Below are 144,179 nucleotides of genomic sequence, written 5' to 3' on the forward strand. Positions count from 1 at the left end.
ATACAGGCTTGAGGGATACACCGATCCCAAAGTTATCCAGCTGGAGGAGTCCTGATAGGGAGTGGCATCCAGGATCCGGGTCACAGGACGGTGGTATGGGGGTTCTCGGTCCCTCAGGGTCTCTCTTTCAGGTGGAAGAGGTTTGAAGATAGAAATAGTTGGGGCTCAACAGGGTCCCATACATGAGGGGAGATAAGAAAGAAACCTCCACATAGGGCATGAATCAGTTAAAAGGAGAAGCTTTATTTAAAAGCTGGACAAAATGTGCTTAAACGGTGCACTTCATTAAATAAAATGTGATCACAAAGAGTAAAATAAAATAAAATAAAATCGCGTGGTAACAGGTCATTTAATGGTGTGAGCAACCCGACATGTTTCGGAGCATCGTCCTTCAACTGCCCCAGTTGAAGGACGATGCTCCGAAACATGTCTGGTTGCTCACGCCATTAAATGACCTGTTACCACGCGATTTTATTTTATTTTATTTTACTCTTTGTGATCACATTTTATTTAATGAAGTGCACCGTTTAAGCACATTTTGTCCAGCTTTTAAATAAAGCTTCTCCTTTTAACTGATTCATGCCCTATGTGGAGGTTTCTTTCTTATCTCCCCTCATGTATGGGACCCTGTTGAGCCCCAACTATTTCTATCTTCAAACCTCTTCCACCTGAAAGAGAGACCCTGAGGGACCGAGAACCCCCATACCACCGTCCGGTGACCCGGATCCTGGATGCCACTCCATTTCAGGACTCCTCCAGCTGGATAACTTTGGGATCGGTGTATCCCTCAAGCCTGTATGACACTCCACTATACGGTGACTGTGTCCACCTTTTCCGGTAAGGATATCCATTTCTACTGATTACAGTGTCCATTGTGTAATTAGAAGACCCACGTGCAGAGTGTTTCCTCATACAGAGTCCTCCTTGGTTCCCAGTTTATGTGGACGCACGACACCATTTACGCCCATGAACCCTCATGTGTGTTTGGGACTAACAGATGATTCACTGTACACTTATGGACTTTTTTTATAATATGGTTACACATTTTATTTTCACTTCATGGGTATAGCTTTTCTCTTTAACACTCCCCCATTGATATAAATTAGTAATTTATATGCACTTTTTGAGCGCTGCATGTTTTTTATCTCACTACACTTCTAAATTGTAACACTTTATTCAATAATACAATTCAACTTAATATTAACCACTTGCTTACTGGGCACCTAAACCCCACTCCTGCCCAGACCAATTTTCAGCTTTTAGTGCTGTCACTCTTTGAATGACAATTGCGTGGTCATACAACACTGTACCCAAATGAATTATAATTTTTTTTTTCCCCACAAATAGAGCTTTCTTTTGGTGGTATTTGATCATCTCTGGGTTTTTTATTTTTTGTTAAATCAGCAATGGTCAATCAGCAATGCTTTTTTAGTTACCTCCAGAAGTAACCTCAAACGAACATCCTTAAGGATGAGCTCTGAGCCCTCACCAGCAGCCAATTACGGTGAGAATGGTCACTGGGACTGCCAAATGGGCTTAGGACTGATGTTGGGTCAAACCTGGTTAACCAATGCGTCTGAGTGAATGCCGCTCACTCCTTTCATCGGGGACTGTATGAATGGCAAGTGTTGAGATGTACTAGTGTTTGGCTTGCTTGAGAATAGAACAGCAAGAACATAGAATAGAATAGCAAGAACATTTTTAATACATTAAGCCATATATTCATACATCTTACCATATATACTCGAGTATAAGCCGAGTTTTTCAGCAATTTTTTTGTGCTGAAAGTGCCCCCTTCGGCTTATACTCGAGTCAAGCACTTTTCTGGTGCAAAGAATGACATTTTCCGAACCCCAAATTTGGTGTGCAAACCCAGAGGAACTATCACTACCCCATATCCAATTCTCTGCTGCAGAAAAGTGCTTGACATTTTCCGAACCAACTTTGGGGCCCCGTATCTCGGGGCCACTTGGTACTAGGAACCCCAGCTTTGGATATGTTGTAGTGCTAGTGCCACTGGGTTTGCACACCAAATTTGATACGGGGCCCCAAAGTCGGTCAACTGTGTCCATCTGCAGCAAATTTTGGCTGCAGCTAGGGGGCATCTAGGAACCCTTAACTAGCATGCAAATGGGCACAGTAAGGCTGCAAATGGGCATTGTTGACCCTCTTTTCCACTTACAGTAGCTGCGCATTTCTCACCCTAGGCTTATACTTGAGTCAATACGTTTTCCCAGTTTTTTGTGGTAAAATTAGGTGCCTCGGCTTATATTCGGGTCGGCTTATACTCGAGTATATACGGTATTTTTTTATTTTTTACAATAGAAAAGAATAAATGGCACACATTAGGCCCACTTTCTAGAGTATTCTATAGTGTTTTTATTAGGAGCTTTAGTTGAACTGAATTTTTATATGTGTGCAATGGTTCCCTCTCCCTAACATTCACTCTAAGTAGACATGAAGAACGCACATCAAAAGGTTGCCTTTCTACAGACCTGTAGCTCTCCAACTCTGTTAAAGCGGATCTTTTCCCACTATCACTAAAAATCACATCAGCATACAGCTCTGCATACAGCTCTGCATGTTGATATTGATTCACCTTGCATTCAGTAGTTACAGCTTAAATTATATTAATAATTTTTTTTTTTTAACCACTTCAATACCCGGCCATAGTCAAATGACGTCCACAGATGGGATCCCCCATCCTGGGTGGACGTCATATGACGGCCTCGGCTTTCCGCCGCTACTGCGGGCCCCCGGGGGCCCGCAGAGCGGCGATCGGGGTACTTTTGTGTCCCTCAGGACACAGCCGTTCCCCAATGGGTGAATTGAAGCGGCAGGCGGCGGCAGGCGGCGGCGGGCGGCGGAGCGTCGGTAACGGCAATGCAGAGCGGCATTGGGAAGCGTCGTGTGTCGTTGGTGACAGCGCTCAGAGGGGTGATCGGGGCTGAGGCTTTTCCCCTGGATATAGCCCCGATCACTGTAGCCAATGACATGGCTCTTCACCACATGACCGGCTGTGTCCAATCACAGCCGGTCAGTAATGTAAACAGAAACACTGTGTGTAACTGCTGTTGCTGGGCTCTTTTCCTCACACACCGATCTAGTGTGAGGAGAAGAGATCAGCTAACAGTGAGTTACCTATTGTACATGTACTACTGTGCCCAGATTGCCCCCCCTAAATAAAGAGTACCTGTCCATCAGGAGTACCCATCACCTCACCACCTGCCACCAGAGTACCCGCCACCTCATCACCTGCAACCAGAGTACCCGCCACCTCATCACCTGCCACCAGAGTACCCGCCACCTCATCACCTGCCACCAGAGTACCCGCCACCTCATCACCTGCCACCAGAGTACCTGCCACCAGAGTACCTGCCACCAGAGTACTTGCCACCAGAGTACCCACCACCTCACCACCAGAGTACCTGCCACCAGAGTACTTGCCACCAGAGTACCCGCCACCTCACCACCAGAGTACCTGCCACCAGAGTACCCGCCACCTCATCACCTGCCACCAGAGTACCCGCCACCTCATCACCTGCCACCAGAGTACCTGCCACCTCACCACCAGCCACCAGAGTACCCACCACCTCACCACCTGCCACCAGAGTACCTGCCACCTCACCACCTGCCACCAGAGTACATACAGCCAGTCAGCCACTATGTCCAGAAAGGTGTACACCCCAGAAGAGGCATACCAAATACTGAGTCTGACTGATGAGAGCAACGGGGAGCTCTCACCGCTCAGTTCAGATTCTGGTTCTGGTTCGGAATATGAGCCCCCCGAAGGCAGCACATCAGGATCCGAATCAGAGGAGGAAGCAGTCTGTCCAAAAAGACGACGGTCTGAACACCAGGCAGCTACCAGCAGTGCCAGCGGCGGTAGACCCCAGGAGGAGGGGCCCAGTACAAGCGCTGCTAGACCCCAGGAGGAAAGGCCCAGCACAAGTGCACGCCAAAGAAGTAGGGCCCAAACCCATCTTCCAGATTCCTTGGCAAACCCATTGTGGCTGCCTTCTACCACAGGGTCAGCCACGATCCCACCTCTTACAGCACAGCCGGGTGTGCAGGTCAACACTGCAGGTTTTTCACAAATGGATTTTTTAAATTTATTTTTCCCTAACGAATTGATTCAAGGCATCGTGGACCAAACTAATCTCTTTCCCCCACAATTCATTACAATCAACCCCAGCTCCAGCTATGCCCACCCTTTTGAATGGAGACCCCTAACGGTAGTGGAGCTAAAATTGTTTTTAGGCCTAACCCTCAATATGGGGCTTACAAAAAAAAAATGAAATTCATAAGTATTGGTCGACCAAACCCATCCACCATATGCCAGTTTTTTCATCAGCCATGTCCAGGTCCCGATATGAAATCATAATGCGCTTCTTGCATTTTAGTGACAACTCACAGTGCCCCCCCCCGAAATCACCCAAACTTTGACAAACTATATAAAGTTCGCCCCCTAATTAATTTTTTTTCCCAGAAGTTTGCCGAAGTTTATGTCCCTGACAAGAATATATCTGTGGACGAATTCCTGGTGCATTTCACAGGCCGGCTGGGAATCAAGCAATATATCCCCAGTAAGAGGGCGAGGTACGGCTTGAAGCCTAACAAGCGCCACCGGTTATGTGCACTCATTCCGCGTGTACGAAGGCAAAGATTCCCAGCTCCAGCCCCCTGAGTGTCCCTCGTACATGGGAATAAGTGGGAAAATTGTTTGGGAGTTGGCATTCCCACTCCTCCAAAAGGGGTACCATATTTATATGGACAGTTATTATACTAGTTTGCCCCTTCTCCGCCACCTATATCTCAAACAAACTTTGGCCTGTGGTACAGCAAGAAAAAACCGAAAGGGCTTCCCACAGCGTCTTGTCACCACAAACGTTCAAAGAGGGGAATCGACAAGCTTGAGGAATGAAGAAGTGTTGGCTGTGAAGTGGAGGGATAGAAAAGATGTGTACATCATGTCCACCATCCACGATGACACCTCGGTGGAACTTCACAGAAGACGCGGTACCATTCGCAAGCCTACCTGTATCACTGAGTACAATAAATACATGGGGGGGGGTTGATTTAAATGATCAGTTGTTGCAGCCCTATCTTTCAACAAGAAAATCCCTATTCTGGTACAAAAAAGTCGCAATTTACTTTTTTGATTTGGCCCTTTTAAATTCTTTCAAAATCTACCAAAAATCAACAGAAACACCCACCACCTTCATAAAGTTTATTGAAGACATTGTCACTGCCCTGATTTATCAGCAAGTATCTCCCCCAGAAAACATTCGCTCCGATTCTGTCAGCAGACAACATGAGCGCCATTTCCTGGACCATATTCCACTAACAGAATCCGGAAGACGACGCCAAAAAAAATGTCGGGTGTGCACCAAAAAAGGTATTAGGAAAGATACCAGCTTCCATTGTACAGACTGTCCCTCCCAACCTGGCCTTTGCATCGGAGAATGCTTCAGGCGATATCACACTCTGGAAAATTATTAGTCCATATTTCTAATACTGCCATTTCCCCGTTTTTAATTTCTGTCCTGAATATTTCCCTTCCTCAACCAACCATATAATTGCCTTCCATGTGAACCGACCCTGGCTTGTTTCTCGACTATGCCTCTGCCTACCGTCTGCATTGTTTTTCCGCCATGTTTTTGCCTTTCACGTGAACTGACCCTGGACTGTATCGACTATGCCTCTGCCTACCGTCTATTTCTGCCTTTTACCTGCACTGATCTCGGCCTGTTGACCATGTTTTTGTTTGCCCCTTGGATTGATCTTTCACCCTGCCACACAGGGGTCTCACATATGTGAGGGGCTCCAGAATAGTGTTCGGAGTTCAGAAAAACAGTTTTTGGTTTTCTATGTTCCCATAACAGGGTCTGGTTGCCCGGAGGCTTCAAAGCGATTTGGGTGGGAGAAGCCTCTACCCCTGTCCCCATTCTTTCCTGACCGATGCCCTAAGCTTGATGGTACTGCCTGCTCCCTGGTCAAATACTGTGGCTGTGCTGACCATACCTCTGCCTGCTGCATGTACTATCTATGGACAGTTTTTCTGCCTGCTGCATGGTCGATCCTTTGATCCTTTTGCTGCTGCTGACCACATCCCTGCCTGCTATCTGGACTAATGCTTTGGCTGTGCTGACATCTCTACCTGTACTGACTATTCCTGCCCACTGCCTGTTTTGCTGTTGCTGTCCACGTTCCTGCCTGCTGCCTGGACCGATGCTCTTCTCTGTGGACCACTGCACAACTAAAACTGCAGGTAATCTTTTCTTTACCCTTTACTCAGCAGAATGTATTTTGGTTTGTAATTGGTATGTACAGTACATGCTATGTGTTAGAAATATGAAGGGCCTTCAACAATGTGATAGGTTGGCAGGAATTTGTGCGTAATGTATGCTCCTAGAACAACTGACAGTGCTACTTGGATGTTGGGCCTCTGTATGTGGCCAGACTATGTAAAAGTCTCACACATGTGGTATCGCCATACTCAGGAGGAGTAGCAGAATGTATTTTGGGGTGTCCTTTTTGCTATGTACATGCTGTGTGTTGGACATATCTTATAAATGGACAACTTTGTATAAAAAAAAATGCGTTTTCATTTTTTTTCCACAGTTTCCAAAAACTTTGGGAAAAAAATGAACCATTCAAAAGACTAATTATGCCTCATAGATTATACATTGGGGTGTTATCTTTCCAAAATGGGGTCATTTTGTGGGTGTTTCCATTGTCCTGGTGCTCCAGGGCCTTCAAAAGTGTAATAGGTGGTTGAGAAATGAGATGTGTAATTTATGCATGTAGAACGCCTGACGGTGCTACTTCAATGTTGGGCCTCTGTATGTGGCCAGGCTGTGTAAAAGTCTCACACATTTGGAATCGCCATACTCAGGAGGAGTAGCAGAATGTATTTTGGGGTGTCATTTTTGCTATGTACATGCTATGTGTTGGAAATATCTTATGAATGGACAACTTTGTGTAAAAAAAAAATGCGTTTTAATTTTTTTCCCACAGTTTCCAAAAACTGTGGGAAAAAAATGAATCATTCAAAAGACTCATTATGCCTCATAGATTATACATTGGGGTGTTAGCTTTCCAAAATGGGGTCATTTTGTGGGCGTTTCCATTGACCTGGTGCTCCAGGGCCTTCAAAATTGTGATAGGTTGTCATCAAATGAGATGTGCAATTTATGCTCGTAAAACGCCTGACGGTGCTAGTTGGATGTTAGACCTCTGTATGTGGCCAGGCTGTGTAAAAGTCTCACACATGTGGTATCACTATACTCAGGAGGAGTAGCAGAATGTATTTTGGGGTGTCATTGCAAGTATGCATGTGCTGTGTGAGAGAAAAAACTTTTATGACAATTTTGTGCAAAAAAAAAAAAAAATTTCCAAGAATTGTGGGAAAAAATTACAACTTCAAAAAACTCCCCATGCCTCATACTAAATACCTTGGACTGTCCGCTTTCCAAAAAAGGGTAATTTGGGGGTATTTGTACTTTCCTGGCTTGTTAGGGCCTCAAGAAATGAGATAGGCCTTCAGTACATCAGGTTTGATCAGATGTGATCATTTTTCAATGATTTGCACCATAGCTTGTTGACTCTATAACTTTCACAGAGACCAAATAATATACACTAATTTGGGTTATTTTTACTAAAGATATGTAGCAGTATACATTTTGGCCCAAATTTATGAAGAAAAATGACTTATTTGCAAAATTTTGCAATAGAAACAAAAAAAGTGTTTTTTTTTTCAAAAATTTCTCTCTTTTTTCGCTTATATTGCAAAAGATAAAAAAAACAGCAGTGATTAAATAAACCAAAAGAAAGCTATGTTTGTGAGAAAAAAATGATAAAAATTTGGTTTGGGTACAGTGTAGCATGACTGAGTAATTGTCATTCAAAGTGTGAGAGCGCTGAAAGCTAAAAATTGGTCTGGGAAGGAAGGGTGTATAAAAGCCCTGTATAGAAGTGGTTAATCAGTATACCCCAATTTTTTTAAATGGGAACAAGGGACACCTATTAGCAAAAGTATGTAGGCATAGGACACAGCCCATGCCATGCCCCTTTAAAGGAGAATTATAAAAAAAAAAAAAAAATGAAGATTAGTTAAACCCACAAGTGCTTTTTTTTTAACAGAAGAAAAAAAGGATCTAAAAATCCCTTATAACCTGCACACCCTGGATTTTAAATTAAATAGTATACAGTACAGTGTAAATATGATATCCAAATATTAATAAAATCAATGTATAAACAAAGCAGCTGGTAGTAAGGCTCAAAGGCTCAACGTGTAAAGAAAAACAACTGTGATTTTATACCGAGCTCAGAACATTAAAGTACATAATCATATAATAAGTAGATAATAATATAAAATTAAATAAAATATTATATATATATATATATATATATATATATATATATATATATATATATATATATATATATATATATATAAAATTGCATTTAAAAGAATGGCAGGGACGCCATTAGCACTCCACCTGCCTTCCAACGAGTGGCGGAAGTGACGTAGCATGTATTGCCTGGACCCGAGGCGTTTCCTCAACAGCGTCTGACATCATCAGGGGTCATGTGATAGAGCCTGTCACCTCCTCCTATTTATACATTGCCACAAAACAAGGATATCCAATCTGCTGCAATCCTCACAGCCAGCTTAAATTAAGGGCTGAGAATCTCAGGTCTGATTTCAGCTCAAATTTTTGGCTGATTTCTGAAACGGACCAGAAGACGCACAGGACTCCTGGGCAATACGCACCAGAGGTGCTCCAGAGATGTGTGATCCGGCTCCATAGAGAGCTGGTCACAATCTCCTGACATGCAAATTGGATGCGGAAAAACCAGCATCCAATTCACAATAGTGTGAACCCAGCCTTAATTAGCACAAGGGTCAGTACTTATACTTACATTGAATGAGAAGTGTCCCTTTTGCTGGTTGCTGCTCTCTGCCCTGCAGGTGTGATCTTTTAGTGCTGCAGAGTTTATTATGAGCTACAATGCCTGCCCTTTCTGCCCTTCTCTATTACTCATAATATCTCTTTCATCAATGAAAAGCCTTCTATGAATAGAGGAGACAGATCTTTCATCATCTGCCTGTTCTCCATTAACAGAGCGCTTTTCATTATGGGTAGCAATAGTATAGCTTCTGTGAATAGAGGAGGGGGTGGAAAGAGTGGACATAGTTGGCACTTTTGAGGAATGACTCTGACAGGTCCAGCAGGTTCTATTAACCCCTGCAGCACTGGAAGATTACAGCTGCAGCTATATGGAGGGGGTGGCTAGAGGAAATAACATTTCAATGGACAATGCAGCCACATTCAATGCAAGTACTTTTCCTGGTGTGTCTAGCCACGATCACAGCAGTTAATCGCTGCCTATGCAAACAGCCATGACTAGGTGAGGCTGCCGTCAGTCTGTCATTGCACTGTGTGGGCTCAGAGGTGCAGCTGTGCACACATCTGTCAATTATAGCTGCAGGAATCCACAGATTCTTGCCACTGTAAATCGCAGCACGTGTAATCGCCCATGCAAATGAAGCCTAATAACCCAAACTAATGGGAAACTCACAAAATGAAAATCAGCAGAAGTTACCACAAAGGAGAAAAAAGAGGGCCAGTGAGCTGCATGTGATGAAGCAGATCTAAGTTTATCTCTGGGTTTTAAGCAGGTTTGGAGAAAAGCTGGAAGATTTGTTTCATGTCTTCTATGTCATGCTTTCAACGGAGGGTATGGCATCATAACCTTTCTATCCCAGCAGGCCCATTGTCTTGAATGGTCTCTGCATGTAAAAGCATGCCTCAGAAGATAACCTTCAATTTTACAGAAACAATTAACAGACAGATCAAATTCCTGACACCATAGACTGTAATTATGTTCTCTCTAATGGATTCTTTTTGGAATATATGGAGAACTCATCACAGATAATTATGTTTGTGCTGAGTGCCAAAATCTCAGATTTCCCAACCAACTCCAAAATGTAGAAATGTATTTTGGCTGGGTTGTTCTTTAGCCCAAACTTGCATTTGCAAAAAACAGTAGCAAATAAATGACAGAAACTCCTAAACACTCTCTCATGCTAGCTGTGTGTGCAGTGCTCCGAATGGCTACACATAGAATTGTAGAACAGAGAGGGAGCGTGTACACTGCAGGGACGCACACAGAACTTCATAGGTTCCCATTGCACAGGAGGCATGGCAAGAATGGGATTGTGACCTGGACAGGGAACAATTGAAAAAGAAAACTTCACAAAGGAAATCCTCCACCTAGGACAAGGGTCTAGTGGATTCTGGGGGGACCCCACATATTTTTTTTGTTTTTTGTATAGCATCATCGGGTTGTTATAGTGCACCATAACAACCAATCACCGTGCAGCTGCCGGTGCCCTACCAGTCAGTGATGTCGTTGGTTGGCATGACAGAGTCTGCCAGTCCACACAGCATCCTTGCATCCACAGCTGAAAAGTCTTTCGGCCTGCACTGTGGGAAGTTGTCATTTAGTGGAAGTAGTAATACCGCCACTAAATGAATGACTTTTGACGTTAGCTGCATTAGCAGCCAGAGGTTCACACTGGCAAACATACTAATGCTGTCCTTTCTGTTTAAAACCATGAATGGATAAAATTGGCTATGGACTCTGCATCCCAGCAAACTCAAACCTCATCCCTAATTTTCAACCATGCAGGGTTCCTGTACTCACAATTGTCCATTTGTTTTTGTTTTTTTTTAAATATATATTTATTCAATTTTCATATAAAAGTACAAGATTTTTGGAAGCAGGAGTAGTCTGCCAGCAAAGGCAACAAAGTAAAAGACATAATACTACATAGTAAGCAGGATAAAACTGTGTGGTTTTGAGCCTACAAACATTAATGAGATAACTAATAACATAGTATCTGGTCCAACAAGAGTAACCAACTGGTGGTTCTGCCAAAGTGGTGGCCAAAGGAGTGGAAGCAGGTGAACATTTACCCTGGAAGATTAATAAAATTATGAAGAAATATCAAACATTTCACATCAAAAAATGTACTACTTAATATTTAATCACATAGATTAGGTGGAATGCCTAGGAAAGGGGATATGAGGGGTTAAGGCGTTGGAGGTGTCCTGGATCCTAAGTTTACCTAATGTATTAGCAAGGTCTGCATGCAGGTACCAGTCCCTATAGCAGAAGGGAGTCATGTGAAAAGGGATTTCTTCTGGATAGAAAGAGTGCTCCCTCAGTGATGTAGAATGTTGGGTGACAGTGTCTAATTTCTCAATGTGAAATAGGGTTAAGAGTGCTTGTTTTACCGAGGCAGTTTGAGGCGGGGAAGGGTGGATCCAAGCTTGCATTGTTGCCCTGCGAGCTGTCAGAAGGCAGATATGGACTCATTGAAGAAGAGAGTCACAGGTAGGCGTTGACAAGGAAGCCTGCGAGGTATCCCAGCTGAAAAGGCATAACAAAGGGTCCTTAGGTAGAAGTAATTGCTGAGAGTTATCAATGTATTTCAACACCTGGTCCCAAAAGGTGGAGATTGCTTGACAGGTCTATAGTCTGTGGAAAAGGGATGGTCTGGGAGTAGTGCACCAAGGGCATGTGGAGAGAGAGGAGTCAATTTTGCTGTGGCGAAATGGGAGATACGCCCCATGGGCGATTTTGAACTGGGTTTTTCGCCACATTTCGCAGATCACCATAGAGCTGTCCATTTGTTTTAGCAGGAATACAAAATTGTCTCCTAGTATAGTAAAGCCAGCCATAGAAGGATCAAATTCCTGCTGAACCTGCCGAGATTTGAGCCATGTATGGGCAGGCTGATTGTTCCCGATCAACTTGATTGATTAACCTGAGTACAACCGGCATATTGGATTTTTCATGCTGTTACTGCCAGCAGCTATAGCTGCTAGCAATAATCACTGTGTGTTTTTCCAGGCATTGGCGGCTCCCAGCGCCCCCCTGCTGGGAGAACACTATAGCTCCTCTGAAGGGATTCCCCCATCAACACTGGCTGTGTTGATGGGGGAACCAAGGTTGCAGGAAAGAAAATCTCACCAACTATGACCGGTGTTGTATCGAGAAATGCCCTCCGTCGAAAAATGCCTCTGATGGGTCTGTGCATGCACAGTACACAATGTCACTCCAGCTGATATGTTGATTAGCTGGAATGACGTCAACACAGCACATGCGCAGATCGTTGGAGGCAGTATCTGATGATCTAAGCGCTGAGAGAGAATGAAATTGTCAGATTCTGCCTCACTGTTGCGGGGCGGGTTTGGCTGTATTGAAAGGCGTGTTTTCTGTCTGTTGCACGGTGGGTTTTGGCTGTGTCTAAGGGCGGGTTAAAACACACACAAAACCTGCCCTATACCACACGCAATCGCGAGGCAGAATCTGACAATGAAATTCTCCCTCGGCGCTTAGCAGATTGTCGGATACTGCCTCTGACGATCTGAGCAGGCGCTGTGTTGACATTACGCCAGCTGACCAACATATCAGCTGGAGTGACGGTGTATAATGTGCATGCACAGACCCATCGGTGGCATTATTCGACGGAGGGCCTTTCTTGATAGAACACAGGTTTAAAAGCACCAGGTCTGGCCACTTCTGTTCTGCTTCCTGCGCAGTTCCTCAGTGCCATCACCCACCCCTCCCTCCTCTTTTTTTCTCCAGGTAGCAGTTACAGGCAGCGACCTGGTACCCAAAGAAAAATCCTGCATTATAAGGTGATATACTGGTAACTTCACAGCTATGTAGGCTACCATGCAAGTCCTGGGCTGGGTACTACTTTTTCCAAATGGGAACAAAACTGTGGACACTTCTGATCCAGGGACTGCCTCCTCAAATTAGGGCCGGTCCACCGGAAACCAGAGACATTTGATCTCCGTAATGTATTGAAGCCAGTGGGTCAGCACAAAAAAACAGATAACAAGTGCTTTCAGATGCAAGTAAGCAATGACAGCCCTATATGTCTTCCATGGCAGTCTTACTTTTCATTTAGGTGCAGTAATACAAGGCAGCTCCTAAGCCTTTCGTGTGTTTCCTATACATGAATCTATTATATACTGTAGATAGGAAGCCCACAGAGGTCTTTGAGGCTACCTTGTACTTGCAGAACTGTGTGCAGCCCATTTAGAGAAAAGCTGTGTATACCAGAACAGTGCATGTGTGATTGCCAGAAGAAAACCTTCCAATCTCAAATCTGCCTGTTTACACCTATGTGTTTTAACAGCCATTGACACAAGTACAATGGTTAGCCATTATTTTATATGGTGCTAATTCACATCTGTGTGACATTCATTGGCAGAAAGAGTTCAACTCAGTTTTTTTAACATGTCAATATAATATGCGGTACTCAGACACATAGGCCTGGGGGGGTGATGCTCAGCCGAATAGCCAGTATATACTCCAATCCCACAGCACAGGTGAAGGCGAATGGAGTCTTGTCAGTTTCCTTTCCTATAACAAATGGGACGAGACAAGGCTGCCCTCTATCGCCTCTGCTGTTTGCCCTTTCTCTTGAACCCTTCCTTTCCACCATTAGGTTAAACCCTGACATACAAGGAATAACTGTAGGCCCCATGCAACACAAAATATCAGCATATGCAGACGACCTACTTTTTTCACTGACAAATCCAATGATATCCCTACCCAATCTCCTTAAAGAATTTGACAGATACGGGGAATTATCGAATTTAAAAATTAATTTCTCCAAGTCGGAAGCGATGGGGATATCGTTAACACCCAACAACCTCCTACACCTGCGATCTAACTATCATTTTAGATGGTCTGATTCAGCCTTGACGTACTTAGGCACGGAAATACCGCCAGATCCAGCCCGACTGTATGACAGTAATTTTCCCCCTTTATTAATTAAGACTAGAACCCTATTGGATGAGTGGAATACGGGATTGCACTCCTGGTTTGGGCGGTGCAACTTAATAAAAATGAGCATATTGCCAAAATTCTTATATCTCTTTCAAGCGCTGCCGATATAAGATAGCAACTTCATACTTTAAGCAAGTGCAATCTCTCTTCACTCCTTTTGTATGGGCAAATAAAAAACCCCGAATCCCAAGATCACAGTTATGTTTATCAAAACAATATGGAGGTGTAGCGCTCCCAGATATCCGGAAGTACTACCAAGCGGTCCATTTAGGTAGAGTGGTAGATTGGCACCGACATACGGAATCTAAATTATGGTCACAAATAGAGCAATATCAAACAAAGATACCTCTACAGACGGCACTGTGGTGTCGTGATTCCCTTCCGTTAGAGTTAAAATCCCACCCTTTCATAGGAAATACTATAAAGCAATGCATTCAAGCTACGCTAAGGACCTCATTGACGACTAAAGAATCCCCTCTGACCCCTATCCTAGGACACCCCAAGTTTCCCCCCGGGATTTCATCCGGGCAGTTTCAGGTACTAAAGAGCTCTGGTTGTGTTAGAGCCTTGCAATTTGTGAAGCAAGACAAATGGCCATCCATCGCAGAATTAATAGATCCGAATGGCCCGTTCAAACTTGCATTTTGGAGTGCAGCACAAATCCACCATTTCCTTCAGACAATCCCAAACCCTCAGGCATACAATAGACCCCTGACTACATTTGAAGAACTATGTTTGGATACAGAACCACTGCCACAGGTCTTATCTAAGATGTACACTCTACTAAATACACCTCCACAACCACCGAATCTGCCAGGCATTGTAAAGTGGGAATCAGACCTTCAGTGTAATTTCACAGCAGCCCAGAAACAAAACATGATAGCTCTCTCCCTTAAATCCTCTATATGCACTAAATTACAAGAGATGAATTATAAGATCCTGACGAGGTGGTATTTAACACCTAGCCGTTTACATACTATATTTCCTGATACATCCAAATATTGCTGGCGATGTCAGGAGGAGGAGGGAACGATACTACATGTGTTTTGGTCCTGCTCTAAACTGACGAATTTCTGGACTGCAGTCCGTTCAATTTCTCAAAAATTCACAGATTTCCAGATCCCGAATGACCCGGCATTTTTCTTGCTTCATGTCTCTCCCATACCACTCAAAACTTATAAAAAAATCTATACTACGTCATCTAATAAATGCAGCCAAATCCTGTATCCCCCTGCTATGGAAACAAAATTCCCCACCAACTGTATCGATGTGGCTACGGAAAGTAGAGGACATAAATAGAATAGAAGACATTATACTGACGGCCCAAAATAGACAAGCAGTTTATAAGAAAACTTGGACGCTCTGGAATATGTTTAAATACTCAACTGAAGGTAAAGCTCTTATGGACAACTAATAGTATTCTTGTTGAAGGAAGATCAGATTATTCATAAGCTACGGCTGGGACTTGACCAACTCCCCCCCCCTCCCCACCTTTCCGCCCCCCACTCCTCCCCCCCCCCAACCCTTTTTTCCTTACTTTTGCCTTGTATTTACTTTACTTTTCTTTTTCTCTTTCCCTTCTTCTTAATCTATTTTCTGGTAGTTGCCTCCTGACTCCAGCATTCAGATCTATATTCAATGACCGAACGCTTAACTGAGATATTGATTGCTGATTTTTTATGAATATACATGGAATTCGAAGGTCAGAGCTGAAGTAATGACGTGAAGATGTCAATGCTTGAGACAATACCATATTACAGAAATAGGTTGTCAAGAACTTTCTTTTGTATTAAAAAGTATAATATGGGTTATTATAAAGTACAGTCGGGAGGCTGCGACCTCACTTTTTTATGTTGTACCAATGTGGTACTTTGTTTAGGGCTCTGCCCTTTTTTCTATGAAAACTAATAAAATATATATTTGAAAATATATATATATATATATAATAACAATGGCAGTACATGAACATGCACATTTCAAAAGCAAGTAAACGTACATTGATAACAATTCATAAAAATGTTGTTCAACCTCTCCTGGACAGCTAGAAACCAGCGTCTAAAAACGGCCGTTTAGCTGCAATTACATGCCGCATTTAGCCGCATTTGCGTCTAGAAACTTTTTTTTTCAAAATAGCCAAAAATGAAAAACGCCTGTAAACGAAATGTGTCTAAGCGCGAGTTACCGCGTTTAGCTGCGTTTGGCGTTTGAAATGCCTCTAAACACATCTTCTTAAAGCATTTTTTTGGGTTCCAATAAAAGCCTCTAAACGCAACTGCCTAGAAACCACTATAAACGACCCTGTGTACATGTAGTGATAAGATAACATAGAGGAGAGTTCAGGAGCAGTTGAAAAAAAAATGCTCAACAGCTCCTAAATGTCTGTTTACTAGCAGCAGTGTACATGAAGCCTCAGAGAAAGGATTGAGCCCAGTCACAGTAGATGTTGGGTAGAGTCAGAAGCTTTTTACACTTTCCATCTGTAAATTCAGTTCCATGTTATCCTAGACACTATACCATCCGGATGTATAATATCCTTTAGAAGTACCAATAAATATACTGTATAATATAAGGGTCTGCATGATTGTATAGTAATTGAATGAATTGTCTAGGTTTGTCCTCATATTGAACTCCAGGAAAACTATAAGTCTGTCCTTGCAGTGGGGCTCTGTATGTATTGCAAGGGTTAACTGCTTGCTTATGTCACTCTAAGGGGACCAGGTACAGCAGTTTTACTCATGTGATCCTCCTGTCCGACAGGCTCCCCTGGATTGCTAGACCAGTCCAAGCAGTCTCACTCATCTCCCCCACCCTCTGGTGGTCTAAAGTTATCCAATGAAAAACCCCTAGCCCTGCATTGCGTGTAAGAATGTCGAGGGACGGTCCACTGTTGGAGCTCACTGCCCTTTGCCAGGAAAGTGGAGGATTAGGTAAGTAAAAGTTCTTCTTCCCTGACAGAAACAAGCAGTTAACCCTTGCTCTGTGGGTGCAGCCCCCCCCCCCCCCCCCCCCCCGAGCTGGACTTTAAAGGAGATAGTATAGAGAATGTACAATCACATTGTAGTGTATATGACCACCCTAAAGGTGACCTACACTATACAATCTGAATGTACAATCTCTTTTAGATATACTCTCAACTATGTATTATAAATCTAAAGGACACTGTACCCTCAGATTGCACAGTGTATGGTCAACTTTGGATCTACTAGAATTTATGTAGCGAATGTGCTTGCCTGACTGGTTACAACTTGATTTAATAGATTAGGTAGGTAAGTCCTCCTATGAGATAATTCGGTGAACCTCAAGTTGATTGTACAGAGATTGCTAGATTGCAATGTGTACAGTGACGCTTAGTTCTCATTTTAAAGGGCTAGTTCACCTTTACAGAAAAAATGTAAAGATGAACTAACCCCCCCCCTGTACTTACACTGGGGTTGCCCAGCTGTCAGCACCCCCTGCAGCTGTTCCAGCTGCTATTCCATCTCTTCCCTGTCAGGGCTTCCAGGACAGACCAAATGAATCCTGAATGGTCAGACCAGTGTTAGTTCACCTTTACATTTCTGGTGTTAGTTCACCTTTACATTATTTCCGGTGGTAGTTCAACTTTACATTATTTCCGGTGGTAGTTCAACTTTACATTATTTCCGATGTTAGTTCACCTTTACATTTCGGTGTTAGTTCACCTCAACATTATTTCCGGTGTTCACCTCAACATTATTTCCGGTGTTAGTTCACCTTTACATGGTGTTAGTTCACCTTTACATTATTTCTGGTGTTAGTTCACCTTTACATTATTTCTGGTGTTAGTTCACCTTTACATTATTTCTGGTGTTAGTTCACCTTTACATTATTTCTGGTGTTAGTTCACCTTTACATTATTTCTGGTATTAGTTCACCTTTACATTATTTCCGGTGTTAGTTCACCTTTACATTATTTCTGGTATTAGTTCACCTTTACATTATTTCCGGTGTTAGTTCACCTTTACATTATTTCTGGTATTAGTTCACCTTTACATTATTTCTGGTATTAGTTCACCTTTACATTATTTCTGGTATAAGTTCACCTTTACATTATTTCCGGTGTTAGTTCACCTTTACATTATTTCTGGTATAAGTTCACCTTTACATTATTTCTGGTATAAGTTCACCTTTACATTATTTCCGGTGTTAGTTCACCTTTACATTATTTCTGGTATTAGTTCACCTTTACATTATTTCTGGTATTAGTTCACCTTTACATTATTTCTGGTATTAGTTCACCTTTACATTATTTCCGGTGTTAGTTCACCTTTACATTATTTCTGGTATTAGTTCACCTTTACATTATTTCCGGTGTTAGTTCACCTTTACATTATTTCTGGTGTTAGTTCACCTTTACATTATTTCTGGTGTTAGTTCACCTTTACATTATTTCGGTGTTAGTTCACCTTTACATTATTTTCGGCGTTAGTTCACCTTTACATTATTTCTGGTGTTAGTTCACTTTTACATTATTTCTGGTGTTAGTTCACTTTTACATTACTTTCTGTAAAGGCGAACGAACACTTTATTACAATACATTCAGAAATCAAAACTTTTTCTCAAAAGCTACACAGCTACCTACACAACAAACAAAGCCACCATCCACAGAAAATAGAAAAATAACATGAGCTGAATGCAGGATGCACTGTCAGGTATACAGGTGTTCCAGGAACACATACTGTACAAGCTCTCAAGCTGTCAGTTTTCTCAGGTAAGGACACATCCTGCAGCATCTGTGACAAGTTGTGACAAGATCCTAGGAGGGAGAGGCAATCACGATGGTGTTGCTATAGATGACCCTGCCTCTGCCTGTCCCTGCAGTACATATACATCCCCCTCCCCTCCGGAGTCATGTGCTTCTATAGGCAGACCTTGGTAGAAGGGGGGGTCACTCCGGCATCCCTCCTCAGTCCTCTATATATAATGTGTAGTCCCTGTGATGGCTGGCAGTGCGGTGGCCGGAGATCGGGAGGTGAAGAGCGATGATGGTCCTAGAGATGTACAATGAGAGCGGAGTGTGGAATGTCAGCCTTGGGGACAGTAGGACCCCCCCTGCGGGGCTGAGTAGGAGCGCTCACAGTGTAGTAGCGGTGTTCCTGGGCTGTATTCTGGTACAAGGATCTCTCTATAACTCTCTGGTGCTCCTCATCTTCATCAAGTTTGAAGCGATCCGGACCCCGATCAATATGATCCTCCTGAATATCAGTGTGAGTGATCTGCTGGTGTGTGTGTTCGGCACTCCGCTCAGCTTCGCCTCCAATGTGTCCGGAGAGTGGCTCATAGGACCGCGGGGCTGTACATGGTACGGATTCTGCAACTCTCTCTTCGGTAAGTCCTATGGGGCCGGTAAGTGACAGTCACATCAGGGGGATTGAATCATCTATTGTCCTAACCTATGCTTTCTATCCTCTGGTCATTATTGAACTTGAAGACAAAGCTTTTTCTGGCGCTTTTTGTTTACAAATTGAAATCAGTATTTTTTCTATTAGAAAATGACTTAGAACCCCCAAATATTGTACTTTTTTTTTTTAGCAGAGACCCTAGAGAATAAAATGGTGATCATTGCAATTTTTTATGTTCCACAGTATTTGCACAGCGGTTTTGCAAACACTTTTTTTTTGGAAAAATACACTTTAACCTCTTACCCCCTTCCTGCCCAGGCACTGGAACGTTTTGAATGGCAATTGAGCGGTCATGCAACACTGTACCCATATTATAACATTTTTATCACACACATAGGGATTTCTTTTGGTGGTATTTAATGACCTCTGTGTTTTTTTTTATTTTTTGCCAAACAAAAAAAAAAAAACATCCAGAATATACTTTTTTTTCTAGGACAGACCAAATGAATCCTGAATGGTGAAACCGGTGTTAGTTCACCTTTACATTTCCGGTGTTAGTTCACCTTTACATTTCCGGTGTTAGTTCACCTTTACATTTCCGGTGTTAGTTCACTTTTACATTTCCGGTGTTAGTTCACTTTTACATTTCCGGTGTTAGTTCACTTTTACATTTCCGGTGTTAGTTCACCTTTACATTTCCGGTGTTAGTTCACCTTTACATTTCCGGTGTTAGTTCACCTTTACATTTCCGGTGTTAGTTCACCTTTACATTTCCGGTGTTAGTTCACCTTTACATTTCCGGTGTTAGTTCACCTTTACATTTCCGGTGTTAGTTCACTTTTACATTTCCGGTGTTAGTTCACCTTTACATTTCTGGTGTTAGCTCAAACAAACTAACAAAAAAATCCTGAAAAAATTTTTTAAAAAATGTTTTTTTTTAATAGTTTGTTATAAAATTTTGCAAACAAGTAATTTTTCTCCTTCACTGATGTGCGTTGATGAGGCTGCACTGATGGGTACTGATAGGCTACACTAATAGTCACTGATAAGTCGGCACTCATGGGCACTGATAGATGGCACTGATGAGGCTGCACTGATGGGTGGTACTCATAGGTGGCACTGGGGAACACTGATAGGTGGCACTGGTGGGCACTGATAGGCAGCACTAAGAGGTAGCACTGATAGGTGACACTGATAGGTGGCACTGATATGCAGCACTGATAAGTGACATTGATGATGAGGCACTGATTGGCAGCACTGATGGGCACTGATAGGTGGCACTGGTGGGCACTGATAGGTGGCACTGGTGGGCACTGATGGGCACTGATAGGTGGCACTGGTGGGCACTGATGGGCACTGATAGGTGGAACTGGTGGGCACTGATTAGCAGCACTGGACAGCAATGTGGACACCAATGTCCTTTTAACAGCAGCTGGTTAATGGCTTTTTTCTTTTCTCCTCACGCTATCAGCGTGAGGGAAAAAAAGACGATAACCGGCTTCTGTCTATTTCCGCGATCAGTTGTCATTGACTGACAGTTGATCACGTGGTAAAGGGCCGCTGTGATTGGCCCTTTACCCCAATCTGTGATCAGCCGAGTCCCAAGAACTCGGCAATTACTGAGCGCACTGCCCAAGCTGTAGCCGTCTTTCGGATATAGGGCGGGAAGGGGTTTTAGAATTTAAAAAATGAAAAAAAAAAAAAAAAACAGAATATTTACCCCAATTTTTAAATAAAACATGAAAGATGATGTTATGCCAAGTAAATAGATACCTAACATGTCACACTTTAAAATTGCACACACTCGTGGAATGGCGACAAACTATGGTACTTAAAGGGGTTGTAAACCCTCAAGGTTTTTCACCTTAATGCATGTGTTAAGGTGAAAAACCTTCTGTAGTGCAGCAGCCCCCCAGAGCCCCCCCCCCAGCAGTTCCAGCCGCTGTCTCGGGTCCTCATTGGATAGATTGATAGCAGCAGGAGCCATTGGCTCCCGTTGCTGTCAATCAAGTCCAGTGACACGTGGGCCAGGGGGAGGGGCCGAGTCCTGCTGCCTGTGTCAATGGACGCAGCTGCAGGACTCAGGAGCGTGCCCACACGAGTGCCCCCATGGAAAGCGTCGATCCGTCGCTGAGGGACCCCAGAAGAGGAGGACCGGGGCCGCTCTGTGCAAAACCCTTGTACAGAGGAGGAAAGTAAAACATGTTTGTTATTTAAAAAAAAAAAAAAAAAATCTGTACAACCCCTTTAAAGTGATTTTAAATGATCACCTTGTAAAACAGCCTATTCAGTTTAAAATAGAAATGAAAAGCAAAACATTTTTGTTTAGATATAAAATACATTATAAATACCCCTTTTTATATAAGTAATCACATTCCCTCTGTTCTCAGCTGCATAAGAGCTGGGGAGGAGAAGCAGCAGCACTCTGAGTTTCCCAGTGAATATCTGTGCGGCGGGGGCTTGTCGGGACAAGTCTGATCATTGGAAGAGAGCACACAGAGTTCCCAGCATAGCTAGAGCACTGGTTACGGTGTGCTCTCCTGCTTAGTGTGGTCAGTTTTCAACAGGAAAGCAGAGGGACTCACAGGAACACCAGAGATTTCACATAACAAAAGAAAGGCTAAAAGAACGGGGTATTATCTCATACAAGTACATGGTACAGCAGGCACATATCAGAAATATGAAGTGTTGGGGTTACAAACACTTTTAAAATCCCCATAGGCGATGATTTAAACACCTTTAGTGGTTACCTGTTTAGGGTTACAGAGGAGGTCTAATGCTATAATTATTGCTCTCGCTCTAACGTTCGCGGCGTTATCTCACATGTGTGGATGGGGGCTCTTGAATTTTTATTTTTTTTCTTATTTATTTATCTTTTTATTTTTTCATTGTCCCTTCATTATTTTTTTTTTATCAGTTTTATTCCTATTACAAGGAATGTAAACATTCCTTGTAATAGGGAATGCAGGTGACCCGACCGACCCGGGGGGTTTGGATGACCCAACGGGGGGGGGGGGGTCTGTGTGTGCAATGTTTTTGCGGCCTCCCCAAAAAAATATACCACCAGCCGCCACTGATGACATGTCCTCTTTATGGAGAGATCTGGGGTCAGAAAGAGCCCAAATCTCTCCTTTACTTTTGAAAGCAAAGGATTAAAAAAACATTTTTGATCTTTTGCTATTAAAAAAAAAAAAAAAAAAAAACTTGTTTACTTTCAGCCTGGACCGGCATTGACATTATGACATCGCTCCGGTAGGCCAAGGCCATAGAGGTGATCAAATCAGATCTACCCTTTGATTGCCTGTGTGGCCAGCCAGGGGCACTGCCGGATCATTTCTCGGGCAAACCGGCGGAAACGGTAAGTTCGAGAAACACCGGCGAGCGATGGGAGGGGGGAGAAGTCCTCTCCTGTTGCTTTGGAAAGCATTTCAGCGGCTCATGAGCCACTCAGAACGCTTTCATGAGAAAGCCAGACTGAAAAATTACAATACCAGGGGGTTATGGCTGATATCTTCAGCCATAATCCCAATAAACCACTTGCAAACCGCAATGTATATATACGTATTGCAGTCGGCAAGTGGTTAATATATAAATTAATCACTATGTGAGTGCGGGAGCTAATTAGAAAAGTAAGGTTGTCTCAGTTGTTGCCATCCCATAGTTATAGGATTCATATATACCTTGAAGTGGATGTAATTCCGATTCATGAAATTTGAGCTGGGCACATATATCTGCAGTGTTTTCTTATCTCTCTTCAAAGTACTATGTCCCGTAGCTGTCTCCCACTCCGTTCTTCTGTTATCTGCCTGATAGCTTCTGACAATTTCTCCTACAACTGAGATAAAAGCAGCCTGAGTTTTATGTTGGGGAGGATGCTATAAATACAGTAGATTAGCAGAGTGCTGAACTATTCAACAAACAGAGCTGAAAGTCTCTACCTATGAGGAGAGGGGGTGTGTGCCTTTCCTCCAATCAGCTGTCTTGGCGGTATGCCCAGGCTTTACTGCAGTGCTGAACAGGATTAGAAAATCTCCGAACACTATCTGAACTTTCTAAAGAATATATAAAGCTGAAGACAGTAGATATACATGTAAAACTTATGTAGGGAGATTTGTTTTATCTCTGTGTATCATCTGAGGCTGTTCACTTCACTGGGTATATGTGAGTCAGATGCAGGCACAGTTCAATTTTTTTGACATGGCCAGCTGTCAAGAAACAGTAGCCATAGTAGGAGAATTGTCCATCCGTACTGTGTAGAGTGGATGGAGGAATCTGTTAGATACTTTCTGTTTGTAAGGTCTTACCTAAGTTGGAGTCCATGGCGCAGAGATGTACGCTCACCCTTGCAAATACACACAGCCCATGGTAACAAAGAGATAAGCTACCTGGGCTGTGAATCTGCTTGACAGGAATTTGCCAAAGGATAGTCGAGGTAAAGCCGTAGTCAGGGATTCCAGAAGTCAGAATAAACAATAAGCAGAGCCAGGGTCAGAAGCCGGAGTCAGTCTTGGAATGCTTTAACTGGAACACAGGAACACTGGAACACTGGAACACAGGAACACTGGAACACAGGAATACTGGAACACTGGAACACAGGAATACTAGAACACTGGAACACAGGAAAACTTGGATCACTGGAACACAGGAACACTGGAACACTGCAACACAGGAATACTGGAACACAGGAATACTGGAACACAGGAATACTGGAACACAGGAATACTGGAACACAGGAATACTGGAACCTTAGGCAAAACAGGAGACAATGAACTGACAAATCCCTCAAAATGAGGCAGTGTTTTATACCCAGCTGATTGGATAAACTGACTCAGCTGATCCTAACAGAGTGCATTCGGCGCAGTACAAATCCCATATAAAAAAAAAAAAAGTGACAGGTACAAACAGAGTAACGCCCACAGTACTTCATGCTAAACTAGGCATGGCTGGAAAGCAGGCTGAATAGAACTGAGGTGTGGCTCAGAGGTAAAGAAACTGGAGCAAGAATAGACAGTCATGAGTTCAACACCACCCATAGCCACTTGGGGTATGACCACACCTGGCCGTCTGCAAGGCATGGTAAGGACTGTAACACTGTTCAGTCAGAAGGTTTAATCGCCAAAAATCTATATGTTTTTGACCATTCTAGTCTGGTGCCTACTGACCTACACAGCCACATTCATATACCCTACACAACTGCTGTAACAGGATGTGGTTTTTGAAAATGGAGTTGTTCATACAAAGTCTATCTGATTGCAAATCTATTTCTTTACTCAAATAATCACATTGCTAATTGCATATTGTACTTGTTTGTAGCCTAAATACTGAAATTTGCACCTAAAACTGTTATTTTTTTTAACTGCCATTAGCCAGTAGAAATGTGGCTGTGCCAGTAAACTTTGGGTGTCGTGGCAGTAAATTTCAATCTGTTAGGTTGCAACATTGAATAGTGCACCATCATTGATGTCTGTGGAAGGAATAGTGCCTCATATCAGTGGGAGGAAAAGTGCCCCAAGGGCCAGATGAAAGCAAGCAAAGGGCCACATATGGGCTGCAGTGTGGAGACCACTGGTTTATTGATTTAAAAATGTTACAGTACAGAGTAAAATATTCAATTGGGCCTTAAAATCACCACAAAAGGCCAGTTGGATGAGCAGGTGTGATTGAACCTGCCAAGCAGTGCTCCTCTAACTACCAATTTACACATTGTATGACTATTCGTGTTTACACTCTGGAGTAGTGATTGGGAGCCATGCTGAAGACGCCTCCAGTTTTTCCAAAAAATCAAAGCTTATCAACATGTCTGATCACATCCTCCCTGGCAATCATTGGCCGTCATTGTCTGCCGGGCCCCATAAACATCAGGTTGTTGCCAAGATTCAGAGAAGATTTTACAGATTGGGTGACTGTTCTGTACTGTATAAAGCCTCGTAGACACTAATGCCGCGTACACACGGTCGGACTTTTCGTCTACAAAAGTCCAACGGACGCCGACGGACTAAAGCTGGCTGGTAATCCGATCGTGTGTGGGCTTCTCCGGACTTTCAGCAGACTTTTTCAGCCTCAAATCCGACGGACTTTAGATTTGAAACATGCTTCAAATCTTTACGTCGTAACTACGACGGACCCCGAAATCCGCTCGTCTGTGTGCTAGTCCGACGGACAAAAACCCATGCTAGGGCAGCTATTGGCTACTGGCTATGAACTTCCTTATTTTAGTCCGGTGTACGTCATCACGTACGAATCCGTCGGACTTTTGTGTGGTCGTGTGTAGGCAAGTCCGTTCGTTAGAAAGTCTGCTGCAAGTCCGCCGAAAGTCCGCCGGAAGTCTGTCGGACAGGCTGTCGGACTTTTGTAGACGAAAAGTCCGACCGTGTGTACGCGGCATAACAGTTTTTTTTGTTCAACCCAGCAGGTTGAACAAAAAAAAAACCTGACAGCTCAAGTTTGAGCCGCTGTACTAACAATCTAATGTTAGTACAGCAATCTCCTCTGCTGTTCTATTGTGTCCTGACAGGGGGACATCCCCCACCAGAACACTCCAGTCAGCACTCTCTGCTGTGCACATGGGGCGAATGTCAGCTGGTTTCTATTGTACCAGCCAATGCTGCCCAACATTAGGACCGTGTATACTAGGCTTAAGGCTCTGGTACTCAACCTAAAGCATAAGTACCTTAGGTACTTATTGTGCGGCCCTCCTCTTCAAGGTGGTTGCCAGCAGTCAGTGTTTTCTTTGCCTAAGCGCTTACTCAGACTTCACCACTATGATCTTCTGACATGAAGGAATATTAATAGTTAAACATGAACTCCTGGATAGGCAAATTTTGTCAGCTAGAATAGTCATGTATATTTCTACTTGAATCTTAGTGCGTTTTCTGTAGTTCTTCCAAGTCTGTGCAGAAATCCAGTGTAAAGTCTGCCTCTATGTATAAGCTTCCTGTAATACAGACCGGTCACTGCTGCAGTCTCTCTTTGTGCTAGGTGACTAGTCTTGTCTCCGCCTCCTCCTGTCATTTTCTGCAGGCAGCCTTGTAGTGGGGGGAGGCTGCTGGGCCCATCATACAGCTCTGGTCTATGTATAGTATAGTGATGGTGTCACTGCTACTTTTACAACATAATATCTGAGTTTGTAGAGACATTTGGTGCACACAAAGTGGATTTTTATCTTTAAAAGCATTTGAGGAATATATTGCAATGAAAGATTCTTGGCTAGAGTTCAGCTTTTAATCATTTGGTTTATTTCCTTCTCTGTGGTTTACCTTTTTTTTACCCTTTAGGCTCGGTTGACACTGCTGCAATGCGAAATTCACAGTGGTCCAGGTATAACTTGCACTGCCGCTCTAAGCTGAGACAAAGATCTCCCCACCAATTGCAGTGAAGGGATCAGGTGCCTATGCACTATTCAGGGGTGTAGAAGCATCAACGGAGAAAGGAAGGAACACCGCTCAATGCCCCAAGAATATGTAAATGAGTGTAGCCTCAGCCAGTGCCACTCCAGCCACGCCCCCCTGACAGGTTTCACCTTGCACTCCTCTGATCAGGCCCCGCTGTGCAGGGTGAAACATCTCAGGGGGGTGTGGCTGGAACGGCACTGGCTGAGACCACACTCATTTACATGTTCATGCACTGGATCGGTAAGCAGTGTTCCTTCCTTTCTCTGTTGATGCAATTTTCAGAGCAATTTTGTAGTGCAACTTTGCGTATTCAATGGGGCCAGATCACACTGTAAATCAAAAGTAGTGCAGGAACCTTTTCCATTATTACAACGTTCTGAGCTACATTGATTAGAATGGGCACTCTTGAAAAAACTGAGATTTTCCTTGTCAATGCGATTCTGTGCAATTCAAGTCAGAAATTGCACTGTGAACTGGGGCTTATGAATTTTTTCTTCTTTTACAGTGTAACTTTCTATGCCTATAGACAAACATTGAGCTTCCAGTCAGATCTGGTTGAAAAACTGACAGGTCGATCTGATTGTCAAAAAGGACGCTTAGGCCGGGTTCACTCTATGTGCGGCTGTGGGGCGTGCGGTGCGTCCAAGTTCACCGTTTCAGGTCCGAATTAGGTCCAAATTTCTGCTGGAATTCGGACCTGAAATGGAGCCAAAGACGCACAGGACCCTTCTGCAGTGCGCTCTGCAGCCTCCCCGGAGACGTTGGAACCAGCTCCATTGAGAGCCGGTCACACTCCCCTGTCATGCGAATTGGATGCGGCGAAACCTGCATCAAATTTGCATAAGTGTGCACCCGGCCTTAGACCATTTTAGTAACTTCCCATTGTACCCCGTGTACATTTTGGTATTTATTGTACAGTTTTACTATATGTTTTTCTTTTTTTTTTTCAAAGCACGAGTGAATATGAGGCGTTTCTTCTTTTCTTAAGCATTTTGATTTTTCCACATATATACTGTCTTCCCTGTTATTATCACTTCATAAAGTATGTTACTCCTCTTTCTCTCTCTCCCACTCAGCCCTCCCTTTTCTAGTTCACATTCAAACATCTTTTATTCTTCACAAAAAGTTTAAAAAATGGTTACATTATTATATTGTATTTCTTCTGCTGCTACACATATGAACATATTTAACATCAAAGCAACATTTAAAATAGAAAATGAACAAGTAATTTGCAGTCATGTTCTTGCAATATCTTATTTCATGTGTAGTAATGTGCGTTAAGGGCCGGTTCACACGGGGGCGACTTGTCAGGCGACCTAGCCGCCTGACAAGTCGCCTCCCGTTCTATACAATGGAACCGTTCTAATCGGAGCGACGCAAGTCGCTCCGACTTAGAAGAAAGGTTCCTGTACTACTTTGGGGGCGACTTGCATAGACTTCTATACAGAAGTCGTCTTGCAAGTCGCCGCGGCAGTCGGGTGCAGGTCGCCTCGGTGAGGCGACCTGCAAGTCGTGCCGCTTCTAATGTGAACCGGCGCTAAGAAAAGACATTGCATGGGGAACTGGTTATTTATTTGTGTTTTATACCTATATGACTTTATCGGTGTAAAGCTGACCTTGACCTTGTTCTAGGTTAGTGTAATGAAGCTGCCCTAAAGTCAACTTCCATCTTGTCTACCGTTCATCAATTTTGCTGGCTGAAACAGTAGTGCTTAAATACCTCCAAAAGGCCTGGTAGAATAAGCCACATAAAGCAGATTGTACCCCAAATTATTACCCTTCCACTGCCGTTTATGTGCAACACCATTTTAAAAAATCCACCGTGTGCACAGATCTCAGTTAGGTTTTTGGGACAGGCAGGGGATCCCCGCAGTGTGTGCAGAGATGCCGCTGGTCTCTGCCAGGTCCCAAATATCTGGCAAAGTGCAGTATCCCATCTGTGCATGCATAGCATCTGGCGGCATGAGCCCTTGGTAAAACTGGCCCCTAGGAATGTGTGAAGTAGCAATCCCAGGTGGCAAAGAGAGTATATACATAATTATTGCCTAGGCAATAAAACAGGAAGTGCTGTTTTTGTAGGGCCCCTTTAAAATTGCTGAAACGCTATATCATAACCTTATTCCCCAAAAATAATCCATACACATTCACTACTTAATGGCCCTAAATCTATTTTTCATTCAGTTGTTTATTAGTGTCTTTTTCTGACTCTTTGTAGCATCCTCTGTGCGTTCCCAAACCTCCCTCATTCCTCCTCAGTTCAATTTGTTTGGAACAAGCAGTGCATATTAGTTGTGGTAATGTACAATGCTCTGTGTACACCAGGGACGTGCGGTGAGGTCAGTGGCTGGTGAGGCACTAGCTAGTATCAGAGGCAGATACACACAGGTTACATACACCACGATCGTTAGAGCGAGAGCAATAATTCTATCACTAGACCTCCTCTGTAACTCTAAACATGTAACTTGTAAAAAAATTTAAAGCGTCGCCTATGGAGATTTTTAAGTACTGAAGTTTGGCGCCATTCCACGAGTGTGAACAATTTTAACCACTTGCCAACCAGCCACCGTCATTATACTGCGGCAGGTCGGCATGATCCCGCAAACTGTCGTAGCTATAGGTCGGCTTGTGGGATAGCAGGCGTGCCCACTGCACAGCAGGGGTGCTGATGCTCGTGGCTGACAGTCGCGATGACCGCCGGCCACGAGCGATCACAAGCACGAGGGATAGAACACGGAAGTGTGTGTGTAAACACACAAATCGGTGTTTTATTCTGAGAGCAGTGACAGATCGTGTGTTCCTATTAGCTAGGAACCATGATCCATCGCTTCCTCTACTCAGTCCCCTCCCCCTTCAGTTAGGATCACCTCCCAGGGAACACAGTTAACCCCTTGATCGCCCCCTAATGTTAACCCCTTCACCGCCAGTGACATTTTTACAGTAATCAATGGATTTTTATAGCATTGATCGCTGTATAAATGCCAGTGGTCCCAAAAATGTGTCAGAATTGTCCGATGTGTCCGCCATAATGTCACAGTCACAATAAAAAACGCAGATCGCCACCATTACTAGTAAAAAAAAAAAAAATAATAATAAAAATGCTATAAATCTATCCCCTATTTTGTAGATGCTATAACTTTTGCACAAACAAACAAGAGCCCCCGCCCCAAAGCACCCCCCCATGTTGAGGGCATGTGGCCCGGTATGGTTAAGGAGGGGGGAGGCTCTCGCTCGTCCCCTCCCTTTCCTGACCTGCCAGGCTGCATGCTCAGATAAGGGTCTGGTATGGATTTTGGGGGGGACCCCACGCCGTTTTCTTTCACAATTTTTTATTGCCGGCAATTCTTTTTTTTACATTCAGTGGGCTTCCCCGCTGACAGCTGATGACTCATCGGTTGTTAACGACGTGGCGGACAGCTTCCTGACCCCCTCCTTAGCAACCAGTTATATACAGAGAATGTACAGCTAAAAAAACTCAAATCGCGGCAACATTGCTTAAAAAACGTGGTACTTGCGTTTTTGGATGTGGGTCCACTGAAGTCTATTACATACAAAACGCAGCATTTTGCGGGAAAAAAGTCCCCGACCATTTCCAAAAATGCAGTGATGTGAACGTGTTCCATAGGAACTCATGTTAAAAAAAATTCCCTGCATTTTTGTAAAATGCATCAAAAAATGCATTAGTGGGAATCGAGCCTTAAACAGAAAGCTGCTCAGGTGTGAATGGGGCCTTAATGTTTAATCAGGTTTTAGGCTGTAAGAATATATGTCATGGGGTTTATGACTTGACAATTTCTCAGGGCCTAGGTTCATTTTTGTCCTCTGCTGTCATACAGTGGGGCAAAAAAGTATTTAGTCAGCCACCAATTGTGCAAGTTATCCCGCTTAAAAAGATGAGAGAGGCCTGTAATTGTCATCATAGGTATACCTTAACTATGAGAGACAAAATATGGAAACAAATCCAGACAATCACATTGTCTGATTTTTGAAAGAATTTATTTGCAAATTATGGTGGAAAATAAGTATTTGGTCGCCTACAAACAAGCAAGATTTCTGGCTCTCACAGACCTGTATCTTCTTCTTTAAGAGGCTCCTCTGTCCTCCACTCATTACCTGTATTAATGACACCTGTTTGAACTTGTTATCAGTATAAAAGACACCTGTCCACAACCTCAAACAGTCACACTCCAAACTCCACTATGGTGAAGACCAAAGAGCTTTCGAAGGACACCAGAAACAAAATTGTAGACCTGCACCAGGCTGGGAAGACTGAATCTGCAATAGGCAACCTGCTTGGTGTGAAGAAATCAACTGTGGGAGCAATAATTAGAAAATGGAAGACATACAAGACCACTGATAATCTCCCTCGATCTGGGGCTCCACGCAAGATCTCACCCCGTGGGGTCAAAATGATCACAAGAACGGTGAGCAAAAATCACAGAACCACAAGGGGGGACCTAGTGAATGACTTGCAGAGAGCTGGGAGCAACGTAACAAAGGCTACCATTAGTAACACACTACGCCGCCAGGGACTCAGATCCTGCAGTGCCAGACGTGTCCCCCTGCTTAAGCCAGTACATGTCTGGGCCTGTCTGAGGTTTGCTAGAGAGCATTTGGATGATCCAGAAGAGGATTGGGAGAATGTCATATGGACAGATGAAACCAAAGTAGAACTGTTTGGTAGAAACACAACTCGTCATGTTTGGAGGAGAGAGAATACTGAGTTGCAACCAAAGAACACCATACCTACTGTGAAGCATGGGGGTGGCAACATCATGCTTTGGGACTGTTTCTCTGCAAAGGGAACAGGATGACTAATCCGTGTACATGAAAGAATGAATGGGGCCATGTATCGTGAGATTTTGAGTGCAAACCTCCTCCCATCAGCAAGGGCAATAAAGATGAAACATGGCTGGGTCTTTCAGAATGACAATGATCCCAAACACACTGCCTGGGCAACGAAGGAGTGGCTTCGTAAGAATCATTTCAAGGTCCTGGAGTGGCCTAGCCAGTCCCCAGATCTCAACCCCATAGAAAACCTTTGGAGGGAGTTGAAAGTCCATGTTGCCCAGCGACAGCTCCAAAACATCACTGCTCTAGAGGAGATCTGCATGGAGGAATGGGCCAACATATCAGCAACAGTGTGTGACAACCTTGTGAAGACTTACAGAAAACATTTGACCTCTGTCATTGCCAACAAAGGATATATAACAAAGTATTGAGATGAACTTTTGATATTGACCAAATACTTATTTTCCACCATAATTTGCAAATAAATTCTTTCAAAATTCAGACAATGTGATTGCACAATTGGTGACTGACTAAATACTTTTTTGCCCCACTGTGTATACAGTATATATATATATATATATATATATATATATATATATATATATATATATATATATATATATATATATATATATATACAAAATTTTTTTTTTAAATTATGAAGAGATTTAACTCTAATTTCAGAACTACAAAACCTGTCTATACCCAGAAAGCCCATTTAGATGCCTTGTCATTTAGCAGATATATGTCCGCTCCATTGCCCCAGAGCACTCGCTGCTTGTCAGCTTACATAGAGAGGATATGTGCTGGCGCAGTTCCTGGTGGAAAACCCATTTCATGGGCTTATTTAAGCAGGCACTGGGTTGGCTTCCCTTTCCCTGAAGAAATCAAGCAATCCAAAATACAAGAGCCAGTTTAATAATCGTGCAATTCATTTATTAATGAATGTGGAAAGCACCTTGAATCAATGACCAATCTCTGTTTGCCTAAGCAAACCAAGCTTGGATCTGGGTACCTTTTAGTGGTTAATAGAAACATAACACATTCAGTAGAACTGACTGCAAACCACATCTACACATTTTTAAAGCTAGATGTAAATTTTTTTTTTTGGGGGGGGGTGCAGCGCCGACAAACACATAAGTTACATGTAATGGTATGTATGCCATGCCATGCAAACTGCTGCTTCCTTCATACCACTTTCATAGCTGCTGGGTATTGCCCTGAGTGGCTGCCTAATGATGCTGCAGCTGCTGGTGTGAAGAGCTGTGCTGCTCACTTGCCCCTTCTGCCCTCTTCACCATTCAGAAACCTCATACTACTATTTCTCCAGGATGCATCGTGTTTTGTGACTGAGTGATGGAGATCCTGTCATTCATCTGCTCCTCTATTCATAGAACTTATTGTGGGAGAATAGTAGTACAAGGTCAGAGGGCAGCAGGGAGCCGGCAAGCAGTGTAACTTTTCACAATAGCATTGGCTGCTGTTAACCTATACAGCATTAGAAGATAGCCACTCACAGCAATATCCAGTGGCTATGAAGGTGGCATGAAAGTTTTTTGCATAAAAAGTAGCAGCCTTCAAGAGATGACATATGCACCATTACACTTAACCATAACACAGAAAAAAAAAAAACCTTCAGCTTTAACATTATTGAACTTAATGGTTGTTACAAACATTCTAAAAATTAGAATAGAGTGCAGAGAACCTGAACCCGTTGCAACCTATTAGACTTAAATTTATCAAATTAGGATCAGTTAAAGATTATTACTGAGTGTTGATTGGTAGATATAGATTACTGCATGTAATTGCTTTACTTATCATACATGTCCCAATATATACAGCACATCAATATATTGACTTAACTTTAATGGTGCTTCATTATAGTCCTCCCTTTGGTCAGTTTGTCAGTGAGCACTTCAGACTAGTTATTTTCTGAGGAAAGGAATTCGATTGCCACCTCAGTAACCCCAAAGGTAAGAGATAAATCATGTAATAGACGCTGTCAGAAATGGACTGTAGCTTTCAACTTAATGCAGTTACTGTATAAAGTCCACTCTAATTACAGACAGGCCTTGTGGAATCCTTTCTTAAGGGCCAGGCGCCCTAATTGTTAATGTTCTTAAAAGCTATCCCTTTAGTAGAATGAGCCTACACTGAGAGGCATAGTGTAGTTTGGAGGTGATGTACCACATTATAAATGTTGTCATTCAACTGCCTAAATTTGACACATTAATCATAATTGCTTGATAGGGAGATTTTGCTTTTTTTTCTGTGATAAGGTTACATGTGCCTTAATTTTTTTTGTCAAATTGGTTTGTTGAATTTTAACAATTAGTATACATAAGTACATATGGTGGCAGCAAAAGAAAAGATCACATACAGTATCTCACAAAAGTGAGTACATCCCTCACATTTTTGTAAATATTTTATTCTATCTTTTCATGTGACAACACTGAAGAAATGACACTTTGCTACAATGTAAGGTAGTGAGTGTACAGCTTGTTTAACAGTGTAAATTTGTTGTCCCCTCAAAAAACTCAACACACCCCCATTAATGTCTAAACCGCTGGCAACAAAAGTGAGTACACCCCTAAGTGAAAATGTCCAAATTGGGCACAAAGTGTAAATATTTTGTGTGGCCACCATTCTTTTCCAGCACTTCCTTAACCCTCTTGGGCATGGAGTTCACCAGAGCTTCACAGGTTGCCACTGGAGTCCTCGTCCACTCCTCCATGACGACGGAGCTGGTGGATGTTAGAGATCTTGCATTCCTCCACATTCCATTTGAGGATGTCCCACAGATGCTCAATAGGGTTTAGGTCTGGAGACATGCTTGGCCAGTCCATCACCTTTACACTCAGCTTCTTTAGCAAGGCAGTGGTCATCTTGGAGGTGTGTTTGAGGTCGTTATCATGTTGAAATACCCAGTCTCTAAAGGGAGGGGACCATGCTCTGCTTCAGTATGTCACAGTACATGTTGACATTCATGGTTCCCTCAATGAACTGTAGCTCCCCAGTGCCGGCATCACTCGTGCAGCCCCAGACCATGACACTCCCACCACAATGCTTGACTGTAGGCAAGACACACTTGTCTTTGTACTCCTCACCTGGTTGCCGCCACGCACACGTGACACCATCTGAACCAAATATGTTTATCTTGGTCTCATCAGACCACAGGACATGGTTCCAGTAATGCATGTCCTTAGTGTGCTTTTCTTCAGCAAACTGTTTGAGGGCTTTCTTGTGCATCATCTTTAGAAGAGGCTTCCTTCTGGGACGATACCCATACAGACCAATTTGATGCAGTGTGCGGCGTATGGTCTGAGCACTGTCAGGCTGACCCCCCCACCCCTTCAACCTCTGCATCAATGCTGGCAGCACTTATATGTCTATTTCCCAAAGGCAACCTCTGGATATGACGCTGAGCACGTGCACTCAGCTTCTTTGGACGACCATTATGAGGTTTGTTCTGAGTGGAACTTGTCCTGGTAAACTGCTGTATGGTCTTGGCCACCGTACTGCAGCTCAGTTTCAGGGTCTTGGCAATCTTCTTTTAGCCTAGGCCATCTTTATCTAGAGCAACAATTCTTTCTTTCAGATCCTCAGAGAGTTCATTGCCATGAGGTGCCATGTTGAACTTCCAGTGGCCAGTATTAGAGAGTGAGAGCGATAGCACCAAATTTAACACACCTGCTCCCCATTCACACCTGAGACCTTGTAACACTAATGAGTCACATGACACCGTGGAGTGAAAATGGCTAATTGGGCCCAATTTGAACATTTTCCCTTAGGGGTGTACTCACTTTTGTTGCCACCGGTTTAGACATTAATGACTGTGTGTTGAGTTATTTTGAGGGGACAGCAAATTTACACTATTATACAAGCTGTACACTCACTACTTTACATTGTAGAAAAGTGTCATTTCTTCAGGGTTGTCACATGAAAAGATAGAATAAAATATTAACAAAAATGTGAGGGGTGTACTCACTTTTGTGAGATACTGTATATGGTAATAATATTGAGTTGTAGTTCCAACATAAACTAAAAGTAGTTTAACTAAAACAATTTTAGCATGGATCTAACTACTCAAAAGATTGCGTCATACATTGTATAAGAGAGGATAAAACCAACTTAGACCAGGTTAATATAAGATGACCTCAGATAAAAAAAAGGTCTTAATTATTATCAAGAGTATAGTTTAAAAAAAAAAAAAATTACTATAGAATCTAAAATCTTATACTACATATAGGAACTATGTACAATTGGTATAATGATAACGGAGGAAATAAAAGTTCTGCTACCAGAACTATATAAAGAGTAAATTGAAAGAGGAGAGAGAGAATAGGGGGGGGAGTAGAAGAGAGAAAGAAGATAAAAGAAAAAGTAATCTTAGGTATGGGAAAAACTAGATAGGGAAGAAAGAAATGAGAGGTAGTAGGGGTCACCGGGGTAGTACATGATAATAAACACATACCATGAATGCAGAGAATGGAAGTATAAATCGAGACTACCAAGGTCTTAGTAGGGAAGCATCAAAATTGTAAGCCAAAAAGTGAGTCACCCAGGTATTCTATATAGTCTCAAAGTTGGATATTTTATCTTGATTTATAGCCTCTTTTTTGGCATGGATCATTGCTTGTTTGACTCTATTTTTAGTTTCAGCAATTATTAAGGACGTGGATTTCCAAGCTTTGGCAATTGTTTGTTTCGCGGCTGTAGTGATCTGTAATAGGAGTTTGAATTGGCGGTAGGAGAGTGTCTGTAAAATTCCATTCTCTCACTCAGGTTGTTTTATAGCAGTATTTGGCAAACTGCCATTGGCTAAAGCACACTGGTGACTCATTGTGCATTGTCAGCTTTATTGTCAAATCCAGCGTGTCTTTCACAAGATTTCCTATTATGGTAAACTTTTGCTAGTTCTTTAAATATTGTTGTAGGTGTTGGTCGGAACTAAGCAGATTGCATAAACAATAAGTAAGGGCCATTTTAGCTAGAAAAAGAGCATATAAGGAACAAGGCAAATGTCGATATCACCTGTAATTCTTTGCATATTTCTTATCATTCCCTCCTCTGATATCTATATTTGCCTCCTCAATGTATTACTTCAGTGTAGGTCCATTCCACAACAGGGTTTTCAGACCTTACTTCATTGAGAGGAGTACTCGCATCATCATAGATATCTTCTTCTTGGGGAACTGTGTGGTACATTATCCTGGTCATGGCTGTCTCAATTAATCTTTGAGAGAGTCCTCGGATACAGGGAATACAACATCCACAAATGACTAAGATGGCTAAAACCACGGCAATAGAGATCAAACATGAGGTGGCAAGTCCAGTCCATTTCCCAAACCAACCTTCAAGCCAATTTGTGAATGGATCATTAATACCCGAGTTTTCCACTTATTCATTTGATAAAGCTGTCAATCCTTCGAGGTTTCTAGTCACGGATCATCCAGGAGCTGTATTGTTAGGAATAAAGGTGCAACACATACCGCCAAACATTTTACAGACCCCTCCTCTTTCTGCTAGGACCATATCTAATGCCATCCTATTCTGCCATGCCATCAGAGAGGTAGGGGCTAATTGCTCTGCCAACCCCTTAACTGCATCCCTGGTGTAATTTACAAACCTTTGTTGGTTATAGTATATATAGTTAATCCAGTCAACATTTTTGTTTACTGTCACCCACCAGAGAAGAGACTCAAATCCAGCTGCCACTTGGTTCCTAGCCTTAAACTCGCTCGGCTCTCCACGCGGAACCCCAATCTCATCTATGTAGATCTGGGGGTCAAACGACCCTGCAGGAGAGGTGTCCCTTCTGCTCCTTCGGTGACTCTTCTTCCAAGGGGACTCTGACAGTAAGCGCAGAGGCATTGCCAGCTGTACCAGGGCACAATCCCCTCGGGAATTGGCTGGGATTCTCGCTCTGAGCCTCTTATCTCCGCATAACCACCAGACGTCCGCCCTCTGGGTGTCATGCTCAACCCAGTCGTCACCCTCTTCCTTTACAATTTTGATAATCCTCCCCATGCAGTAGTCAACCGGTAAAGACCCCAAATCTGTGCCACTCTCATTCTCCGGAAGTCCAAAACAAGTAAAGTTGCCAGGGTATGCCGTCACAGCAGGGGGTATCTGAGGTCTCTGAACCTGGGGAAACAACAAACTTAACGTGTGACAGGGAGTGTTGGTGTCAGGTTTGTATGTTTTTTGATATAGCTTTAGCATACACCCTAAACCATCTGGATTTATATTGTTATTTAAGGGAAGAGGCAATGTAACTAGCTGGGGTCTGGCCCCTGCACAGACCAAGCAGTTCTCTTTTTTTTTAAGGATGTTAGCAGTATAGATTAACCATTTAAGCCATTTATTCTTATCCTGGTATCCTGTTTCTAATGTTATAGCTTCTTCCACTGTGAGATTGGTGAATCTCACTGTGGGTCCTAATACCTCTACTGTAAGTCGTTCCTCATTATCTAATTCTTTCTTCTTGTTTGTCTCATTCTTTAGTTTGACTTCAAGGAAGAATTTTCCCAAAGGGTCAGTTCCTGATATCCAAGCTCCTACATGGTATAACCTCTGATCTTCTAGTTTGGGGTCCTTCAGGGAAATTAATAATATATTGCAATTCTTTGGTTCTGTACAGGGAGAGTGGGCTGCTTTAGTTATGGTTAATCTATTCTTTAAATCTCCTGCTGCTGGGATCTCATATCCCCAATCCTGGGCTGCAGTTGTCCACATGACTGAATCCCAAGTAGTACACACGGTAGTTCCAGCCAGGTAGCACACGTATTTGTCTGCCCAGGTCAACTTGCTTGCTTCTACCTTATCTCCACAATCTGTCATCTGGCAGAAATCCACCTGTATAGTACTGGTGGTTCCTTCAACAAAGGTGAGGTTCAATGCTCTTCCTGTCTCTTCCCAATTGATTGGTTCCACTATCCTCCCATGTCTCCTACCTCCCCGTATAGAGGCCTCTCCTAGAGTCACCAATGCTCCCACGAGGAACAAAATCCCTACCATCCTATCTGAAGTGAGGGGAGCCTAAATAGGGCCTTTTCTTCGCCAAGGTTGAGACAAGCAGACCTTTTATCTGCCTCCCTTTGTAGTTGGACTTTCCCCCTCCTTCAGTCTTTCTGTCCCTACTCTGCCTATGTTTTACCTTTTTACAGTAGGATTGGTGAATCCAGATAGTCCTTTCAGCAATTCTTACTGCAGTGGGAGTAGTAAGGAGTACTTGATATGGCCCGTCCCACTTGGGGGAGTGCCAATGCTTCTTTTTGATCACCTTGATGAGAACCCAGTCTCCAATTTGTACTTTGTCTTCTCCTATGGGCTCTCCTTCTGGAATGGAACACTCTTGGTTAATTTGTTTCTATTTTAATAACCTTGACATGTATTCTGCTAAGGTTCTCTCCCCTTCCTCTGTGTGGGTTTCATTTGGTAATAAAGGTATTTTATAAGGTCTACCATACATCATTTCAAATGGACTCAGCCCCTCTTTAGTGGGGGTGACGTGCATGCTTAAAATAGCTAGTGGGAGAAAGTACATCCAATTTTTCCCCGTCTCTTCCATAGCCTTTTTTAGCTTGCTCTTTAATATCCCATTATGTCTTTCTACGAGCCCTGCTGACTGAGGGTGATATGCACAGTGATTCTTTACTTCTATACCAATCACTTCTGTTAGGTGTTTTATGGTCTGATTTACAAAATGTGGACCATTATCACTATAAATGTTCTCTGGTATCCCAAATCGTGGAATTATATCTTTTAGTAAGGCTTTGGATACTGTTAAGGCGTCAGCACTTCCTGTTGGGAATTTCTCTACCCATTTGATCAATGCATCAATGATTACCAAACAATATTTCTTCTTTTTCACATTTGTCTAATTCAATAAAACCCATGCAAATGTGTTGGAATGGATATTGCGGTGTGGGGAACTTCCCTTTCCTTGGTCTTATGCCTCACTGAGCATTGTGTCTTGCACATATAATGCATTGAGAACAAAAAAATTTTTTAGTTGTTTGTGAAGCCATAGGCTGTACATACCTTATTTAACATCTCAGTCACCCCCCTGTTTGACATATGAAATACTCCATGTGTCAATACTGCTGCATACCTAAATAAGGATTTTGGTAATACCAGCTTTCCTTCAGGTGATGTGTAGATGTTATCTATTATTGTGTAACCTTTTGTTTTCCAATATTGTTTCTCCCCAGGGGATACATTCTGCTGCATATCAGTAAGGACTGTATGATCTATCTCTAGAATTTCCTGTTCTGTCATTATTTAAAGTGTTTCTTGTGCCGCTATTTTAGCCGATTCATCTGCCCTTTTATTTCCTTCCCAGATGAGCTCTGTATGTTTTGTGTGTGCTTGACATTTGCAGATTGCAAGCTCTTTTGGTAACTGTATTGCATCTAGGAGTTCTAGAATGAAGTCCGTGTGTGAAATTGGTTTACCACTGGAGGTGACCATCCCCCTGTTTTTCCATTGTTGTGCAAAAACATGTACTGTTGAAAATGCATATTGACTGTCAGTGTATATGGTTACAGATTTTCCTTCTGATAGTATGCATGCTCTTGTCAATGCTACAAGTTCTGCTACTTGTCCTGAATAATGTTTTGGTAATGGCCTAGCTTCCAAGATTTCATCCTGTGTCACTTCTGCATATCCAGTTACACTTCCAGTGCCATCTGGATTTTTCGTACTGGAGCCATCAATAAAAAGTGTCATGTCAGGGTTAGATAATGGTACATCTTTCCAATCACTCCATGGCAGTACCTTTTCAGCGAGGGCAGCAGTACAATCATGTTTATGACCGTCAGTAGGAAGTGGTATTAGTGTGGATGGGTTTAATGTAGTACATCTCTGTATCAAGTGAGGTTGTGTCAAGCGTATTGTCATACAGGAAAGGTGTCGTGCTGGGCTCAAATGTGATATCTTTTATTGTAAAAGGATAACAGATACTGCATGTGGTACTTTGAGTATCAGTGGGTGATATAACACTATAGATGCTGAGGCCTTAACTGCTTCCGCTGCAGCAACCACTGCCTGTACACAGGGTGGAAATGCTCTAGTTACACTGTCTGGTTAACAGCTTGTAAATCCTGTACCATTCTCCAGCCTGTGGAAGGCGGACCCTTCCTAACAGGAAAAAGAGGGGTATTGCAGGGGCTATACCCTCCTCTGCTTCCTTCTTAAGGGGGTATCTCCTTCATCACCTTGCACAAAAATCTTTACTTTCACATTTTTTTTTTTCCATCGCTTTCAAATACTTCTCAGAATGCTTAACATATTGCAAAACATCTAAAACTGATGCAGTTCGGTAAGAAACCATGTTTTTAACAATGTAATCCTTATGATCCTGTTTTAATCCCTTAACAAAAGCTATCTTTAGCTGTTGTTGATATGCACTATTCACATCCTCAGCTTCGGGGAGCCCAGAGAACACTTTAAAAACTTCTTGCAGTTTATTTAGATAATCACTGACACTTTCCTTGTCTTCCTGTACAGTCATATTATTCTTTTGCCAGTCAGTTTGTTATACCCATCGGAGATTGCATCTCTGATAGAAGGCAGTCAATCTGTCTGTCAAATCTTGGCTATCAAGGGCCAGTGGTTCCCATCTTTGTTGAGGGGGCACTGTGGCTACACAGGGGTCCCAATTTCCCTTTACTGATGCCCAGTCTGATCCTAGAACCCTCCTTAAGGCCCTTTCCACTTTGACCCGTTTAGCCTATAACTGTTCCTGAGACCTTCCATATTTTCAATGATTTCTGGGGCCCCAAACTTAGGATGTTTAATATGCTCCGTAGCCTTCTGCACGTCACTCTCAGTCCATGGTCTAAAAACAGTTATAGTTAGGGGCTGACTGTTTTGTCTATCTCTTTGTCCACTAGGGGCAGTTGGGCTTGGCATTTCTCTTTTGTTCTCCTTCCTTCTACTCTAATTCTAGCGTGCTCAAACCAGTATTCAGCCATTTCTAATCCATACCTTTTTTTTTTTTTTTTTTTTTTTTTTTTTTTAATCTTTGGGTCCTAACAATTTAAGCTTATCCACCAACTCCTGACACCCTTTCACAGTTAGTTTACCATTGAATCCCAACTTCCTTTCCCACTTAGCACAATATTTAACAGACTTTGGTTATTTGCTATGCATACATTTCTTATTTCCTTCTAATGGTGCATTAGGAACACAACAGCAGCATAAGGCACAATACATTCTTTTACAGAAACTATTTCCCATGTCTCTGTTTTTTTTCTTGAGTTTAGAATACAAGATTGGTAATTCTACTCTAGAACTTTGCCAAAATCGATATAAAACAGCAAAGTCCAAACTCTCCAAACAGGAAATTAAAAAAAAAAAATATATATATATATATATACATACATACACATATATATACACATACATATACACACACACATATATATATATATATATATATATATATATATATATATATATATATATATATATATATATATACATACATACACATATACACATAAAAACAACTTATACCTTTACCTTATTTACTACAAAGTACAGTTGGTCAAAACAAACAGTATTATTAGTCTTCTGATCAGAATTTTTTTTTTTTTTTACACACACACACAAAAGAGGAAGTGCACTTAGGTGTCCGTGAGGGGGGGGAGGGGGAAGGAGTGAGTGAGTCCAGTTTTTTTTTTTTTTTAACCACAAGTTTGCAGCCAGACAGATCACAAAGTGGGCCTTTTATCAACCTGTAAACTACCAGACTAGCAACCCTTGGATCACGGTAACAATAAGAATATAAGAAAAGCAAAAATATCAAGACTCCCCACACTCTGGGGAGAATCAAAATATAGGTAAAACCCGTTACTGCAGTAATGTTGTTCAGTGAAGTTATAAAGTTAGCAGTAAGGTTAAGCATGAGGAGGAAAGAGAGAGAGTTAGTCTCATGATTTAACAAATGCAGCAAAAGGAACAGTGCAGGAAATATTGCTCTCGAGAGAAAAAGAGAAAAACAATCGATCTATGGGGGAAGTGTTTCTAAGCAAGTTAGTTGGTTCCTGCTCGTACATTCACTTCCTCTTTTGTCCCAACCACCACTCAGTTAGAAAAAAACCCTGAAATGGCCACTGTGACTCTCTGTAATCTACCCAGATTACTTGTAGTCACTATTCACAACAATTATCAATCATCTATCATCTTTCGGTACCTTTTTTGTAATCTGTCTCGGACAGCGCGCTACGTCTATTTACCATAGGCAACGTCCCCAAGTGCCTCTGTCTTCGGCCCCTGTGTCACCTAGATCTTATACGATCAACTACAGTGCCGGCATACTCAATAAAAACCCAAATCACCTCGAGTAGAAGAGAAAAGAAGAGAAAAGAAAAGATCTGTCTTACCTTTCACAGACCCGGAGGACTGGATCAGAAGTCCAGGAGTAGAAGTCAGGTGTGGATCCCGGAGCCGACCAGCTTCTTTTTACCACTTAACTTGAGTGGGAGGACCTAGGTCTCGGCAAGAGGGAGTCTGATACTCACCGATATTTTGGACGCAACCGTTCAATCCACCACCTAATCCTTACTTCTGGCTCGAAAGAACCATAATGTCTGTAAAATTCCATTCTCTCACTGATCAGTCAACTCCGGTCTTGTTGATTAGAAAACAGATTTATTACAAATGTATCGATACATAGGGGTGAACTCTCACAGCAAGGAGTTCCATGCAGAGTCACACAGAAACACTGTACTTAGGTTGTTTTATAGCAGTATTTGGCAAACTGCCATTGGCTAAGGCACACTGGTGACTCATGGTGCATTGTCAGCTTTATTGTCAAATCCAGCGTGTCTTTCACAAGGTTTCCTATTATGGTAAACTTTTGCTAGTTCTTTAAATATTGTTGTAGGTGTTGGTCGGAACTAAGCAGATTGCATAAACAATAAGTAAGGGCCATTTTAGCTAGAAAAAGAGCATATAAGGAACAAGGCAAATGTCGATATCACTTGTAATGCTTTGCATATCTCTTATCAGAGAGAGTGGCCGGTTTTAAATTTAAAAGTGCTAATGTAGGATCAGAATTGATAGGGATTTCAAACAGTGTTGAAATCATAAGAAATGCATCTTTCCAGATTTCTTTTGCTACCGGGCAATCCCACCAAGTATGGAGATGTGATCCAAGATCACCACAGCCACGAAAACAAGATGGGGAATAATTTGGAGCATATTTCGCAATTCTGACAGGGACCAAATACCACCTTGTGAGTATTTTGTAATTTGTCTCTAAGGCAGCTATGTTTTGTGAGGATGACTTAGTTGTGATCCAAATCTTATCTCAATCGGCTGCTTCCAAGGAAAACCCAAGATCCACCTCCCACTTAGCCACATATGATGGTGGGTCTGAGTTGGGTTTTGTAATAAGATGAGTGTAAAGAGTTGAAATAAAAAAAACAAATATATACCTCGATGCGGGATTTTTAGGGCAATGTAATAACAAAAGATTTTTTTTTATAAATAAAAAGGGTTATTTTATTATTCCAAAAAAGTGTTAGAACATACAAAGAAAGTATTTGACATGTTTTTTACCATTAAAAGGTCTTCAGATAACATGAAAGAAGGCAGGGAGCTGTGGCTCCTATACAGTGATACATCCTGCTACTAGATACAATCACCACCTAGATTGATGCGATGGCGTCAAGTAGCGAAATTCCAACGCGTTTCAACTTTATAATATCAAAACAAAGTCTTCCTCAGGGAAGTACTGCATCACGTTCTAGAGTTTAAAAAAATGACATTATTATAAATCATATATATACATATCGCATATATCCTGTTGCATTTAAATCAACTTACATTTTACATGTAGCTGCAAGAAAACCGCATTCCCAGTACTGACAGGGGCTCTCGTCACCAATTGCCTATGCTGCTTGCTATCCTCTACAGAACGGCCAGGTGTATTTTGAAAAAAACAATATTAGGCAGCCTTAGAAAAAGGAAAGCTAAAAGATGAAAATAATAAAAAATAAAATAAAAAAAGAGAATGAATATGGTGATGAGTGTCTGGGGAAGTATCTTCCCCAAGAAAGCATGGTAGTTGGATTTTAAATTAGGGTTACATTATGTTGTTTGTAGAGTATATATGGTCAAGTTTCAAGATACCAATAACAAAGAGCCAGTCAGTTTCTTCGCCTTAAAGCGGGGGTCCACCTATCTATCGTTTTTTTTTTTTTGGAGTTCATTCACAAACTTTTCTTCTCATGATTATCTACTCACATGTTCTGTGTAATAAGTCCGCCTGTGTCCGATTTCGTTGTAAAGAATAACTTATAAAATTCACTGAAGGCGGTTTCCATCTTCATTGTGGGCATTTGAAGCCCACAAGCATGTATTTCCTGGATGCGGTGAATGCTGTGCTCCCAGCATTCACCGAGATGTTGTGATGACGCTGTTGCACAATGCATGCTGGGAAGCCTGAGACTAGCTCCCAGGGGACTGTGGGAGGTCTGGGAGAGGCTAGAAACATGCCTACTCCCATGGGAGGAAAACCAGGAAGTGCTAAGAAGATTAGAAAAAAAAGATAATTACGGCGATTTAAATTTTTTTACACAGCATGTCAGCATCTAGGCAAGGAAGAGAATGCATAGAGATAATGTTCAAAATTTGGGTGGAACCCCGCTTTAAAAGAAACTGCAGTAATGATGAAGATTTTCAGAGAGAAGCGGACCAGCTTACCATCAGACTCTTAAACAGAGGCTATATAAAAACATGTCTCAAAAAGGCGCTCAATCTGGTCAAACCGACCAATAGAAGAGATTTGATCTTCTCAAAAAAATCCATCACAGAGGATACCTCTACGAGGATCATTGTAAGATTCTCCAATGAACATCCCAGAATTAATAATATAATCTCCAATTATTGGTTCATTCTCACTGATGACCCCAACCTGAAAGGATTGATTGGCCCCAAACCTCAAATTACCTATAGGAAATCAGGCTCAATAGGGAGCCTACTAACCCAGAGTGAATACAAGGGCAGAACTAGAAAGGATCCCGGCAGAACATGGGGTACATACCCATGTGGATCTTGTGCTCAGTGCAAGGTCATTGGTAGGAGGACCACACTGGCACTGCCCAGTGGGGAGAGCTTCTCCCTGCGTCATTTTGCCAGCTGTAAAATGCAGGGTGTGGTTTACCTCATGCAGTGCCAGTGTGGTGCCTTAGGTTGTGGAGGTACGGCCATATTAGATATGTATTGGCCAATCATTCAGAACCCTATTATGTTGCCCCCCCCCTCCCCTTCCCCATGTATGTAAAAATAAGGGATACCAAAATGGACCCTTATCCATCTCCATCTAGAGATTTATATATGCTACTAGTAGGGTATCAAGGTGGGATTTAACTGGGTCCTCATAACGTTATGGGTGACACCATCCCTCCACTAGAGGTTCTATGAAGGCCCCGTTTAGGGGATTCCTTTGGACATATAGATCTGTATTTCATTTTACTCTATATGCCTATAGATTTATCTCATAATACTGTGTTTTATCTAATTGACCCATCACATATGGTAAATCACCAAAAAACCCCTATAGCAGTACTTAAAATTAGGAGACCATCTAAAGAAACTCCCTATAATGTATAACTCTTTAATATGATCTAATGCTTAACCATTTGGGAATAAAATAGGTATGATGATTACTATATGTTATAGTTCCCATCTAACAAAGATGGTAAGGGAACGTATATGCCAAATGTAGTTTAGTTGGGAGTATATATGGGGATATGTGTGAAGGTCTATGATGGTCCTATTAGTCAGACTCTACGGACACCGGATCTATTTAACATATTGGGATGTAATGTATCTTATAAACTACAGTAATGCGGTGGTAATATAATGATTCAATTTTTTAATCGATTTTTAATCAATTTCTAGTCTCACGTTGGGAATATAATACAGTTTTATGGTGTTCTAAGGGAGGATTGTCACTGATTCACCTTTGCTGACACTATAAGAAAGGTGGGAATGGCCACTCCGCCCCATCATGGTGTGATTGAACATCCCACACAAAGGGGTGTGACGAAATTGGCGGCTCCTTACAAATGGACGTAGCGCGTGGTGTGCTGGCACGCTCAATGACGAAACGCGTACGACGGCGCCACGCACGCTACGTCACTTCCGGGTACGGACTTTGCTTGGAACGCAGGTGGAGTGCAAACATCTCCAACCAGCGTCACGCTGTTGCTTCCACACTAGCCTGTTTGCAGGCCCGTTCCATTTATGGCACCCTGTTATGGTGCATTTGATACACTATTGCTGGACTTTTTATCTTAGTTTATTATCACTTTTTATTTATTTTATTTTTAATTTAAACATTTTGGTGTATTTTTATGGAGTTTTGTGAATAAAAAAACTTTTTACCTACTACACTATGGGAGCCTTCTATTCCTTTCTCTATGAGGGAGCTACTATGAATATACTTTAATCAACAATACGGTGAGTGGGGACCACCCTGGATGTCTTATATGATTGTGGTGGAGAGGAGATTGTGGTCGAGATACTCTATGCTGTTTGCCCCTTCTGGGGTTGCTGGATTCGGTGAGTGGGGACCCTTGAGGGGGAGCACAAAAGTCACTAAGACCATCTAAGAGCACCCCAGTCACGGTTTTTCTTGAAAGAAAACATTTTTGAACACTGGTTTTGAAGAGATCCATCACTCTATGGACTATGATCACTAATTACAGACAGAAAAAGCAGCTAGAAAAAGATAAAGGAGTTAGCGACTGGTATTTCAGCTGGAGCAAGGAAACGGTATTCCTGAGTAAAGAAAAAGAAAGAAATTACATTTACCGTTGGCAAAAAACAGGGTCCCCTCCAGGGGCTCCCCGCACAGGCAACCTCTTCAGATGAAAACAGGCTGCCATGCTGAAAGCCCCCAGTAATAAACAATGGAGAAAGGAGGGGCATCTGTGGAAAATACAACCCTCTAAAAAATGATTTTGACAAACAAGGGCAAAACATTTAAAATTTGCCCCCATTTAAGATGGCCACCACAGCCTCACGCCAGACCGCGGCACTAGGACCTATGCGGCCCGCCCGACTCAGCTCGGCCCACTGAGCCGGCTCCTGACTTCCGCGCATGCGCAGAGCGGGCAGGAAGATGCTGGGGGACTCAGAAAAGCCGGTGCGAGGTGCGCGCCGCCCACTATAGTGACCAGGAAGGAAGGTACAATATCACAAGGAGAGGAAGGTGGTGGGGGAGGAAGAAAGCGAAAAAGAAAGAGAGGATCGCAAGGAAAGGAAAGTGAGAGAGAATGGATGGCAGGAGGGAGAAATGGAAGGATAAGGCTAAGTGAAAAATAGATATAGCTGCTTTCTCTGCTGCAGGCTTCAGCAAATGCCAGTATATAAATGCAGATAGGAGCTCTTAGTTAAGAGACAACTTCTGTCCCAAAAGACCCACAGAAGGAACTCCCTATCTTATTAGGGCATTTAGCTGCCCAAGAATAGGGACTGCACCTGGGAGAGGCTTGAACCCAGCTGGAAGCTGCCAATTGCAGAGGTAAGGGACGTTCGACCACCATTCACTGATCATGAGGAAAAAAGGAGAATGCTGGGAGTGCACTAATCCTTTTCTTTTAACATTTAGTGGTCCTGAGGGAGAAGCCAAGGTGGAGCTTGTCACAGGTATGCTACCATGGAGGCACCAGGAACAGGTACATTTTTAAGTGTAGCTCCAGCCACAAAAACTATTTTAAGCTTTTTGGATAGCATAGGGAAGGGTTAACACCCCTGTAATGTTTGTTTTGCTGTCTGTGCCCCTGTTCAGAAGATTTCACCTCACGTTCTGTCCCTTTGACAATTGGATTTTGAAAATTTTGGTTTGTTGTGGAAACAAGCTTTGGTGATGAAGCATCAGTGGAGACACCTTTTTCCCATAATAACTCTTACAGGAGTGAATTTCCCTTCCTAGGGGTAGATTTCCTCTCACTTCCTATTGTCTCCCTCCGTTTGTAAGTAGGAGTCGTTTTAGTTGGATATTTGTAACTAGGGGACCGCCTGTAGTTGGTTATTTATATTTACCACTGCATATAGATATTTAAGAATAAATTGCCTTTTTTTAAACTTTACATATTAACTAAATTATACACCACACTTTTTTTAAGGTTATTAATCGATTAATCGAAATAATAATCGGCCAACTAATCAATTATGAAAATAATCGTTAGTTGCAGCCCTAGCTACTAGAAACTGGAACAAAAAATGCTATTATCAGCATTTTTCATCCAGCTTTTTTTGTAGCTTTTTTTTGAGCTGATGAAAAATACTAGTGTGCATGGAACATTAGAAACACTGGACAAAAAAACGCTCATGTTTTAGCATTTTTGCCGGTGTTTAGCAGTGTTTAGCCTAGTGTATAAGCTATGTTTAGTAGCTGCATTGTTAAGGAGCGGGGCGTCCGGCGTCCTTAGCAACCAGTGAATAGTTGATTGTTAAGAAGCGCGCTGGGGAACTGGCAGGGTTCCCCATTTACAGCTGAATGAAAGAAAAAAAACATTGCCGGCAATACAAAGAATTTCATGGGTGTCCCCCCCCCCAGGAAAGGGAGGGGATGAACGAGCAACCCCCCCTGAACCATACCAGGCCACATGCCCTCAACATGGCTCTGCCCCAAAGCAACTTGCTCTCATGTTGATGGGTCTGCAGGTGGGGTTATTGGAATCTGGAAGGGGGCCCCCAGATCCTGGCCCCCTCATGGCAATGAGTATGGGGTACATAGTAACTATACTCATTGACCTAAAAAGTAAATAAAAACACATCACAGTTTTTGACAAGTCCTTTAATAAAAAATAAAAAAAAGTCCCCTGCTGTAGATCCATGGTCAATCACGATGCCTGCTGCCACCAATGACCCAAAAAGAGAAAAAAAAAAAAAAAAACTCCGGTCCCGAAGAAGGCTCCCGCCATCTGCTGGCTCTGCCATCTAGCAGCTCTTAAATAACTAAGGGGCAGGGCCACCCGGTGATATCACCGGGTGGCACCGCCCCCTTGTGACATCACCGACCGAGGGCATGCTGGGTCAGTGACATCATGAGGGGGCAGTTCCATCCTTCGACGTCACCAGGTGGCCCCGCCCCTTAGTTATTTAAGAGCTGCCAGTTGGCGGAGCCAGCAGACGGCGGGAGCCTTTTTTGGGACCAGAGGTTTCTTTTTTCAGGTCTACAGATCTACAGCAGGTGATTTTTTTTTTTTTTTTTAATAAAGGACTAAAGAATAAAGGACATTTTTATTTACTTTTTACACTTTTTTGGTGAATGAGCAGGGGTACTATGTACCCCTACTCATTAACATGGGGGGGGATCTTGGGTCCCCCTTGTTAATGGCCCCTTGCCCACAGATCCCCACAACCACCAGCCAGGGTTGTGGGGAAGAGGCCCTAGTCCCCATCAACATGCGGACAAAGTGCTTTGGGGGGAAAGCCCCCCTGCCCCAAATCACCCCCCCATATTGAGGGCATGTGACCTGGTATGGTTCAGGAGAGCCCCCCCCCCCCCTTTCCTGGCCTGCCAGGCTACATGCTTGAATAAGGATCTGGTATGGATCTTGGGGGGGGGACCCCATGCCATATTAAAAAAAAATTGGTTTGGGGGTTCACCTTAAAATCCATACCAGACCTAAGGGGAACTCCGCTGACAGCTGCTGATTCATCAATTGTGAAGGAGGCTGTGGTCTCTGCTTAAAAAAAGAACCCAAAAATGTTTGACCGCTGGGCTGTAGGAAAATGCAAATTGAGGCAAAAATATGGTTGCATTTTTGCCGCATTTTGTATTTTCCCATGGCCAAGGTCAGGGTAGACTAATGTACACGTAGCCTAAGCCCCCCCGTTCACACCAAATATGACTTTGAAATCATGCGACTTCACTTGAAATTGCACAATTTCAAAGCAGCATGTCCGTGTGACTTCAGGTGCGACTTGGCTGACATCTGTGCAGCTTCATGCACAGATATCTATGCAAGTCACACCTGAAATCGCCAAAAATAGTGCAGACATTTTTTTTTCAAAATCGTTGTCACCACAATTTGAACAGTTCCGTTCCCGACAATAGGATGCGACTTGTCATGCAATTTGGACCTGTCAATATGCAAATAGTGCCACGCAACTTAAAACTACAACCTTATATACATCAATTTGTGAAAAAATGACAGTAAAATAAAAATGAAATTATCATGAAACAATAATATGATGCTTCTATAAATTATTACTCAATGTGATAGATGCAATTAATACCAATAGATACAGTGCTATATGTGTAATTCAGTCGTTTATTTCTTCTCTTGTTAAATCATTGAGTACTACCACCACCAGGGCCGCTGTTAGAAATCATGTGGCCCTGTACAGCGTATCTTACTGGGGCCCCCCTTTGACCCCCACCCTCGACCCCTGGCCCTGCCCACAACCACTCCCCTGGCCCCTCCCCTGACCCGTGCATTACATTCAGAGTGCAGGGTTCAGGAGTGCGTTACATTCAGAGTGCAGGGTTCAAGAGTGCATTACATTCAGAGTGCAGGGACGAAGAGTGTGCTACATACAGAAAGCAGAGTTCAGGAATGAGCTATATACAGAGTGCAGGGTTCAGCTGTGTATTATGCACAGGAATTCAAGAGTACGCTATGTTGGGGAGTGCATTACACACAGAATGCAGGCTTTGAGCAGTGCGCTGTGAACAGACTGCAGAGCTGAGGAATGCACTACATACAAAGTGCAGAATTCAGCAGTGCACTAGGTACAGAGTGCAGGGTTGAGGAGTGCACAGTGTACAGAATGCAAAGCTGATGAGTGCGCTTCATACAGAGTGCAGATTTGAGGCTTGTGCTACGTACAGGGTTGATTGCTGCACTCCAGAGTGCGCTGTGTACAGAGTGCAGGGTTCAGGAGTGCCCTGCAAACACAGTGCAAGGTTCAGGATTGTGCTACGCACACAGTGCAGGGTTCAGGAGTGCGTTACATTTAGAGTGCAGGGTTCAGGAATGCCTTCCATTTAGAGTGCAGGGTTCAGGATTGTACAGAGTGCAGGGTTCAGGAGTGCGTTACATTCAGAGCGCAGGGTTCAGGATTGTGCTATGTACAGATGCAGGGTTCAGGATTGTACAGAGTGCAGGGTTTAAGAGTGCGTTACATTCAGAGTGCAGGGTTCAGGAGTGCGTTACATTTAAAGTGCAGGGTTCATGATTGTGCTATGTACAGAGTGCAGGGTTCAGGATTGCATTACGTTCAGAGTGCAGGGTTCAGGAGTGCATTACATTCAGAGTGCAGGGTTCAAGAGTGCGATACATTCAGAGTACAGGGTTCAGGAGTGCGTTACATTCAGAGTGCAGGGACGAAGAGTGTGCTACATACAGAAAGCAGGAATGAGCTATATACAGAGTGCAGGGTTCAGATTTGTATTGCACAGGAATTCAAGGGTGCGCTATGTACAGAGTTGGGGAGCGCTTTAACACACAGAATGCAGGCTTTGATCAGTGCGCGGCAGAATTCAGCAGTGCACTACATTCAGAGTGCAGATTAGGTGTGCTATGTACAGGGTTGACTAATGTACACGTAGCCAAAGCCCCCCCGTTCACACCAAATATGACTTTGAAATCATGCAACTTCACTTGAAATTGCACAATTTCAAAGCAGCATGTCCGTGTGACTTCAGGTGCGACTTGGCTGACATCTGTGCAGCTTCATGCACAGATATCTATGCAAGTCACACCTGAAATCGCCAAAAATAGTGCAGACATTTTTTTTTCAAAATCGTTGTCACCACAATTTGAACAGTTCCGTTCCCGACAATAGGATGCGACTTGTCATGCAATTTGGACCTGTCAATATGCAAATAGTGCCACGCAACTTAAAACTACAACCTTATATACATCAATTTGTGAAAAAATTACAGTAAAATAAAAATGAAATTATCATGAAACAATAATATGATGCTTCTATAAATTATTACTCAATGTGATAGATGCAATTAATACCAATAGATACAGTGCTATATGTGTAATTCAGTCGTTTATTTCTTCTCTTGTTAAATCATTGAGTACTACCACCACCAGGGCCGCTGTTAGAAATCATGTGGCCCTGTACAGCGTATCTTACTGGGGCCCCCCTTTGACCCCCACCCTCGACCCCTGGCCCTGCCCACAACCACTCCCCTGGCCCCTCCCCTGACCCGTGCATTACATTCAGAGTGCAGGGTTCAGGAGTGCGTTACATTCAGAGTGCAGGGTTCAAGAGTGCATTACATTCAGAGTGCAGGGACGAAGAGTGTGCTACATACAGAAAGCAGAGTTCAGGAATGAGCTATATACAGAGTGCAGGGTTCAGCTGTGTATTATGCACAGGAATTCAAGAGTACGCTATGTTGGGGAGTGCATTACACACAGAATGCAGGCTTTGAGCAGTGCGCTGTGAACAGACTGCAGAGCTGAGGAATGCACTACATACAAAGTGCAGAATTCAGCAGTGCACTAGGTACAGAGTGCAGGGTTGAGGAGTGCACAGTGTACAGAATGCAAAGCTCATGAGTGCGCTTCATACAGAGTGCAGATTTGAGGCTTGTGCTACGTACAGGGTTGATTGCTGCACTCCAGAGTGCGCTGTGTACAGAGTGCAGGGTTCAGGAGTGCCCTGCAAACACAGTGCAAGGTTCAGGATTGTGCTACACACACAGTGCAGGGTTCAGGAGTGCGTTACATTTAGAGTGCAGGGTTCAGGAATGCCTTCCATTTAGAGTGCAGGGTTCAGGATTGTACAGAGTGCAGGGTTCAGGAGTGCGTTACATTCAGAGCGCAGGGTTCAGGATTGTGCTATGTACAGATGCAGGGTTCAGGATTGTACAGAGTGCAGGGTTTAAGAGTGCGTTACATTCAGAGTGCAGGGTTCAGGAGTGCGTTACATTTAAAGTGCAGGGTTCATGATTGTGCTATGTACAGAGTGCAGGGTTCAGGATTGCATTACGTTCAGAGTGCAGGGTTCAGGAGTGCATTACATTCAGAGTGCAGGGTTCAAGAGTGCGATACATTCAGAGTACAGGGTTCAGGAGTGCGTTACATTCAGAGTGCAGGGACGAAGAGTGTGCTACATACAGAAAGCAGGAATGAGCTATATACAGAGTGCAGGGTTCAGATTTGTATTGCACAGGAATTCAAGGGTGCGCTATGTACAGAGTTGGGGAGCGCTTTAACACACAGAATGCAGGCTTTGATCAGTGCGCGGCAGAATTCAGCAGTGCACTACATTCAGAGTGCAGATTAGGTGTGCTATGTACAGGGTTGACTAATGTACACGTAGCCAAAGCCCCCCCGTTCACACCAAATATGACTTTGAAATCATGCAACTTCACTTGAAATTGCACAATTTCAAAGCCGCATGTCAGTGGGACTTCAGGTGCGACTTGGCTGACATCTGTGCAGCTTCATGCACAGATATCTATGCAAGTCACACCTGAAATCGCTAAAAATAGTGCAGAAATGTATTTTTCAAATCGGTGTCACCACAATTTGAACAGTTCCGTTCCCGACAATAGGGTGCGACTTGTCATGTGATTTGAACCTGTCAATATGCAAATAGTGCCACGCAACTTAAAGCTACAACCTTATGTACATCAAAAAATTACAGTAAAATAAAAATGAAATTATCATGAAACAATAATATGATGCTTCTTCTATAAATTATTACAATTATTATGTGATAGATGCAATTAATACCAATGGATAGAGTGCTATATGTGTAATTCAGTCGTTTATTTCTTCTCTTGTTAAGTCAATGAGTTCTACCACCACCAGGGCCCCTGTTAGAAATCATGTGGCCCTGTATAGCCTACCTGACTGGGGCCCCCCTTTGACCCCCACCCACGACCCCTGGCCCTGCCCACAACCACTCCCCTGGCCCTCCCCTTACCCAACCTCGAAATAAAATTAAGCTCCCAAGTCATGCATTTTCCTCAGAGATTAGGTGTAGGAACTCTACTATTACGCCCCCATTGCACCATCGCCACCAACATCATCAACAACACCCCTCCCCCCGTTGTGCTACATACAGAAAGCAGAGTTCAGGAATGAGCTACATACAGAGTGCAGGGTTCAGCTGTGTATTATGCACAGGAATTCAGGGGTGCGCTATGTGCAGAGTTGGGGAGTGCGTTACACACAGAATGCAGGCTTTGAGCAGTGCGCTGTGAACAGAGTGCAGAGTTGAGGGGTGTGCTACCTACTGGGTTGAGGAGTGCACTACATACACAGTGCAGAATTTAGCGGTGCACTAGGTACAGAGTGCAGGGTTGAGAAGTGCGCAGTGTACAGAATGCAGAGTTCAAGAGTGCGCTACAGACAGAATGCAGAATTGAGGCTTGTGCTATGTACAGGGTTGAGGAGTGCACTATGCACAGAGTGCTGCATTCCAGAATGTGTTGTGTACAGAGTGCAGGGTTCAGGAGTGCCCTGCATACACAGTGCAGGGTTCAGGATTGTGCTACGTACAGAGTGCAGGGTTCAGGAGTGCCTTACATTCAGAGTGCAGGGTTCAGGAGTGCCTTACATTCAGAGTGCAGGGTTTAGGAGTGTTTTACATTCAGAGTGCAGGGTTTAGGATTGCATTACATTCAGAGTGCCGGGTTCAGGAGTGTGTTACAATCAGAGTGCAGTGTTCAGGAGTGCGTAACATTCAGAGTGCAGGGTTCAGGGGTGGGTTACATTCAGAGTGCAGGGTTCAGGATTGCGTTACATTCAGTGTAGTGTAATAAATAATTCTGCGCTGCCTAAAAGGAAAGCAGCTGACACAGCAAATAGGATATATACACTAAAAATGAAAACAAAAGAGTATAGCGCTAATGTATGAAATCATAAAAATATCAGAAAAAAAAGGTGAGTGAAACCCAATGATCAAATATGAAAAATAGAAATAAAAACATATGCAAATATGTGTATAATCAAAATGCAATAAACCCAATGACTAGTGATAAACATTCAAACAAAAGTCCAAGTGAAAACCGATAATAAACAAGTAAATAAAAATTGTGATAATAAGCCCCATATACCGTATTTATCGGCGTATAACACGCACCGACGTATAACACTCACCCCAATTTAGGAGGGAATTTTAAGGAAAAAAAAACTTTTAGGTGGGAAGTTGAAGGGAAAAAACTTACATTTAAATGCCCATCATTGCAGCCTTCTCAGTGCAGCCTTGCCCCAGTGCAGCCTTGCCAGTGCAGTCATGTCAGTGCAGCCATGTCAGTGCAGCCTTGTCAGTGCAGCCATGTCAGTGCAGCCATGTCAGTGCAGCCTTGTCAGTGCAGCCATGTCAGTGCAGCCTTGTCAGTGCAGCCTTGTCAGTGCAGCCTTCCCCAGTTTCCATTGCAGTCTTGCCCCAGTGCAGCCTTGCCCCAGTGCAGCCTTGCAGCTCGCTGAGCTTCAAAATCGCCGACCGCGATTTGAAAATGGCGCCGCCGGCGCCGAAATACACAGAGCCGGTCCTCGGCTCTTCTCGGCGGCTCTCGTTCACTTTCGGCTCCACTCGACTCTGACTGTGAGCGGAGCTATCCGAACCTAGCCGAGTACACTTGGCTAGGTTCGGGCGGCGTTCGAGTGAAGCCGAAAGTGGCCGAGAAGAGCCATTTTCAAATCGCGGTCGGCGATTTTTTAGATCTGACAGCTCAGGATCGGCGTATAACACGCACCCGCGATTTTCCCCTGATTTTAAGGGGAAAAAAGTGTGTGTTATACGCCGATAACTACGGTATATAAAAAACTTCATGTGAAGATCCTGACGGTGGACAAATGTAAACTTGCAGTGAAGAGACACCACCACCGACAATAGGGAGGCTTCCTGGAACGTTTGAACCCAAAAGAACATACGTTCGATGGGTCAAACAAGCTTGTGTTGTGGGACAACCACTGTGAGTATGGAATCCTCTGAAAACTGTAACCCGAACCCACGACCTTCCATGGACTGGTGTATCTCTTAAAGGTGGTGACCCGATATGTGTGGATGGCAAATGGGTTAAAAAGAGGAGAACAGAAAGGGCCACATAGAGTAATTCCGTAAAATATACAATAAAAAATGTATTGAAAAATGGAAAAACTCACATTTGAGTAAATAAAACAGCGCTTTTGGTATATAAAATGGCGGCAGTGGAGTCCTATCCGACGCGTTTCGTCTCCTTAGACATCGTGGTTGTCCCACAACACAAGCTTGTTTGACTCATCGAACGTATCTTCTTTTGGGTTCAAACGTTCCGTTAAGCCTCCCTATTGTCGGTGGTGGTGTCTCTTCACTTCAAGTTTACATTTGTTACATTTGATCATTGGGTTTCATTCCCCTCTTTTTTCTGATATTTTTATGATTTCATAAATTAGCGCTACACTCTTTTGTTTTCATTACATTCAGAGTGCAGGGACAAAGAGTGCGTTACATTCAGAGTTCAGGGTTCAGGAGTGCATTACAACCAGAGTGCAGGGTCCAGGAGTGTGTTATGTTCAGAGCGCAGGGTTCAGGATTGTGTTACATTCAGAGTGCAGGGTTCGGGATTGCGTTATGTACAGATGTGTGTAAATCGCAGGCCAGTTTATAACTTCTCCCCAGTACAGAGCTCTCTGCCCAAATGTCTGCCCCCTCCCCCCCAGTACAGAGCTCTTCTCTCCTCCATGCCCAGAGCAGAGTGCTCCTCTCTTCCTCTTCCAGACCTTTCCCTTTCTCCCTGTCTAGTGCACAGTCCTCTATCCTACAGAAGAGAATGTTTAATACCTTACAGTAGCAAGTCAGGTTGCCGGTGCGGGCTTCGAGAGATGCTACGGGCGTGGGGCTGGAGCTGTGTGCATACCCCGCCCGCCCCTGCTTCTCCTCCTCCTCTATTGTATATGCAGGGAGGGTTGAGTGCACAGAGGATCGCTGTCACTTATAAAACACAAAAGGCTTCTGTTTTTAGGTGACAGCTGACAGTAGTGAGCGGCAATGTAAGGGGCCAGCACAAGAAGTCAAGTTCCGGCTGTATTATGATGAAACTTGAAGCTGTTGGCTGACACAGGCTCCCCTGCCAAAGTGAAGGGCCCGGATGTACCCCCTTATCTGCGTCCCTGACCACCACCAACATGCTTCACTTTTGGGAGCAATATAAAACAACTCCTTGGACTCTGCAAAAACTTTATATTGTGTTTTCCCACACTCCTTCATACCTGTAACTTCCAGTGAGTAACACCACTATTAACACTCTGCTCACCTCAATATATTGACCTATTGTGTCTAAATAGGTCAGTATAGGTCGCATAAATAGATCACATAACATGTGAACCAGACCAGCTTTCAATAAAGCCAGTGAACATTTATGCGGGTTGGTTGTGGTGCAAATTAAAAAAAGGGTCCTCTCCGTTTTTTAGTCTGGTTCAGGTGCGATTTAACCCTAGGTTCACACCTATGCATTTTCTAGTGCATTTTTCAGTTTGCAGAAACGCATTACAGTCCATTTAACATGGTTTCCTATGGCACACTTACACATCTATGCGTTCTGCAGCCGGTGCGTTTTTGGAATGGGTCAGGGACTCTTTTTTCCCACGTTTTGTGTGTAATAGACTTCAATGGAATCACACCAGAAACGCAAGTGTTGTGTTTGTGATGCGATTTTTTATGTCTTTTGCATTTTGTGGTTTTTATTAAACACTGTATATAGCTGGTTGCTAAGGAGCGGGCTGAGAAGCCGGCCGCTGTGTCCTTAACAACCGTCATCAGGAGTTCCCGCAATAGAAATGGAATGGCCGCGCACTTCATTGATAGCGCAAATACTTTACTGAAGTGTCAAATACAGATTCAAACATCACAGCACTGGAGCACTGACAAATAGAAAGGTAGATGTGTTTCACGCACAGCAGCACTTATTCATTAATCACTTTGGAGGGATTTCTTCTCACTTTTTGTTGCAGCTATGAGACAGGAAGTAAATCTCCTAATGGAACACAGATGCTAAAAAAATGCCTTACTCAATTCAGAATTATTAGTTAATATTTAAATAATTTATCAAATGTTTAAAAAAATATATAGAATTCTAAATATATACACACACTAAGACCCCTTTCACACTGAGGAGCTTTTCAGGCGCTTTCCCGCTAAAAAAAGCACCTGAAAAGCTCATGAAAACCTATTTCCATTAAAGACAATGAATACTTTCACAGTGGGGCAGTGGGCTGGCAGGGTGGTGAAAAAACACCCCTCTCCATTGAAATTAAGGGAAAGCGGAGGGGGCAGGAGGCGGAGCCTAGCGGAGCAGACATGCATTGTTAGAGCTCCACACCGCTGAGGAGAGAAGAGAAGGACAAAGCGGAGCCTGCAGGCTCAAAAGGTATCCATTTGAACCTTTTTGCCCCAGGGAACAAACTGTGAAAGTTTGGGCAGGAAATATGGTACTGGGAGGAAACCGTGGCAGAAATAAAAATCACCTCACAAAGAGCTCACAGGCACTCACTGCAGCTGAAGCAGCTCCAGTCACCTCACAAGATACAGCATCAGGGCGCTCTCACAGACAGAAAATGTCACAGCAAGACTCTCCATTTGAGTCAGATACAGAACAAATCCTCTCACAAACTTCTCCACAAGCCTCCTCAGTATCCCCAGTAATATTATTACAATTTGAAAAGATGCTTCATAAGGCTTTAAAACAAACCTCAGACCAAATAACAAAAAGCCTAACCAAAGAAATAAGAGAGCTGGGAAACCGCACCGCAGCCTTAGAAATAAAAATGGATGAAATTGAAATTACAACCCAAGAAAATATAACAGAATTGGAACAATTAAAAAAAGAGAATTTAATACTTCAAACTAAGCTCGAAGATTACGAAAATAGAGCCAGACGTTCAAACTTGCGCATAAGGGGAATACCTGAAACTGTGACAGACCTGCAATCTACTATTACTGCTCTATTACAAGAACTAAAGCCAGATATCCCTATTGAACGTTTAGAACTGGACAGAGTACACAGAGCCCTCATAGCCAAAAAGAAAGATGGACCCCCACGTGATATAATCACAAAATTTCATTATTACAGAACGAAAGAACAAATACTAATTGCTGCAAGAGAAAAAAAGGAACTTAATTTTCAAGGACACAATTATCAAATTTTTGCTGACCTATCCCAACTTACTATTACTAAAAGACGATCCATGAAACCCCAACTAATGGAACTGCAACGCCACAACATTATGTATCAATGGGGCTTCCCCTTTTCAGTCAGATTTAACTACCAAGGTACAATTTACAGAAGCAGATCAGCAGATGAACTACAACAAACCCTTTTAAAATTAAATCTGACAGAACCCACAAGCAGCAACACTCCCACACGCAGAAGAATGGCATCATCTTCACCTTCAGGCAGCACCCAGAAAATTTCAGAACAAAATGGGAATCATCATTCTCACAAAAGAGGCCGTTATGCCACATCATCCATGGACCAAGAAGATTCAATGGACTGACATCCTAATTCCTGATATCTCTTCATTTATTATACTAAGAGATGGTTCTCTATAAAAAACCTATATTTATAACTGAATGTAAGTGCATTCTGATAGTCACACACTGTGTGGGATCATGTTACATTCCAGTTATATTTCTTATTACTTCTGATTCATATAGCCTTAGAATATATAAGTGAAATAAGGAAATTCTTGTTCAGTTATATATTATCAGGTAATAACAATAGATTTATTACTTTTTAGGACAAATATGTTCAATAATCCAGAAGTAATGGAAGCTTTTTCTTTCTTTTCTTAAAACAAATATATTATTACCTAACTAGTTCCTAGAATTATGTTTTTGTTTATTCTAATCTGAAGCAATACAACCTCAATTTTATGAGTTAACATTTCTAAACAGTTGCATATGAATAAAATATGTAATTGTTTACTCTAAAAGGATTAAAATCCCAAAATAATTCAAACTATCTTCATCAATACCAATGTTATTATTAACAGTACCTTTCTAACTGAATTATTTAGCCTAGGGCAAGACTAACCATATACAACCACCCTGGAATAAATAATTTCAACAAAAACTATATTCTGCACTCCAATTAATGAAACATCATTTTGATGTCTTTTGACATAGCACTTCTCTCCTGTAAGCGGAAGATCCGTGTACCCATATTAGCCCTCCTCATTCTCCCAACCATATTATGTGGGAGTGTGACGAAGGCACTTATTCCCCTGAGAGAGATATTTATTCTCTTTCACGGGTAAATTGTGATTACTTGCAAAAAATAATTTATACAATGTATCATCTAATCTCATATGTTTTTTGTTTACTCTTTACTCCAGAATTCACTGGTTTCTTTTCTATCTATTCATCTCTTCAGTCCACACAGGTTGATCTGCGCAGTCAGCTCTGCATAACAAAAAGTAAGTCAAAACTATTTGATCTATTGCCATGGCACCACTGAATATACTTTCCCTGAATGTTCAGGGAATAAATGTCCCTCAAAAAAGGACCAAAGCCTTCCGTACTTTCCATAACAAGAAGGCTCACATAGTATGCCTCCAAGAAACACACTTCACCAAAGATTCTACTCCAAAATATATTTCTGCTTTTTATCAACAAATTTACACGGCTTCTGCCTGTACCAAGCAAAGGGGAACTCTAATTGCATTTCACCGATCCACACCATTCACCTTATCATCAGAAATTAAAGACCCAGAAGGTAGATACCTGATACTCATGGGTTATATAATGGATACAGAAATCACGGTGATTTCCTACTACGCTCCTAACAAACAACCTTCACCATTCCTCTCACATATATTACAAGTGATTAATACACACAAAGTAGGAACAGTGATAATGTGTGGGGATTCGAACCAGGTCCTCCTCCCATTTCTAGATAAATCACCTTTTACACCATCCAAAATAACCTCTAGATTACCTTTTTCTCAACTTCTTTCCAAATACAATCTGGTAGATTCATGGAGAGAAAGTAACCCAATGAAAAAGAAATTCACTTATTTCTCGCACCCTCATCAAACCTTCACCAGAATAGATCATATTTTTCTAACAATAGGAATGATACCAGAAATTATTGCATCAGATATAATTCCGATTCCGTGGTCTGACCATAATGCAGTATACACTACTATAGCCTCAGCCATACCAAAAGCGCATGACCCAACGTGGTACTTACCGGACATAATGTTCAAACACCCACTACATCAGATGGCCATTGAACAAGCTTTAAAGGAATACATATCAATTAATAATACAACAGACATCTCCCCAATAACACTGTGGGAAGCTCATAAGCCTGTCTTGCGTGGTACAATACAAAGACAAATGGCACTATTTAAACGGGAACGCAAAAATCTAGCAAAAAAACTAGAACTCAATTTTAATGCAGCCTACATATCATTTCAAGATAATCCATCTCAGAGTACAAAATCTCATCTGGAAAAATCTAGATTGGAATACGATCTATTTCTCACTGAGTCAGTTGATAAATCCCTCAAACGCTCCAAACACAATTTCTACATGAATACAAACAAACCAGGTACATATTTGGCTCGGGCATTAAATTCAACTAACAAATCTTTCAAACCAATACGTTTGAAATTATCAAAAAATGTTTACACTTGTAATCCAATTAAAATAGTCCATAAATTTCACTCACATCTCGCAACTTTATACAAGACAAACAATGAATTTAATCCTACAGAGGCTGAATCCTTCTTCTCAAAAATAACCTTACCTGAGTTATCTCAGAATCAAAAAAGCAGTTTGGATGAGCCTATAACTATAGATGAAGTTGCTAACGCCATAAAAGACCTAAAACTTAACAAAAGACCAGGCCCAGACGGCTACTCGGCTTTATACTATAAAACATTCTCAGAAATACTCTCTCCCATTCTCACTGAAACTTTTAACAAACTTCTAGATGGACATTCTTTTCGGCAAGAAACACTAATGGCAATTGTTTGTATGATCCCAAAACCCCTTTCTGATGATACTTCCTGTGTGAATTATCGGCCTATCTCTCTGTTAAACCTTGATATTAAATTATTAGCAAAAATAATAGCAAAACGCCTCAATAGCATTATAGGAAAATTAATACATAGAGATCAAGTAGGCTTCATGCCAAATAGACAGGCAGGCGATAATATACGCAGGGCAGTGTTATTGGCACATATTGCTAAAAAACGGAAAATCCCTTTATGTTTTCTATCTCTCGATATTAAGAGGGCATTTGACACAGTATCCTGGCAATATATGCAATATTCATTACAAAAATGGGGTTTTGGACCCCACTTTTTAACATGGATCAAAGCATTATATAATAAACCCAAAGCCTATATAAAATATGCTGGATACAAATCTGAAGCCTTTAATATCGAAAGAGGTACCCGACAGGGTTGCCCATTATCTCCCTTATTATTTGCCCTTATACTCGAACCCATGGCCCAATACATCAGAACAAACCAAACTATAACTGGCATTGAAGTAGGAGGTATTACACACAAATTATGTATATTTGCAGACGATATATTACTTTTTCTATCATCACCACAGGTCTCTGGTCCTAACTTAATACCAGCTCTTGATGGATTTGCAGCCCTATCCGGCCTTATGATTAATCCTAAGAAATGCCTAGTGCTTAATATTTCACTCACAAACATGGAATTGATCCCGGCTAGGGCTGCACTCCCATTCACATGGGCAGAAAAATCAATCCCATATCTTGGAATTCATTTAACAGCATCTCATTCTGACTTATTCTCAACCAATTATCCTCCTGTATTAAGACACACACTACCAATACCTATACACACACTACATCTTCCCAAAAATAAAGGAGGCCTGGGATACCCTAATTTTACTAACTACTACAGAGCAGCACATTTGGCCAGTCTGTCCAAATACCATGCAAAACAGGAAATCCCATATGGGTATTTATAGAAGCTTCAGAAAATGACCCTCTATTAATATCAAATTTATTATGGCTTGATCCTAAAGACTGCTTTAAAATTCATAATCCCATAACTAAACACTTCTTATCTCTCTGGGATAAACTAAAAACCAAATATCAGTTACAATCTCCACACAATCCTCTCCTTTCTTTTATCAAAAATCCGGCCTTTTATCCGGCATGGATCTACCCAAATTCTTTTAAAGCTTGGACAACATCAGGCATTCAGACACTAAATGATTTCATAGCATCTAAATCATTCCTTTCATTCCCATTGCTTAGAGAAAAATATGACAAATTATAAAGTCCTAACTCGCTGGTACCTTGTACCTGCTAGAGTGGCAAAATATTCACCTAATACCTCAGCTCTTTGTTTTCGAGGATGCCCAGAAATAGGCACATATTTACACATATGGTGGACGTGCCCAGTAATCCAAACCTTCTGGAAGGAAGTCTTCGTGATTGCATCTAAAATATTTTAAAAAATAATACAACCAGATCCATATTTAACTTTACTTAATCTAAAACCGGAATGGTTAACACTCTCTCAATTCAAACTTATGATCCAACTAATAACGGCTGCAAAACAAACAGTGGCCAAGGCATGGAAATCTCCTACATTGGTACTAGCAGAAACAATTCACAGAATGAATAATACAATGTCCCATGCTAAGATGGTAGCCATCGATCAAAATCAAATTCCAAAATTTGAAAAACTTTGGCATCCTTGGATAAAACAACAGTTCCTGTCAAACTTCAATGACTCTGTCCTGTTGCCATGGTAACAGATTAAATGACTTACAGAGACACCCATTCTAAGGCTTCAAAGAGAACTAAAAAGAATAATAAACTGACGAGCGGGACAACCTTGTGGACCATACCTCTACCTTTCAACCCTTTTTCTTCTTTCTCTTTCCTTTTCTCCACCTTACGGTTAAAGCTCATTATCAGAATTTATTTGACCTATATACACTCTACTTGTAAACAATATGTATAGTAGGTATAAATCATTTAAATACCTACAAAAGTAACTAAGGAAATGATATATATCTTTAATTTAGGTTTACGTGAACCCAATGTTTAATATTTGAAATTTCATGATATTTACCTATATAAACCCTACTATAAAACAATGAGCTTACTTTATAGATCCTTGTAAACTTACTTTATGTATCTTTATAACATTGTATACTCAATAAACTTCTTTTGACAAGGAAATTAAGGGAAAGCTCTTCAAAAGCGCTAAGCGTGAAAGGGCCTTATATTCCAGTACTTTTTTCCAGTATTTTTTTACGCCAATACCTCAATCCATTTATATTCATTTTTATATGAAATGCATCCACTTTAAATGTATGTTAGTACAAATATCCATATGTTACATGCATACAAAACCTGTGGTGTAGAAAAATATGTTTTAAAGGTTGCAGTGTCATCTGGACCTGAAAAGGAAAAAAAAGCTTTGATCATTCCAAGCACTATAATTTGGCCATCTGTGTTATTTTGGTGTCAGAAATGTTCCTCCCATGACTGATATTTTCAAACTGAAGAAATGATTGTGGTAACTCAATCATCTTCAGACCCCTTTCACATTGAGGCGTTTTTCAGGCTCTTTTGGGCTAAAAATAGCGCCCGAAAAACGTCTCCCCTGCAGTCTCAGTGTTAGAGCCCGAGTGCTTTCACACTGAGGCGATGTGCTGGCAGGACATTAAAAAAACTCCTGCAAGCAGCATCTTTGGAGCAGTAAAGGACACCGCTCCTGCCCATTGAAATGAATGGGCAGCTCCGCCGAACCGCCAGCAAAGCGTTTTCAATTTAACCTGAAAACCTCAGCAAAAACCACGATAAAGCGCCGCTAAAAATATCGGCGTTTTACGTCAAAGCCCGCCTGCTCCAGTGTGAAAGCAGCCTTATGGTTTGAAGCTTTTTATATCAGCAGGGGTTAGGTGTAGAGGTCAATGGGGTAAGAAGTATTTGGTCAAAAATATTGGGGAAGTGAGGAGAGTGGAGTTTAGGGATTATGCTCCACTGTGGCCAGGCTATCCCTCTATCTAATACAGCAGGCTAGGCTGTACATTGAAATCACATATACAGTACATAAATAGATTTTCTTCAAACAATCATATTTATATTCTAATTTAGTTCACTAAAAAAAGAGTTTTTCCTTGTCCCTGAATCAGAACCCTGGTTTAGCAAAACATATGGATCACTTGCCCATTGTCTCTTCTATCTTTCCTATGAAAACTTTATTTCCTGGTGCCTCCATGGCAGCATACCTGTGACATGCTTCGCCTTGGCTCATCCCTCAAGACCAGTGAATATTATAAAAGAAAAGGATTAGTGCACTCCCAGCATTCTCCTTTTTTCCTCATGGTCAGTGAATAGTGGTCGAACGTCCCTTGCCCCTGCAGGCAGCAGCTTCCAGCTGGGTCTAAGCCTCTCCCAGGTGCAGTCCCTATTCTTGGGCAACTAAATGTGCTGATAAGATAGAGAGTCCCTTCTGTGGGTCATTTGGGACAACAATTGTCTCTTAACTAAGAGCTCCTGTCTGCATTTATATACTGGCATTTGCTCAAGCCTGCAGCAGAGAAAGCAGCTATATCTATTTTTCACTTAGCCTTATCCTTCCATTTCTCCCTCCTGTCATCCATTCTCTCTCACTTTCCTTTACTTGCTTTCCTCTCTCTCTTTTTCGCTCCCCTCCATCACCTCCCCCTCATTGTGGTATTGTACCTTCATTTCTGGTGGCGCGCACCTCGCGCTGGCTTTTCCGAGTCATCGCCTTTCTGCCCGCTCTGCGCATGCGCGGATGTCAGGAGCTGACTCGTCGGCCGGGTTGTAGGTCTTCGTGCTGTTGGCCATGCATGCGCTGTCTGGCCTGAGATTGCGGCGGCCATCTTGAATAAGGGCAGATTTAAAAATGTTTGCCCTTGTTGTCAAAATCATTTTTGAGAGGGTTGTAATTTCCACAGGATGTCCCTCCCCTCTCCACTGTTTATTACTGGGGGCTTTCAGCATGGCATCCTGTTGTCATCTGAGGAGGTTGTCTATGCGGGAAACTCCTGGAGGGGATCCTGTTTTTTGCCAATGGTAAATGTAATTTCTTTTTTTTAATCAGGAATTGCGTTTCCTTGCTCCAGCTGAAATAGCAGTCGCTAACTCTTTTATCTTTCTCTAACTGCTTTTTCTGTCTGCTGCCTAAGATAAGCAGTAGCCACTCGAACAGGACCCTCTCCAACATTTAAGGTAGGGACTGTCGTCCAGGTGAGTAAAAAAAAAAAGAGCACTTATGCTGGTACGTTTATGTATTTCAGCCTTGTATGCCAGAAGTCCAAGTGGACATCAAGGCAACATAAAGAAACCTATGAAGGCCCCAACCAGGGCAGACCATCCAGATCAGGATACCATGCAAGCAGCAAGGGTTTATCCGTGAAAAGACATAGTTCTTTACATTCACCAACTCTCAAATCCCTAAAATGCTGAATATGCGGGGTCGTTCCATTACCAGCCATATGGTCTGCAAAAAGCTGTTCTAGAGTCTATGCAGCAGACAGAGAGTCAGAGGGTTAACAGGTAAACTGCCCTACTCAAAAGATGGGCAGGGGTTGCATAGCAGAACAAGCAACAGCAGTTCCATTGCAGCAATTAGCTCAACCTCCTCCAGAGAAGTTAACTCCTCCTAGCCCATCCTCGAGAGAATCCTCTCACCACGCAGCAAGTATCCCTCCTAGACATCTGGATGATAGTGAGCCATTTAATGATACCTCAGAAGAGCTTGGCCCTCGGACTTCAACCTTTTCCTAGTTCAGCCGACTTTTCACCCGGCTTTTCCTAGTTGTAAAGCCAGCTATTGGCTGGGAGGAAGCCGACACTACATCTGAGAAGTCAAAGATGTACTTCCCATTTCTAAAGAAGCAGGTTTCCTTCTTTCGGCTCGATTTCCACTAGTGTGACTTGTCATGCGTCTTTGAACTGCCAAGTCGCATGACAGGTCGTACCCATGATTTCCAATGAGTACCGTTCATATCTGTGTGACTTCAAGTCGCAGCGACATTAAAATAGTCCCTGCACTACTTTGGTCCTACTTTGATGCGACTTGAGGTCCATAGACCTCAAGAAAACACAGGTATTGTTTAAAGTCGCAGTATACAAGTATAGGCGCAATAAACTGAAAAAAAATCAGCAAAACAACCCTTGATCCACAAAATTAAATAAAAAGGAACAAGTGGGATACTGTGAACATAAAAACTATAAAAACCATCGCGGGTAATAAAATATATTCAAAGACAAATGCGTGAGAAGGTCATGATGGTAAATGTATATATATGTATAATAAACCACGTATATACAGGAAAGTCCAAACCAGGACAGAGAGTCCACATGTAGGGCTGCCTTCAATGGGAACTGAAACTGGGTTCCAAATCCTGAGGAGAAACACAAAGAGAGAGAGAGAGGCGCCTCTGGGTGTAGACTTTAAAAACAGTTTATTCAATAATCTTGTGTCAATCACACTCACGTTTAGAAGATCATAAAAAGGCATATAAATGTGGAGTATCCATCAAGGGGGTATCATCAGGTCGGTCATAAAGCCTTGTCTGCTGGCTGCTCTGCCTGCGTGTGGAAGGATATTGCTGTGATGTTGAAGCCGGCTGCAATACCAATAGAGAACCAAAACGAGGCTCGGAGCGCAGGTTGGAGGTGGGCAAGGAAAAATGACGTCACTGACGTCACTGACGTCATTGTTCCAAGTCGCATCAACATTGCGGCGCAAAATCGCGCAACTTTCAGGTCGCAATAGTGGAAACATAGGCTTACTCTGATGGATGATGTCAGAGACATTGTTGAAGAAAATAAATAAATAAATAAGGTTTTTTTTCTCCTCTCAATTGCCTAGGAAAACTTTATCCACTGTCGGAACAACATTCTGCAATGCCAGACGGTCCACCGGAGGTAGACGCGGCAGTGATTCATATAACAAAGATTTTCATCTCGCCAATCGATGATTCAGCCTCAATTGAGGATCCTTTAGACAGACAAATAGTCCCCAACTTAAAGGAGCTTACCAAATGGCAGGTAAACGCCTGGAAGTCAGCAATTGCCTTATCTGTATCCAAAGCCCTGTGAGCATGGACCAAAAACATGGAAACAGTGATTCTTCAAAATGTTCCTGGAGAGAATATAGTCAAGGCTTTGGATGAATTATGGCTCTCAGCAGACTTCACTGGTGAGACAGCGATGGATACAATTCATTACTTCGCAAGATCAATGTCACTACTTGTGATAGCCATATGGGTATTGTGGTCAGAACTACGGGAACCTGACAGTGTGTCAAAACAAAATTAGTATAAATACCCTTTTTTTTAATGGTAAATCACTATTTTCAGAAAGGTTACAGAAAGCCATTTCCCATGTCACAGGAGGAAGGTCAGACTTGATTCCCCAGAACTGCAGAATTAGATGTACCCGGGGATTCAGGGATGCTTACTTGCACACACCCATACTACAACTGTTACAGAAGTATCTGATATTTTCGGTCGACCAGGCCCATTTACAATTCCAGAGTCTTCCCTTCAGACGATGCACTTCCCTCAGAGCCCTCATGAGGGCTCAGATCACTATCCAAGCTTTTTTATGAGAACAGGGTCTCATTTCATATCACTAACCCGACAATATCCTCCTTTTATCAAAAGATCCAGCCCAGCTAGTAGAACACAGGTAGATGTTATGGACTACACTATCAAGATATGGTTGGATGGTAAATCATCAAACGAGTCATATTTTCTCCAGTTTAGGTGCCTTTTTGAACACTGCAAAAAGGATGGTGTCCCTGCCATCTCAAAGTGTGGGCTATCATTCAGAAAGTAAGGAGAGTGAGGCCATGATGCTACATAACAGCCTCGAGCTAACTCAACCTAATAGGGATTTTTGTCTTTTTGTATCCAGATGGTCCCATGGACACATGGATACCTCAGGCACCTTTTAGCTAGAATTCCTGAAGCAATGGAGCAAACGTCTATCCCAGTCCATTTATCAAACAAGTTTGATGCACAGGGGTTTGCACTAGTGGACAAAGAGGGAGATGCCTGTAAAGTCACGTCCATTAAGACATGTTTTCTGTACCACAGTTACCACAGACACCAACGCAATAGGCTAGGAGGTACATTGCAACCAGATGTTGGTTCAAGAGATGGCCATTCAATGCGGCAGACATCATTGCAAATATCCTGGAAATCCAGGTGGCTTATCTCGCATCGACAGCATTTGCTCTCTCAGATCAAGGACAAATCGGTTCTGATAGGGATAGACAATAGAGCTGCAATATCATACATACATAACCAAGGCGGAACCAACAACAGTTCCTTACTAAGGGAAGTGGAACCCATCTTCAATTGGGCAGAGGGGAATCTGAAGGACCTAAGAGTAGTCTACCTTCCAGCCTACTTAAACACAGACGCCAATCACCTATCCCAAGGATTCCTGGATCCCAACAAAAGGTCCCTACAACCAAAGTTTTTCAGTTGGATTGTGGACCAGTGGACCTTCCCTGAACTGCATCCCTTTGCTACAGCAAGCAATACCAAGCTGCGGAGGATTATTTCACATCTATATCACCCTTGGGCAGTAGCAATAGATGCCCTGTCAAGTCCTTGGGCATGCAATCTAATTTAGGCCTCCTCCGGCCTCCTACCTCAAATTCTCTCGGGAATTGCAATATCAACAATAAACGGTGATAACAGTCCTGCCATATTTTCAGGGAGACCCATGATTCCCTAAGGCAATATTTCTTAGTGTCCAGCCTCTGGTAAATATTTTTAAATAACAAACGTCATACTTACCTCCATTGTGCAGTTCATTTTGCACAGAATGGCTCTGAAACTCCTCTTCTAGGGTCCCAATGGCTGCGCTGCTATCAATCTATCCAATCAGGACACGAGACACCAGCTACAGATGGTGTGCTCGTTCCCGGCCAGAGAAAGATCCATGTCCAGTAAGTAAACCGGGGGGGGGGGGTGGTCTGGGGGGCTGCAGCACTACAGAAGGTTTTTCACCTTAATGCATATAATGCATTAAGGTGAAAAACCATGAGGGTTTACAACCCCTTTAAGCAAAGTACATGCAGTTGCGTGGGTTGAACGGGCACACCTCTAAACCTCTTTTTTCTTTTTTTTTTACGCTGGTTCACCTTTATGTATTTTTTTTTTAAGGAGATTTTCACACAGGTCATGTTAGCATGTTACGTTGCCAACATGTGACATGCACCTTGTTAAAATTATGTAAAAAGACTCTCGTTCCTCTAGCTCCTCCTAAAAGGGCATTTAACCTTCCCCCCTCTAATGCATATGATTTCCTTGGGCTAGCTTTTGCTTTTAAAGGGGAACTCCACACTCCATTCTACAATGCTCTTGTCTACCCCCTCTAACCCCTTGGATTTCCATGGGCTAACTTTTGCTTTTAAAGGGGAATTCCACACTCCACTTTATTTTCCAAAGGCTCTGAACTGCCTTCACCAATCCAAACCACATCCTTTTTCAGAGCATACAACAGGGCCAGCTAGGAAAGGGGCAAGAAGAGCGATCGCCCAACCCCCTCCTGAACCATACAAGGCCACATGCACTCAACATTGCTGGCTGCCTTTGGGGGCATGTTGGGCTCAGCCCAATAGGGTTGGCTAGGGGTTTGTTAGTGTGTGGGAGGGGCACAATATTTTTTTGAGTTTGGGATGGTATTTTTCACATCGTATTTCACAATTTATGGACTGTCACAATATGCTTATTCAAACATTTTGTTTTCCATTTTTTTCTTTTTTAGCACAGTCTACTTTTTCTTTTTAGTTTACTATGTTTGTATATATCATACAAAATTGAGCTGCAGCTTCCTATTTTAATTTCACATTTATTTTTATTTTTATTATTTTTTCAGCGTGGTATTTCCTCTTTATATAGATATTTGAAGCTGCTGGTGCCTCTAGCTTCCCACGAACATCAAGGTGTAGAGTCCTCCAGAGTCTTGCAACTGTGCATAAACCTTCCATTCGGCCACCATTAACCAATGCTCACAAGCAGAAACAGCTGCATTGGGCAGAAAAATACATAAAGACTAATTTTCAAACAGTCCTGTTCACTGATGAGTACCGTGCAGCCCTGGATGGTCCAGATGGATGGAGTAGTGGATGGTTGGTGGACGGCCACCCTGTTCCAACAAGGCTGCAACGTCAGCAAGGCGGTGGTGGAGTCATGTTTTGGGCCGGAATCATGGGAAGAGAGCTGGTTAGCCCCTTTAGGGTCCCCGAAGGTGTAAAGATGACCTCTGCAAAGTATGTGGAGTTCCTGACTGACCACTTCCTTCCCTGGAACAGAAGGAAGAGCTATGCTTTCCGTAATAAAATAATCTTCATGCATGACAATACACCATCTCATGCTGCAAAGAATACCTCTGCATCAGTGGCTGCTATGGGGATAAAAGAAGAGAAAGTCATGGTGTGGCCTCCATCCTCCCCTGATCTCAATCCTAATGAGAACCATTGCAGCATCCTCAAGCAAAAGATCTATGAGGGTGGAAGGCAGTTTACATCCAAACAGCAGCTCCGGGAAGCTATTCTGACATCTTGAAAACAAATTCAAGCAGAAATTGTCCAAAAGCTCACAAGTTCAATGGATGCAAAACTTGTGAAGCTGCTATCAAATAAGGGGTCCTATGTTAAAATGTAACGTGACCTGCTAAAATGTTGTTCAAAGTTTGATTGAAATAGCTTTTGATTTCAGTAAATATGCTGCAAACACAACAAATGACCATTTTCAGTTCTTTACAACCTATAAAGTGTTTTGAAACTTACTGTGTGTAATAATTTGGAACAGTGCATTGTAAGTTTTTTTATTTTGAATAAAAAAACTGTTCTCATTAGGAGGTTTGTTCAATAAAATTTGAATTGTACTTTTAATAGTTGATAACATGAGAATTATGCTGACTGTTGTTTACATCAATTATTTAGGTAAATGAGAAAAATATCATTGGCATAATAATTTGGAACAGGGTGTAGAGTTTAACACATGTATTTTGTGTCTTATGTTTTTGCAAAACAGATGTGTTTTAGAGCAAGTATTTTATTTTATTTTTTTTTGGGGAGGGGGGGGATATATTTCACTGAAATATTTTTGATGTTGTCAATATGTGTTTGTAGGTTGTTAGTTTCACTTTGATTTAATTGTCTGTGCTGCATTATTCTGCAAAATCTTCCTCAAGCTGTTGTGACTACTAAATGTTTAAATCCTTAAGAGACTGTCCATTTGTGGGCCCAGTCCTTTTAACGCCTGTTAATTTCAAATTAACATATATGTGTTTTTTGCTTTCCTTGCACTTTTCCGAGTCCTGTTTTGTTGACCAATAAAATCTGTAGCAAATTTTTATTGTTTTTTTATTGTTTTTTGTTAATAATTTGTATAGCAGATGCATGCTCAATCCAAGTAATGCATTTTACACTCCCCCACCCAAACAATTTTCATGCAGCTTAACTAGGCTGATTGGCATGGCATGGCAAAACAAAAAATGTGTGGTTTGTCTAAAAGCTACTTTCCTGGAGCCTTCATGGTAGCATATGCATGGATTGTGCGTATGCTGCCATGGATAGCAACCAGGAAAGGAAAATTACAGAGAGGTAAGTATTCCATTTTCCATTTTCAGCGCAGTGGTTCTCAGCCTCAGTCCTGAAGTACCCCTGACAGGGTATGTTTTGGGAATTTATCTTATTTTTTTTTTTATTTTAAATAATCTTTATTCAAATCTTCAGTACATATAAAATAGATTCTCATTACAAAAATTCTTAAATACATCATATCCAAAACATTTTATATATATATATTCTGGTGTGGATAAGTGTGGCGCTAAAAAAATATTATAAATGTACGTTAGTGAGCAAAGTCAAACAGAATAGCCTCTGAGAGACGGTATGCACAATAAAGTGTATTAGTGAAACTTTATCAAAATTGAGAGTGACAGCAATATATACCCTAGAGTGGTGGAATAAAAACACCTAAGTGGAACATATATGAGATGTTAGCCAACACTGACAAAAACCAATGTGAATAGGATATATATAAAAAAATCTTGCGACTACTACACATCCCAATAATAATCTTGTGGATGCCATCTTAAAACCATCTTAAAACTTAAAACTTAAAAGTTTATGTCTGGTGTTCTAGCCCCAGTCCATATGTTTCTAGCCTATAATTGCAACATTTTAGATTTTGTTTTTTCACCATTTGTGAATAGGATATATATAAAAAAATCTTGCGACTACTACACATCCCAATAATGGGAAGGAGTAGTACAAATAACTAGAAGTGAAACAAGAAAAAGTGAAGCAAAAAGATGAAACAATAAGATATAATATGATATCAGATTTTTAAGACATCCTAAGACTGTAATGTCCCCAAATGTGAAATCAAAACAAATGGTGAAAAAACAAAATCTAAAATGTTGCAATTATAGGCTAGAAACATATGGACTGGGGCTAGAACACCAGACATAAACTTTTAAGTTACTAATATGACCAGAAGTCCAGAAACCAATGGGTATACATCTGGAAACGCAGACCGAAGAAATCAGCAGTAGCCGAAAAAAGGAATGTGGAAATGGGAGTCCCCCAAATCCAAGGATGGCATCCACAAGATTATTTGTACTACTCCTTCCCATTATTGGGATGTGTAGTAGTCGCAAGATTTTTTTATATATATCCTATTCACATTGGTTTTTGTCAGTGTTGGCTAACATCTCATATATGTTCCACTTAGGTGTTTTTATTCCACCACTCTAGGGTATATATTGCTGTCACTCTCAATTTTGATAAAGTTTCACTAATACACTTTATTGTGCATACCGTCTCTCAGAGGCTATTCTGTTTGACTTTGCTCACTAACGTACATTTATAATATTTTTTTAGCGCCACACTTATCCACACCATACTTTCATCACAATTTGTCTGATTGTTGTGTTGGCAGCTCTTTCTTTGTCTTGGTTGGCGCACTATTATTATTTTTGGTTTTTTGATATATATATATTCGCAAAGAAGAAAAATGTTACTATCTGATTTTCCCCCTTTAACCCTTCCCACCCACCCCTATATCCCATATTCACCCTCCCACCTATCTTAATCGCAACTTACAATATACCTTCATAAATACACTTAATACCATACCTTCATTACCTTATCTATTTCCTACACACATCTTACGTAGGATAACCCAGTTCCTCTAACCAAGGCTTCCATATTTTTTTAAATTCCTTTAAGTTTCCTCTCCTTGCATATACTACCCTTTCTTTCCATACTGTTTCAGTTACTGTTTTAAACCAGTCATCTTTTGAAGGGGGTTTCTCTGCCTGCCATCTCTGTGCTAATAATTTTCTCGCCTGGAAAAGGCACCTTAGCACCGTTTTAGTTTTAATATTCCCCACACTCTCCCCTACTCCCAAGATACATAGTTTGGGGTCCATTCTGAGAGTCAGCTTAAAGATCTTATTTATGGTATCTAATATTTCCGTCCAATAACGAAATAATTTTGGACATTTCCAGATCATATGCATCAGGTCCCCTATATTCTGGCACCTAGGGCATTTGGCGTCCCCCCTCCGCCCCCATTCAAACAGTTTTTTAGGGGTAAAGTAGGTTCTATGTAAGAGCATTAAATATGACATCTTCTGGGCCGGCGAAACTGTAGCTTGGTTCCCTCCTGCCAGTATCTTCTTCCATTGTCCATCCGAAATTCTACCCAGGTCCCTTTCCCACTTACTTCTACACTTGAGCTTCCCTGAACCCATAATGATGTTGCTACATATATATGGATAAAGTTCCGCTATGGATCCACTGGATCCACCAGAACTATTTATTCTTTCAAAAATGGGAGAGCTATTCCACCGCGGACCTTGTTCCCCAAACTGAGCTTTTAAAACATGTCTAATTTGTAAATAATTATAATATGAGTAGTTAGGTATCTCAAACTCTTCTTTTAATGAGGCAAACGTTTTAAGGGAACTGCCATTATATAATTGGTCCAAGCTAACCATGCCCTTTGTTTCCCATATCTTAATTTTCCCCATTGGCCTTAACTCTTGTAAGTTCTTATTGTCCCATAATGGGACACCTTTAACCATACCCCCCATTCCCCTCAGATCCTTTATGGTTTTCCAAACTTTTATTATTAGCTTAACCGTAGGGGGTCTGTAGACGAATGAGTTTGCCTCCAAAACCTTCACTAGTGTCTTATGTGGTGCCCCTATAGTCATCAGTCCCCCATTATTTTCTCCTTCAGGGTCAGTTACTGATATCAAATGTTGTAGTTGGGCTGCTAAGAAGTAACCCCGCAGGTGTGGTACTGCCAGGCCCCCCTCTAAAGTTGATAATTGTAAGGTTTGTAAGCTTATCCTAGATTGTCTACCTTTCCAAATTAGAGCTCTTAGCAATGTATCTATTTTTTTAAACCATTTCCTATGAATCCATATTGGCGAGTTGTGCATTATATATAATAGCTGAGGTAACCACAGCATTTTAATCAAGTTACATCTTCCAGCAACTGAAAGAGGGAGTCCTCTCCATATATCGATCTTATTCTTAAATTTGGATAACAGAGGGGTTAAATTGTTTTTAATAAAGTCATTGGGGTCTTTAGTTATATATATGCCTAAGTATTTTGTTATCTCTACTATTTCTATTTGGATCTTTTCCAAACAGGAGCTCTTCCTAATTGGGTCTAATGGCAACAATGCTGATTTCTCCCAGTTTATAGTGAGACCAGAGAGTGCTCCGAATCTTGAGAAGATGTCTATCACCTGTCTAAGTGATCTCTCCGTATCTCCTAAAAATATAAGAACATCATCCGCATACAGCGCAATCCGCTCTTCTCTGTCCCTTCTCCTAAACCCTTCCATAGTTCTATCCTGCCTTACTGCAATGGCTACTGGTTCCATTGCCAGCGCAAATATCAAAGGTGACAGGGGACACCCCTGCCTTGAGCCTCTTTCAAGTCTGAACCCCTCCGAAGAGACATTATTAACTCTGACCTTTGCACTGGGGTTATTGTAGAGAATTTTAACCCAATTAATATAAGAGGGACCAAATCCAAACTCCTTCAGTACACGCCAAATATACCCCCATTCAAGACTGTCAAATGCTTTAACAACATCTAGCATCATCACCGCCCTTGAGCCTACATTTTCAGTTGGGATCTGCAGGTTCAAAAACAGCCTTCTAATATTCTTGCTAGTTGATCTATGGGGTATAAATCCCGTTTGGTCAGAATGAACCAATTTACGGATTACTTTCTTTAATCTGGCAGCCAGAATCTTTGCTAGGATCTTTACATCCAAGCATAGCAGAGAGATAGGCCTGTAAGACTGAGGCTCTAGAGGGTCTTTCCCTTCCTTATGTAACACTATGATCGTAGCTTCGGTCATTGATACGGGAAGCTTCCCCTCTTTCTTTGCCCACTCAAACACTCTAAGTAGTTCCGGCAGTAATACCATCCCATAGTTTTTATAAGTCTCAGCGGGGAGACCATCAGGACCAGGGGATTTCTGATTTTTCAATTCTGTTACCGTTAGTTTAATTTCCTCCAGAGTTAACGGGGCCTCCAATTCCTCGTTGTCAAGCTCTGTAAGGGAGGGCATCCCAATATTCCCAAAAAATGTATCTAGTTCCCCTCCTCCCATGGTTCCCCGGGATGTATACAGTTCTTCATAAAAGTTCTTGAATGTGTCTGTAATCTCACCCACCTGAGAAGAGATCTCACCCCTCCTAATCCTAATAGCAGGTATCATGGAAGGGGAGGAGCCAGACCTGACCAAATGGGCCAGCATCTTCCCGACTCTTTCCCCCTCCCCATATACAATTTGGTTCTGAAATAGTCTCTTGTTTTCAGATTTCCTAATCATTACGTCCTTGTATATTTGTTGCTTATTTTCCCATATATTTTGTTTTCCTGGTGTTGGCTCCTTCACATACTCCCTTTCTGCTGTTATTAACTCTTTCCTAGTCTTATCCTCCCAGTTCAACGAAGATTTTTTAATTCTAGAGACTTGTTGGATTAATAAACCCCGCAGATTATGAACTCATTTAGCTTAGCTATTATCCCATTCTGATCCTCTATTATTCCAAACCATATTGGGTTCATCTTCCACACTCTACGAAACTTATTATTATTTATACTTATCGAGACCATCAGCAACGAGTGGTCGGAGACTCCCCTGGGTTGATAAATTATATCTTTAATTATTTGAGACCCTAGCTCATTTGCCAGTACAAAATCTATTCTTGAAAGTGTAGAATAAGAGCCCGAGTAGCATGAGAATTGTAATGTCACCGGGTTCCGTATTCTCCAAAGATCCAGCAAACCAGCTTCACAAAGGAAATGACTCATACGGTTTCCCTGTAACCCCTGTCCCTGATTACCTGGAGGGAACCTATCTATTTTTTTATTTATGACCACATTGAAGTCCCCGACCACAATAATTGGTATGCTAGTCTTGTCCATGATAAACTCCAATAGGCAGTACAAAACATCTAATTTGAAGGGAGGTGGGATATAAACGTTTGCTAATACATATTCCTGATTTTCTATTACACAGTGCAAGAAGATATACCGGCCCTCAACATCTATTTTGCACTGTCTGCAGGTGAAAGCCACCCCTCTCCCAATTAACACTGACACCCCCCTAGAATAGGTAGTGTGCACGGAGTGAAATTGGCACTGAAATCTCTTGTTCCTTACTTGGGATTTAGTGTCTTGATTCAAGTGTGTCTCCTGCAGACAGGCAATTCTTATTTTAAAAATATCCAACATATTAAATACAGCTGCTCTTTTGGCAGGGGTACCCAACCCGCGGACATTCCATGAACCAATATTCAATACCATTGGTTTTTTAGGTAACATCCATCAAAAAGAAACAGAAAGTAGCAACAAGAATTCAAACCTAATAATGTCAAGGAGAGATACCCAATTAGCCATAGGGATTCTATAAATATTAACCCAGTAGTATATTTCTTACTCTTACCCTTTGTGTCAACAATTACCTTCCCCATGATTGCAAAACAAACCCATATTTTCACGCTGTAAACATTCATATTCTATCTGTATTTCTTTTTAGTGCCCAATGTGTTATCCTATATATTATCCTATCTTCCAGTGTACTATGTGTATTTAGTTTTACCAGTGCCCAATGTATATTCCAGTGTACAATATATCTTCTTGTGAATCTGTGTACTATAAATTCCCTTATTAGGTATATTCCTACTCTTATACCCATTACCCTCCCCCTCCCACCCCAACCCCCATCCACCCAAAAACCCTCCCTCAATGACCTCCCTCCCCCCACCCCGCACCACTCTAGGTTACCCCTAAGGGCTTTTTCAATGACCGTCATACACCTCCATACCTTAACCAAACACACTCCTCCCTTCCCCCTATTTCCCCTCCCCCCTCCCCACCCCTCCCTCCCTACATCCGAGTATAGTCTTAGTTTTAACCTTCCCCATTCTAAACCTGATTCCATTTACCCGTGTAAATCCCCACCCCACTCCATGAAATCAATATCAGTATTGTTATTCTACATTTGTGCCCCACCTCTGTGTATCATCTTCAACAGATTCCCCATTATTTCAATGGCAGTTGATCTCTCTTCTCCTCCATCCATGCTAACGCACCAGCAGGAGAGTCAAAAAACTGACTCCCTCCGAGTGCGTTTATCCGAAGCCTGGCAGGATAAAGGAGGGCATACTTAATATTAAATTTCTGAAGGCTGCGTTTAACTCCTACAAACTCAGCTCTACGCTTCTGTAGGTCAGGAGAGTAATCGGGATACAGTGATATCCTAGCGCCATTATAGGAGATATTCCCCAAATCTCTGGCCCTCTGAAGGAGCCTTACTTTATCTTTATAATTCAAGAATTTTAATAGCAACGATCTAGGGGGACTTCCTTGGGGGGGGGGGGGCCTAAACGGGACTCTATGGGCTCTTTCGATTGAGAACTGCTGTGAAAACGTCTCCCTTCCAAAGGTTTCAATCAGCCATCTTTCCAAAAAAGCCATCGGATCTGAACCTTCGCTCCCCTCAGGTAGCCCCACCACCCTCACATTGTCCCTACGGAGCCTGTTTTCCATTTCATCAAAATTTTCCGTAAGCTTGATTATCTTCTCTTTCCAAGCTTTAGCTTCTTGTTTCATAGGGTGCAAGTCGTCTTCTATCTGACTTATTCTCCTTTCTGCTTCTGTTACTCTTTCAGCTGTTTTCTTGAGTTCGTGCCGCACCAGGGTTAGCTCCTCTTTAATATCCTTCATTTGGCCACCCAGTTCACCCAAAGACTGTTTACATGAGTTAATTGCCAAAAGGATATCTTTCAGCGATGGTTCTCCCTCTGCTGAGGGTGTCAGATTGGCAGACGCTTCTGGTTCTTTTCCGGCCACTCCTGTTCCTTTACTAGTAATGTTCTTTGTTCCAGTGGCACTTGTGGGTATGCTCTGATGGCTCTGGCTCCTTCTGTCCACTGCTGATTTGGTTTGAGCCTGCTGCCCCCCTTTATTTGGTGTATGGTCCGCTGCATGGACCATTCTCTCCAACTTGGCGGTTGCTGCGACTGCTGCTGCCGTTACCCCCGCCACTGCGGACTGCGCCCCCTTTTCCTTATCTTTCTCCTTGTCTTTAGCCGAGCGCAATGATTGGGTTCCCACATACTCCTGGCTGGCATGCTCATCCCCTTTCTTCCTTACTGACATGGTACTTTACCAGTTATTATCAACTGTTAATGTAGCAAAGAGGTTAACGAGGAAACTTTATTAAGGACAAAAAAAAAAAAAAAAGACACACAGGGTGATTAACCACTTTCCTTAGCTCATCAGGTATTAAGTGTTTCTCAATCAGCATACCCGCCGTTTAAGACTGTTATTCATGGCAAGTCAGTAGCATCAGGGATTACACTCACACTGAAAAGGAACCACTTCTCAAGTTTCCTCATAAATTCACAGTCTCTAGAGGGTTCTAATCCCTTGATTAGGCTCCCATCCGCTTCTACTTACAGTAAGGAAAAAAGTAAAACAAAAAAAAAAAAAAACAAACAAAAAAAAAAAAAAATTGTAGAAAACAGTACCTCCGTTCTGTTGGTTTAAGCAGATTGGTTCTTTTCCCTTCTATCAGTGCTCAGAAGTCCGGAGCGTTCCCCTGCTTCACCTCAGGATAGCTCCGATTACCTCCGTCCCTCCATCCCTCTGCTCGGGTTTCACAGTGCACAGAGCGCACACACGGAAGCCTCCACTGCTGACTCCTAGGCTTGGTTTCTACAGCAACCGTCCCTCCTCCCCTTCGTGTTCTCGCAGGATTACACAGTGATTAGCAGACCCGACCACCTCGGTGGTCTCGGTGGCATCCGATATTTTGACAGTTTCTCCCGGCAGACGTTCAGGGGGGGCAGCGGGGGAAGAAGAGGCAGGCAGGCAGTGAGCATAAAGGAATCCGTTCCTACCAAGGTTCATTACTCCCGGGGCACCACATACATGGAGCGTACATGGAGCGAGGTGATCACACGCTCTCACTCCTCACAGACTCTCTCCTCCATCTGCTTCCGGTCCCGCCCTCGGAGCGGGAATTTATCTTAGCTAAATAGTTGTCCAAAATACCAAGTCATTGCCTGTGATTTAAAGCACCTGTGCAATATGAAGGTAAACCTGCAAACTTGACCTGTTGGGGGTACCTGAGGACAGGGTTGAGAACCAGTGATTTAAAGCACTGAGCTAAAATCTAGCTCAAGACAATCCTATTCTAATGTGGGCACTTGAGGGAAACCAAGTGAGTGTTAGAACCCTTGCTTGTCTTTTTTAGGTTGGGCTTTGTGTCCCTTTTCGGAAATTGGCTTCACTTCCTGTCACATAGCCAAACAGGAAGTGAGGGTAAAACCCTACCCATGTCTTTCCTTGGGGACACACAGATCAATCTAACTAGTGTCCCAATTAGGCAAATTGCACTCTAGCACTTTGTTGTGTACACCCCAAATTATTAGGTATTTTGGGGTTTATTAAAGGCAAATCCACTCTGCAGTTCAAGTGTACTCGCTGTAAATCTGAGGGGAAGCACTGGTGATTTTATCATCCAGTCATGTAGAAGCAAAGATGCTGTTTCTTTTTTATTCTCCTTGCATGTCCCCCCCCTCAGATCTCCAGCAACTGCACTTCCAAGTGCACTTGTGGCGCAAAGTGGATTTGCCTTTAGTAAATAAACCCCAAAGTCCAAGATGCCTAATAATTTGAGGTGTAATAATTTGAGGTGTACACAGCAAAATGCTAAAGTGCAATTTCCCTAATGGGGAAACTATTTAGATTGGGCTGTGTGTCCCCAAGGAAAGACATTGATAGAGTTTTATCCTGACTTCCTGTTTGACTATGTGACAGGAAGTGAATAAATTTGAAGGAGAAACTGGAAACATTTGAGAGTTGCCTTCACCCTATCAGGGGTGCAGACATCCCCAAATCTGACAAGACTTCTAATCCCTCTGCACTCTATCCCCAAGCAAAAATAAGAAAGGATTTAATTTAGTTGAACTTTGCAAAGACACATTCCTAAGTTCATCTGTGATGCATGTGAATGGCCCATTTAGACCTTGTTTTTATAGAAAACACCAGTTGCCTTTCACTATAAACGTTTGTTAGTCCAGTCCTGGAAATCTGCATCTGCTTTACTATTAATTTCCATAAAAATTGGGTTCCTGTATCTAGATGCTCGACCGCTGTGTATGTGAGATGCGCAACTGCTGTGTGTGCAGAAGTATGCACCCGTTGCACATATCTGGTTCCCGGCAGCGGTGGCCAGCACACAGGAATTACATTACGCCCCTCCAGGAAGTTGCTTGTACTGCTGCTAATTTATTCCCACCACCATGCCCCCCTCCCTGTTCTCTGAGGAAGAGATGATCCTTATTTGCAAATTAGGATAGTTTTTTATTTAGTTTTACATGGGGTGATGTTTGTGTGGATCATGTGTGTATGTCTAAATGATTTGGCCTCAAAACACACCTACATCCTGTGTACAGATTCACTTCAGGGTGTGTATGTATATGTGTATATATAATATATATATATATATCTATATCTATAGATATAGATATATATATATATATATATATATATATATATATATCTATATATATATCCATATATATATATAGATATATATATATATATATATATATATATATATATATATATATATATATATCTATATATATATATGATACAGATGTAAGTTCTTGTGTCCACCAGCAGAGAGAAATTGGATAGATGGCACAATTCTGGAGGCATAATAATGGTCTAGCACGGAGGGTCTTCAAACTACGGACCTCCAGTTGTTCAGGAACTACAATTTCCATCATGTCTGTGGATGTCAGAGTTTTACAATGCTTCATGGGATGTGTAGTTCCGCAACAGCTATATATATTAGAAGTGATAGGAATGAGATTAGCATCAAAAGGGTTAATTAACTGAGTACACGTACTAATTGCCTAACAGGACACATCCAATGAGATGAAATTAACCAATTGTAATTGTCTTATCAAAGAGAAAACCGCAGTTACCATAGCACCAGTTACAGTTTACATATTTATTATCGTTATTTGCTCTTCAATGTGCGCCGGTTTGCACATTCAATTAATGACTTTTCCGGCGCACCAATGTATGAACTGGTGCAGTACCTCCTTCTTAGTAAATCACCCCCAGAGGCTTTAATCATTAGGATGTTCCTCCAGAGTTTTCAACTCTGCTCAAAGCACAGGAGCCTTCAATAAACAATACGTGTGACAAGGTTTGGAATAAGTTTAAATATTTTGCGAACGACAAAACTTCAATCCTGATGTACCCTCTTCCTCCCAACTCCTTGACTTCCTGCAAGCAGATCTTGATTGAGGATTAAGATTAAGCAACTTAAAGGTACAGCTGGTGGCAATCTCTGCTGCGACAACAAGAGATGGGCCAAAGATTTTTTAATAATCAAATTCTTCAAGACAGTCAAGAAGATAAGCCCACTCATTAAAACAAATCTTTCCCACTTGGGATCTCTCTATCACTCTGGAGCCCTTATCCAAACAGCCTTTTGACCCATCTGGCTCAGCATCCTTGTGGAGTCTCACTTGGAAACTATTTTTCCTTGTGGCGATGGCATTCGGCTGGGGAGTATCAGAACTTCAGGCTCTGGGATTAGAAGACAATAATATTATTTTTTGTACTCGGATAGAGTGGAACTTCCTCTACTATTTCTGAGCCTTGGGGCCCTGCCAATCTTTTCAGATCCAATTTTGACCTTCTTCACGAAGATGATATTAATTTGGTACCAAGACATTATATTCAAGCCACAACTCCCTTCAGACTTCATCTAACCTATTTGTAAAAACTCAAAAAAAAAAAGACAGGGGCAAAGAAGCATCATCTGGGGCCCTCCGGCCATTCCCGGAACTGCAGTATCCATCATGTCTAGTCATGTCTGGGAATATCAGAGCTTTACAATACATCATGGGACATGTGGTTCTGTGGCAGCTGGGGAGCCATAGTTTGCAGATCCCTGCTCCTAGTACAATAGTTTCATGGATAATCAAGTTGGTTAAGAAGGTGTTAAGAAGGATAGGGGACTGGAACCCCCTATTCAGTTGGGCTGTATGCCACCTTGTTTTTTGCTTCTTGAATGGCCAGAGCAGACGTATCCATCAAAACGATCTAAAGGGTAGCATCATGGTGACCCCAACATGCGTTTACGAGACGTAGACCCGGCAGCTTTCTCATCTGTAGAAACTGGCAGACAGGCTATCAGGCCGGAATTTGCCTATTTTAAATTATTTTTCAAATAAATATTTTACTATGCATCATCCCACCCTTTTCAGCTAGTTATTTGTCACAGGTATGCTGCCATGGAGGCACCAGGAAAACAGAAAATTGTTTCATACTTACCATAATTTTCTTTTCCTGGTGTCTATCCATGGCAGCATACAATCCCACCCTCGGTATGCTATATTACGTAGAATGCTGGGAGTGCACTAATCCTTTTCTTTTATAATATTCACTGGTCCTGAGGGAGGAGCCAAGGTGGAGCTTGTCACAGGTATGCTGCCATGGATAGGCACCAGGAAAAGAAAATTATGATAAGTATGAAACAATTTACTGTTTTTATTTTTATTTTTTACAAGGTACTTTTTATTGGAAGTTAATGGAGAGCCATTCAGGGAAATAAACCGCATTACATCCCTGTTCACCTTATTGACTGGTTTGAAATGAATGTAATTTCTCTGGCTCTGTTAGTATTTCTCTATACACTATAGATCTGCTAGGGTCCAAATTTGTAGACAGGCATCCTACCCACACTTCACAACCATATCGGCAACCTATTGTTCCTTTTTTTTTTCTTTTATCCAAAAACACTATGCATTTTAAGGGTGACTGACGTGTTAAGTGTTACCAAACTCTCACTTTATGGCCTGTACACACGATCCGAAAATCAGACGAAAAATACCGCATAACAAATCTTTTCGTTTGTCCCTTCTCTCCTGAATGTTTATCAGAACAAATTTGCGGTGTGGTGTGGCACAGACAAACTGCCAACTAGATGAACATCTGTCATCCATGTTCCAGAGACCTCGCCAATCTCACTCCACCAGGACTCTGGAAGTGAAAAACAAGAGCAGAATCAAATTCTTATCCATAATCTCTGCTCGCTTACTATGTTTACTTATAGTTCCTTCCTTGGACCCCAGGAACTTAATATTCCTGGCTTCTGCAACTCTGAGCAAACTATCAAAACAACCATGACTTCTTTAGGATGAACCCACTCTAAAATGGATCCCCATGGTATGATCAAAAATTTAAAAAAAAAAACGAAAGTCAATGTTGCTTCTCAAAAATTCTCAATTTTAAACGCTAAAAAAAACCCAATGCATTTATCTATACCTTAAGACGTATGAACTAACTCCCCTTTCAGGTAGACAAAGCTTAAACCTTTTGAAAATTTTTCCACCTAAATGAAAATAAAAACAACAAAAAATTAACCCCAGCAGCTAGAATGGCTTCCTACCAACTCTTGTCGTAAACAAAATGTATCCAGCTGCTAATTGAGGACATATCCAATGACCCCCCCTTTCAGGTGGGCTAAACATAACAATTTTTCCACCTGAACAAAACAAAAATAAAATAAATGAATAAACAAATAACAAAAATAAAAATTAGAAAAGAAAAAAGTTAAAAAAAATAAAAAAATAAAAAAATTCAAAAAATGAAAAAAAATTTTTTTTTCAAAAAAATTCAAAAAACAAAAATGTATTAAAAAAAATTAAATAAGAGAAAAACAACATAATAATCATAACAGAAAAATGTTTTGTTTTTTTTTAAATTAAAATTCAGAGGTTTATCCTTGAAAATACTAAAAATATATCAAGGTTCCTCTATCATATTCCAGACATAGAAAATTGAGTACTGTCCATGATACTTTTTTTATTTGCACTAACATACAATTTTTCAGGACAAGCTTTCGGGGTATGTCCCCTTCTTCAAGGTCCAAGCAGTACTGATTCACAAATTACTATGACTGGAATGAACAGACTTTACACTTTCATCATCTGAGGAGTCATCAGAAGTTTCCACTGTTTCAACTCCTGAATCAATTTCAAGCGCAGTTACCGCACTTTTATTTAAATCTTCAGCATTGATTCCTATCATAGTAACATCACTTGCAGCAATAAGAGCATCTGGTTTACCAAATTGTTGTTCTAGAGCCTCTATCTTTGCTGAGCACTGCGACTGTTCAGCTTTTGCATGTTTGGAGGATAACTGCATTATGGCTGCCTGTGCACCCTGTAATTCCTCCCTAAGCAGTATTATAACATGCTCATTCTCAGCCTCTCTTTGATTCAAAGAGGTAATGCAACTTCCTCTTAATTTACATGTTTCCTCTAATTCATCCAGTCTCTGTTCCAATACACATTTCTCAGTCACTAATTGTTTAATTTGATCAGCAACATTTGCATCTGTCTTTGCAACCATTGCTACTATATTCTCAGTTACACTTTGTACCTGCTCCAAGAATTGCTTTCTCTCAGCACACCATTGGACTTTGTTTTTTTTTCAGCTACGTCTTTCATCTTCAGGAACATTGGTCATCTTGGCTTTCCTGCCTTTTTTCGAAGACTTTTTATGTTTTATCAGATCATTATGAGTATTACATTGTTTCAAAAGGTCACTGAATTGGTGTGTTAAAGCATTCTTAGGCATAGTCTCGAATCTAACACAGCCCTGTTTGTTAATAAAATCTTCAATGACTTCCATTGATATGCTAATTAGCCTACACTGAAGTTGCTAAACTAGTTGCTTACACAATGCAAGACACACAGAATCACAGATAAAGCTGTTTAAAAGCTAACTTTTACCTGTAGTCCCACAACCAGGAGACATGCACACTAATCAATGCCTTACTATCTCCTTATTACCACTGAATTTTAGCCCTCTTAGATCGCAGGCCACATTGAACTTCTATTGGAACAGAGAGCTATTTCACACTCACGTGGGGAGAAAATAAAAGTAAAAAATAAACTAATACAAAAAATAAAAATAAAATAAAAAAATGTAAAAAAATTAATAATAAAAAAGAAATTAAAATCTATATTTCTCCCACTTTCTCCTCAAAGATGTGTGGTTTATCCTGTCAATCTGCAGGCTACATCAGATAACCGGGAGTGATTGACCCCTCTCTCACCCGTACTATTGACCGGCTACAGGCCTAACACACATTAACAGTACAATAAATGTTTAACATATATACATATATCAGCCAAAAATCTCACCAGATTTTGCGTGTCCGCTCACTGATGAAATATTTCATAGATGTTTCAGGACCATTCTAACAGGGCTTCAGAATTCACGAACCAGCGTGAATCTTGTCCACCGTATGGAAGGCTTTCAGTTCTAGGTTTAGTTGATTCCTTATCTTATAGGGACTCAAGACAGAAAATACATTAGGGTTTGGATTCTATGCAGAAATGAATTCCACATGCCTTCTGGGGTGCCAATTGAAGTAATTTGGTACAATAAATATTATTGTACCTATGTATTAACTTGTCTAATTCCCTAGTTAGCTAGTCTATTAAAACTCTGACCACATGTTACTATTGATATCACAATAATACAAAGTTAGCTATGAAACCAACCACACGGCTTAATAACAAAGTCTTACTTATTTCCCAAGAAAATAGGAATATGCTAACACAAAATACTAAATAGATATTACAAACATATACCAACAAAACACATCATATCAGAATATCAAAGATACTTATCACAAGGCTCTCCGCGAGACTTGTTTCTTTCAGCTGGGCTCATATGACCAAGAGAGGGCCATAGCCATGAGGCTTAGGCCCAAGCCAGGATCCAAAGGAAAAAAGGAGACTATTTCTCTTTTGTGTGCCCTTTTTACTCAGACATTCACACCCACTCGTAACCACCCCCACTTGCCTCCTGTCCAATAGATATTGCCAAGAGGTAGTCCTTGTAATATATTATATTGGCCTCTGACGGCAGCATTGTCCATGTTTCATCTCTATGAGCCCTGTCTTAGCTAGCCCTTATTCTCTTTGAAGCCTGTAATCACACATATCACACCAGGTGGGCTTGAGCCAAGCCCTTGTTATTCTGATATGCTACAAAGCTTTGATTTGTAACTGGTTACATTCCAACTTGGGGCCATCTGCCTGTATCAGCCAGGGAATGAAATACCATAAATATGATATTAAATCATGTTGACTTCCAACAGGTTTTACCCTCACTTCCTGTTTTAGCTATGTGACAGGAAGTGAAGTCAAGTTTCAGAAGATGGATACAAAGCCCAACCTAAAAAAGACAAGCAGGGGTTCTAACACTCACTTGGTTTCCCTCAAAAGCTTTTAGACAAATCACACCTTTTTTTGTTTTGCCATGTCAATCGGCCTAGTTAAGTTGCAGCTGGGAAATCTGTTACATGAAAATTGTTTAGGGAGGGAGGGGGCGGGTGTAGGGGGGTGTAAAATGCATTACTTGGATTGAGCATGCATCTGCAAAACAAATTATTAACAAAACACATAAACCATAAAAAAATTACTTGGAAAAGAGCAAGGAAAGCAAAAAACACATGTATGTTAAATTTGAGACACTAACAGAATATGGTTTTGAGGTCTGACCATTTGGCAGAGGAAATTAACAGGAGTTAAAAGGACTGCGCCCACAAACAGTCTCTTAAGGACTCTAACATTTTAGTCACAACATCTTGAGGAAGATTTTGCAAAATAATGCAGCACAGACAATTAAATCAAAGGGAAACTAACAACCTACAAACAACACACGTTGACAACATCAAAAATATTTCAATCAAAAATATCCCCCCAAAAAATAAACAAAAGTAAAAAATACTTGCTCTAAAACGCATCTGTTTTGCAAAAGCATAACAAACAAAATGAAAATACAACACACACACACACCTTTTCAGGGCAAGGTAAAGAATGCTATCTGCAAGCTTTATATAACAAAGAATTGTGTGCTAATAAGGCAATTGAAAACACATGCACAGTCCATGAAACACACAAAATGCAAGTTCACCCAGTGTAGAGACAGAACTTTAAAGTGGGTACACCTGTTAAGGATGTCCTTAAATTACTAACACAAAAAACACACTCTCTGAGCATGCCCAGAAAAATCCAAGTGCTGTTCACGCACAAAAAAAACCCCAAAGTCCCTGAGCATGCCCAGACCTACCCAAATGCAGCTAGCACAAAATAAGCCACCCTCTGTCTAAAATTAAGCACATCCTCCAGCATGCTACAACATTACAGATGGGAAAAACACCCCTGGTCCAGGGGGATAAACAAAGAGCCTAACATGGGCAAAAGTTATGCAACTAATAGCATTGCAGTCTATGGGAACTGACTTGTTAATTTTGCTAGTCCCCACTTTGCTGCTTTATATTCTAGTTATTGGTCTTAAAATAGGTATGGGGGCCAAGGTCCCCACCCTGAGGGACATATATCGATGTCACCAATTTGGACAACCCCAAAGATGAAAGAAGGAGAAGTGCCTTTAAAAATGCAAACTTGCTTAAACGCTAGTAATTTGGGGGGGGGGGGGGGGGGAGGCTTACACTACCTGTAAAGTGGTGCATCTGTAGCATGTATCCAAAATGCTGCTTCAAAGATGTACGACTTTAGAAAAAACCTACAAATCTACATTGCAGCTGCAAGATTTTAATCCAAAACCAAAAATAGCCTGCCCCCCAATATATACAAGGCCATTTGGGTCTGTTAAGGCTTAAAATTAGAACACCCATGTGAAAAATACAACCCCAAACTAAAACAAAATATTGCGCCCCTCCCACACACTAACAAACCCCTAGCCAAACACACAGCATGCCAGCCCAAGAAAGGGGGGTGGATGCTTGGGGGCAGGAGGGGCTCCGGCACCCCAAAAGTCAACCACCTTGTTCCCATATTCAGGGGGACAAGGGCCTCTTCCACAAAACCCTAGGCTGGGGTTGTGGGGGGCTGCAGACATGGTGCTTTACGGAATGTGGAAAGCCCCTTTTAAACTAGTGGGTACAAGGTGCTTTGTGGTTGGTATTGGGCTGAACCCAACATGCCCCAGAGGCAGCAAGCTATGTTGAGTGTATGTGTCCTTGTATGTTTCAGGAGGGGGTTGGGCGATTGCTCTTCTCACCCCTTTCCTAGCTTGCCCTGTTGTATGCTCGGAAAAAGGACATGGTTCGAATTTAAATTTAAAATTTAAATTCAAATTTCGGAACATGGCTTCTGAAGATCGGATTTCGTATAGAATGAATTTGAATTAGAATAGAAAAGATTTCAATAGAAAAGAATAGAAAAGAATAGACTAGAAATTCGAATATCATATAGACCATATAGAATTATATCGAATTTGAATAGAAAAGATTACAATATATACATTGGTTACATTGGTTACCAATATACATTGGTTTTGTAATACATATATTGTATTTTATTCTATTCTTTTTTTATTATTTTCTATTCCATTCTAATCTTTTCTATCCAAATTCAAAATCATTCTATACGTAATTTGAATTTCGGAAAATGGTTATATATATATATATATATATATATATATATATATATATATATATATATATATATATATATTATAACCATTTTCAGAAATTCTAATTTCGAAAATCGATTTAGAATAGAAGAAAATAATAGAAAAGAAAAAGAATAGAAAATAATAGAAAAGAATAGACTAGAAAAACAATAATACAATAAGAATAGACTAAAAAAACTATTATATATATAAAAATAAAGTTCCAAAGGTTGCTGCACTTAAAAATGTGTTGCTTTATTCCATCAAATCTTTAGATAAAGATTACAAAGCAAGTAGAGTCATTCCAAACAAAATCATTACAATCATCTGTTCAGACAAAGATTAAGTTTCAGGCTGATTTGTTCGCACCCTTCCTTAGATCAGTCAGAACACATCTGAACTTTATTTTTATATATACAAGGTCGGTGGGAGGACCTGTTTGCTGACACTAGATTGAAAGCTGTGTGTGGTTCTCCTCTACACTTCAATCTTATATATATATATATATATATATATATATATATATATATATATATATTATATATTATATATTATATATTTGTTTCTATTCAAACTTGATTTCAGTCTATATGAAATGTTCCATTGTTTTTCTATGCTATTCTTTTCTATTCTAAACTTTTCTATTCGAATTTGAATTCATTCTAGATGAAATTCGAATTACGGAAGATAACTTCCGTATAGAATGAATTTGAATTTGAATAGAAAAGATTAGAATAGAAAATAGACTAGAAAAACAATAGAACAGAATAGAATAAAATATAATATATATATATTATGTTTTATTCTATTCTGTTCTATTTTTTTTTAGTCTATTCTTTTCTACTCTATTCCAATTTTTTTCTATTCAAATTCGAATTCATTTTATACGAAATTCGAATTTCGGAAGATGGTTTTATTATATATATATATATATTATTTTTTTATATGCTGGTCTATGTTTTTTCTATGCTATTCTTTTCTATTATCTTCTATTTTATTCTAATCTTTTATATTTGAATGCAAATTCATTCTATACGAAATTCGAATTTCGGAAAATGGTTATATAGAAATAGAATGAAATCGAATTCTAATAGAAAAGACTAGAATAGAAAAAACAATAGAACAGAATTGGAATTTGGTACAGAATGAATTCGAATTTGAATAGAACAGATTAGAATATATTATATTTTTTTCTATTTTGTTCTATTGTTTTTCCATGCTATTTTTATTTTCTATTCTATTCAAATCTTTTCTATTGGAATTCGATTTCATTCTATATGAAATTCGAATATCGCAAAATGGTTATATATAGTTTACTTTTTCAAATTCGGTCAAATTTTTTCGAATGCGATAGAATTTTTTCGAATTTGATAGTTTTTTTTAAATGCGGTCGAATTTTTTCGAATTCGAATATGAAACTAAACGAATCCCGAAAACGAATGTAACGAATGCAACTAATTTAACTAAACGAATTTAGTTAAATAACGAATCAAAACTAAACTAAACAAATTTTTTCATCCTGCACATGTCTATTAGCAACGTAACATGCTAACATGACCTGTGTGAAAATCCCCTTAAAAAAATACATAACGGTGAACCAGCGTAAAAAACAAATTGGCAAGTTTAGAGGTGTGCCCGTTCCACCCATGCAAGTGCATGTACGTTGCGTAACATTTGCTACGATTTTGGCTGCGCAGTGAACAAGCTCATGTGAACGAGCGCAAGAGCCTCATGCGCACTGCTTACATTGATCTCATGCAGTTCTAAACGTACTTGCAGGCACAGCAGGCTTTCTATGAAAAAGTTACTTCCTCATTCTATTTTGGGCATATTTGTTACTTGGGCAGTTGTTACTAAACTTCCTCACATCACCCCATAATATTGGCACCTCCATCTTCTGTCAATATTGAATTAGAGATGCCGTGCACCATGTCCATAGTGGCGCACAGATTGCATTCTCCCATGCGCCGAAATCGTTATAGTAAATAGGGGATTCACGCTCTGTTACCGGCGCACCATTTCGTAAATATGGAAATGTGTGTTGTGCCTCTACTGATGGCGCATGGCTTTCGTAAATCACCCCCATTGTCTTTTGCCCTGCCAGAGAGAAATTTTGAAGCCTGGCACACATTACAGTTTTTTTTTTGGGGGGGTTGCATGAAAAAAACTGACAGCCACAGTAATAACCATGCAACCTTAGTCCAGCGATCTCCCCCGCCAGAACACTCCGATTAGCACTCTCTGCCATTGGCGCTGATCGAGAGTAGGTCGGGTGCTGATTTTCCAGCATGCACATCTGACAGAAGGCGGCACCGTCAGAACACTCCGATCAATGCTTTCTGCCATTGGCTGAGAGCGCTGATCAGGAGTCGGTTGGCTGCTGGTTTTCCAGCATGCATGTCCGACAGAAGCCGGCCTGAATAGCCGGCTTCTGTGGACAGACTGACATACACACGGGCAGAATGTCGGCCGGTATTTTTTTGTACTCCAGTCATTCTGCCCATGTGTACGGGGCTTAAGACTGGCCATAGATGGTCCCTGCTGAACCGGTCGAATTTCAATCTATGTGTGGCCACTCCTGCTCAACAGAAGTCGATCTAACATTTAACTTCTTTTCAATAGGAATTTTGGAAATGCTGACCAGTGTATTCGGTGGAGGGTCCCTGCTCTTTGTCTTAAGCGGGAAGGGTTACTCTATCCACCTCACCTTTGTGGATGAGGGGGGGGGATCTGTTTTTTTTTTCACAATGAATAATCTATGGTCAGCTTTACTCTGTGGTAAGCCCTAGAGAGGCTAGGATTTATTTTTCTGCATTGCATTTTTTGAAACAGCTGCCTATTTTAGTTTGAAGCTGTACAAGGAAGGAATTTTTTCTGCTGCTGTGCAAATTGAATGGATACTGTGGGTATAGGATTGTGTATATGGGATTGTATATATTTTTTTTCTTGTTTTTTTTTTTTATTGGTTGAACTAGATGGACTTGTGTCTTTCTTCAACCTAACTATGTAGCAACTAATAAAGTTAGTTGTGGGCAGTTTGAAACCTGAACTAATTTATAGGCTCTTGCTATCAGTACAAACCCTCTTGATTGAGGTGATCTGCTCCAAGGGACAGCAAAATCAAGGCATTGTTACAAGAGAGTGTTGCATGATAAAAATCACTGTCATATTGGAGACAGCTGCAATTTTACAAGATAGTTTTAAAACTGCACTTATGTTACTGCAGACTACTACATTTTTCTTAGTTTTATAATGTATTTAAAATGAGCACAACCTAATCCTTACTGTGTGCATTAAATAGAAACCAAGCTGTAATCTCAAAATCATTGCAAAGAAAAAATTTTGGTCAGCACAACACAACCCATTTCTTCTTAACTAGTACATGGTTATGAACGGTACCTGCATATATTTATTCTGCAGCAACATGTGCAGCACTACAGATTAACTGTAACATCTAGTGGTATCATTAATAGGTATAGGCAGAGCTGAAAAAGGGGGCGTGGGGCCCGCGCGAGAGCCCAATTAATGGGTTGAAAGCTGGTCTAGGTTCCGACCTGAACAGACGTAAATCACAATAAGTAAGCTATATAGTACATAAGAAATAATCGCTCTATAATTGACCCATGGAGCTTTAGTTATGTACAAATATTCTTCTTATTTGTAAAGACAATTGCATTTCCTTCTCCTTGGTTTTGTTTGGAGGTTTAATTGATAATATGCACAAAATATAGAGGGGGGAAGGGAAAAAACAAAAAGGAAATGAGTATGGATTTGTGAGGACGATTCCACCACCAAGTCACGGCGAGCTCCCAAGGGGGGGACTGGTGATGGGAGACAGTACCTCTTGTCCCACTTGATAATCCTTACAAACCATACAAATATGTTGCAACTGTAGGGTTATTGCACGATTTTGTAATCATCTTTATCACAGTCTATGATACCTGTTGATGTACGACATATGCTGTTCATCCTTTTGTATGTTGAAAAAATTGAATAAACATCATTGTAAAAAAAAGAAAAAAAAATTTTGCCCAACAGTGTGTAATGTGTGTAATATGAGCTGATTTTACTAACAGATCTCTTTGTTTCTTATCCTTGCTTTGCAGAGATGAGAAACAGAGAGATCGTTCCCTCTGTACAGAGCCATGTGTTGATTGTTCTGTGATTGGACATAGCCAATCAGCTGGTCCTTTTTTTTTTTTTAAAGGCCCAATTGCCAGGACTTCGTTTGCAGTTCAGCTGTCAACAGGGGAACCCCACTGACAGCTGTATGAGTCATCGGTTGTTAACGACGCGGTGGCCTGGCTCCTTAACAACGATAATTTCCTGCTTTATTTTTTTTTGTATATTTCAGTTGTCAGTGGAGGAATCCCCATGACAGGTGAATGAATGGAGCCTGAAAGTATTGTTTTTAGGTATCAGAGAATTTGCATAGGTACCGATTGCATGCAAATGCTTAGTATCAGCACCGATATTGGCATATCAGTGCAACCCTAATACCAGTACGTCGCTTTGCCTTCATGAGCCACCCATCTGCAGTACTTTGTAGGCAGGCGGTCTGGAAGTGGTTAAATAAACAGAATGTATTGCCTTGTTTACGAGAGACAAGTGGATAGGACAAGGGAAACGTTCAAAAATTGTTACAAGGTGCCAGGCAACAGCCCCGACCCCATCATGTGGAAGTGAAGTTAATGAGCAGCATCAATTTATTGCAGTGAGAAACATGAGAGGGAGGCTCACTCCCCCCACTTGACTCTGATTGGGTCATGGGGCGAATCCGACACTCCACGATCTCGAATACAATAAAGTATTGTTAGCAAGTTTTACCCAAAATTGCGAGATTGGTCAAATTTGGGACAGGTGTGGCTCTGGATTGGAATTTGGCCAGAATGACATAACAGAGTGTCAGACGAAATCAACAGAGAGTAAAGGACCTTCCTCCTTAACCACTTCAGCCCCGGAAGGATTTACCCCCTTCATGACCAGAGCACTTTTTACAATTTGGCACTGCGTCGCTTTAACTGCTAATTGCGCGGTCATGCAATGCTGTACCCAAACGAAATTTGCGTCCTTTTCTTCCCACAAATAGAGCTTTCTTTTGATGGTATTTGATCACCTCTGCCGTTTTTATTTTTTTTTGCGCTATACACGGAAAAAGACCGAAAATTTTGAAAAAAAATGATATTTTCTACTTTTTGTTCTAAAAAAATCCAATAAACTCAATTTTAGTCATACATTTAGGCCAAAATGTATTCAGCCACATGTCTTTGGTAAAAAAATGTCAATAAGTGTATATTTATTGGTTTGCGCAAAAGTTATAGCGCCTACAAACTAGGGTACATTTTCTGGAATTTACACAGCCTTTAATTTATGACTGCCTATGTCGTTTCTTGAGGTGCTAAAATGGCAGGGCAGTACAAAACCCCCACAAATGACCCCATTTTGGAAAGTAGACACCCCAAGGAAATTGCTGAGAGGCATGTTGAGCCCATTGAATATTCATTTTGTCCCAAGTGATTGAATAATGACAAAAAAAAAAATTACAAAAAGTTGTCACTAAATGATATATTGCTCACACAGGCCATGGGCATATGTGGAATTGCACCCCAAAATACATTTAGCTGCTTCTCCTGAGTATGGGGATACCACATGTGTGGGACTTTTTGGGAGCCTAGCCGCGTACTGGGCCCTGAAAACCAATCATCGCCTTCAGGATTTCTAAGGGCGTAAATTTTTGATTTCATTCCTCACTACCTATCACAGTTTTGAAGGCCATAAAATACCCAGATGGCATAAAACCCCCCCAAATGACCCCATTTTGGAAATTAGACACCCCAAGCTATTTGCTGAGAGGCATGTTGAGTCCATGGAATGTTTTATATTTTGACACAAGTTGCGGGAAAGTGACAAATTTTTTTTTTTTTTTGCACAAAGTTGTCACTAAATGATATATTGCTCACACAGGCCATGGGCATATGTGGAATTGCACCCCAAAATACATTTAGCTACTTCTCCTGAGTACGGGGATACCACATGTGTGGGACTTTTTGGGAGCCTAGCCGCGTACGGGGCCCCGAAAACCAATCACCGCCTTCAGGATTTCTAAGGGTGTAAATTTTTGATTTCACTCTTCACTGCCTATCACAGTTTCGGAGGCCATGGAATGCCCAGGTGGCACAACCCCCCCCCCCCCAAATGACCCCATTTTGGAAAGCAGACACACCAAGCTATTTGCTGAGAGGCATGGTGAGTATTTTGCAGCTCTCATTTGTTTTTGAAAATAAAGAAAGACAAGAAAAAAATTTTTTTTTTCTTTTTTCAATTTTCAAAACTTTGTGACAAAAAGTGAGGTCTGCAAAATACTCACTATACCTCTCAGCAAATAGCTTGGGGTGTCTACTTTCCAAAATGGGGTCATTTGGGGGGGTTTTTGCCACCTGGGCATTCCATGGCCTCCGAAACTGTGATAGGCAGTGATGAGTGAAATCAAAAATTTACGGCCTTAGAAAGCCTGAAGGCGGTGCTTGGTTTTCGGGGTCCCGTGCGCGGCTAGGCTCCCAAAAAGTCCCACACATGTGGTATCCCCGTACTCAGGAGAAGCAACAGAATGTATTTTGGGGTGTAATTTCACATATTCCCATGGCATGTTTGAGCAATATATCATTTAGTGACAACTTTGTGCAAAAAAAAAAAAAAAAATTGTCTCTTTCCCGCCACTTGTGTCACAATATAAAATATTCCATGGACTCGACATGCCTCTCAGCAAATAGCTTGGGGTGTCTACTTTCCAAAATGGGGTCATTTGGGGGGGTTTTGAACTGTCCTGGCATTTTATGCACAACATTTAGAAGCTTATGTCACACATCACCCACTCTTGTAACCACTTGAAGACAAAGCCCTTTCTGACACTTTTTGTTTACATGAAAAAATTATTTTTTTTTGCAAGAAAATTACTTTGAACCCCCACACATTATATATTTTTTTTAAAGCAAATGCCCTACAGATTAAAATGGTGGGTGTTTCATTTTTTTTTCACACAGTATTTGCGCAGCGATTTTTAAAGCTCATTTTTGGGGGAAAAAACACACTTTTTTAAATTTGAATGCACTAAAACACACTATATTGCCCAAATGTTTGATGAAATAAAAAAGATGATCTTAGGCCGAGTACATGGAAACCAAACATGGACATGCTTTAAAATTGCGCAAGTGGCGACAAACTAAATACATTTTTAAAAGCCTTTAAAAGCCTTTACAGGTTACCACTTTAGATTTACAGAGGAGGTCTACTGCTAAAATTACTGCACTCGATCTGACCTTCGCGGTGATACCTCACATGCATGGTGCAATTGCTGTTTACATTTGACGCCAGACCGACGCTTGCGTTCGCCTTAGCGCGAGAGCAGGGGGGACGGGGGTGCTTTTTTTTTTTTTTTTTTTATTATTTTTTGCTTTTTTATCTTATTTTTAAATTGTTCCTTTCATTTTTTTTTTTAATCATTTTTATTGTTATCTCAGGGAATGTAAATATCCCCTATCATAGCAATAGGTAGTGACAGGTACTCTTTTTTGAAAAAATTGGGGTCTATTAGACCCTAGATTTCTCCTCTGCCCTCAAAGCATCTGACCACACCAAGATCGGTGTGATAAAATGCTTTCCCAATTTCCCAATGGCGCTGTTTACATCCGGCGAAATCTAAGTCATAAAATGCTTGTAGCTTCCGGTTTCTTAGGCCATAGAGATGTTTGGAGCCACTCTGGTCTCCGATCAGCTCTATGGTCAGCTGGCTGAATCACCGGCTGCATTCTCAGGTTCCTTGTTGAGACAGGAGAGCCAGAGAAAAACACGGAAGACGGTGTGGGGGGGGGGGCATTCCCTCCCACTGCTTGTAAAAGCAGTCTAGAGGCTAATTAGCCACTAGGATTGCTTTTACATGAAAGCCGACCGCTGGCTGAAAAGAATGATACCAAGATGATACCTAAACCTGCAGGCATCATTCTGGTATAACCATTCAAAGTCGTGAATGGCGTACCTGAAGACAAAAAAATGATTAACAATAAAGCACAGTAAACGGTAAAGTATAAAAAATTGCATACCTGAAAAGCAAGCATGATAAAACATAACAACAATAAAACATTGCAGAATAGAATACAGTAAAAAAGAGCAGCACAATAGAGAGAATAGAGAGAGCGAGAACAATAAAACGACAACTATTTTTTTTTTATTTTATATTTTTGTATGTGTTTTTTTTTTTTTTTTTACACTTTTTTTGTAACTGTAACTTTTATAACGGTAACCGGTTCCAGGTTCGGGTCTCTCAAAATGCGATGGCATCTTGGGAGACCCTGTGAAAGTGTGCCTAGTCTGTGCAATGCTGTACCCTACGCTAATACTCAACTAGTGTATGGTAGCGTTCAAAACATTCACCAATGCAAAGACCAGGATTGTCAGGACAGGAGGGACAATAATAGCGGGTGTCACGCCTATATCAGCGCTTGCTGCAGACACAACATCTTTTTTGGGGGGGTTCGTTGGGTAGGGGTACTCGGGAGGACATAAAGAAAATGCCTCTCATGCAGCTGACTGCATTTGGTTGGGGATGTGAATGGGGGAAGTACGGGCGCTGCAGAAGCGGTGGGTTCCCAATTAGGATTGGCGAATGCAGCAGGAAGGGCACTATGGGCACGACGGGCCTGTGTTTGTCTTTTTGGTGGCAGCGGGACACTACTTGTGCTTGCCACTTCACCAGCTTGAACTGCACTTTTGGGACTCGCCACGTCACCAAGTGTTACTGCAGTGCTGGTTTGACTACGACCGGGGTGTACTAGGCCGCTGGTGCCTGCCAGTTCACCAAAACGCTACCAAAAAAACTGTTAGCAATCACAGAGATCAGGCCTGACTCTGCGAACGCTGCAGTTATGCGTTTAGTGTTTTGTAAGTGACAGTGATCGATCGATACTGCACTTGGGTGGGCTGGGCTGGGCCGGGCGGAGGGGCAAAACGCAGGTGCTAGCAGGTATCTGGGCTGATCCTGCAAACACTGCGTTTTTGGGAACCCTAAACTGCTGGGGACGCCAGTATAGATCTGATCGGATCAGATATTGATCCGTTCAGATACTATACCACTAAGGGAGGTGTACGGTGCGTGCGTGCGTGGGTGTTACCGGTACTGGCGCTAATCTGACGCTGCCTGGGGCTGGTGCTTGCCAGTTCACCAAAACGCTACAAAGAAAACTGTTAGCGATCGCAGGGATCAGGCCTGACTCTGCGAACGCTGCAGTTATGCGTTTAGTGTTTTGTAAGTGACAGTGATCGATCGATACTGCACTTGGGTGGGCTGGGCCGGGCCGGGCGGGGGGGCAAAACGTAGGTGCTAGCAGGTATCTGGGCTGATCCCGCTAACACTGCGTTTTTGGGAACCCTAAACTGCTGGTGACGCTAGTATAGATCTGATCGGATCAGATATTGTTCCGTTCAGATACTATACCACTAAGGGAGGCGTATGCTGCGTGCGTGGGTGTTAGTGGTACTGGCGCTAATCTGACGCTGCCTGGGGGGACGCATATCACCGCCGGGCGATCAGGGGGCTAAACCTTTATTCGGTAATAAACGGCGGGTGCCCTGACACTATAAAAAATAAACGAACTAACTAGCATCAACCGTAACGGTTATACGGTGATCAGTGGTGAAAGGGTTAACTAGGGGGCAATCAAGGGGTTAAAACATTTATTAGATAGTATATGGGGGTCCCTGACGCTATAAAACGCTGACGGCGAACCTAAATATTTACCTCCCTAACTAGCGTCACCAGCGACACTAATACAGTGATCAGAAAAATGATCGCTTAGCGACACTGGCGACAGGGGGTGATCAAGGGGTTAAAACTTTATTAGGGGGGGTTAGGGGGGTATCCTAGACCTACAGGGGGCTAACACTCACTGCCCTAACACAGTAACTGTCACAAACTGACACCATGCAGTAATCAGAAAAAAAAAAAAAATACTGCTTGGTGTCAGTGTGACAGGGAGGGGTGATTGGGGGGTGATCGGGGGGCGATCGGGGGGGATCGGGGGTGTAAAGTATGCCTGGCATGTTCTACAGAGTGTGTGTGTAGTGTTTGTGCACTCACATGTCTTCTCTCCTCGGCGCCGGAACGGAAACTGCCGAGCCGAGGAGAGATGACATCACATCCTCTGCCTGTGTGTACTACACACAGGCAGGGGAGGATTCCCATTGGCTGGGAGCGATCGCGAGGGGGGGCCACGATCGGATGGCCTCCCCCTTGCCTCTCAACGCTCCCAGACAAATGCCGGCCGCCGCTGGCACCGGGGGGGGGGGGGGGTCCGATCAGACAGATACGTGATTCTGCCTGCCCGTGCCATTCTGCCGATGTATATCGTCGTTAGGCGGTCGGCAAGTGGTTAATGTGTCTTGCACTGAGTATAGTAGTGAAGTCGACTCCTAACCAGTGGGTTTTTTTACGTGTCTTCTTTGCAACCTAACTTTTAGATCAAATGCGGTTTATCATTCATTTCAGTTCACTTTTTTTTATTTTTGTCTCATAATTTAAACTGCTTTTGAGTTCTTTGGTAACTAACTATGCCACTGGCCCCACAGAACACCCTTAAAGTGTAACTTCACTTTTGTTGAGAAAAAATACCAAAACTATTATCTGAACATTTCAGCAATTTCTCTTTGCAATAGATTCTTACCTTTTTATTGCTCTGAAGAAAAAGCTCTTTGTTTCACCAAGTCTTTTGCAGACTGATTCTAAGGAGGAGTGACTGGTTCATTATAATCAGCTGGTGCACTCTGTGTTATATACTTACATAGTACATAGAAGGAGAGGTTGAAAAAAGACACAAGTCCATCAAGTCCAACCTATGTATGTGATTAAATGTCAGTATTACATTGTATATCCCTGTATGTTGTGGTCGTTCAGGTGCTTAGCTAATCATTTTTTGAAACTATCGATGCTCCCCACTGAAACCACTGCCTGTGGAAGGGAATTCCACATTCTTGCTGCTCTTACAGTAAAGAACCCTCTACGCAGTTAAGGTTAAACCTCTTTTCTTCTAATTTCAATGAGTGGCCACGTGTCTTATTAAACTCCCTTCCACGGAAAAGTTTTATCCCTATTGTGGGATCACCAGTATGGTATTTGTAAATTGAAAAATCATATCCCCTCTCAAACATTTCTTCTCCCAGAGAGAATAATGTCAGTGCTCATAAACTTTCTTCATAACTAATATCATCCAGTCCCTTTATTAGCTTTGTTGCCCTTCTCTTTACTCGCTCCATTTCCAGTACATCCTTCCTGAGGACTGGTTCCAAGAACTGGACAGTGTACTCCAGGTGATACTGGAACAGAGTCTTGTAGAGTGGGAGAATTATCGCTTTATCTCTGGAGTTGATCCCCTTTTTAATGCATGCCAATATTCTGTTTGCTTTGTTAGCAGCAGCTTGGCATTGCATGCCATTGCTGAGCCTATCATATACTAGGACCCCCAGGTCCTTTTCCATCCTTGATTCTCCCAGAGGTTCTCCCCCCAGTGAGAAGATTGCATTCATATTTTTGCCACTCAAATGCATTAGTTTACATTTTGCCACATTAAACATTTGCCATGTAGTTGCCCACCCCATTAATTTGTTCAGATCTTCTTGCAAGGTTTACACATCCTGTAGAGAAGTTATTGGCTTGCTTAGCTTAGTATCGTCCGCAAATACAGTGATTGAACGATTTACTCCATCCTCCAGGTCGTTTATGAACAAATTAAATAGGATTGGTCCCACCAGAGAACCCTGGGGGACCACATTATCCACCCCTGACCATTCCGAGTACTCCCCATTTATCACCACCCTCTGAACTCGCCCTTGTAGCCAGTTTTTAATCCATGTACTCACCCTATGGTCCATGTCAATGGACCTTACTTTGTACAGTAAATTTTAATGGGAACTGTGTCAAATGCTTTTGCAAAATCCAGATACACCACATCTACGGGCCTTCCTTTATCTAGATGGCAGCTCATCTCCTCATAGAATGTTAATAGATTGGTTTGGCAAGAACGATTCTTCATGAATCCATGCTGATTACTGCTAATGATACAGTTTCCATTACTAAAATCTTGTATATAGTCCCTTTAATATCCCCTCCAAGAGTTTGCATTGTATTGATGTTAGGCTAACTGGTCTGTAATTCCCAGGGATGTATTTTGGCCCTTTTTTAAATATTGGTGCTACATTCTCCAATCAGCTGGTACCATTCCAGTCAGTATAAATTAGGAACAATGGTCTGGCAAAATTACTTCCCTAAGGGCCCTTGGGTTTAAGCCAACTGGTCCCGGTGTTCTCATGAGAAAAACTGCAGAGTCTCCATCCCTTTAGAAGTATTTAAATCTTGGAGTATCTCACCAAAACTGAAATTCTTATTGCGGGCCCACCTAAAATTTAGCTTGTATATTAGTGCAGACTTTCAGGAAAATCAGTGAGCCAATCACACAAACAGGAAATATAAGGTTGCCAGATTGCAATAAATGTTACAGAATTCTACAGAAAATTACAGTAGCCCACAGATTGAAAAGGAAAGGTCGTTTTTAATTACATTAAATGACAACATGGCTTGTTTAGCAATTTGTTTCCATGAAAGTGGAGTTACACTTAAAGCAGAGTTGCCCTTAACTTACTATGTTTACATTTTTTATTGTCTTTCTTATATAGTTTTGTGTAGAAATATGTTTTCATGAAAATCTGCAACAATTCTAACCACATAATCTGTACTGCAGGTATTGTGTCCCTGGTTTCCCTGTCTATCCTATCCTATGAGCGATACCTAACAGTGCTAAAATGTCGAAAAGTTGATGCATCCAACTACAGAAAGGCTTGGCTATGTATCATTGGATCCTGGCTCTATTCTCTGTTATGGACAATACCACCTCTTTTTGGCTGGAGCAGCTATGGCCTGGAAAGTTCGGGAACAACATGTTCAGTGGTATGGCACTCAAGGTCACAAAACAATGTATCATATATTGTGTGCCTCTTCCTGTTCTGTCTGGTCTTACCTCTGCTTGTTATGATATTTAGCTATGGACACATTGTCAAAGTCATTCGAGGGGTAAGTTCAATTTTATTTTCCCGGCTCCAATTTTAAATTCTATTAGATATAAAATATGGACATGTTGGCCATAATGGGATTCATTTACTAAAAGTAAATTGTTCACATTACAATGGAAGTTGCACTTTGCAAGGTTTTATTCCTTAGAGCTTAGTGAATGAGGTGAAGCTGTGCTAGCTTCCATCATCTAATCATGTGGAAGCAAAAATGCAGTTTTTTTTTCATTTTCCTTGCACATGAGTGGGTATAGAAGTAGTAGAAAGAGAAAATTATCACCGCTCTAGGAAAGCCGATCGAAAGCAAACATCTCCTCCATGCTGGAAGCAACAGGTGCCAGCAATGCTTTGTACAACAAAGTAATTAGAAAGTCCTAAAAAGCACACTACACCATGACAAATGAATGACATTTATATGTTATAAAACAATCCTTGATCCTGATTGCCTGGAAGCTATGAAACCTTCAGTTTGATTTTTAACCAGAGTTCTTGACAGCGTAGAGTTTCTGTATTTTCCTCTTCATGTAGTTTTTATTTATTCATTTGCTTTCCTCCTTTTAGATCACATATATACAGGCTACCTATAGAGGACTTGAAGGGGTTGATTTACTAAAACTGGATAGTGCCAAAATCTGGCACAGCTGTGTATGATAGCCAATAAGCTTTTACCTTAAACGTGTTCAGTTAGACTTTGACGGAAAAAATAAAAAAAAGGGAAGCTGATTTCTATGAAGAGCTGCACCAGATTTTGCAGTTTTCTCCAGTTTTAGTAAATCAACCCCAAAGTCTCTTTTCCTAACATAAACTATTTTGCAGTCTTCTATTGGCCTGTCAGTAATCAAATATATAAAACACTCTTTACCTCAAATTCAACAGTTTGTGCAAAGTATTGACTATTTTTTCACAAAGCTACTTTAATAATAAAGTATCATAGGCAGGGCAGTAGAAATTGTATGCTCTATTTAAAGTATCTAGTTGTAGCAACTAGGGGAGATGGAAAATATAGTTTGTAGCAATGTAAATTTTACTCACAGGCCACTCTTAGAGTCCTTGAGTAACTTCTAGTAAATAGGAACATAACTGGTGTCTGAAATTCCCTAGGGCACCACATCCCTCAAAACATTCAAAATAAGTAAAAGGAGTAGAGGATTAGATTTTAAAGGTGCCACACACAAGAAATGTATAAAAAATATCATTTTTTTAAAATTATAAACATTAAAATGTAATTATATTTGATAAAATATTGTAATAGTGTCATGAAATATCCATACAGTACTGATGCAATGTATTCATCTCTACATGTTTTGCCAAACTATGACTTCTTCAGGAAACTTTATGAATACTGCATAACAGTTCACTAGAAATTCAGAAAACAATATGTTAGTACATACAGAAAACAAAAAATATACAATGAATACATATAGGCGGGTTACACCCTATTACTACAGTGTTTAATATCAATAAGTGCAAATCTTCCTGGGCAAACTGGGGGACTCCCTTACCTGAATTTAGGCAAAAAATATTCCCGCTAAATGTCCAGCATCATCTGAGTATAGTAAGAAGATATCAGGCAGACTGAACTAGCTGCACGTTACTGCGCTTCTTGGATGTATTTGTGATCACATACCTTATCTCGCCTGTTTATATCATCATTGATGTAAGTGTTCTACCTTTTACAATAAAACCCATAGTTGATGGTTTTACACTATGTGGCGGCCTTTTTCTTTTATGAATGGTGGAGTACATGATTGGGTTGAATGGAAGCTGACCTTACATGTTGTTTCCTGAGAGTGACCACGTTCCCAGTCCCATGCCTGTTTGACTCTGTGCTGCTGGCATTGGGTCCACTTAGCCAGTAAGAGTATCCAATTTTTTTTCATCGGTGGTGGATTCACAATCTATGGTGATTTCTTACTGGATGGTGGCCTATCCTTTAGAGGTCGAATATATCTTAAATTATAACTTTTTTTTTTTTTTACCTAAACACTTGTGATTTTATTTCACCTGTTTGGACTGTTTTTTCCCTAATGGGTTATTTATTCACAATCGCATTTCACATAAATGGACTTTTTAGTGATTTTAATTTATGAATTGTATTTATATTCATTTATTGCTGTTTGCACCTAGCACTTTATTTTATTTTGCACAGTCTGTGTGTTATACTTATTGTTTGCACACTTGCGCAATTGTTTAATATATACACATAATATGGATTAGCGCTGCACTCAATATTCCCATTATCCACTCAATTTGTCTGATTGTAGTGTTTGCAGCTTTTCCTAATCTGTTGAGTAGCACAGTGCACATTTTGACATTAAGAAGATATAAGTAATCACAGGGGAGAATATAGACCCCAAAATGAGCCTGCCTATGGAGGCTATGGATTAAGAGTAAATACTCAGTATAAGCAGATAATTACAGCCAAACACGGCCTGGAAAAGAGGCTATACCTACCACCGACAGAGATCCAAAAGAGCCCATAAAGATGGACTATATGGAGTCACAGAGATCCACAATATCGGGTCAATAGCGGAGTTCATTCAGCTGCATAACAAATACATAGCATCAGCAGCAGTTGGTCTTCAAACAACGCTTGAACTGAAATAACAAAAAATTACAACTTATATAACTCCCATAGCAGGTGCCTATGCCAGCAAACAGGGACCAGGGATCTTACCACTACAATTGCGGACAAATGAGGTAAATATATCTCTTCCAAAGCAAGGCTGCAGCATGATTTGTGGTTATTTTATATCCCCCCCCCCATCTCCTCTGTGTCCAATATATTGTTTTCTGAATTTCTAGTGAACTGTTATGCAGTATTCACAAAGTCTCCCGAAGAAGCCATAGTTTGGCAAAACATGTAGCGATGAATACATTGCATCAGTACTGTATGGATATTTCATGACACTATTATGATGTTCTATCAAAAATAATTACATTTTAATGTTTATAATAAAAATTTGATATTATACATTTCCTGTGTGTGGCACCTTTAAAATCCCATCCTATACTCCTTTTACTTAAATTCTACTAAAGCTCCACAGTTCCAAAACCCAGCCATACTTATGGGACACATACAGTATGCACAATGTAATGGTGACATTTAGGCAGAGGCAGCCAATCCGTCCCTTTGCCTGAACACAAGTCCCAACCTTTGTGACAGTTTTTCTTAAAGTTGCAACTTTGTTCCAGTTTAAAGCAGTAATAAACCCAAAAGCAAACATTTTTTATACACAAATGTTAGTAAAATGTCCACAGACACTTACAATAAGTACCTCTGAATACTAAATCAGCGCTACTGTCATTACTTAAATATGACTAGCTTTCATATGATGATGGCATATGAATAAAGTGAATGACCGGTGGTGATAAAAAGTCCAGAAAGACACAGGTGGTGATCCTAATGAGATATTGTAGATGTGCACCTCACACCAAAATCCTCAAGTCGTGCGTCACACTCCCCTTAGGGGTTCTCACTCACCAGAAAGCAAAACATATCAAGCCCTAATATGTTTTAGGTAACCGTCATCCACATCACAGAGGGTGTCAGAGTTGTACAGCATCTCCCATAGGCACTCGGATAAGGACAAAAGCTCCAGATAGCGAAATTCCATTTTATCCCTTAATAAACTCAATGGTGCACTCCATAAAATAGGACAGTAAGACAGTAAGGTTCTTATGTCATCAAAAACCAGCAGTGTCATTCACAGCACAGGATAGACATGAGGCTTACAAACATAGGGAAGACAGCATCCACCACTTACTTCTGGTTTTCTCTTCCTGGCCGTGGAACGCAAACGTTACTTCCAGTCGCTGTAAGGTCACGGCCTGATGCATTTCCTCATCACGACTTCATCTGAGGGCGTGGCCTTATTACGCGGCATCCCGGTATTTATGCTAACAAACTGCAGCACAAATTAACCTTCTGAGTGCTCAGCCGCTCCAATCTCTTATTGTACACATAGGCGGCCACCAATACACGACTCAGAGACAACCTGAGATATAATGAGATATTGTAGATGTGCACCTCACACCAAAATCCTCAAGTCGTGCGTCACACTCCCCTTAGGGGTTCTCACTCACCAGAAAGCAAAACATATCAAGCCCTAATATGTTTTAGGTAACCGTCATCCACATCACAGAGGGTGTCAGAGTTGTACAGCATCTCCCATAGGCACTCGGATAAGGACAAAAGCTCCAGATAGCGAAATTCCATTTTATCCCTTATTAAACTCAGTGGTGCACTCCATAAAATAGGACAGTAAGACAGTAAGGTTCTTATGTCATCAAAAACCAGCAGTGTAATTCACAGCACAGGATAGACATGAGGCTTACAAACATAGGGAAGACAGCATCCACCACTTACTTCTGTTTTTCTCTTCCTGGCCGTGGAACGCAAACGTTACTTCCAGTCGCTGTAAGGTCATGGTCTGATGCATTTCGTCATCACGACTTCATCTGAGGGCGTGGCCTTATTACGCGGCATCCCGGTATTTATGCTAACCAACTGCAGCACAAATTAACCTTCTGAGTGCTCAGCCGCTCCAATCTTTTATTGTACACACAGGCGGCCACCAATACACGACTCAGAGACAATCTGCAGTCAGTCTTTATACAGCATATATATCTCATTCAGTATGGGACAAGTCTTTAGTCAAACTGGTATATTGCTCAAAATTTTCAGATTCATAGTACATCTATACTGTTATACAATTAATAAACAAACATTAAAACTGCTTCTCAATGGTGTGTCAAAACTACCATAATGTAAAACCACAATGCACAATATTTATACTATAAACATTATACACAAATTAAATATAATCATATATAAAAAATATATACATATATGAATATGCACATATATCATTGTAATAAAATAAAAGGTACACCTTAGTCAGGCACATACAACCTCACACCTTTAACCACTTGCCGACCGGCTCACGCCGATATACGTCGGCAGAATGGCACGGACAGGCATATTAACATACCTGTACGTTGCCCTTTAAGACGCGGCATTGTGGGCGCACGCGTGCCCGCCCGTGAGTGTAATCGACTTGATGTCCATGGGGGTACCCGCGATCGTCTCGCGGAGAGGAAGAAGGGGGAAATGCTGATGTAAACAAGCATTTCCCCATTCTTCCTAGTGACAGGACACTGATCACAGCTCCCTGTGATCGGGAGCGGTGATCAGTGTCGTGACACACATAGCCCCTCACCCCCACAGTTAGAACACAACCCTAGGACACACTTAACCCCTTCAGCGCCCCCTCCTGGTTAACCCCTTCACTGCCAGTCACATTTACACAGTAATCAATGCATTCTTAATCACACTGATCGCTGTATAAATGTGAATGGTCCCAAAATAGCGCCAAAAGTGTCAGATTTGTCCGTCATAATGTCGCAGTCACGTTAAAAATCGCTGATCGCCACCATTACTAGTAAAAAAAAAAAAATTATTAATAAAAATGCTTAAAACTATCCCCTATTTTGTAGACGCTATAACTTTTGCGCAAACCAATCAATAAACGCTTATTGCGATTTTTTTTACCAAAAATATGTAGAAGAATACGTATCGGCCTAAACTGAGGAAAAAAAATGTTTTTTTATATATTTTTTGGGGATATTTATTATAGCAAAAAGTACAAAATATTGTGTTTTTTTCCAAATTTTTTTGTTTATAGCGCAAAAAATAAAAACCGCAGAGGTGATCAAATACCACCAAAAGAAAGCTCTATTTGTGGGGAAAAAAGGACGTCAGTTGTGTTTGAGAGCCACATTGCATGACCGCACAATTGTCAGTTAAAGCAACGCAGTGCCTAATCGCAAAAAGTGCTCTGGTCTTTGGCCATCCAAATGGTCCGGGGCTGAAATGTTTAAAGATTAAAAATATAAAATTTAAATTTAAATGCAAAATCTAAAACTTCTGCCAATTTGAAAAAATAGTCAACCATAATGTAAAAGCTTCAATAGTCGTTATAAAGCAATTTTATATTTAACTCCACATTTAACCCTTTAGGGGTGAATCTGTCAATTTAAAAAATCCAGTGATTTGGAGAGTTCCCTAACCATATTAGAGCCCTCCCACACTGGTTTTACATGGTCTACACCCTAAAATTTCAGACCTGAGGGATCCTGATTATGGTGGAGTTTAAAATGTAGCAACACATTATGGTCTTTGAACCCCAATTTTATGTTCTGAATGTGTTCTGCAATGCGAACCTTCAGCAGTCTTTTTTGTGCTGCTCACATACATTAGCCTACACTCCAAAACATACACTACATGTGTTATGTTACATGTGATGAATTCCTTAATTGTAAATTCTTTGTTATTGGAGGTTGATGTGAACCTGTCTAGCCCTCTCATGGGTACAGAGACTTCTCTGCACGCCCTACAGTTTCGGCACGCGAAAAAGCAGCTTATATTGCAGCTTACCAATTCTTAGATGTGATGACAGAATTCGTTTTATCTTTTTAGGCTTTCTTTCATTTATTTTCACCTGGTGATCTTGCCAGTCTGTTGATTATTCAAGAAAACAAGCTGTCCTGTAGATATAGCAGATAGCAGAGGGCTGAGCAAAACAATTTAACACCGACAGGAGTGCTTACAATGGTAAGGTTGTATTTATTTATGTAAAACTTTTATCCTGAAAGGAAAAAAAATGATGCTGTAACTGCTAATAAAGTGTTTTTGTTTAGTGTACCTAAATCTGCTAGTACTTATAATGTAAACGTTAGCACAAATGTTTAACAAAAATGAAAACAGCGCACTGAAATTGACCAATAGTTAGTAGCAAATAATGTAGGAAATTCTTGTCCAAGAAGAGGTTAAAAATCAACAAGGGATGCTGATTGCTCCAGTTGTAGTAAATCTCCCTCACAGATTCTTTTCAAATGCACATACAGACTGGGGACCCTAAAAAGTGCTCCAGAGACACAGCAGGTGACCAGCACACTGAAGAGAAAATCTCGTTCACCATCAAGCAGCTGAGGATGAAGGAGGAGCAGCAAACCTGCTGAACCAGCAGTCTACAACAACCAACAGTGAGTTCGCTGGTGTGATGTGGAGAATATTCACCTCCCAGGACCACCCATCTCCAGCCCCCCAGAGTTGTCTGTATAATACACTTCCTTTGTTCATTGTTTGGATTTGATAAAGAAGCTTTTGCTTTAAAATGCGTTATCCATCAGGTTGGATTTTTTGGATCCTCTCAGCCACCATCTACACCATGGTCCCCTTGACGTAATAACATCCGCCTGAGTGGTGACATCACTTCCCGACAGGTAACCAACAGTTGTGGCCTTAGAGAGTAACCATACTGTTGATTACCTGTCGGGTACCTTTGCGGACGGTGTCTGCATACTTGGAGCTCACTCTGGGACCACCGAGCAGGCAATCTTCAACCACACCGTGTTCTCCACATCCTACCAGGAGATATTACCACGAGTCCAGTGAGAAAGTATTGTATATGTTGTTACACATTTGTAACTATTAAAGACTTACTTTTATTCTTCAAAATTGGACAGCATTGCATTGTTTTTAACCTCTTCTTGGACAAGATTTTCCTACATCATTGGCTGCTAACTATTGCTCAATTTCAGTGCGCTGTTTTCATTTTTGTTCTCAGTTTGTATTACTTTGCTTGCACTTTCAGGAGATTTATACAGCTGCATCTGATACTCGTTGGTCAACCAGGTTCTTTAGAGCTTAGCTCTACTCTGTTTTTTTTTACAAATGTTTACATGCATAAAGTGTAACATGGGGTCCATACGCAGGACCTCAGATGACGAGGGAAGGGGGATGGCTGTATCCATATGTATTTGCATACAGTTAATGCATTATCTAACTACTTAAGGGTCACCCTAAAGCAGTTTTACTGCTACAGGACTGCACCCCTGCACCGGATCATGTATATATACGTGATCTGGCTCTTACGGGTAGGGGGCACGCATGAGCTGCTGCTGACTGGCTCCTGCTGTGATCACACACAACAGGAGCCCAGCAGTGGGTACTCGATGTCCACTGGCACCAGCCAATCCTCCAGCAGAGAAGCAGAATGAGGGTCTGCCTATATAAACAAGACAGATCACCTTTCTGTCAGTAGGGAAGGCATGGACCCTGTGTTCCTACAAGGTAGGGACATGGATTCATGCCTTCCCCTAGTAAAAGAACCTCCCACAGTACATAAAATTGTAGTTTTTTTTGTTTATAACACAAATAATAAAAAATGCAGAGGTGATCAAATACCACTATATTAGATGGATTTCTGGTCATTCACTGTTCTGTTTAGCACTCAATAAAAAGACAGGTAATGAGAGGAAATCTCTCAAATGGGGACATAAACGACAATAAAAAGTAGTTGGCTAATGTTGAGCTTCAGAATAAAAGTCTGAAGATTCATCTGTCAATGGACTTTAAGTGAAATGAGTCTAGTACAACCACTGTGCTGTGTTTCCTAAAGCCGGGTTCACGTATGTGCGGCCGCAGGTTCGTGCCTGGGGTCCGGTGCGTGTCTGTTCACTGGTTCAGGTCCGAATTTTTGCCTGAATTCACACCTGAACCGCACCCAAACACGCACAGGACCCTTTTTCAAACCGAACCGCAGCCGCCTCAGACATGTGTGAACCGGCTTCATTGAGAAACCCGCGTCCAATTTGCATATGCGTGAACCTAGCCTAAAGAACTGCTTTATGTATGTGTGATGGAAAACGATGATCGGTTTCATGTAAACAGCACAAAGAAAAACTCTAATGGATAAAACGGCCCCAGAGCTAGGCTGTTAAACAGAAGTACCTACATTGTAAAAATGACATTTGAATGTATTTTAAATATAGCAATTGTGTCACACAGCAAGCAAAATGTGCTCAAGCGTCTTAATGTCTTAGGTGACTGGCACATGAACACTTGCGCATAACCATTGGGTTTCCGCACAAACTCAGGGAAACGTGTTCAGGATGGAAGAAAAGCCATGACACATTTCTCCTGTTACATATGTATCTTTGACATTTTTCTTCTGGGGATGTGTTTCAATTCTAAGATGTGTTTTGAAATAACTGCATAGAATGGAAAGCTTTATTTCCGTTCTTTAAATAACAACTCAAAGCAGTGAAATCTGCTCCATCTTTATCAGTTACCTTTTCATCACCGCATTCATTACTGGCACTATTACATTTCAGGGTGAACCACGCAACACACGCTCCACGTCCAGTTATCACAGGAAATCATCATAAAAACATACATTCTCTAAATTGAAAGTCTGGGGCCCAATGTCATATAGCAAGCCAATGATCTTGATAATTTATAGAGGAGTTTTATTTAGCAGCACAAGTTAAGGTGTTTCTTTACATAGAATTGAATTGAAAAACATATAAACATGGCCTTTACTGACTTCAGCTGCAGCTGCAACTTATATTTCCTGAACTAACTTGTCTATAGGCCTATATGCTTGTATTTACAATAGTATTTAACTGATTATAAAAGAGACCTATGCTCAGATTTACAGACCCCACTATATTTCATTTTTCATCTTTTGTGAAAAATTGATTTGCTGTGTAGCATCTCCAAGATTTAGACCTATAAATGCTCTCCGGATGGATTGTGCAGAATGATTGAGAAAGTCCAAGGATATTAGCAGGTAGGTTTGAAGTACCAAATCCAGAGTGGATTGTGGCCTCTCTTGCATATATAGTCTAGGTACTTCAAAGGGTGGAGGCCAAGTAACACTCAGGCAAAGGAGCTACAAAAAATGCTTGGTCACAGCTGTCAAGGCTATTCAGATATTCCAAAGCAGAGCAGGTCTGAAACACAGGCTGTAGCAACATAGAATCTTTAGGCTGTTGTAGTTCAACCTATTTTTAAAGGAGAAACTCATACTCACCTACAGTATATCGCTGCAGAATTGGTCTGATGCTACAGCTGTCCCCCACTGATTTGAATGCCGCGTACACACGACCGGACTTTCCAGCAGAAAATCTAAGATGGAATCATTCCGTCGGACATTCCGATCGTGTGTATGCTTCAACAGACTTTTTCTTTCTAAAATTCTGACGGACCTAGAAATAGAACATGTTTCAAATCTTTCCGACGGACTCAATTCCTATCAGGAAAACCGCTCGTCTGTATGCTATTCCGACAGACCAAAAATGACGCAAGGGCAGCTATTGGCTACTGGTTATTGAACTTCCTTTTTCTAGTCCCGTCGTATGTCATCGCGTTCTAAACGATCGGACTTTGGTGTTATCGTGTGTAGGCAAGTCCGTTTCAGCGGAACTCTGTCCAAACTCCGTCAGAAAGACCGTCGGGTGTCTATTCTGAGACTGAGAACTGAACAATTACATGACCACTGATCGCTCAGTCCTCAGGTCCACTCTGTGCACAGAGTGGTGATTGTCAGTCACCAGCTCTCTGCCCCCCCCCCAGCTTTCACTGGAGCACCAGGCTGTGGTACAGGAGTGGCTGGCTCAGGCTCTCCGAGGCATGCTGAGTAGCTGCCAGTCAGGCATCTGGAGGGATTCTGACCTTAAAGTCAGGTTCCTTGCAGACTTGTCTGTATTCCTATCGCACACATTACTGGAAAACAAGGCTCATCAGTGGTAGCTGCTGCAGCGATTACCAGCTGGATCCTGGAGACATCAAGAAAGTGTACATATTCGCCAGCATACCATGGATCTACAATCTCAAGCTTTTATTGCAGAGAGATCACATCACAAAGACAAGTGCAATGTTTCGCAGTCGAGCAGGACCCCTTTGTCAGCTGTTGGCTGAATCTGGATCACAGGAGTGCAGAAATAAGTGCACTCCTGTGACCCAGAAGAGAAGCATGGCCAAACAAAAACTCCCACCATACTTGTCTTTTAAAGGCAACGTTCTGCACCAGAACTAATTAAAGGCTGGATTTCTGCTCCTCTAAAATTCAAAGATCAGCACATCCTGCAAGTGATCTGAACATGATTGGTGAATGATAACTTAGGTAGGACCAAGACACTGTAAGTGAGTTGAAAGTACAAAACTGACATACAGCAGGGTACTCAGGCACAGAATGGCATTAAAGCCATATTAATTTAAAAAAAAATGTTTAATATATTGCAGCTTACCAATCATTAAATGTGGTAGGTGCATTAGTTTTTATTTTTAGGTTTTTTTATCCTTTATTAAAACCTGGTGCTTCGGTCACTAACACATTTCATGTTTTAAATCTGTGGATGAGCTATAGAGTCACCCTTGGACAGCAGCAGTGTTAAATGTACTAGTGGTTTTAAATACACGACTAACAGATTAAAGCCTAACTCCAGCTAACACTTTATTAGAAGTTACAGAAAAAAAAATCATTTTTCTATAAAGAATTTACATAAATGGATTGGATCATTGTAAGCACCCCTTTCAGTGTTAAATGGTTTGGCTCAACCCTGAAACTTTCACTTTTGCTGCACAGCTTGGCCTGTTAAAGGAGGTGGAAAAAATAACAGCAGGATCAACAGGTAAAAACAAAGTTATGGGGAGCTTCAGAAAAACAAAGACTGGTTAACACTAGTTACAGACTGCATCATATATGTCATATTTGGATTTTGCATTTAGTACCACTTTAAGCAGCAAGCAGGCAAAAGAAGTACTAAAAGAAGTGAGAAGAGGGCAGAACAAGAGGTTCAGACAGGCAAATCAGGGCCAAATATAGCCATGATGAAGATAGGTTAGGCGTGGTAAAATATTAATCAAGCCAGTCCAAAGAACAGGTCAAATAAGGTCCAGTCTGATGAGGAATGCTAACAATCATTTTAACACCAAGGTGTTCTGGAATTAAGCTTACATATCCCATTTTGAGCAAATGACAACACTGGGCATTTGTATGCACATACAGTACATATATGACACCACATCCACCTTGAGGCATGGACATGGAGTTAAAGACCCACTCACAGTTCTGGAGGAGCAACTGTGACCAGGCACAGGTGCAAACACAATGGCTAGTTGTACGTTGACCAAGATCCTTTAAGCCTGGTACACACTACATTTGTTTTAAATGGCCTTTTAACCAACTCAAACTGTGAATAAAAGTGTATGCAGCCTATAATCATTTGGATATTTAGCCCATTGTCATGAGTGGTAATGAAGCTAGCATTTTCCATGTACGCCATTGTATTCAAGAAGAGGCAACTAGTAACTTGGGGAGTGAAAATACATGCCATAAATTGCACCGCCTTTCATATTTATTTTTTGTTTTGAACCCTATAGGGAGGTTTGATATAAATGGAAATGTATTTCAACAATGAATCAATCAGTCAAATATATAGCTGCAATTGCCTGAAACATTAGTGGCTGTTCAGACAATATTAGGGTGTAGAATTAACAACTGTCTTCTAATTTTCTTCACAGATGGGGCGGATTAACCTGAGCTCAGCTCAGAAGAGGGAACACCATTTGCTTTTTATGGTGCTCTGCATGATCACTTGCTATCTCATATGCTGGATGCCTTATGGATTAATTTCCTTGGTTACAACTTTTGGGGAACCTGGAATCATCTCTCCCACAGTTGGCATCATACCATCCATTCTGGCCAAGAGCAGCACCTGTGTTAATCCTCTAATTTATATATTTATGAATAAACAGGTATGACTGGCATATTAAAGGCTACTGGTGTACAGTAGTGTAGTCAGCTATGGTAAAATGCAATATACAGTAACACAGACAAGGGTCTTCTTCTTAACTTTCTTTTGACATTGATGATATTATATGTACTGGTCCTCTATGTGATAAAAAGTAAAGTTTAGTGACAAAAAAGTGAAAAAATGAAGTAAAAAGGTTACACTCAAGCCCCTACCCCCCACCCAGAAAAAAAATTTGACCTCCCTTCCCCACAGACACGCACATTCTAGCATAAATACATGTGTTGAGTGCACCTGAGCCTAAAAACGTTGATTGTGCTGCTCATGTTACATATTGCTGCACAAACCAGAGCGAGACCAATCTTCTAATGCGCTGTACACACGAGCGGACTTTTCGACCGAACTGGTCCGACGGACCGAACCCGGCGGACAATCTGACCGTGTGTGGGCTTCATCGGACCTTCAGCGGACTGCTTCTGTCGAAAATCTGACAGACTTTAGATTTGGAACATGTTTCAAATCTTTACGTTGGAACTCCGCCAGACCCAGTTCCTATAGAAAAATCCGCTCGTCTGTATGCTAGTCCGATGGATAAAAACCGACGCTAGGTCAACTATTGGCTACTGGCTATGAACTTCCTTATTTTAGTCCGGGCGTACGTCATCAAGTACGAATCTGTCGGACTCGTGTGATCATGTGTAGGCAAGTCCATTCGTTCGGAAGTCCATCAAAGTCAGTCGAAAAGACTGTCAGACCTTTGTTGCCAAAAAGTCCACCCGTGTGTACAGGGCATAAGGCCATTGTTCATGGCTAACTCTAAACTGATGGCCTGTAGGGGTTTTTAATGCCCAGCACATGGAAAATTTTCGGTACCAAAGTTTGTCCCCAAATGCAATTATAAGGCTTGATATGTTTGGCATCTGTTTTATATCTGACGTAATCACAGACACAGGCAGGCAGAAGAATTAACAGAGAGATCACTATGCTGGAAGAGGTGTTTTTATCATATTAGCACTCTGACATTTAAGATGCAACACAGAGGAAGTGGCAATGCATAGGATGCTATGTGACTTGGAACAGGAAGCTGCCTGTCCCTCTGGTGAATATGGACAAGCTACCTGCAGTAATACATGAACAAAGGGAAATCGATCAGCCATGACCCTATAAACTGAAGCCATAACATGTCAGCCCATCATTACAAGGTAAGGCAAACAAACCGCACAGGGAATAGAACTACACTAACATCTAGTTAAAACAAGGAAAACATTTGAAAATTTACAATGCCTTTACATATTCCAAAAAAATAAAAATAAAACAAGCTCTCACATACCACTGTAGCTATAGGCTTTGTAGAGAACCTCATCTTCAGATTTTACAACAGAACCACTGAAATCACAGCCCCTACTTTTCTACAGAAGCAGAATTTTGGCAGACTGACAGCCTTTTAATATAAACACATAGCACATGCTTCCAAGCTTTTACAAACCCCCAGAAACCTGATTTCAGAGTCTGAGGATGAATCACTTCACTGTACTTGCAGCTAGAGAAATCAGTGTTTTAAAGAACGAATGTATAAATATAGTCATTTCCATAATCTGGGTACAGGTGCACATTAGAGTGGAATTAAAGGCATCGGCATCTTCTTCTGTGTGCTGGTTTTCAGCAATCTCCATTGGCTGGCACAAGATGATGTCACTCTTGTGCATGTGCAGGAGCTAGTTGTCCTGGCACACTGCATAAGCCACTCAATTACATGCTGAGAGCAGGTAGGTGTATTTTATTGCAGAAGAAACAGAGATAGATAAGAGACCAACCTAAGAAGCGTCTTCAGTTAAATTCACCACTTATGCCTCGTTTCCACCGAGCGGTGGAGGCCTAGAATGGTCCGGCCTATTCAGACGAGCGTTTCCACTGCAAGTCGGACCAACAGGGGCCATACGTGGGTTTAGAAAAAATGCCTAGCATGGCGTCACATGTCCACCAATCAGTGAAATGTATCTTAGCTCCGCCCTAACCGAACCGTTCCATTTTCTATGGCCCCACATCTGAAGCAGGGCCCTGAATGGAACAGTTTGGCTAGGTTGTATGGGCCGCTTTCATAATGGAAACACCCAAAATAGCGTACCGTACCGAACCGATCCGCTCAGTGGAAACGAGGCATAAGTGGCATGTATTCCTGATAATACTTGAGTTTATTCTGCCATCAATAAATATGAATTGAAAAGTTGTTTTTTTTTTATTCCAGTTTTACAGATGTTTTGTCACTCTTCTGAAATGTGAATCAGAACCACATGACAGCGATGCCACTATGAATTCACGACAAAGCAAAGAGCTTCAGGTTAAAGACAATGGCAAGATGATTCAGAGCAGCTTTCACCAGCCAAGCAAGGACACAACATCTTCTATCATGAAGAAGCAGAAATTGACTCTTGTAGTGCACTACATAGATTATAGATAAACTTTTATGTCAAACCACCAGCTGGTTAATCGCAATAGTGATTTGTAAAACAAAAGGGAAGAAAAAATGTGGTGGTGTCCATCAGAGTCTGGAAAATGGCCAGTGTGAACTGGGTGCTTGGGTGCTATTATGTGACACATCAGAATGATACCATTATCATTACCGGGAGTGCTACAGTAGGAGTCTGATGTGTATGAACACAATTCTATAATTTCCCCCACACTATTGCAAAGTGTTTTCTTTGTATTAATACAAAGGGGAAAGCTGATGTTACTTTTATTTCTACTAAGAATGACAGATATGTCAGCCGTGACAAAATTATCATCTCCTAGATGTACAAGATGTTTATCTCTAGAATACAGGTTCTTTCTATATGTATAAACAGTTAAGCTATAATTTATCTGCCCAAAAGACCAAGCTTGAAGAGAATATAAGCTTTTTAATGGCATGCATTAACCTTTAAATGTAATGTATTTGAGGGATTTAAAGGATATCTGCACTTTTTGTGTACATCTCCTATCTGCCCTTGTCCCTGCTGACGGTAAAAAATAAAGAAATGGATGAGATGGGGTACCCCTCATGTAACTGTTAGTGTGTTTCATACCCTATGGTCCCAGCAGCATCTTGTAGATCAGGGGTCTCCAAACTATGGCCCTCCATTTGTTCAGAAACTACAATTCCCATCATGCCTAATCATGTCTGTTTTACAATGCCTCATGGGACATGTAGTTCCACAACAGCTGGAGGGCCGTAGTTTGGAGATCCCTGTTTTAGACTACTGCTGTAAAAATTGCGGTTGAGATACAGGAGACAGGCTGTTATGTAGAATGAATAAGCAGACCATCTCCTAATTGTTCTCTTTATCAAAACTGGAGCACTCCGAATCTGGTGCAGCTGTGCATGGTAGCCAATCAGCTTCTGACTTCAGGTTGTTCAAATTAAGCTTTGACAATAAAACCCGGAAGCTGATTGGTTTCTATGCAGAGCTGCACTAGATTTTGAACACCCGAGTTTTTGTAAATCTCCCCCTTTATGTCAAAGCAGGTGTCCCATTCCATTTACATTTTTTGCACGTAATGCCCTGTACACACGACCGGTTTTCCCGTCGGAATAAACTCTGAAGGTTTTTCTGACGGAGTTCTGACGGAATTCCGCTCAAGATGTCTTGCATACACACGGTCACACCAAATTCAGACCGTCCAGAACGCGGTGACGTACAACACGTACGACGGGACTAGAAAACAGAAGTTCAATAGCTAGTATCCAATAGCTTCCATCTCGTACTTGCTTCAGAGCATCCGTCATTTTTGGTACGTCGGAACAGTATACAGACGAGCGGTTTTCCCAATAGGAATTGGTTCCGTCGGAAAAATTTAGAACATGTTCTCTTTCTAGGTCATCAGAATTTTCGACGTAAAAAGTCAGATGGGGCATACACACGATCGGAATATACGATGAAAAGCTCCCGTCTGACTTTTTCTGTCGCACATTCCGCTCGTGTGTACACGGCATTAGGCTATCCTTTCATAAACAGACAGATATTCAGCACTTATTCTGCTTCTTTTTTGAGGGATATGAATTAGTCCAACCACTACAGCCCTTTATACAAATCAGTTGAGTTACCCCTCTTCTATTTGTTTGTATATGACTTGATTACCAATGAGATGGAAGGATGCTGTACTTGACTGATTCCTTCACAGTACTAGATATTACCAGTATGTGAGCTACACAGTGGCGACTGGTGCTCAAAATTTTTTACGGGGCGCAAACAAACTGAAAAATTAAACTGTTAGTAATGTAGGACTGTAAGTAGTCATTTATCAAATGATTTTGTATCATTACTGCTAGATAAAACTGTACCCATCATATGCAGCCTCACTGTGCCAATCAATTTCAGCCTCACTGTGCCAATCAATTTCAGCCTCACTTTGCCAATCAATTACAGCCTCACTGTGTCAATCATATGCAGCCTCACTGTTCCCGTCACAGTAGGCCAATCACATCCACATTTCATGTAAAAGAAAATAAAAACACTTTACATAAGGTGTCCTCATGAGATCCCCCTTTTACATCAGGCGCCCCCTTTACATCAGGTGTCCCAATCAGAGTCCTCCTTTAAAACGGATGTCCCCATAAGCATACCCTATACATCAGGTGTTCTCATTAGAGTCCCCCTTTACATCAGGTGTCCCCATCAGAGTCCTTTACATCAGATGTCCCCATCAGAATCCCCCTTTACATCATATGTCCCCATCAGAGTCCCCCTTTACATCAGATGTCCTCACAAGAGTCCCCCTTTACTTCAGGTGTCCCAATCAGAGTCCCCCTTTACATCAGGTGCCCCCTTTACATCAGGTGTCCCAATCAGAGTCCCCCTTTACAACAGGTGTCCCCATTAGCATTTCCCTATAAATCAGGTGTTCTCATTAGAGTCCCCCTTTACATCAGGTGTCCCCATCAGAGTCCCCCTTTATATCATATGTCCCCATCAGAGTCCCCCTTTTCGTCAGATGTCTCCATCAGAGTCCTCCTTTACATCAGGTGTCCCCATCAGAGTCCTCCTTTGCATCAGGTGTCCCCATCAGAGTCCCCCTTTTCATCAGATGTCTCCATCAGAGTCCTCCTTTACATTAAATGTCTCCATCAGAGTCCCCCTTTAGATCATATGTCCACATCAGAGTCCCCCTTTACATCAGATGTCCCCATCAGAGTCCCCCTTTACATCCAATGACCTCATCAGAGTCCTCCTTTATGCCAGATGTCCCCTTTACATTAGATGTCCCCATCAGTGTCCCCCTTTACATCAGATGTCCCCATCAGAGTCCCCCTTTACATCAGATGAACCTGTCAGAGTCCCCCTTTACATCAGATGTCCCCACCAGGGTCCTCCTTCACATCATAGTCCCCCTTTACGTCAGATGTTCCCATCAGAGTCCTCCTTTACATTAGATGTCCCCATCAGTGTCCCCCTTTACATCAGATGTCCCCATCAGAGTCCCCCTTTACATTAGATGTCCCCATCAGAGTCCTCCTTTACATCAAGAAAAAGAAAACTAAGAGAATAAAGTTCTCTTAAGAGGGCAGAAAAACACCTAAACACTATCTGAGAAAGCAAATCAAAATTTATTGTACAAAGATATAAACACCACACTGATTAGATACTACAAAAAACACGAAGCGGGCTATGGTAAGTGACTATCACAGACCCTGTTAAAAAATGACAACGTTGTCGTTAAAAACATGGGAGCCGCGGCTATGCATACCACATACAAACACTAATCACCACTCACAGACACTGATGGTATAGAATTAATTCAAATATTCAAGGCGGCTGCTAGTAGAATTCTATAGATCACTCTTCAGAGGCGTGGTGTATCGGGAATGTGGGTATGTGTAGATGGAGAAAGTCCATTGAGGGAACTGGTTCAGCACGGTAAGTTGATCAAAGAGGGACCGGAACCAATAAATATTAACCCGGGTAGACAGCAGATGTAGCCGGCAAAGCTAACCTATATGGATAAGTCAGTCACAGATATAGACAGAGTAACAGCGGTATTCATGGCAGAAGCAGCAGGGGGAGTGTTAACAGCTAGAGGAGCATTTTAAATAATGTAGATTGAAGCAAATCATTTTTCACCAGCTAGAAGACATCCAGCGTCCACAGACTGCAATACTCAACCCCAGAGGATGGCTAGGAGTATTAGTCCGTCTTGAGCCACCTTCCTGCCAAAAGATCAATGTCCTCGCTGTGTAATAATCGCCGTTGGTCGTAACCATGCAGGTTTGGAGAAAGCCAGTCATCAGCTGTTTAGTCCCAGCTAACCCTCCATCCATAGTGTGCGCGCAGTTCCGGAGTGACATGCTGACGTCACGTGCTGATGCGTTTCACCAGCCAATGAACACTGGTTTCAAACCAGCGTTCATTGGCTGGTGAAACGCGCCAGCACGTCACTCTGGAACCGTGCTCTGGAACCGTGCTTTCCTGTACCAATCACCTAGAATAATCAGTGTCTGCCCAGCTTCAGGATGGGTTCACACTAGTGCGAATTGAATGTGGATTTCCCTGAATCCAATTCGCAATAGCAGGAGATTGTGACCGGCTCTTTATGGAGCCGGTTCACATATGTCCACAGCGGCTCTGGTGCAATTTGCACAGGAGCCCTGTGCATCTTTTGGTCCATTTCAGGTCCGAATTCAGCAACAAACTTGGGCTGGAGTCAGACCTGAAACGGTGAACGGGGACACACCGGACCCCTGCTGTGAGCCACTGCGTGTTCATATGTGATCCCAGCCTTAATAAGGTTTTGTTATTTGGCCAGTTTACATGCAGACAATATATAAGCATAACCCCAGACAAATAGCTAAAAACATTGATGAAAAATACACAAATGAGAGCTGTTTTACCTGCCAAAGGAATTGTTATTCTGTCCACCCAGAGACCTACAAAGACCCGCCGCAGAGCACAGCCGGTGTTGATATGGTCATATTGTCTCTCATCCCCTAGGCTCACTAGACACAAAAAAGGTAGCAGAAGATTTAGGAAGTCATCCCTGTGCTCACTTTCCACCTATCAGCATGCTTCTTATTATAACATGTGCACATGATACATCTGATTGGCTCCCAGTGCTCCATCTCCAGCTCCAATTCTGAGCACTGCTGTACAGGGAATTGTAACACTACCATTCTGAAGTCTAATTTAGGTATACACGCTGGTTGCATTCAATGGTTTATTCAAGAACGCAGATCTGAATTAACTTGTAAATTTTATATCTGCCTGGAGTTTGGCTTTAGGGGCTCATAGACTAAATTAGAAGAAATGTTTTCAGAAAAAAGATTGGATAGGATAGGAACTCTATTGATCCTCCCCTGATAAGTAGTGATAGGTGGATTGCTGCAGGTTGCCTTTCCTGATAGTCTGCACATGCTAAACATAAATACTCACCCAATGGAGTGTTTGTGGATATACCATAAAATTTGGATGTCTATTCTGGAACATCTGATCATTTTATGATACTTCTAGCTACCTTAGGGTAGTTTTTTTTTAAATAAACAGAGGCTATACATTTTATGTGATGTGTATTGCACGCAGTTTACTGACTGTCAGGATAAAAACAGGTACAAAAACAAAAAACTGACAGCATCTAGTTAAAGAATGGTTTTATATGTAAATCTGTTAAAAATATAACAAGAAGTCACCTTGAAAATGTATTTTTCCATAAATATGTTTTGTACTGAAGGGATTTTACATATTGTCAATAATTGTAAATAAATGCAGATAACTTTGGACTCTCTTTTTAGGGTTATCAGTCACGTACTGTTGGACCATCTATGCAAAGTGATATTTACTTTATAAGAGAAATTGACTTCTATTTAATACACCATGTGGCAACATTGAGGCTATTACCCCATCCCTCACTATATGCCAGTTAGTAGATGTTTAAAGGGGACTCATCAGAAAATTTCACAGTTCACATGAATCAATATGGCACAGGTCAAATTACCAAGTCACATTACTATTTTTATTATTTTTAAAAGCAATTTTTGTGCCATGAATATTAAAAAAGAGAAATGCAAAGGCACAACCAGGGCATAGAAATTGTATATGCAACAAGAGCATATGGCAAAATACATGTACATATTCAATACTTTACACTGTTTATAGTTTCAAGGTATTAAAAGGTTACAATGTTGATATGATTATTTGCATTAAATCCCACTCCAGTTTAACCTTTTTTTGGATATACCTGTAAAAAGTTAATACTTCAGAGATTTCAAACCACTTCCTGTCCCAATCTCAGCGGGGACACAAAACCAAATTAGGGCCTGACAGGGGGCTAATATACCTTCTTTACTCAATATAACTCCCATAGACACCAATGATGGGACACTATTCCTCCCACTGTCACCACTGATGGGGCACTATTCCTCCGAACTGACACCAATGATGGGGCACTATTCCTCCCATTTATACCAACGATGGGGCACTATTCCTCCCATTAATATCAACAATGAGGCATTAACACATTAACATTTGCTTGCTGGAACTCTGACCAAGTGGAACTAGACTAAGTGGTGAGTTAAAAACCAGAGTTTAAAACAGGAGGTTATAACAGGCCTCATCAAACCTGTAAGTAACATCTGAAATTTCCTGTTAGATATATTAATATTGTAACTGTAAAAATACAGGTTAGCAAGATTGAAGGTTTTGTGCAGTGCACAGTGTGCCACATGTATACAACAATGGAGCAATAGCTCCAGGATGGATACCACTGCGACAGATGTGAGCAGGTTGCCCTTCTAGAAGCTTGCATTAGAGATCTGGAGGACAAAATTGCAACACTGGGCAAAACTGACAAAATTGAAAGGGGTCCTTTTGGCTAGTGGGTTTAATGGGGAAGGTGGAGGGGGTAAGCCAGGATTATCAGGTAGGAACATCGGTTAATACAGTTAGAGGGAATGGTAGGTGCTCACAGAAAAAAAAGGCCAGCCCTGGGTTTGAGCACCCTAACAGATTCGTTGGGTGAAGATGTGGGGGTATCAAGCTCAGAGGTGTCAGCCCTAGATGTTACTGCTCCCCCTAACAGCCGGGAGAGCAGCCCATCTACTAGGGGTGGTGAGGGGAGTGCAGGTAGGCCTAGACAAAAAGAAATAGGGTAGTGGCGCAACCAATTAGGTAAATAAATAATATCACAAGTCCATTACATTTGTCCTTCGAGCAGGAGAGCTTGGTGTAATGGAGAAAAACAGTCCATGTGTCAGGGACAGCCATATGGGGAACGTAGAAGCAAGCTCCAAGCATATGAAAAGAAAAAGAGAGAAAGGTGCCTCTGAGTTAAGACTGTAGATTTATTTATGACATAGGTACATTTAAAACTCACATTGAGGTTCAGGAGAGTAGGCACACAAAGGGGCAATTGGACACTGTCATCTTTCCCTGCTATAGAACATTCCCACGGCTCTCTCAACCAGAGATGTTGGCTATCCCGTCCAGCAGGATGCTAGACTATCAAAGGAGATCCCAGAGTGAGGCTTGGAGAGCGGCCAGAGCTCAATGGTGAGGGCTGGAACGCAGCTGGGGTGTGACAGCGTCAGTGAGGTGCTCGCGACGATGTTTCGGACATGCGCACTGGACAGTTCTACACAGAGCACGCTCCTTTCTCAAGTCCTAGTCCTAGACAGTTGATGGTAACAGGGGATTCTATATTCAGAAGGAATGATAGAATAATTTGTCGCCAGGATTGCCTCAACTGAATGGTTTGCTGTCTCCCTGGTGCCAGGGTTTGGCATGTGGTGGACCAGGTTGATAAATTACTGGGAGGGGCTGGGCATGACCCAGATGTCTTGGTCCACGTTGGAACCAATGACAGAATATATGGAAGGTAGAGGCTCCTTAAGAACCAATTTAAAGAACTAGGCTGAAAATTGAAGGGAAGGACCTCTAAGGTGATATTCCCTGAAATATTGCCTGTGCCATGCATATCAAAGGCAGGGGGTGATTAGAGAGCTGAATGCATGGCTAAAGACCTGGTGTAATGAGGAGGGATTTGGGTTTTTAGAGCACTGGGCTGACTTTTCATTGGGGTGCAACCTATATGCTAAAGATGGTTTGCACCTAAATGGAAAGGGGGTCTACTGTGCTGGGGGATAGGTTTTTGGGAAGGCTGGAGGAGTATTTAAACTAGGATTGTGGGGGGGATGGTGAATTAGATTATAATGGGGCAGACAGGTCAGACAGGGGTCAGCCCCTATTGGTGGGTGGAATGGGGAAAGATGGGAGGGCTATGGCAGATGATATAAAGGTTCCTATGTTACAAACAACCATTGGAAATGGTACTATCTGTACCAAAATAAGAAATATGCAACATACGTTTGCAAAATGTGACAATGAATTAATGTATTTGTTCACCAATGCCAGAAGTTTGCCAAGCAAAATAGGTGAGTTGGAAGCTCTGGTGCACAGGGAGAACTATGATCTAATTGGTATTGCTGAATCTTGGCTTCATTCTTCTCATGACTGGACTATTAATATTCTTGGCTATGTTCTCTTTCGGAAAGACAGGGTAAAACAGAGGGGTGTTGGTGTCTGTCTCTATGTGAGAAGTGATCTCAAAGCGAGTGTGAAAGGGGACCTAGTTGATGGAGAGTGTGATGAGTCTGAAGCATTATGGGTGGAACTGTACATGGGTGTGCTTACTACAAAGGTTGTCATTGGAGTTTGTTATAGACCTCCCAGTGTTAGTGAGGAGGTGGAGACTCAGCTCCTTGCACAGATGGAAAGGGCTGCAAGGGCTGGGACAGTGATAATAATGGGGGGTTTTAACTACCCGGAAATTGACTGGAGTAATAGCACTGCCGGGACAGTTAAAGGGCAAAAATGTATAAACCTATTACAAGACAATTTTATAGTCCAGTTTATTGAGGCCCTGACTAGGAATGAAGCTCTGCTGAATTACCAATATTCATATAAAAAACATCTGGGTAGCAGTGACCCTAACATGATTTCATTTAAGGTTAGCTGTAAGCAACAAACACATACGGGTAAGATAAAAACAATTAATGGGTTACTAAACTTTTGTTATTTTTTAAATAACAAACATATCATACTTACCTCCACTATGCAGTTCGTTTTGCACAGAGTGGCCCAGAATCTTTTCACCTTAATGCAAAGGATGCATTAAGCTGAAAAAACACAAGGGTTTACAACCCCTTTAACTTTAAGAAAGAACATTTTCCAAGGATGAGGGCTGGTCTCCAGGACTTGGACTGGGAGGGAATCTTGGCATCAATGAACACAGAACAGAAATGAGAATTCTTCAAAGTGACTGTATGTAAATTTGCTGCAAAGTATATTCCCATGGACAATAAGTTTAAAAGGCTAAAAACAAAACCTATGTGGCTCACAGCCAAAGTTAAAATGGCTAAAAATAATAAAAAAGAGCTTTTAAAAAATATACAAATGAAGGGATGCTATAATTGTTTAAATGCTACAAAGAATATAACAGAATATGTAAAAAGGAAATCAAAGATGCAAAAATTCAAAACGAATGACAGATTGCAAAAGATAGTAGGACAAACCCCCAAAAATTCTTCAAATATATTACTAGTAAAAAGGTCAGGTCTGAGCATGTAGGCCCTTTACAAAATAACCTAGAGTGGGTGACTGGGGACAAAGGGAAGGCAAATTTATTAAATACTTTCTTCAGCTTAGTGTATACAAAGGAGCATGGCAGAGCTCAAGTCCATAATGGGAGTGGTAGTGACACAGCCCCAAATGATCCACAATGGCTATGATATGGTCCATAAATATTTAGACAGAATAAAGGTGAATAAAGCACCTGGACCAGATGGCATCCACCCACGGATCCTAAAAGAATTGAGCTCTGTCATTTCAAGGTCATTGTTTCTAATATTTAGGTACTCGTTAATGACTGGAATGGTACCACTGGATTGGCGCAGGGCCAATGTGGTGCCCATATATAAAAGTGATCAAAGTCTTTACCAAGTAACTATAGACCTGTTAGTTTAACATCTATAGACGGGAAGATACTGGAGAGTTTAATAAAAGACCACATAGACTAGTTCTTGCTGGAAAAAAAATATTTTAAGCAATAGACAGCATGGATTCATGAAAGACAGAAGTTGTCAAGCAAACCTGATTTATTTTTATGAGGAGGTAAGTAAAACCTTGAACACAGGGGTGGTTGTGGACGTGGTATACCAGGATTTTGAAAAAGCGCTTAACACAGTTCCCCACACACGGCTCATGTGTAAGGTAAAGTCTACAGGCTTGGAAAGATCAACTTGTAAATGAATAGAAAACTGGTTAAAAGACAGATATCAGAGAGTATTGGTTAATTATTCTTACTCTGAATAGTCTAAGGTTATCAGTGATTGTCCCCCATGGTTCAGTGCTGGGGCCCTAATGCAGGCCATACACGATGCGAATTTCGACCGATCCATCAAACGATAAACCAAAGTGGCGTTCACATACAGCATGCGTGTACCATCAATTAGGTACCAAAATCGTACTTCCAAACACTGTTTTCATGCCAATAGAGGAAGTGATGTAATGTTTAACCTTTTAACCACACCTCTACTGGACACACCGCTACTGTACAAAATCGGGTCGAACTTTCCGGGATCATGCGCAGCTCTGTTTCTTAGGTCAAATCATCCAACTCTCCCATTAATGATTCGAAATTTGGATGGTTTACGTAGAAAAACCCAACATGTTGGATCAGTCAATTTCGGCTGTCGTACGAAAATCATGTGTCGCGCATACCACACTAATGATACGAAAAACTAACGATTTTACTTTCGATTTTTATTTTCGTTCAAAATTCCCATCGTGTATAGCCAGCATTACTTTTTAATATCTTTATGAATGATATAGGGTCTGAAATTAAAAGTAACATTTCTGTCTTTGCAGATGACACTAAACTATGCAGTGGAAATAAGTCCTTACAGGATGTCTCCAACTTACAAGCCAACCTCAATGCACTGTGTAATTGGGCAATTAAGTGGCAAATGAGGTTTAATGTTGATCAATGTAAAGTTATGCACTTGGGAGCTAAGACTATGCATGCATCATACATACTAGGGGGAGTACAACTGGGGCAATCCATAGTGGAGAAGAATCTGGGGGTTTTGGTAGATCATAAGCTCAATAATAGCATGCAACGCCAAGCTGCGGTTTTCAAAGCGAGCAAAGTCCTTTCTTGTATTAAGAGAGGTATGGACTCCAGAGAGGGAGATATCATTTTGCCCCTGTACAAATCTTTAGACCACATCTGGAATATGCAGTTCAGTTTTGGGGGATAAAAAAGGATATTAGGAAACTGGAGAAAGTGCAGAGAAGGGCGACCAAACTGATAAGAGGCATGGAGGAACTCAGCTATGAGGAAAGCTTAGAGGAACTGAATCTATTCCCTCTTGAGAAGAGGAGATTAAGGGGGATATGATCAACATGTACAAATACATAAGTGGTCCATATAGTGAACTTGGTGTTGAGTTATTCCCTTTCAGGTCATCACAAAGGACATAGGGGAACTCTTTACGTCTAGAGGAAAAAAAGATTTCATCTGCAAATGTGGAAAGGTTTCTTCACAGTAAGAGCTGTGAAAATGTGGAATAGACTCCCTCCAGAGGTCGTTCTGGCAAGCTTAGTAGATTGTTTATAAAAAAAAGGCCTGGATTCTTTCCTAAAAGTACCTAATATAACTGGATACTAATTATAGGTAAAGTTGATCCAGGGAAAATCCGATTGCCTCTCAGGGGATCAGGAAATAATTTTTCCTGACAGGCTCCATGGCAGCATACGTGTGGGTAGGCTCCGCCTCCATAACTACCCAATAGGACCCCCTCTCCCATAAAGCTTTGCTCTAGGCTGCTATCCATGTTCCTTTTTTGTCCTCCTCCGTAGGACCAGGTGTTGGTTCTCCTACCTGAAGAGAAAACCTCCCTACGATCGATGATGCCGAGTGCCAAAGATTCCTCCGATAGGCCCTGACTGTTAAGCAGGGTATGGAGTGTAAAGCAGAGTAGCGCTGAAGATTGGATCGGTTCGTCTATGTGCGCACGGTCTATTGCCTAATGTTTCAGGCGACCATTATCTGCTGCCAAGTCCGGTGTGTGTGTGTATGGATGGCGTTCCTCGGCCCAGGTGATCGTAGGTGGAGGGGTAAGTTTTCAAATTTATATACATGGCAGCAGTGTTTATGTGTTGTTGGTACCTTTTCCGTGTGTTTATTTCCCATCACTGGTGTCCAAGCTGGTACAGTCGCTTCCTGCGTTCCAGCAGCCGCTCTCTCGTTTCATTTCCGGGTATCGGCGTGCGCTCTGCGCATGCGCGGATCTGATACGAAGTCGAGGCTTGGTTCGTGCATGCGCGCGAGCGTCTCGCGTCTGACGTCGGCGATGACGTCACGGGCGCCACTTTCAAAGCTGTGGAAAGCTTACAGAGCCCCGGGAACGTTCGTGGGGGATACGGCGACTTCCCGGGGCGACTATCTTGACGGTTCAAGGTAAGACAATCTCTATTGTCTGGGTATGAGGTCGTTTGTCAAACCAGCTGATGTGTGAATCTGTCTCAGCAGTTTCCTGTTGTGTTGACACTGTGGACTCCTCACTGCCCCCTAGTGGTCAGCCCGCTTGTAGCAGGTATTTTTGCAGTTATGCTTTTCTACCTGTGCAAGGATTGAGAGTAGGACACCAGCTGATTTCTGTCTCTATCTTTTCTGTGCTTCTTTTCTCACAGCCTTCCTAGGTCTGTTCCACACCGTAGTTCCCATAAAGGAAGTGGATCATCAAAATCACACCACCGGCAATCTTCCTCCAGGTCTAGCCATCATAAATCTCCTTTCAGATCTGAACAGCGCAATAAAAATCCTTCTCACCCCCCTTCATCTCACTCTAGAGAGAGATCAGGAAAATCATGCTGGGGGTGCAGGATGCCTGTTCCAGGAGGCAATTCTCTCTGTGATCACTGCTTCTTTAAAGCTGCAGATGAGAGGGATGGTGCGGACCAGCGTTTGGAATCTATGATGAGACGGGTTGTGAAAGAATCTCTACAGGAAAGAGAGGCTCAACAGCCCCGTGATTCCCCATCAGACCCATTATGCCCTCCAGTGGGTGAGGGTTCTGTACATGAGACATGGGAGTCTTCCCAGCCAAATCACCCTTCTGCTCCTGTTTCAGACAGCGAATCGGATCTGGAAGATCCTGGTGTGGGGTTTGAATACGCTTTAGTCCCTTCTTAGGTGAAGGCAGTAAAAGAGGCCCTGAAGTGGGAAGATCCAGTTACTTCCCCCCCAAAACAGAGAAAGTTTTTCAAGCAGCTCAATAAGGAGCGTCAATATTTTCCTTTTCTCTCTGAGCTGGGTGATGTAATTTCTGAGGAATGGAGCAAGATGGACAAGAAAAGTTCCATGCAGACAAAGGTCTTGAAACTATATCCTTTTAAGGAAGAGGAAGTAAAACACCTTGAATCAGCTCCATTAGTGTATACAGCACTGATGAGACTAGAAAGATATGTAATGCTCCCCTTAGAGGATGCTGTATCTTTTAAAGATCCTTTGGGAAGACGAATTGATTCAGATTTAAAGGGTCTACCTGACGTCAGGAATGGCATGTAAGCCAGTACCTGCGATAGCTGCAGTCTCCAAAGCTTTGGAATCTTGGTCTGATAATGCGGATGCGTTCCTAAGAGGTATCTCTACTGAAACAGTGAAAGATTCTCCTATTCAGGAGATCAGGCTGGCATCAGCCTTTCTTGGGGAGGCCTCTATTGAAGTCTGGTTTCCTCCCTCAAGACAAAATCAGAGACGCAATTTTCCTAGAAGACAAAACTCTGATCACGCTAGGGAAGTGCGCAGCTATTGACCTGGTCGGGAGTTTTCAAGGTCCTGGAAATCCAGGCAGTCCTCCTTTAAGAAACCCGCAAAAGGTGGTTCCTCTGGCAACCAGGACTCCACTAAGTCCTTTTGAAATTGGGCCCGCTCAGGCATGCCAGGTGGGGGCTCGTCTTCGCCACTTCAGGCATGTCTGGGTGGCCTAAATCCGGGATCTCTGGACCATCAGGACGGTCTCCTCCGGTCACAAGTGGGTCTTCAACAATACCCCAAGACTCAGATTTGTTCCCACATCTCTTCCAGGTTCAGAAGAGAAAAAGCAGGTCCTGTTAACCTACGTGAGCTGTTTATTGGTTCAAGGCGCAGCCGTCCCTGTTCCAGAAAACGAACGAGGCAAAGGCATGTATTCTCCTCTGTTCATGATACAGAAGAAAAACGATACATGGAGGCCAGTAATAGATTTAACACATCTCAATTCCTTTATCCGAAAAGAAAAGTTCAAAATGGAGTCTTTAATTACGATCCAACAATCAATACATCTGGGAGATTGGATGATTTCAATCGATCTGAAAGATGCATACTTTCACGTGCCAGTGGCAGCAGAGTTCCAACAATTCCTCCGCTTTGCGGTAGGCAATCAGCATCTGCAGTTCACATGTCTACCCTTCGGCCTAACGTCACCTCGGGTCTTCTCGAAGGTCCTGTTGTCTGTTGTGGCTCTACTTCGTATCAAGGGGATTTGTCTCCACCACTATTTAGACGACCTATTTCTCCTAGCTCAGAACAAAGATCAACTGTTAGAGCACAGGAGCTTAGTCATCTCCACCCTGCAGGAATTCGGGTGGCCTCTGAATCTAGAGAAGAGCCATCTAGCGCACACACAATCTCTGGTGTTCTAGGGGCTCACTTCAACACATTGGAAGGCACCATCTCCCTTCCAGAGGAGAAGATTGGAGTGATTCGAGACAGAATACACGCAGCCCTTGCATCGTCTCACCTCCACTCTCCAATGCCTGAAAGTAATTGGCATGATGACAGCTACCATTCCTATGGTGAAGTGGGCCCAATGGCATACACGACCCTTCCAAAAAGGGTTCCTTCAACAATGGGATTCTTCCAGCCAAGTCCAGCGCATACACCTTACGTCTTCCATGAGGACGTCTCTCCTTTGGTGGCTTCAAGGGAAGAATCTGCACAATCACTATTCAATCATGCCCATCTCATGGGTCACGTTAACTTCGGATGCCAGCAATCGAGGTTGGGGCGCTCACTGCCTTTCAGAAGTGGCGCAAGACCAATGGATCTTCCCTGCTCGAGGGATTGTCTCCAACATTCTGGAGCTGAGGGCTGCCTTTCAGGCACGCCTGTCATTTCGCCATCTAATAGAAGGGTCTTCTGTGATGCTAAGGTTGGACAATACAACCGCGGTGGCTTACATAAAGAAGCAAGGTGGAACTCGCAGCTGGTCTCTGCTACAGGAAGTGGAGCCAATAATGAGCTGGGCTCAGAAGTATTTGTCCAACATCTCGGCAGTTTACATTCCGGGGATTCAGAATGTACAGGCGGACTTCCTCTCGCGAGTGCAAATGGACAGCAATGAGTGGTCTCTCCACAGAGAGGTGTTCGAGTGGCTTCTGACCCTGGGAGTACTTCCAGAGGTCGATCTATTTGCTTCTCCATGCAATCACAAAATGCCCAGATATTATTCGAGGTTCAGAGACCCTCAGGCTTACGGGATAGATGCTCTCTCAGATCAATGGAAGTTTCAGAAGGCTTATGCCCTCCCTCCGGTACCGGTGATTCTTCAATTCCTCCGGAGGCTCAGAACAGGAAAGGTGGAGATCATTGCAGTGATTCCTTTCTGGCCCAACAGGCCGTGGTTTCCTCTGTTATCGCTCCTGAGTTATCAAGACCCAGTTCCCCTTCCTCTCAGGCCGGATCTACTGTCGCAAGGCTCGACGTTACACCCATGCCCATCTTGCCTACACCTCAGGGTGTGGTTCTTGAGAGGGAAAGGCTTGAATCTCTAGGTTGTCCGGAAGAAGCTATTCCAACTCTTCTTAGTGCCCGGAGGGGAAGTACGAACAGAGTATACAAACAGATATGGTCTAAATTCTCTGATCATATGTCTTCCCGGTCAAATCTGTGTAATTCTCCAGCAGTACAGGACATTCTAAGTTTTCTCCAATCAGGGCTGGACCTATCTTTAGCAGTCAGCTCATTAAGAGTTCAAGTTTCAGCCATCTCGGCCTTCACAGGAGTATCTTGGGCTAATCACACATTAGTCCGTCAATTCTTTAAAGGAGCTATCAGGCTTAAACCTCAAAGAAGACCTAGGTTCCCCATATGGGTCCTTCCTATTGTCTTGGATTTTCTCTCCAATCTCGGATCAGATCCTGACAAACCTCTTTCCATGAGAGATCTCACGCTCAAGACCACCTTCTTAGTAGCCGTGACGTCGGCTAAAAGAGTATCAGAGATTAGAAATTTAGGCTCAGAAGAACCTTTCCTAACCTTTTTTCCAGATAGGGTAGTGTTGATTCCCATGCTTGGGTCAAACCCTAAAGTGACCTCAGTCTTTCATGAAAATCAAGAGATTGTACTTCCTACTTTCAGATCATCGGACGATCAGGATGTTCATCCACTTGACGTAGGCTACACTCTAAAGCAATATCTGGAGGTCACAAGTCCATTCAGACAAACGGAATTCCTCTTCGTTCTTCTTCATGGCAAAAACAAAGGAAAGCGAGCTTCGGTCAGATCAATCTCTTCTTGGATTGTGCAGACCATTCAGAGGGCATACAAGGCATAGGGCTTGGCCCCTCCAGAGGCAGTGACGGCTCATTCGACCAGGAGTATCTCGATCTCGTGGGCAGCTTCCCGGCATGTCGCGCCTGAAATCATTTGTAGAGCGGCTTCCTGGTCTTCTATTAACACATTTGTTTCTCATTATTGTGTTGAGCCTGCGGCTCGGTCATCCATTAATTTTGGTTTACAAGTATTGTCGGTTGACAATGTAAAATAAATTTGGTTTCTTTGCTCAAACATTTTTGCCCGCCCGTGTGTATTTTTGGGCGAGTTATTTCCCACACGTATGCTGCCATGGAGCCTGTCAGGAAAACGGAAAATTTATATCAAATACTTACCGTAATTTTCCTTTCCTGATAGGCTCCATGGCAGCAGGAGTCCCTCCCAAAATGTCTGGAGTAGGCTAGTTACGGAACATGGATAGCAGCCTAGAGCAAAGCTTTATGGGAGAGGGGGTCCTATTGGGTAGTTATGGAGGCGGAGCCTACCCACACGTATGCTGCCATGGAGCCTATCAGGAAAGGAAAATTACGGTAAGTATTTGATATAAATTTTCCGTTTTTTCTCCTTCTGTAGCAAATTGGATCATGCTTTGCTGGGGTTTTTCGCCTTCCTCTGGATCAACTGTCGGTGAAGGATTGTGTATATGGCATTGTATTTTTTTTTTGCTTGAACTAGATGGACTTGTGTCTTTTTTCAACCTGACTATGTAACACTCTCCCTAATTCCAATCATGGGGCATTGTTTTCTCCTTCTGACACCAGGACATTTTGTACTCTCACTGGCCACAGTGCGGCCTCCTAATGTTTGAAAGACAGTAAACTGGCCCTTTGTTTAAAACGTTTGGAGACCCCTGCTCTATGTCATTACTAAATCGTGTAATAAGTAGAGGTCAGATGAGGAAGCTGCGGGGAAGTCAGGAGAAAAACACTACTGGAATTTTTAGGTTCCTTTGGGATTTTAGCAGAAGATTTTTAAAAACCAGAACAGGTGTGGTAGGCACGGGCATCAGGTAAGTATTTCCAAAGATGGATTAAACTATTACTTATAGTTAGTTCTTTCTTGTTATGTAATATTCGTGGGAGGCTTAGATTTGTTTTTGCCATAATTAACCCTGTCTGTACTGTGCTGGTAGATCATTTTATCACTTGTAAACTAGATGTGCAGAACTCTCTGTCCTAACAAAGAGTTAAAGATCTGAGGTTTGGGTGGTGCATTGTTAATGCACTTAAAAGAAAACCCTGAGTTTGTCCAATTTCTCCATATGGCCTTCTATTTAAAGCAATAGAAGTTGCCTAGGGTCCTATAAATAAACCTGCTCAAAAAATCTACTAAAAAATAAATATTATTTATTTTTTATTTAAATATGCTGTGTGCATAGGGGCACAAAGCAAACACATAGTGGGGGTTTCTCAAATGTATCAGCAAAAGTAGCCCAATTGAGACCTATTTTCTGATGTGACCCCCACTCATGGCAGCTTCCAATCATGTTTTGCAGCATTTTGACAAAAAATGTATTCTATAGAGATTTCTGGGACTGCATAAATTAAAATGCTTCTTCCCCTTAAAAACATATGCATTCTAATAATTATAATAAATTATAAATTATAATTATAATGCATATGCATTATAAAACCTATTGTCAAAGGCCTTGAAACAGTATAGGTAAAATACAGAAATAAGAACAGTGTCATTAGCTATAATGCCATTCACTGGCATTTAACCTTGTGAAAGTGACTCTTCTGCGCTCAGGTGTTATGCTCAAGGGAAGAAAGTATATCTTAATCCTTATTGTCAACACCTAGAGGCTTGCTGCCCTGTCAGGACCATGGGTATCCAAAAGTACTAGAAGACAACGAAAACAAGAGAAGGGCGCAACAACCTAGTGCAATTCAATTATAAACATTTATTAAACAATAAAAAGTGACACACAAGATACTCACAAATGTATGTTGTATATACACATGTCAAAGCATAATGTAAACAATAACAAAACAACAAGAATTGGGGTCAGTGGCGCTACCTGTGTCAGAAAGCACAAGAAAGTGGCTATAACCACAAGTGTGGGGGTATACAGTAAAACAGATACTAAGCACCTATCATCCACACCTAGGTGCTTGAAAGAGACCTCTGTGGGGGAAGCACCTTGGAGTAGGTGCAGGTAGGCAGGTGCATAACACCCCAGAGTAGGTGCAAGTGGGCAGGTACACAGTGTAGCCCCCTAGACAAATTGCACCACTATACTACCTTATGGTTACTTAATCCAATTTACCAATTGATATATGTGTAAATTACTAACCAAATAATGATGACTATAAAAATATATATATGTACTCCATAAGTGAATCAACCATAAACATTGCCCTTAATCACAAAAAAAATGGGTATACAGTACAAAAAACCCATTACAGTGTCCAGCCCCTTTCAGGTAACATATAAAAGTCCATAACGTGCACTAATTCAATCATAAGAGTGTTGTGCAATAATGTTGCATCCAAAAAAATATAATAAAAGAAAATGTGTCCAAATATCAAAGTCCAAGAATCCAGAAAATTCAAAACTCAAAACAGCACCATAAAAAACATATATAAGTATATATGTGTAAGTGAAAGTATATGACTGTTCCAATATAAGTGATAATCGTGTTGTGCATACAGATGTATCAGAAAACAATCACAGGTGACTTTTGTGCTTGCAGTATCTCAAGATGACTTGTGTGCTCCCCCTCAAGGGTCCCCACTCACCAAATCCTATCACGCCTACAGGGGTAATGTGTGTATAGTTCCACTCTCTTTAACTGGTTCAGCCAGATATCCACTTTTGCAGGCTCTAAAGGCATCCCTTGGACTCCAGGCTATTGGACATATACATTAGTGTGTTCCTCATGTTAAAAAGAGATTGGCTCCCATAGTGTAGTATCAGAAACAAACTTCCGTTTATTAAAAGTATATAAAATCGACAAACATAAAACCAAGCAGCATAGGTATCTCCAACAAGCTCCTTTGAACACGACTTTGAACACGCTTGAAAAAAGGGATGGACTATGGCCTGAAATATAATCATGAAAATGGATTAATGTGTAATTTCCTGGTCTCATGGATGCAATAAAATTGCTTTTTAATAAACAGGACAATAATAAGAAACTATGTGTGCAAATTAAACTGAAATTACAAAAGCATCATAAAAGATTGAAAGAGTTAAACATTCTCCTATCAGTGGAAACACGCTGTTCCATTTTGTATAATCAGTTGACACCGCTGACCATCGCAGATTAGCAAATATCCATTATGGAGAAAATGCCAGACACTTAGCTGTTGCCAGGCATCTAGACAAGTCATTTCCAATGTATCAAAATGCTCAATGTCATCAACAAGCTGGCACATATAATGATGTGATAACACCCACACTTAGCATCTTTAGACAATAACCAAAAAAAAAATTACAATTTAATTGTAATTTAATTTTAATTCCTTGCTGTTGCTTTTACTGTTCCGCCTACAATTTATAGTAGATATGTTGAGCTTTTAATTCTATGTAAACCCAGCAGTCACTAAAATCAAATTTTCATGTACAGTATGCCTGATTTTATGATGTCTTATTGATGTCTTTTTTTGAACTTTTTCAAATAAATATAGTTTGTGCATCAATCCCACTTGAATTTTTTCTATATCGAAGCCTGTGGGAAGGCTTGATTGCTAAGCACAACTAACTGTGACTGACGTGCACCCCTCCTTGGACTGCTTATATATATATATATATATATACAATATAGAAAAAATCATCAAGCGACACATATATTATTGGCCGACAGACAGCTACAAGATCTGCTACCTACCAATCCCAGATTTGTATACAAAAGAGCACCAGCCACTCGAGATAAAGTTGTAAAAAGTGTACTAAATCCACCAAGAGGATTAACGTTTTTCACTGGAAAAGGTTTCTATCCCTGCAAATGGTGTTTTGCATGCACAAAAACTAAACGTCCAAATGAAAAGAAACACAACTTTACATCCACAAGTACAGGGAATACCTATGATGTCAAAGACTTTATATGTTGTAACACAGAAGGGGCTGTTTATGCCCTGGAATGTAGCTGTGGGTTGCAATACATAGGACGTACCAAAAGACCCTTAAAAGTACGTATCAAAGAACACGCCCAAAATATCCTTAAAGGATACGATAAGCACGGTGTATCAAAACATTTCCTCCTATGCCACAACAAAGACCCCACTCACCTCTATATTAGATACTTCTTCACCCCCGAGGCCTCAATATTGAATTTGATTTTAATTGTTCCCTTAGTGATTTTTTATATTTTAATACCCTTATTTGTTTATAATTATGATTTGGGTCTCAGTGTGCCACTCTCGCTCTAAAAGTTGCCCGATACCCCCATCCCTCTATTACCATATACTTTAGCAATATATACCTTCATCTACTTATTGTTGTCTATTTTAATTTTATCAAGATACTATTTCTGGGGGCGTGGCCAGGCAGCGCATGTAGCAGGACGCACTTCTCCTCTGCTCCGCCGAGAATCCTGTTCCTAATCCTGTGGATTGCCCATCCAACCCGAGGATACCCCCGATCGGAACCGCACACTATTTGTGCATCAGCCGGTCCATCTCACCGTTCGATCTGCGGCTGAATAATATGCCAAAACGGGGCAAGCATGGCAGCGGCCCGCCCGTGGCTCAGGCCCAAGATGGCGCTTTGCCACAGAGATTGCAGAAGGAGAAATACAAGGAGGCTGCCCAGAGACTCCTATTTGGTAATAAAACCTCCAAGGAACTACCTTCACCCACATCCGACCTTAGTGAAGAGGAAGGAGGCCAGCTGGAGATGGATAACACTATTTCACTGGAGGATGGCACTAGATCTCCTGCTGACTGGGCCGCAGTGAGTACAGCTTCACACTCATATCAGGACACTCAGACACCATCCCTGCCCCCGGATAATGCTGAACCCACTCTCAGAGACATACTCTCAGCAGTGACTATATGTAACAGATCCATCTCAACTCTGACAGATGAAGTTAAAGGCGTTAAAGCTGAGATATCCTTTGTGAGACAGGACATGCAAAAGCTAAGAGAGCGCACAGCTGCAATAGAGAGTAGGGTTAGTGTGATTGAAGATGACTTAGTACCAATGCAGAGAGACTTAAAGTATAACTGTCATCTCACAGACCAGCATGCAGCTCGCCTGGATGATTTAGAAAATCGCATGCATCTCAACAATGTCCGTGCTTTGGGATTCCCGGAAAGGATAGAGGGTAAAGATCCGGTCACCTTCATTGAACAATGGCTTCTCACTACATTTGGAAAAGAGGCTTTCTGTCCACTATTTGCAGTTGAAAGAGCGCATAGAGTGCCATCCCGCCCACTACCCCCTGGCAATCACCCTCACGCTTTTCTGTTTAAACTCCTTAACTACAAAGATAGAGATGCCATTCTTGCTAAAGCCAGAACCATGGGAGGTAAGCTAGCTGTTGACAACTCCAAGATATCCCTGTTCCCAGATTTCTCGGCTGAACTCCAGAAGCAGCGTGCAAAGTTCACGGATGTTAAGCGAAGATTAAGGGACCTTAACTTGTCATATGCGATGCTGTATCCTGCCCGCCTCCGTGTGGTCGCACTCGGGGAAACTCGTTTTTTTGATCGCCCGGACATGGCGCTCAATGGCTAGATCAAGAAGACAGAGCCCTTAAAGCTGCCAGACCACAAAGAGATGTTCCTGCTTAAGTGATGAATCTTATATTTGCAACAGGCCGACAAGGCCCGGCTTCTCCTTCTGGGGCGGATGCCTGGGTCGTGAGTGGGCCTTAAGATCTGAGTTTGCTGATTGATGCGGACAGTTCCTGTATTCACATCTGTTGCTCAGGCGGAAGAGGAGTACTGTTTGCTTCAACCCCTTTTTTTTCCTTTTTGATCGCAATCAAAGAAGGACTATGTGCCTGCCACAGTTGTAAAACCCCTGCAAGAACTAACCTGTTGTTAACGGGGAGTTTTCAAGGCTTTTACCCCCCCCCCACACCTGTTGTGTGGGAAATGTTAGTACTGCAGCCGCTGCGGTTGCGTGAACTGTTGACCTTTAGAGTTATGCCATACAGAGCAATATACATTAGGCTAAAAATCTACTGTCCTCTGTGCTTATACGCTAACCTGCTAGAGTATTTTTTCTTGCTTTGTAATCTAAATTCATGTTTACAGGTACCTAAACATTTCCAGGCAGAAGAGATTAATTACAATATAGGGTTTTTTTTTTTCAGGTGTCATGCTGATTTGCAACTTGAGGGACCTAATGGGGGATATGCTAGACTGGCCAATGTTTCTAAAACAAGATGGGGATGGCTAAATTGACCATTGTGACTTGGAACGTCGGAGGACTGGGTAATCCAGTGAAATGAATGGCGGTCCTTAGGCATATCAGGTCGCTGAATGCGAGTGTGGTTTACCTACAAGAGACCCATTTCTCTGCAGAGCCTGCTCCCAGTTTTAGCCCACGATTGTATATGAATCAATTTCATGCGACCTACTCCACCTATTCTAGGGGGGCAAGTATACTGATTAGGAAGGATGTTCAATTTAATTGTATCAGAAAATGCATAGACCCGGCTGGCAGATATGTATTTCTTTTATGCACAATCTCAGGTCTAAGATGTATTCTTGCTAGCATTTATATTCCCCCACCGTATACCTCAGAGATTATCAGGCACTTGGCAAGTTTCATGGCCCAATACCCAGAGGTACCCTTACTGGCAATGGGAGACTATAACAACTTTCTAAACTCCCTCAAAGATAAATTACCTGTACCCGTTGCTAGTGCATGTCAAGTAAAGGGTAATACCCCCTTTGCTAAAATGCTTGGAGAAATGGGACTGATAGATGTGTGGAGGTGTAAACATCCTGACGACAAAAAATACTCCTGTTATTCAGCCTCATATGGTGGATTATCTAAAATAGATTTGGGCCTGGGGAATGACAAGATGCTAAATTTAATATTGGAATCAAGATATGCAGATAGGCATGTATCTGATCATTCCGCTTTCTGGGTGACCATTTCATTACCAAATAGGATCAGACGCCCAATCTGGAAGCTCAAGCCCTTCTGGCTTTCGCTGTTCACTGAACCAGACCCCATACGAAGTAAGTTCAAGCTGTTTTTGCAGGATAATATTGGTACTGCTAAATTGGGGGTGGTTTGGGATGCAGCGAAGGCCTTTTTGAGAGGACAGCTTATCAAAACAATATCACAGATTAAAACAGATACTAATGCCGCGTACACACGGTCGGACTTTTCGTCTACAAAAGTCCGACAGCCTGTCCGACAGACTTCCGGCGGACTTTCGGCGGACTTGCAGCAGACTTTCTAACGAACGGACTTGCCTACACACGACCACACAAAAGTCTGACGGATTCGTACGTGATGACGTACACCGGACTAAAATAAGGAAGTTCATAGCCAGTAGCCAATAGCTGCCCTAGCATGGGTTTTTGTCCGTCGGACTAGCACACAGATGAGCGGATTTCGGGGTCCGTCGTAGTTACGACGTAAAGATTTGAAGCATGTTTCAAATCTAAAGTCCGTCGGATTTGAGGCTGAAAAAGTCTGCTGAAAGTCCGGAGAAGCCCACACACGATCGGATTACCAGCCAGCTTTAGTCCGTCGGCGTCCGTTGGACTTTTGTAGACGAAAAGTCCGACCGTGTGTACGCGGCATTAGGCCTGGGAATTATTGGTATGGAATATGGTCACTGAGACTGAGAACACCTATACTAATAACCCCACAGAAGATACCAGGAGAGCATGGTTAAGTGCGCCCACAATGTCTGGGCAGCTGGCGTTGCAGTTGGCAGAGAACAAACGTTTTTTTTTGCAACAATCACATTTTGAGGAGGGGGAGACAACTGGTCATATGCTTGCAGTAATGGCAAGGTCTCAGCAATCATCCTCTCTCATTCCCGCCATCTGCGATGAGCAAGGAACTCTGAAATGCTCTACTCCTGATATCCTAAAAGTTTTTAGTGATTTCTATGCTGATCTCTATACTTCCAAAGTTACACCCACTGACAGTGCAATAGAAGACTTCTTAGAAAGCTGTGAGCTCCCCAGTCTGCCAATAGAAGATAGGACCATGCTTAATGCCCCTTTAACGGCAGAGGAACTAGACATTGCCTTATCCCAAACTAAAAAAATCACCAGGTATAGATGGCCTATAGATGTAGATATACAAACGCTACGCCGACTCCATGCTTCCCACACTACTGAAAGTTTACAATGAGGCATTAGGAGAGGGCTCCCTGCCAAACTCAATGAATGAGGCGATAATAGTTGTCATATTAAAACCGGGTAAAGACGCGAACTCCCCTGGCTCTTATAGACCCATATCACTGCTCAAATCTGATATCAAGCTGCTAGCTCGAGTGCTAGCAAACAGATTAGCCAAAGTAATTCATAAAATAGTACATAGAGACCAATCCGGGTTCATCCCCACGAGATCCACGGCCCAAAATATAAGAAGATTATTCCTGAACCTACAACTCCCAGTAGACAATACAGGCAACAGAGCAATTTTTTCACTAGACGCAGCTAAGGCCTTCGACAGTGTCGAATGGCCTTATCTGTGGAAGACGCTACAGAACATGGGACTAGGGGACACTTTTATTCGCTGGATACAGCTTTTGTATGCTGCACCCACTGCCAGGATACGGATTAATGGGAAACTTTCGGAACCTTTTCTATTATTTAGAGGCACATTGCCCATTGTCGCCCCTGCTGTTTGCCTTGGCCCTGGAACCCTTAGGGGCAAAAATTAGAGGGGACTCAAGAATAGCAGGTTTCCAGAGAGGAATGGATAAGGATGTAGTGTCCATGTATGCGGATGATACCTAACTGTATTTAGGGGACACAAAAGATACATTACAAACAGTCATGTCCCTTATTAAGGGCTTTGGAGAATTATCAGGCTTCTCCATCAATTGGGATAAGTCGGTGCTGATGCCGCTTGACCCCCTGAATACTCCACTGCCCTTAGGTGCAGAGATGGTACAACAGGTGAGCTCGTTTCACTACCTGGGGATTCAGGTGACTTCGGATCCGGCCACCTATATTGATCAGAATCTGACACCTTTGCTAACTAAATTCCGAGAAAAGTGCAGGACTTGGTGTAAACTCCCCCTGTCTGTAGTTGGTAGAATTAACCTTATTAAAATGGTTTGGGCACCACAACTGTTATATATTTTTAATAACTCCCCGGTATGGATACCTAAAAGATGGTTTGATAGGATAGAGACCCAATTTAGAGAGCTTATTTGGAGGAAAAAAATAGCAAGGATAAAATTATCGACACTACA

At 41.8% G+C, this 144,179-nt stretch overlaps 1 protein-coding gene across 2 annotated transcripts; it reads left to right on the forward strand.

Annotated features, from left to right (window-relative positions):
• Window positions 1–18,607: 18,607 nt before the first annotated feature.
• LOC141108039 (pinopsin-like) lies at window positions 18,608–120,536 on the forward strand. 2 transcript variants are annotated; one of them, XM_073599226.1, is made up of 4 exons: window positions 18,608–19,227; window positions 103,285–103,613; window positions 115,983–116,216; window positions 118,458–120,536. In XM_073599226.1, exons 1-4 carry the CDS (start codon window positions 18,882–18,884, stop codon window positions 118,668–118,670), a joined length of 1,122 nt encoding a protein of 373 aa, XP_073455327.1. In that variant the 5' UTR covers window positions 18,608–18,881; the 3' UTR covers window positions 118,671–120,536. The 2 variants fall into 2 exon arrangements, 1 of the variants encoding a protein (XP_073455327.1); XR_012235998.1 differs by lacking the exons at window positions 103,285–103,613; window positions 115,983–116,216; window positions 118,458–120,536 and adding an exon at window positions 71,295–72,776 and having other exon boundaries at window positions 19,094–19,227.
• Window positions 120,537–144,179: the final 23,643 nt, after the last annotated feature.

Source organism: Aquarana catesbeiana, linkage group LG09 (assembly GCF_042186555.1).
Source record: "Aquarana catesbeiana isolate 2022-GZ linkage group LG09, ASM4218655v1, whole genome shotgun sequence".
NCBI classification, from domain to species: domain Eukaryota; kingdom Metazoa; phylum Chordata; class Amphibia; order Anura; family Ranidae; genus Aquarana; species Aquarana catesbeiana.

Coding starts and splice junctions, on each gene's coding strand:
- LOC141108039 (XM_073599226.1), top strand. CDS start 18,882: ATGATGGTCCTAGAGATGTACAATGAGAGCGGAGTGTGGAATGTCAGC. Junction 19,228..103,284: donor ATTCTGCAACTCTCTCTTCG/GTAAGTCCTATG, acceptor TCTGTACTGCAG/GTATTGTGTCCCTGGTTTCC. Junction 116,217..118,457: donor ATATATTTATGAATAAACAG/GTATGACTGGCA, acceptor TTTTTATTCCAG/TTTTACAGATGTTTTGTCAC.